Source organism: Monomorium pharaonis, chromosome 2, assembly GCF_013373865.1.
Source record: "Monomorium pharaonis isolate MP-MQ-018 chromosome 2, ASM1337386v2, whole genome shotgun sequence".
In the NCBI taxonomy this organism is placed as follows: Eukaryota; Metazoa; Arthropoda; class Insecta; order Hymenoptera; family Formicidae; genus Monomorium; species Monomorium pharaonis.
In genome coordinates, this window is record NC_050468.1 from 26,698,095 (window position 1) to 26,811,747 (window position 113,653).

The following is a 113,653-nucleotide window of genomic DNA, read 5'->3' on the forward strand; positions in this document are numbered from 1 at the left end:
GAAAATGTCTAAAAAAAGGATCGTACATCTGGTATTTTTATCGCTCGCGGCAGTCGGAAAAAGTAGGGATATAAGTAAGGCGATAAATGAACTGATCGATATGAGGAGTACATGCATGAATATAAAAATATATAAATTAATTCTAAAATTATCGTTCGCACGGAACTATTTTCGAACGTCTTTATGCGGCGGCGTTCGGAGGGAAATATCGCGCAGATATTTACTCGATATTGGCTTTCCGGGTATCAGTGCGGATGATATCACGGGCACCCACGCTGATTATTCCGAAAACTCAATGTAGCTCGGTGCATTTCTCCCTGAATGTAGCTCGCCGTATAACGTCAAAATATTAAAAAATCCGTAATCGTGCGAGAGGGTAAAGCCAATCCACTAAAAACTGCAAGACGCGGCGTGTGTACGCGCGCGCGCGCGCGCGCGAGAGAGAGAGAGAGAGAGAGAGAGAGAGAGAGAGAGAGAGAGAGAGAGAGAGAGAGAGAGAGAGGGAAGGTAGAAGCGTCGGCGACGCGGCGGTGGAGAAAGAAGGTAAACCAAGGGCGTGAGGAGAGGCGGGAGGAGAGAGATGCCGTCACGGACACAGGGGTTGGAAGAGGCTGAAAGGGAGTCCTCACGTCGGGAGAGGTGGCACGGCAGAGCGAGGGTGCGGATGTACCGCGCGCGGGGCGAACGAGCGGAATAGGGATGCTGCGTGAGAGCCGAGAGAGGTGTTTCAGTCGCGCGACGGCTCTCGTCCCGGCCAGTCGATCGAGCTTGTCGTCCGTCACGCCGTCGTCGTCGACAAGCGCAGCGACCAGCAATAACGGTCGTCGCGTCAGAGATCAGTGCCGCGTAATTTTTCCCGCCGATCGGCCGATCCCGCGGAGCGTGGTGCTGCGGCGCGCGCGAAACGCGGGAACCTCCGCTCTCCCCCCTTTGCCCTCTTCCCCACCCCCCTCGCGCTCCTCCACCGCGCGGCGGCCCAGTCCGCCGCTTCGAGTCGCGCAGCGAGGCGCCAGGCAGCTTCCTCTCTCGTCGCAGCAACCACCTGTGCCCGCGATTCTCGCGATCGTGTCGCGCCGCTATGCCGACGAGCCGGACGGCGGACGGCGTGTCGCGACGGTAAGGAACGCGCCCGCGTAAAAATCGTCGTCCTCGGCGGTAGCTGACGACGGTCCGGAGTCAAGGTCATCCGAACGGGCTTGCCGCTCTTCTCGCCCTCTCTCTCTCCTTTCCCCTCTCCATCTGTTTCGCGAAGGCTCAACGGGTGGAAGTTCGACGAGCAAGAGTCGCAGCTGGGAGCACTGGAAGTCGTTGGCGGGTATCGTCGTCGGCGCGGGAGCGGGAGACAGGAGCTACCTCCCGGAGGAAGGAGGTAAGAACCTCGCGCGCGTTATGCTAATCTCCCCCGAGTCTTCCCATCGTGTTAATTTTTGCTCGCGACGGAGGAGGAGGAGTGATTCTGTACAAGGCGAGAGAAATGGAGCGGGAAGAGACGTTTCTCTCTCTCTCTCTCTCTCTTTCTCTTTCTCCCTGGCGTCGATTTGCCTAACGAAATGCCGCTTTTTGCGTCGCGATTCGAACGGTGAGTTTCGGTCGGAATTATGAGTTTGAGCGAAGGGAAGGGGGGAGGAGGCGGAGAAAAAAAAACTGTTGAACGTGCTGACCGCTAATGCGAGTTCGCATTAACGTAACCTAAATAATAGGCCGCCGCCGCCGCTGCTGCCGTTGCGCCGTCGCGGGGCAATTATCGTCGTCGAAATACAAGTAAAAAGGGAGACACGAGAGATCGCCAGTTAATTATCGCTTATTTATAATGCGCTCGTGTTTATCGCCTGCGTATATTCCGGCCCGAGCAAGGTTATTGTCAATCGATTGCCGGGGGGGGGGGTTATAATTTTAACTTGGCGCGTTTTTTTTTCACGTTTTGCACCCGCCAATCGCCTGGGTGATGCTCTCCAAAGAGAGATGCACGGAAATTTACATTGCCTGCAAAATACAACAGCATCGTAGAGCGGCGCAATAGCTTAGGCGACACGGTGCAGAATACAGGGAAGGTTCGTTTCTCTTCTTTTTTTTTCCTCTCTCTCTCTCTCTCTCTCTCTCTCTCTCTCTCTCTCTCTCTCTCTCTCTCTCTCTCTCCACGTCGTCGTATCAACGGCGTCGCTTTGACCGTACCTTTAAAATACAAATTTCACGTCCCTCGAGTAATTTCATTACTCGGTGATTCTGTTTACCCCGCACGTGGTTTAGGATAATTGCTTTCTCATTTAGTATGCAAAGTTGTAATTATTAATCGGTTATTCCGCGAAATTCCAAGTTGCCGCGCGTTTGCAATTAGTTGTTTTAACGAAAACCAACGTTGTATATTGTACGTTTAATGAAATGCTTCCACAATCATTTGGGAATGTCGATTAAGCAATGCAACAAAAAGTAACTGTTCTCGAACACCAAAATTAGACTAGTTACATCATATAGCTTCTTGGATGTTGTATATGAATCTGATTTTTTTGCTTTATCACATCTCGGTTTGAGAAATTTGGTTGGTACATAAGGTTGTTAAAAGGATTATTTTTCATGTATTTTCTCATATTATAATTATATGTGACTAGAGAAGTTATTTTATTTCAATCAAAATTAAGTAGGATTAACAGCCTTCAAAGGAAATTTTTGGTGTCGACTGGTTAATAAATTATTTATTGTTAAATGTGGGGCATCGATAAATTTGCTGGAGTATTGTTGCAGTGATTCCGAACTTGAATTCCGAAATTGATGAAATTGGTTGTCATGTGATGTTAAAGCAAAAATGCCGAAATTGTAGGATATCATTCTAAAATACATAGTTACAAATTTACATTTGATTGTTTGTGACTAAGGTGGTCTTAATTTTTAATTTACGCAGAAAAACAGATTCAACGAGATAACGTGAGGCACATCGAGTTATCACTATGTATATTTCATGTAATGTAATTCTTGTTTGTTAACGGAAAGCATGAAAAAAAAATCTAGAGAAAATATTTTATGAAAGTACAAATGTGATTACTTAGTAAATTACATTAATACGGAAAGCTTTCTCACAAAGGACTTTCTTGAAAATTAATTTTTCTTTGTTAAAGCTTCGTTTTCATATTAAAAAAATAGGATTATAAAATTATTAAAATAAGTTTTTCATATTAGTGCGTAAAATTTTAATATTAATTATTTTACATTAAAATGAGTTTCTAAAATATTAACTTTGTTCTGAAAGTTGTACAATGAGATATATCCATGAACAATTGACATTTTACAGTAGATATATTATCTGGTATTTCACAAGTGTACTTTAATCGTAATTTTGCATAATATATTAAAATTTCAGAATTACAAAGCATTAATAAAAGAACCGTTAAATCGTTATATTTCGCTTATTACAAATTTCAACTAAAAATTATAAATGGTATATCTTATATTTCTGTCTTTTTCAACAAATAAGTTACAATTTAAACAGTTTTAAAAAACCTCAAAACGAGACTAGCCGCATTTCTTGTAGTTTTTCGAACATTAAATGTGAATTCAGCTACTAAATGGTTTTATCATGTCTCGATTTTGAGAAATTTGCAGTTAAAGTTGCAGAAAAAGATTATTTTCATGTATTTTATTGTATAATTACAGTACATGGAGAGAATTTTCTCTTAAAAATTACCCTGAAAATCGTGGTAATTATGAGACAACGTAAACCTTGAAGAATTTTACCATACTTTTAATAAATTTTGTTAGAAGTATAGGAAAATTTACAAAATTTTGCCAAATTTTATTAAAATTTTAGTCAATTTTGTCAAAAGTATAGTAAAATTCTTCAAGGTTTATGTTGTCCTACAACTACCACGATTTTCAGGGTAATTTTTAAGAGAAAATTCTTTCCATGTATATGACTTTCTGAAGTTTTATTGCAATCAAAATTAAGTACATTCTTAGGACTTTTAATCCTTTGAAAGAATTTTTTTGTGTCGGCTATGATGAACAAGGTATTCATAGTTAAATATGGACTGTACGTTAAAGATTATGACGCGGAAAAGTTGTGAATTAGGTCATTTCTCAAATCGGCAATTTATCAAATAGTTTTCAACTATTTCTTTAAGCTTAAGGGTTTTTAAGTTCGCTGAATATATAAAATCGATATCACAATAGACAAACTTGAAATTTAATATAATAGATTCAATATAATGGATGTCCAAATGTAAAAAATAATTGAATTTTTGCAAATATTTATGTATAAGAGCTTTTTATGATACGAATTTAATGATAAAACTAACGAATTCCAAAGATCAAAATAGTGTAATCAAGTGGCCGATAACAATTAAATTTGAGCAAAAAATCTCATTTACTGATTTTTTTACATAAACGCGGACAAAAATTTTCGAGCAAATTCTTTTTGTACGTAGCTTTCCCAGAGATGCGTTTGCTAAATTTCCGGAGGACATTGCGATCGTTTCTATATGTACGTACGTAGCTTCGTAGTAATTACTTTCTCACTCTTTTTTTGCCACCGAGCATTGATCAATGGGCTCTTATCTCGCAGAAAAACGGAGAAAGCGAAGGCACAGAGCATCCGTATCGGACGAGAATGCGGGCATTTTCTTCTCAGACCGCGAGCGAGAGAGGGAGGAGAGGGTGAGGGAGAGAAAGAGAAAGAGAGAGAGAGAGACCTTCACACGCGTATCACGGCGATTTGTGTGCATAATCAATTTGCTCGTGCATCCCGCGGATTGGCGGAAGCTCGATAAAGCGCGACGGCGTTTGATCGCGTAGGATTGGCTGGAAAGCCGACGGATGCCATGTATACGTATACACGAAATCTCGACTAACCGTGCACGGTACAAAGCGTACGGTTTGCGTACGCTTATATTGTGCCCGGTCTGTCGCGTGCGTGCGTGCGCGCGTGCACGCGCCTGGCAAACACTTCAATGCGCGGCACAATCGGAAAGGGTGAGAGAGGACGGGGGTACAGGGGGCTGTTCAAACAGACGAATACATTTTCATGGAATGCAAAATATGGAGCGACGGTTACTGCCGCTCCATGAATTAGTGAACACGGTCTCCATCTCCGTACGCGTATTTCACCGGGCTGATAGCGAATTCCTTCCTCGCTCCGGCTGACAACCATAATTCACAGTTCACGGTTAAGCGTAACCTTAACCCTTTCAACCCCCGCACTGCTCTCGCGGAATGACAGCGTAATATTGAAACGTTCCGGTACGGGATGATGTTTAAGGGGATATTTAGTCTGCCGTTTAATTCTAATCGGATCCGATTTTCGACGTTTAAGTTCATTAGGGGGGAAATTACGTGAAATTCATATGTACATACAATATCTATCTCTTCTCCAATTATTTATACGTAGGCAATAGTTGATGAATTGTTTATTTTTGCATTATCTACTTCTGTATATTATATTATTATCTGAGAATAATAGAGTTAACATAAGCTTATTAAATATATCATAATTCTATTGATTTGAGCTTATTCAATTTATCACAATTTATGCATAATATAAAAAAATGGAGCGTCACGTGATTTCAACGATTTTGAGTTTTTCAAGATTTAATTATTTAAGTAATTGTAAGTCAAAACTTAAACCGAAATTATTGACAGCTGAAGAATAGCTTTTTATTTATTTTTTGTACATAAATTCACTTCGATGTATTGAAGAAAATTCGTTTACAAAAATGCATTTTTCCTTATAGCTTAATTTTAACAGAATAATACGACAGTGTTTTCAATTTGTTTTGGAAGAGTTACGCCAAGTACTATAGATTGGTTAATCTTATGTGAAACGAGTTTATGTACAAAATGAATTCTTGTCGTCTTTTCTCACGAAAGCAAATTTTGATGTTGTAAAGAAAAATGCCGAGATATTGTATAGTTTCTCTGAGAGAGCGTATCCGACTTATATTTATTTGTCAGACGGTACAAGATCGTTTTCTCGTAGATGTCTCACGGATACGATTTGTGGCGGTTTTTCCGCAAACGTGTGTATTCGATTACAAATAACGATATAAAGTACGTCTTTTGAACGACGAAATAAATTTATCATTGGGTATATGAAGCCGCGATTAATCGAGTATACTCATCGAGTATATCCGCATACGTGTGGCTTTATTTTTTTTCCTTCGAGAATGAAAGCTGTTAATTTTTTACATAACACGCAACGTACAAATGAAAGTTTCTGATGATTTTTTTTCAACATAATTTAAATGAACAAAATTAACATTTTATTACATCAAAGGACGATCCAAAGCATAGAATGAATTTTTGCGAATTGTGTTGAGGTAATTCAATTAGCGTTCTCTGCGTAAATTGAAAAACGCAGAGGAAAATTGTATATATTTCGCAATATAACATTACGAAGATTTATGTGTACTATATTTGCTATTAAATATCACTGTCCTTTATATGATGAGAAAAAATTTATTGTATCTTTTAATTTGCAAAGAGTTATGAATTTGTCTCTTTCTTTTTTTTTTCTCGATCGCTCTTTCTCGCACTTTATAATTTATTAGAAAAGGTACAGTATATATTTCTGCTTAAAGCCGTAGCTTAATTTAAATACAAGCCCGATATCTGAGAATAATATTGTCTATAACCAAAATATTGGAAGGAAGTATTGAACAGCTGCAATAAATTTATATTGGATGTTGTAGATATATAATATAAAAGTTCTCCGTGGTGGCAAAAACGCTCTTAATGTTCCATAAAATAATAACATAAAAATTAAAAGAACGATTATACTCTTGCGAGACTGTAATAAAAACACGGTAATACCTCCATTATTAATTTCTCCATAGCTGACACAAAAGAGAGAAGGGGGAAAGAAAGAATTGTTTAAAATTATAGTTTTACTTACCCGCACAACAGAATGACACGGTACAATTAACATGTCAATCGAACGCAAGTGGTTTGTTCGGCGTGATTATTCGATCTCTCTCTCCCCCTCCCCTTTTCCTCTCTCTCTCTTTTTTTCTGTCTTTTTCCATAAAACTTTTCACACAAATAAACGAGAGCGGCATTTTTTTGAAAACGTTCTACAAACTGCCGATATTAATTACTGGTTTTATTATGTTGCCAGTTTTGCACTAGTAATTACACGCGTGTAACATTGTCCACAAAATTTTCGGGACAACATTTTACGTCTCGTATGTCTTTTATTGCCGGTAAATTTTTCCCCCGCTGTAATGTTAAACGGTTGGCCGAGTTTTGCGTTCTACAAACAGCAGGCTTCATAAAGTGCGATGAAAATAACGAAAACACAAGACCGAATTAACTAGACTCGGAAATCTGTCATTTGTTATTGTTGTCGTTGCTGCTGTTATTGTTATTACACAACAAAATAGCCTCGATTTTTTCCCCTTTTTCCTTTATTGTTTTTTTTTAATTATTATTTGGATGAAACACGACGACTACTCTTATCCGTTCAATGGAAGTAATTACTTCGTCGTATATATGAACGGGATTTGCTTCATCGTGCACTTGGGATATATTGCGCTAATTATGGGTTTCACAAATAAGCCAGCAGGCCGTTAATTTTCGAGGTAATTAACACGAGGGAACCTCGTTCCCTCAATATAGGAAACACAATCTGTGATTTCAATTTCGGTTGACGTGTTGTCGATTTCGTCCGATAAATAGTGTAAATCTACAACAATCTTGGACGCGATGATCCCTCCCAAATCGATTCATTACGGGCGGGGGAGGGGGGAGGGAGATGGGGGAGAGAGAGCGTGAGCCGATGGCAGACTGTGCTTAATCGGCTGTGCTTAAACAATGCACTTCCTCCACGGTCCGGTATCCTGCTATAAATAAACAAGCGCGCTCGCCGACCGAAATTTTCGCTCAAATCCATCGTGGTGTTATCACGCGGAACAGCATATTTAGGCCGCGAAAATATACATACATAATCTCTGGGTTCCTGTTGCGCATTTAGCGTCAAATATGGCTGGCCATTCTCTAAAGCTTCGTTTACATTTAACGGAATTACCGTGCAACCACTGGCGTTAAATCCGAGATGGGAATATGAGCTGGAGTGTGTATACAGAGAGAGAGAGAGAGAGAGAGAGAGAGAGAGAGAGAGCACGCTATCTTCTATAACGTAAGCATCTCCTATAATTTAGAGCGGAACAACATTCACCGTACTTTACGGTAAGGATGCGAATCAATACGAGAGATACCCGATAATTGATGAATATAATATATTTCTAGATTTTTACCCTTGTTTTTACCTCGTTAAAATTTAGCGTCAAAATTGGTGTTCAAAGAATCTACCCAAGTCTGTAAACGAACGTTTGCTTCATGGAGAATTTTAACGAGAAAAGAAATACCGCGGCGTATCAGTACGCGATTGCGAACGTTAAAATGCGCGCGTTATTACACATCGTACAGCACGATATAATCGTGTGAGACTTTATAAGGAATTTTCGAGAGAGTTACGCATTTCCTATATTATCTGAAAAACAAAAAAGCAACGGAACATCTCGCATTCAATTCGCGAGCTTTTGTCCGAGAATAGCGCGTCTGAATTTTTCACGACTTTCCGCCTTATCGGGTTCCGTAATTCTTCAACTCCGTTGAAAACTATTTTGGCCGCGAGAGTTTCTCTTATTAATCGCATCCCTGGATGTGGTGACCCGGCAGTGAAAAATTCGCTATTTTAAAAGACGCGATGAATTATTTCGCATTGGCCTGTATTCTAATTCCGCGTGCTTTACCCAAATTTTAAATGCAAACCGTAGTGTTTTGAAGTTATATCAACGTAATATTTTACACCGCGAGCGTTCTAAGAGAAGATTGCAAGCTCTCTCTCTCTCTCTCTCTCTCTTTTTTCTTACTTTCTTAATAACGAATGAAATTTAAAAAAATGCGATATCATTACTTTTATTATTCCTTATTTGTCGATTGCATTGTTAAACATTTTAATAACGAATTTTCATGCACAAATTACAATTTTTGTAACGAAAAGATTATTCAGGCTCACTAATTATCCGCTGCGCATTATTGCATCTTGTTTTAACTATTTTTAGCTTATCCCCCTCTTTAATCTCTCTCTCTAATTAAAATATAAATTATGTTTACCACTTGCACGTACATAAAAGTTGAACTAATAGATAAGCACGGCCCGGGGAATTGCCACTGTTACGTGAAAAAGTAGAAATGCATTTTCACCATTGGGCGAATTTTTTTGGTCCCGTGTACAAAGCAAGCGCCAGTCAAACGCGGAATTCATCGAGTATGGAAAAAAATGGGATTGAATTTTTATTCTTTCGCGTGTTTCACACAGGCGTTGGGACGCGGTGTATTTTCGCCTCTATTCATTTACGGGTACCACGCCAGCCAATAGGGTACAATGAATACTGTGAATTATCGGCCGGTTTTACCCCTTTTTTCCGCGTGCGAATCTCGAAGCGTAAGATTCGATGAAACTATTCCAGTGCATTCGGTGTATTCGATGACCGCCCCTTACAGCATGTATCTATCTATCGATTTGTTGTTAAACCCTTTTGTTAACAGCTGCGACCAAAAAGAGGTTCTTTTTCCTTTTTAAACAAAGGCTTACGTTTAAGTGTCGCTACATCCAAGTAAATTCGTGCAAATGATGTTTACACGGCGAACATTAAATTCGCATGCATTTCCTTTATACAGATAGCTAAAGCCGAGCTGCCTTATACGAACCCGCTTGTCTGCCAGATTATGATCATAAATGGTTCCGTTGCAATATGCATATCGTGAGGTGCAATCTTAGCGGGCTTAACCCTCTTCAAGCTTAGTGAATGACATAATTCGCGCTACATCCATCATTATAGCCTACTTATCGGATGAATTATTCTCAAGGTATCGCCCTCCCCGGCGATAAGAGAGACAATCCAATAGAAACCCGCATAATCATTAAACTTTATTAAGTTGCGGTCAGAGGCAAGATCAACACGTTTACGGCCAACGTCATATTTGAATGATATATACGAGCTGGTTTGCGGTTTCGCTTCTCACCATACGCCACTGTCGTATATATCAGGGTAACCAAAGATTTACATCCACGCTTATATTCACGTACAGAGAGGTACAAAACGGTGATCTCTTTCCTTGTTAGAAAGGAGTTTTCATCTCCACGCTCATTATTTCACCATTAAATGATTAATTTGAGTTTTGAATCAGTTGGAAAGGTCAAAGTTTTTTTTTTTTTTTTTTAATCTGTAAATACACGAAAACGCACGGAAATAATAAAAATATTTCAACTCCGAATGGTAATTTATAACTACATTACTCAGTCTAATATTTAAGTAGAAATAAATTGAACGTAGGGAATTGATCAAAGGATCCTCGCTACGTAAGACATACTCAGCACAGTCGAAACTTTATCAGTCGAAATGGGGAAGATATTAAGATGATTGCACAGAGATGTACGGGATTTCAGCACTTTGACGCGCGCTTTCGGCAAATGAATTCACGAAATTATATACAGAGCCCGTCCGATTATAGCGCGGAGTTTGTCACTGAGATTTTTGAACACCGCTTTACACTCACTGACCCATTTCACTCATCTCTCTCGTGAAACACGCTAACTCGACTCCGCCATCATCCCGGGCGGCGACGGGGGTCACCGCAGGATCCGTGTCGCCTATGAATCTCGCTGTCCGATCGGCCATCCTGGTGCCACCGAATAGATTTCCGTCGTCGGAAGGTGATTCATTTCTGACTGGCACAGAGGTTCGAGAGAGGACTTCTCATCGGCACGCGCGAAAAACGCGTAGACGCTTAAGCTCCGCGACCCGGTGGTAAACTTAGTCATTAAAATGTCATCCCCGGGGGATGCTAGCGCGAGGAGAGGAGGGGGGGGGAGGGAGAGGGTAAAGGCAATTAGTTACTGCCATAAATTACCATTACGCGCGCGCGCGCGCGAAGCGGCGCCGGAGCTTCTAACAGGCCAACCGATCCTTTTTATTCACCGCCGTGACTCCTGATATCGGGTTAATGAAACGATGCACCGCGCGAGCACACGGGTGCCGTTGCAATCGATTTTAGTTAGGTGCAGCGGGTGTCACATCCGCACGCGTGGATCGTCTTATAATATGCGCGCCGCGGGTAGGCGGCTACGAAGAAGGATAGCGGGGGAGCAAAAAGGGCACAACGGGGATGAAAAGGGAACTGTGTTGTGCAGGGAACAATATTTCAGGCTGTCTAAAATAATTGCCTTTCCGATGACACATCAGCGTGAAATCATTAATAACGGGATTAATATTCCGGATTACGTTATTTGATCAATCATTTTAATCGATAATTCTAATCGCAGCTTATATTGTTAATATCGACTGGCGCCGTCGCTTTGTAAACATTTACGCTTTCAATAAAATGTAATTTACGTTAGGTGATACTTTAAATTAATATTCATTTGTATCGGATAAATTTTGCCTGGCACACAAATGAATATTAATTTTGTAGAAAAAGTGTGCTACACACACCACACGTGTTTGATGCGCGGGAACTTATATGTATAGCCGTTTGAAATACGTTGTTAATTTTCATGGATATTCGCAAATCATTAACCGCTATCGTAAATCATTAGCTTACCGACTGATCCTGGCGTGCGGTCAATTCGATATATCGCCGCGTTCATATTTCGGGATGTTATTGCCGGAAGCACTCGTTAATGGGCCAGCCAGAGGAAACGGAGATACGTGGGGAGTCCATGCTACGCGCGGCGTGCAGGTATATTACCGGGATACCGTTTTTCCGGTGACAATATTGAGAGTGGAAACGCGCCATTGTCCTCCGGCTTGGTATAAATCTAATTGTAAGGTTGGCCGCGAATTGCTATGTACACATGAATCTTTCGCGGATGCCCGGAATGCATTCTCCCCTGAACGTCGCACGAAAATATATTTTCAAGATAAAAATAATGATACTGCACAGTAATACACCTTTGCTCTTAAAGCGGAAATAGGTCTTTTAACCACTTAAGATTGGAGGGAGGAAGGGATGGTTTTAAAAAATCGGTGAAATTTCGGTTACAATGATTTTTTGGATCGCTGATTATGAATCTACTATCAGAATTCCAAAATTAAAAATGACGGATTCAATATACATGAATAGACAAAAATGATAAGATTTGATATATTTTCATTAGTAGTTTCGAATCTTTATTTATAATTGTTTTTTGATATATGATTTGAATTGCAACTATTGTTTTGAAATTTGAAATAAAAAAAAACAAGAGAAAGAACAAAAAACCATCAGTAAATGGAATACGCTACGTTCCTGTTACTCTAGTTTTAACTGAGAGCAGTTTCTTGTTACGAAATAATAAAAAAAAAAAAACGTAAAAAGTGTTTTACGCTTAGCTTTTTCAATTTGCTATTTTTTCCTACTATATTGGATTCGCCATTTTTAATTTGGAAACTCTAATTGCAGATTTATAATTTGCAATTCTAAAAGTTTAGAAGGACAAAGATTGTAAAAGCGATTGAAAAATATCAATGTTTTCCATTATTTTTCTCCTGTTGAATCTGCTGTTTAAAATTTTAAAAATTTGATAGTAAGTTTTATAATCGATCATGATTAATTTCTGTTTTCGTTTTTTTTTTTATGAACATGAGAATCATAAATATCGATATTAAAAATATTATACATATCTTACACTTTTAAAATATAGTAAACTGCAATTTTTTTATGTAAATATTTTAAATTTGAATTTTGTCCAAGGATAGAACAAAATATTTACATTTTTACGTCGCACTGGTTTTATTAAAATTTATTTCACATTTTTTAAATATCTATCGTAAGATTTAATTTGACAAATACCAACGTGTAACAGAAGTTATCGCCGAGGTAGTCAGCCTCTCTAACTTTTCGAAGAATCCGTTTTCTAACCCGACGGCAATTAGGTGTCACATGTCGCGCATATATTCTCCGTTATTAGACCCATCGATCCGTTCGCGCGAGATGGATTAAGGAAAATTCAATGTTCAAATATAATAAGGCGAAGGAACGTTCAATTACACAGGTCGAGAGCAAATCGCCATACCTCGCGTCGAGCTACCCGCGCTCGCGGTCGCCGAATTTGGGCCGTACATTTCGTTAATGAGACGGGACGGGGGTGCCGTGCGGGGGAAACGATTAAGGTTTGTAACCTGTGGTTAAAGCCCCGCTGGCGTATCTGTCCACACGCGGAACAAGCGTCAGTTCCGTACAATGGCGCGCGCGCGCGGACACACACACACACACACACACACACACACACACACACACACACACACACACACACACACACACATGTGAACCATTGGCACAGGAATCGCCGAAAATGGAAGCGAATTATCGAATTTTCGAGATATTGGCATTCGGAGCGACGTCGCACACATCGCCTCGACGTTTACACGCTACACGTACGAGATGTCCCGGGAAATGCAGGCGGTGCGCGCGAGATTCATCTCCCTCGAGGGGAGGAGTTCCGAGAAGAAGTTTCGTCTCAACAAAAACTTACCTTGTACTTTGTCCCTCCTTCCTCCCCCAAATGCTAATCCCCAATCGTTTCTACTACGGCCGAATCGAAATCTCATTAAAGTAACGGCTGATAAAAGAATTATCAAGTTAGTCTTGTCTTAGCGCAAACTGCTGAAGACATTTCGCGCTATTCGGGGAAAACGGCCGGGAGTTGCACGCTGAATATTCAACGTTTGTGGAGCGCCTAGTAATCTCCGAGTCTTTTTGATCTGAGTATAATATTCGAGCGCATGGAAAAGCTAAAAGGAAAATCTTGCAAGACTATTTAATATCTCTTTGTTTGAAATATGCGCGAAACCTGCGTTATTTAATTGATGTTGTTAATTAACTTCGTCCCGCAGAGAGAAAGAGGTGGAGGAGGAGGCGGGCGGGAGGCTAATACCTCAGAATTAACGTTCGAGCTTTATTGGATCATTGTAATTAGTGCCCCCGCGCGCGCGCGCGCGCCCGTTCATTCATTTGCAAAATCCGTAAATGGAGGGTGTGCGTTAGATTTGCGTTAGATTTTATTAAACCGCCCCTCGCGCGGGAAGTACACGTGACGCAGCTCTGCATCATCCGCGAGTGACGCGTGTTCGCGCGAATAATCGCTTATTAGGTTACTAGGCACTTCAAATGCTTTTTCGCTGTAGCCCCGCAAATTTAAATTGCCCTGTAACTTGATAAATATTCTGGCGTGTATTTGTTCCGTAAATCACGCGGCATGAGGCTTTTGCAGGGCACCGATGCGGGAAACGTCATATACGTGCTACCCCCTCGAAAAAAAAGGGGAAAAACAAGTGCCCGCTGCAGCGGCACACGCGCAATTTCGCGCGTTGTTGGATAAATCTGTCGTTTAATACGCGCCGCATTTAAACGCGAGCGGGATTGTTTTCAAAGTTACGATACTACTTTTGCCAAATGCCGTTGAACGACTTCCGTTCCCGTGGTTGATCTGCCTGTCCATTCGCGAATCTATTTCTCTGTTTCATATAAAAATTCTTCAGTCCTCTTGAATCACGCGTTTAATGGGCACTTCTGATATCGTGTACGTAGAAACGAATAACCTCCGACAATTAATCTCTACGCATAAAGTCCGCGATATGTGTTTACTTACAGCAAGATTAAAGTAATTTTTTCCCTTCTGAGAGATTTATATTTCTCTCTCAGCCTTTTCGAGTTTCCCTAGCCGCAAGCGTTGCAGTAAATGAATAAATATAAAACGTTGCTTTGCGTCCGAACCAGGTAGCACTGACGCCTTGTGACACACATCCGTACAACGAAAATTGTTTTATGTTGTGCAAAAAAAGCATCACTTATTTTACATTTTACGGAATTTTTATTAAAAAACGCACAATTATATCGAGAGAGAAAAATAGTTGTAGTAGCCATAACATCACTATAATTTATAGTCATTTTTAGACCCAACCATATTTTTATAGTTATTCAGAAATATAAATTATAGTTTGTTTAAACTATGTTAAGTTTTCATAATCATAATATTGATTGCCATAAGTTGTATAGTCAATCAAAATGGAGATTTTAATACAGTATGCTGCATCATAAAACAATCACGGTTATTATTACCAATATTATAGTAATAATTATTATAAAAATGATATTGCTGACTATAATTATCTTATTATACAATTATAGTCGCATATATCACATATTTTTCTCTCAGCACACCTGTCCTAGAGATTTTTCCCCTAAGGCTCCCCGTATTTGTATTCGTTTGTACATGAAACGCGTTGTACATGAAATCAATGGCATAGATTGAAATATTCGGGACAAGCTCTGTATCTTGAGATACAGACGATCCAATAATCCAATATTGACCGGAAATCAACTATGCTCAATTTATCGTCGAGAAACGATTTATTGCTGTGAAATCTCACGGTACGGACGAATTTTCTCATCGGAATTGGGAACCAAGTAACGCGAAATTCCTCTCGATCAAACGGAATTCATTCTCCCAAACGGCACTAATGAGAGTCCGTGAAACGGAGGCGCGATAAGGAGCTACGAGGAACGGAATATTCGGTAGTTATTTCGTTTCGTGTACACACACAAACACACACACGAGCGCGCGCACACACAGTTATTTTGTAGAGAAAGGGAAATATTTCGTTAAGGAGCGGCGTTGAACCTTGATGTTTGTTTTGGTAACGCGTAAAGGGGCGCGAGTGTAACGCAAGGCCCACCCCTTTGCTCTTTACTCGCTCGGCGAGACTCGAGTCAGTTGGTACGACGCGAGTGTTGTCGCTCCGCGTTTGTTGTCGTACACACGACGGTTGTCATACCCATCGAAACGCGATCGCGTCAAATATCAGACGCGATTATTTCTCGTGAGCTATTAGCCCGCCCGTTTATTTAATTTCCACGGTGCTGGCTGTTTATCGAAGCGAGTATTTCACGCAATTTATTCGTTTCACGTGATGACGATGGGGGGGGGGGGATAGGGGAATATTATAAATTATTCTATTGCAATATTTATACGCGCGTGCACGATGATGAATTTGGTAATGATATTTAGATTCAATTATTTATTAACAATGTGTATTTCATATTAGATTTCGTTGTATCCGCGCGTACGTGTTTGAAAGGTATCACAATTGGATACTTTCGGGTTGATTACGTTTTAAGTCGTTAACGCGAAATGTATTAATCGTAACGCGCAATATTAGATGTAAATGTCTTTTCTAAATTTGAAACCACAAACAAAATATTGCCAATTTGAATCGACGTCGCCATGACTTTAATTAATAAGTTAACATTGCTGTAATTATGTTTGTATTTTGACATTTGTTAATTACGTAGACTGAATTTGGCGTTTGTACCTCGTTTGCAATTCGTCAAAAGTTGCTGCTATTTGAAATTTTGCTCGTTTTAATGTTTTAATTATAAGAGCTTTATATATTGTGTATATATTTTTTTTCGTTCGTGCTTACGTGCGGTTTTCATGCAATGTACAAAAGTAAAGTGCGCGGAGCGTATGTCAAAAATACTATTTGAAGTGGTGACGTGAAATATCTCATTGTGATGAGTGATAATCAAGTATCTACAATTGTAATATGTTGCATTGTATAAGAGTGCTACGAAGAAATCTGAAGAAGATGAAGAGAAATGAAGAAGACTTTCGATGGAGAAAGCATAGAGTAAATAAAATATTTTTTATTTTACTGATAGATCTTTGTAAAAATTCTATCTGATATAATTCTCTCTGTATAAAAATATGTATGTATTAAATTGGAATACATCAATCGTATAGCATAATCACGTTGGCATAAGAATAAATTGATATTAGATAAATGTAATGTTTTACAAAGATCTTGGAATGGATAGACTCTGGAGCAGATCAATTTAAATATTGTTTACTTATTAAATGTTTATTAAATATTTTATATATACGAATTGTCAAATACAATCAAAGATTTTCAGGAAACGTAATTAAGAACATTATGAAAATAACAATTTGATTTGTGTAATTTTTGAATTTCGATGTCAATTATATTGTAATAAATTTAATTATTGATTTAATTAATAGCTTGAATTTATGTTTTCTTGGATAATTAATGAAGAAAAACAAAGAATAAAACGAATTATTATTATAAAACGATGTCATAAAATGATGGAATAAAACGATGTAAAATAGAAAAGACACTAATATTATATATATTACTAGTATATATTATATATTAGTATTATATAATATAAAATTTTTATTTTATTATTACGTCAAAGATAATGAATATTGAAATAGAATGATTATTCATACGTATTTACTTTTCTGTATATGTATTCTTTCTATATTTTCTATAATATAGTAAGAATAAATAATTTATAAAATATTGAAAAGATTTAGTAATTTAATTCTTTTTGGTAAAAAGTCAAACTGCGTTTGTTTTCTTTATACGCTTCCAAGACTAGATATTATATGAACTAATATAAAAAAGCAATATTTAGTGTTATTTTTGATGTGTGTTTCGCAAACATAAATAAAAAACAGAAAATATTAATTAATTTATTTAATGAAAAACAAGTTATAATTGTATATTTGCATACTGAACAGGTCAGTTTTACTTTGATTTTTCAGAGTCTATCCATTTCTATTTTTATTGGGTCTTTTACTTTATATTGCCTTATATTATTTGAAATAGAGAGATATATACGTTGCTGTTATGTTGGTCAAAAAGTACGCTCACCACATGGTCAATTTTCTGACTCGCACTATGCACACGATCTCTACTATCTCGCATGACAATCGCGAAGGCACAAAGCCCACCGACCAAAGTGTGGCTCCGATGTCGAACCAAAATCTCTAAAACTTTGTTAGAGATTACCGTTCGCAAACTTGTCGTTTCACTCGAAGAATTTGACCGACAACAAAACCGGAGTCACGCAAGATTGTATCAAATCAATATATTATTTTTTTTATACAGTGTAAATATATACATATATAGATTAAAAATCTGTATATATTTATATTATAAATTAAGTTTTGCGAGCAATGTTCGATAACCGAATACAGATATTCGATAACTTCAGATCCAATAATTATTTCACCGTGTATGTAATATTGAAAGGGAGGGGGGAGTAATTTTACATAATCGTGTAATATATTTTAATATTATAAGAATTTACAGTATTGTTCTTCGATTCTTCATTGCTCTCTATGAAGGAAAATGATTATTGCATCATCTTTTTTAAATATGGCTGAAACTGCTCTTAATAACTCATTACGAGATTTATGAAACGACTATAAAAATTAACTTTGAAAAACATTTAACCAATATTTCCATTATTTGTTAAATCGATATTTATTCTTATTTTTTTCGACGATGTAGAACGTGCATTTTATTATTTGCAAAACAAAAGGAATTATAACGCTCATTTCTCGAGAGTTTGCTCTACGAATTTATTTTTATATCACATTTTTTTTGTGAAAAATATTTCATTTTTATAAATATGTAATATTTTTCTAGTGGAAACATAACTTAAAATGGAAGCCGTTCTATAACACGCGTGGCGTGTTGCATTAAAACTCATATATACGCAGATATACCGATACGAAATAGACCGCGTGAACAATGTTCTTTTAGGCGGAAACGCGGGGGAGTCGAGGCCAAACTGGGATCGCAACGAGCAATTCTGCCGGCGCGTCGCGTGCAAGTGCAACGTAATGGGCACAGGGGACATCATGCAGATCGGGTGTTTCTTGCTGCTGCGAGGGCGCGATCGAATTTCATCGCGCGGAACCGGTGCGGAACAATGTAAAAAGGAAATTGAAAATGGAGAAGCCGCGACGGGGGGGGGGTGGGCGCGAACGAGCGTTTATATGCGGCGCCTAGTACGGTTTCCACACGAACGGGGGTGGATATGCCTTCCTTCGCGCCCCGGCAAGACTTCGAAGTCGATTAATTTTCCGAAGGCGCGTATCTACACGATGAACACGAGGTGAGCACGACCGATTCGGTCGTCATTTGCTACTCCGTTAGACAATCTTGTATGACCTGGGGTTGATTCGAGGCTCTCAGGGAAATTTCCGTGTGTCGTTGCAATCTACTATGGGGATAATAGAGATCTATCCGTTACTTTAAATTACAACCTTAATTAACGGGAAACGGTACGATTATCATGTGTTTCTGCACAAGTTTTTCCCTACGAAATATTAAAATGTACGGAAGAAAGGCCTGACCTTTCGCAAGTGTTTTTTACGTCGTCGCTGCACACCGGGCGCCCAGTTTTTTTTTTCCTTTACTAAAGCCACGCGTTTTTTTTGCTTACTAACGCGTTCTTTCAACGTTAAATTTAATTGTTTTCTTTAGAGCGCGAGGTAATTAATAATCTGTTATATATATATGTATATATACGTCGTCCTTCATAGCGTCTGCTATCTTTTCAAAATGATTAAATACGTCGCTCATTAGCACATACACACACGCCACGTATTCAAGTACAGCGTCCTGCATGTATGCTCGAAAGGACAGATTATACGGTCTCTACATACTGCGTGAATACATCAAACACAGTCGTGGACGATCGCACGATAAATGGATAATCCCACGCGATGCCGCATTCTTTTCCGCTTCTCGGAAGTCGCGAGAGGATAGTTCTTCAAGCTGAGCTTAATGGATGGTAGATAAATTCAGGCTAACTTCCTCGGACGAATAAAATCAGCGAGCGCGCTCGCTCTATTTCGATCCTCTCGTGGCTTTGCAGTTTCCCACCGCACGCTTTTTTCGCGGCGCTTCTGAGTGAGTGCAAGCTTTTAAAGATCTTCAACACCGGCGGTTTCAGCTTCGCTTCACCTAAATCTTTGCTCCATCGAGTGGAAAGGTTTCTCTCTCTCTCTCTCTCTCTCTCTCTCTCTCTCTCTCTCTCTCTCTCTCTCTCTCTCTCTCTCTCTCTCTCTCTCTCTCTCTCTCTCTCTCTCTCTCTCTCTCTCTCCCTCTCCCCCTCTCTCCCCCCCTCTCATTCTTTCTTTCTCTTTCTCTCGATCTCTCTCTCTCTCTTTCTCTCGTTCTCTCTCTCTCTCTCTCTCTCTCTCTCTCTCTCTCTCTCTTTCTCTCTCTCTCTCTTTCTCTTCGACGCGGTAAACGAGAGAGATGATTGCGCGCGAGTGCTCATTGACAATACCGGACAATGCGTTTATACAATTATTCAACGTGTAAATCGAATTGAGCGCCGCCAACGCGGAATTGATTGAGAGTATACAATGGTAATGATCGAATATTAACATGGCCTAGATGGAGCACAGCTTTATTTTTTGTAATATCACGAGCAGAATGAACTCAATTTTCCTTGTGTACGCTTTTTTATCTATTTTTTTTTTAAGCGTTCTAAAGAATCTTTTTAATCGCGTTTTAATTATTATTTTCTATTATCTCTTTAATCCATTGAATTAAGTTTTACGAAAATCGATTAACTACTATAGAACAGGATAAAATTATCCAAGAAGCGAGGGCGATTAAAGATATCGAAATGTAATAAATGTAATTTATTCACGTATATATTCAATAAAATATAAGACAAAAATAAATTACATTTGCTGTATTTTGATTATAACTTCGATTAAGGTATATTAAGCTGGCTGAGTCATATCATCAGAACACATCGATTTCTATATTGCAATTATTTGCTAATTATTTGCTACTTTTTGCTGAACAACAATTTTTTTACTCCTGCCAAAAAAAAAGTTACTATTTGTAACTTTTTTTGGTTAGAACAAACAAATTTTTTTGTCATCAAAAGATAGAAAATAATTAAGCAAATAATTCCCATATTATTATTTGCTAATTATTTTATAAATATAAACAAAATAAATTAAAGAATCATCGATACATGGATTTTTTGCTAATTATTTGCTACCTTTTTGGTGAGAAAAAAAATTTTTTTGTTTCAGCCAAAAAAGTTACAAATGGTAACTTTGGCTAAAGCAAAAAATTCTTTTTATCACCAAAGGCTAGCAAATAATTAGCAAATAATTTCTATATTAATGATTTTTTAATTTGGTTAATGCATATGGATTTTTTTCTATTGCTTAATATTAAGCTATCTAGCCATTGGTATTTTTTTGGCTGGAGCAAAAAAATTTTTTTTCCAGCAAAAAATAGCAAATAATTAATAAATAATTCCAATGTAGAAATCGATGTGTTCTGATGATATGGCTCAGTCAGCTTAATATATCTCTTCGATTATAACTTCGATCGCTCATTTCTTCGGCCATTTCATTTTACATATTTTATTACTTTGCATGTAACAAACTTATTTCTTATAGTAACTATTACTTTAATCAGGCTAAATTACCAAAAATTTTTAATTAAAAAATTGTATTCAAAATTTATTAAAGAGTTCTAAAGAATTTTTAAAATAATTTTTTATCTTTTTAATTTTAAATTAAGTAGCACGTCAGTATACTTTTGAAGATACCTTGCGTGTCAGTTAAGTCTGCAGTCAATATAATCCCTCAGCAGCTTATTACTTTCTTATGATCCTAATAGTTTTGAAAATCGGTAAAAATGCAATCTTTAATTCACATATCCTCTTATCGATTTACTTTACTTGTACTTCGTAAAGAGAGTAGCGGGGTTTGATATCACAAAAGCATTAGTTAACCGGTGCTGTCAAGCCGAAAACTCTGCAAAGCCCTTGAGAAATTCGCGCACATGTATCCGAGCTCGCAATGTTAGGTATCAATGTGAACGTTTCTCAACATGCTTTAACTTTTCCGGAGCTTTCTCTCGACTTCTTCTCTGTGCATCTGCGAATCGCGGCAATTACGAAAGAAACATCGGAGACAAATGAGCGTCGTATGTACACAGCGTGCGTTTAACAATACTCCTTCGACGTTGACTAGATCTTTTATCGCGCGAATCAATGTAATGAACATCGCACGAGAGTCTACTATTTCAAAATGGAATACGCTGTAAGATAGAAAAATATATGCGACAGTACGGAAAGGTACGCTGTTTCGCATAACTTGCCTCGATTTTCTCATTAGTTGCTCATCGACTTTAAATTGAAAATTACACGGTCAGCAAGCAACGCAAACGTCCCGGAGATACAAAGGGATTATAAAGATGTTTAAAAGATATCTCGTTCTTCCACGGGCGGTCCTTTAGACGTTTGTCTGTTGGATATTCGCCTGTTGTTGTTTTAGTTTTTCTTTCTTAACCGAAAGGGCACCTCCGCGGAATACATTTTAACGAAAGGATTGCGCACAATGCGAGAGGGAATTTTCAAGAGGTGAATATATATTTTTATGTACAAACGTGCGCCGTGCTTGAATAACATTTGAAGTCCTTCATGTCACGTCGCGTAGGAATGGTTTGCTCTGCAAACATTACCGTGTGTACGCTACTCATTTGTAAATAAATATGCAAATAAACAAATTGCGAAGTAATTAATGTTTGGGCAGACGTGGACGTGGACGCGCGCGCATTTGAACAATAGTAGTAAACGGAATTTCAAGGAGCGGTGTCCATGTTTAATGAGACATTAATTAGCGCCGGATGACGATAAAATCCGTACAAAATCGGTTTGAACGACATCGACACCCGTCGGCGATATTTGTACCGCACGCAACAAGTTAGCGTGGCAATAGCGAGAGCTGTTGGGCTTCAAATAGGAATTGAAATTAACGTGTGCAACGTGAGACGGAGTGCGTGCAATCCGACTGATCGACGCGCGTATATCGCCGATCGCAATTTAACGCGAATTAATATCCGCGAGGCTTTTGGGAAAAGCGATAAAACGGGAACCGAATGCGAGAGGGTGAGGGAGAGGGGGGGGGGGCGAGAGAGCGTATTATCTGGCGCCGCGCGATGCGTGGCTGTTTCCGCACATTCCCTCATCGGGGATTCTGACAACCTCTTGACTGGGGGGTGGGACCGTGACAATTAGGCGAGAATCGTGAAGCTGGAGCACTGCCTGCCTCGAAATTAATCCGCCGGGAGAAGAACGTCCCTTCGTCATTTTGCCTCGTTGCCTCTGATACCCGCGGCGGTATGAGCTCTTTAACACCGAGAGAGTCGCGCTAACGTGCTGTGCGACCTGGAAGAGTATGCGGAGCGTTTTTTATTTATTTATTTATTTATTTATTTACGTACGTATATACCGCGACGGGTAAAACGAGAGAATTTCACTTCGGTGAGGGGAGAGTCAATCAACTCTTTTTCTTTCTTTTTTTCTAAACGAGCAAGGAAATATTTCGACTTTTAATCTGGAATTGCGAGCGTGCTTATAGCCGCTGATGTGGAGAATCGATATAAATTATGGTGGGAAGATCGACTCTCGAGGTTCGCCGAGAAACTCGTAGGTAGGAGCGAAGGCGGTAATTTGAGAGGGAGAAATGGAGCGCGCGAAGGAGGGAAGTAGACATAAATATTCGTTTTACTTGATCGCGTTATAATGTGTAAAGGGCGGATAAATCCACGCAAATCTACGAGGCCGTTCTTAAGACACCACGAGGAGGCGGGCCACCGAGATCCGGACGCGCGCGCTCTTTCCCCCCCCTCCCTTCCGCTTCCCCTCCGGGAAGAATTATGCAGGTTGCATGGGCATATCGCAGTTACTTTCCAGCCGCGCTGTTATCGCGGCGGAAGTAATAATTAACCGGCCGAACAAAAGATTTTAGGCCCGCGACAGCGTATTCTGACCTCCGAACCGCGGAATCCTCATCCTCCGCGGGGGAGGGGGGGGGGGACAAAAGCTCCTCCAGAGCGCGGCGTTCATAATTCAATCCCGCGTATTGTCCCGCGCGACGTCCCGCACGACGGGTGTCGTCTTTCGCCATTAAGCGGAGTACAGCCGGACAATGGACGCGATTCGCTATTAACCCTTTCGGCGTCGAGAATTCGGGGGCGCGCGCGCGCGCGCACGCCATAACGCAGATAGAATTCTCTCTCCGAACCGGGCGCTTCTGCGCGCGCCCGGTCGATGCATTTAGCATCGGTCGCACATAATGCACTCCAAGTAATTCCATTTGTTGCCTCTCCTCGGGATCAGAGATCGGGAGTGCGCGTGTATTTCCGGCGTGTATTTCGATCCGCGCGCGCGATAGAGACGGAAAATTAATTCTCCTTTCGCGATCCAATTAAACTGGGTGCGAGAGATTTTGTACACGCGAGAAAAAAATTAAGCGTACAGAGAATTTTTGAAACGACGTTTACACTTGCGACACTGATAAAAATTGCGATCTGTATGTATATACGTAAACATGGCAATAATTCCTGAGTGATTCAATAACGCTTCGCTGAAACGGTGATTATATTTTCCTCACGTTCGCCGGCGAGTATCGAGATCCGATGTGAAAGCATTTTAATTTCTACCTCCGCTAAGAACCCGACCGTTGCTTTCCCGTTTACCGACTCGTTACAAACGGCGAGGCAAGCTTTATTAAAGAAGTTTTAATTAATTATAGGATTGTTTGTGTTATAAGGCCCGCATAAACGAACTTTTATGATCTCTCTTAATGAAATGTTTGTCTTTTTCGCTCGCGTTTTAACGAGAAAACTCGGATACTTGTCTGTAGATACGATTGGTAATAAATGATCTTTTAATATTCACACTTAATCCTGTTTCAACGAATGATAGAAATCTCAAGTAACTGTTCAGATATTGGTTGCATGTTTTTAAAATTTAAGAGAAGGAGAAGCAGTTTACAAAAGAATTTTTAGCAAGAAGATAAGATTTATTTTAACAATTTGACATCTTTGCTAATATTACCGATAGTATATTTGATCTTAATTTAGAGCGATTCGGAGGATTAATTCTTTGATCAAATGGCTCTTTGATCAAACTCGACGTTTAAGAGACAACAAATCATCAGAATAGACGGACTGTTGCTAGATGAATCGATAGAAGTTTCGTGTAACATTCCACCGCTGAAGCATGCTTTTGGAACTATGTAGCTTCAATAATATTGCATGTGTAGAATAGTTGCGGGCGTAGATATAATATTATACTACGCTACAGTTCTTCGGGAAGTAGAACAGAGTATGCAAAAGACGTTTGTCGAACTTGCGAGCGAGGGTAATAAGGAAAAATGCAACAGCGCGAAAGTGCATAATAATGAATTAAGGCGATAAAAATTATTCATTAGTAATTGGAACACTAATGGGATAAAAATATATTTTTTTAGAGCATTAATAAGTAGCGAGGAAAGAGACTAATATTTAGAGTAGTAATTCAATTTACCCCTTGACACTTTCTTTTTATTTCGTATCGTCGTTTCAAAATGAATAATATTACGCTGGCAAGCAAAAACTCCCATTACATTGCTGCTACCTTGTCCCATACAGCAGTAATGTGTCCGGTCTACGCATAATTATGATGTTACAAGCTATCATTTAATTTAAACACCCGATGTTGCTCGGACTATTAAATTAATATTTACGATTAATGTTTACGATTACTGTAGTCATTATTACGTATACCTCGTTTTGTAATATCCGTTTAATGATGGCGCATTTTACGGAAATCAAGATGTATTATTTTTCCAAAATCGACTTGCTTGTTTTATCGATGCAATTTGTATCCACCTGTTTACTACCATGCGCGATATATAACTACACTTCTTGCAAACATATCGTAACGATGTAAACAGGTATATATGCCGGAGTACGCCATCCTGTACTGCTGTATTCTACTTAACGAACCGACAGTTACTTACTTCACTGCGCCGTTCTCCCTTATTTATTGGGTGATCGTTAACTTCTGAAATCTAAGCTAAAACAAAATTACGTACACGAGATCGGGCAATGAAATACGAGGGAGAGACGCTCAAAGACACCTTCCACTGCAGTAGGGGAAGTTCGCCTAACGCCGGACGGCACCTATTGCCGGACACAACAAATATCTATACATATAGAAACGCGACAGAAAACGCTATAGTGGCAAAAGGAGAAAGGGAGGGAGTAATAACCTTGGACCTAGCGACACGCTTTTGCGACACGCAGTAAACAAATAGGAACTATCAATCGTTGCGCTCGGAAGAAAAAAATTGTACTGCGTAAATTTTAGAAGAGTATATTATCAAAACTCTTGTGATTAAATATTGACTTATATTTTTATTAAGTAATTTGGTAAGTACTTTTTCAATTACGTCAGTGTATTTTATATAAAAAGATACAGTTCAAAAAATATATTTTTTTATTTTGGATATTCGCTGTTCCCTGGTACCGGACAGAACATTTTCCCCTAATGCCGGACAATGAAAATGTCAACGTTATGTGTCTATGTTTATTTTTATAATATTGAATTATAATATTTTGTTTTTGGAGAATAGAAAAACCTAGGAGGCATTATGGAGAATAAAAAGAAAGGATCATGGGATAAGGATAATTTGAAAACTGCTCTTGATAAAGTTTTGTCAAAAAAAATGGGACTGAGAGAAGCTGCGCTAAAGTATAGTATTCCTAAAAGCACTTTACATGACAAAATAACCTGCCTAAAGTCCGGTGAAGAAATTGCATTGCAGCCTAAGCTTGGTAGATTCACCAAAACATTCCTACCAGAATATGAAGAACAATTATTGAACCATGTAAAAGACTTATCTAATCGATGTTTGCCACTTATGAAAAAAGAATTTTTAAAGTTGGCATATGACTTAGCTGTAGAGCTAAAGCTTCCTCATCGCTTCAACACTGAAAAAAGAACAGCTGGTAAACATTTTTACTATGATTTTATGGCTAGACATCCTGATTTATCACTAAGAACACCCGAGTCTACGAGTATGATGCGAGCTGTAGGTTTTAATAAGCCGCAGGTAGATTTGTTCTTCTCAAATCTTGAAAAACTCATGAATCAATATAATTTTCCTCCTTCTAACAAAAGAAACAAAGCACCGAAAACAAACAGCAGTGGCACATTTATCCGGGCCTGAAGCTAATTACCTTGAAGGGTTCTTGGTTATGAGAAAACGCGAAATCTTTTTTCTAGTTTGTCATACACTTCTTTTAAGTCCGGTTATTAATGCATCAAATAATATGTTTGTGTCTTCTATACGAAACTTATTCTTGCCCTTTGGTAAATCTGTGCCTCTTTTGCCGTCTGAAAAATTTTTTGTTTTATTTTTTTATTTTTTAGCTTGTGTGGATATCTCTGAGTGTTTTGCTAACTATATTTGTGATCGGTACCTATTATTTTAAAGTTGTTCGGCGTTAGGGGACTTACTTTTATTGTGTCCGGTATTAGGGGCCAGTTTATGTTTCACTAAAATCATAAATCAAAGATTAACTGTGATTTAAGATAATTGTTCTGACAAAGTTGATTATTTTGTTCTTTTATCTTGATTTCTAATATGTTAACTTGTAATAAATACAATATAAAAAATATATAACGAAATAGTTTTTTATTTATCCTGAAAAAACCTTAGGTGTCCGGCACTAGGCGAACTCCCCCTACTATTTACGATTCATTCAACATTTATGGTCTCAGCGGGGATGCACGGGACTTAGTAATGACGGCTGGAAAATGGGCTTTACGTGCTCTATACGGACGAGGATTAACGGAAAGTACCGTGCCCGCGTTAGAATCTATCCGCGGAGTTTCGCGCGCAATTCGCGATACCATCTCCCCTTTAAACTCCCATCAACAAGTATTGACAGCTATTTTTTTACGGTAGATCGGTGCCGCGGCAATCGGAATAGCTACGTTTCAGCGTGCCGCGTTCAAAAGCCGCGGAATGGGACCAGTGTGTCGGTTCGCGCTGCGTCGTTGTACCCTTGATTCGTCGAAATGCGAAATGTACGGGTGAATTTTTCACGAGAAACAAGCGAGTACTCTAGCAGGTCTCGTTACCACATTGAAGCCCGGATTTTTCGGCACCGTTGACATTGATTAAAAGTATTTGTAAAATTTTTCAAGCTAATCAAAAATTTCTCGTTTGTATTGTTTGAATATGAAGAAAGATATTTTACACGTGTTCGTTTTGATTTTGATAGTTTATATATATTTCTTCGGAAAATGAGCTTTTATATTTTCTCTCTGTCAACCGCAGTAGAAGTACCACATCACGTGCCAGACAACAGTTCGATGGTCTAGTTCTTCTCGTGCTCTCTCTCTCTCTCATGTCTTTCTCTCTCCTCGCCTCTCTCTCGCTCTCCTCTCATCCTCCACTCTCCCTCCTCTCTTCTCCTCTCTTCTCTCTTCTCTCTCTCTCTCTCTCTCTCTCTCTCTCTCTCTCCTCTCTCTCTCTCTCTCTCTCTCTCTCTCCTCTCTCTCTCTCCGTCGTGTTTCCGCTGGTAACCGCTACTTAACTAATGGTCTACTACCTTTGTCTCAGTCTCTCACGCTGTGACAATGCCGGTAGATGAATAGCATCGTTCGCATACCGTCAGAGAACGAAGTCACATGATCATTTGGAACCGTAAGAAAGATAGTCGTAAAGACCATCGGCGATGCCAACGGCAATAAAGATCACTATGTACCGATGCGACGAAGTTCCATTGATTGTAATTAAAATACACTGACCCAAAAATTAAACGTTTAATTTTCATTTCAACAATCCTTGGATTGGTTGAAAGAAATTTCTCAGGAATAACATTACATGAAAATTCAATATTAAGAAATGATAAAAATTTGTTTTTAATTGACATAGACAGTTATTGTGATCAGAATTGAACTTGGAAGATTTATAAATTTTAAATCTAATAACATGTTTCTTATAGAAAATTTATATTGTATAATACACCGAGAAAAAAACCATTTGCAGTAACTATAATATCACTATAATTTATAGTTATTTTTGGACCCAATCATGTTTTTGTAGTTATTCGACAATATAAATTATAGTTTATTTAAATCAAGATTTAAACTGTATTAAAGTTCTCATAATCATAATATCGATTTATACAATTTATGATATGATTGCCATAACCAAAATGATAATTCTAATTTAGTAAGTTGTAGCATACAACAATCACTATAAGTATCCATTATAAGTATATGATTATTATTATCAATATATAGTAATAATTACTATAAAGATACTATAATATTCCTGGCTATAATTATTTTACAATGCAATTATAGTTGTAAATATTACTTGTTTTTTTTTCTCGCTGTACATTTTATAAATATTTTATAAAATCCATTTTACAAGTAATTTATAATTTACATTAGATTTCAGTGTAGGAAATCTGACGCATTTTTATTTATAATTTTTTTCAGACCGTGGATTTTTATACATTGTGTACACATTTCAATGCATATTTTATATGTACGTGCGTGTATTTTTGTTCTTTATTATATGTCGGAGCACACGCGGCATAATGTGAATGGTATGAATAAAGATTGCTGAAACCGCCTCCGAAATCGGACAATCTTATTTAAAAATTTAACCGTTGTTTGTACTACAATTTCTATAGGATTATTTGAATATTGTATAATATTATATTGCCATAATGCTTTATTACACTCAAGATGTTAGGCACAGTAGGAATTTTTTTTACATTTATTTAAAAATTATGATATTATAGCTATTTTTTAATACACTAGAACATTACAAGCGCGCGCTATTTGACTTTTTACTTTAAAAATAATAATAATTGCAATTTGATTTTCTCTATCTTTTGTTTACATTAATCAAACGTCTTCTGCAATTTTAAATAAAAAAATGTAAAGTTTAATTATACATACATACATACATACCTACATACCTACCTACATACATACATACCAACATACATACCTACTTGCATACTTACTGCTATTTAGCTATCTAGCTACCTAGCTACCTAGCTACCTAGCTACATATTTATCTAGTTACGTTCGCTCGTTTGCTCCCTCCCTTCCACCCTTTTTCACTCACTCACTCACACACTCAGTCACTCACTGGCTCACTCCTCGCTCACTCCTCGCTCACTCCTCGCTCACTCTTCGCTCACTCTTCGCTCACTCGCCAGCTCGCTCACGCGCTCACTCCTCACTCACTCCTCGCTCACTCCTCGCTCACTCGCCAGCTCGCTCACTCGCTCACTCGCTCACTTCTCGCTCACTCCTCGCTCACTCCCGGCTTACTCCTGGCTCACTCCTCGCTCACTCCTCGCTCACTCCTCGCTCACTCCTCGCTCACTCACTCGCTCACTCCTCGCTCACTCCCGGCTTACTCCCGGCTCACTCCTGGCTCACTCCTCGCTCACTCCCGGCTCACTCCCGGCTCACTCCTCGCTCACTCCTCGCTCACTCCTCGTTTACTCCTCGCTCACTCACTCACTCACTCACTCACTCACTCACTCACTCACTCACTCACTCCTTGCTCACTCCTCGCTCACTCACTCGCTCACTCCTCGCTCACTTCTCGCTCACTCCTCGCTCACTCACTCACTCACTCCTTGCTCACTCCTCGCTCACTCACTCGCTCACTCCTCGCTCACTCCTCGCTCACTCCTCGCTCACTCACTTACTCACTCCTTGCTCACTCCTCGCTCACTCACTCGCTCACTCCTCGCTCACTCCCGGCTTACTCCCGGTTCACTCCCGGCTTACTCCCGGCTCACTCCCGGCTCACTCCCGGCTTACTCCCGGTTCACTCCCGGCTCACTCCTCGCTCACTCCTCTCTCACTCACTTACTCACTCCTGGTTCACTCCTCGCTCACTCCCGGCTCACTCCCGGCTCACTCCCGGCTCACTCCTCGCTCACTCCTCGCTCACTCCTCGCTCACTCCTCGCTCACTCCTCGCTCACTCCTCGCTCACTCACTCACTCACTCACTCACTCACTCCTTGCTCACTCCTCGCTCACTCACTCGCTCACTCCTCGCTCACTTCTCGCTCACTCCTCGCTACTCACTCACTCACTTCTTGCTCACTCCTCGCTCACTCACTCGCTCACTCCTCGCTCACTTCTCGCTCACTCCTCGCTCACTCACTTACTCACTCCTTGCTCACTCCTCGCTCACTCACTCGCTCACTCCTCGCTCACTCCCGGCTTACTCCCGGTTCACTCCCGGCTTACTCCCGGCTCACTCCCGGCTCACTCCTCGCTTACTTCTCGCTCACTCACTCACTCACTCACTCCTTGCTCACTCCTCACTCACTCATTCATTCACTCACTCACGCACGCACCCCATCCAAGTCGTTAACCCATGTGCACACTGCAAACAAAGTAAAGTTCACATGTGTTTGCAGGTTTTCAATACAATGTCTGGTAACGGAATTAACACTTACTCATTTTACAAGTACACCCATAAAAAAAGTAAACAAAGACATTGCTTCGCTGTGGTCACACACAAACACACACACACACATTTAAATTTTTGTCTACAAATTATGGATTTCCTACTTACCGACATTAAAAAAAATTTTTTTTGAGTCGCCAAAAATCTTTGCATATGTTTTTTTTCACTAAATGAAATTTTCAAAATTTGAACTAAATTGGCGATTGGTCCGTTTCGGAAGCTAAATTATTTGTACATATTTTTATGTCTGAGTTTGTCAGGTATTACAAAAATTATGATAAACATTTATAAAAATATTTAAAATAAATATTTATACCATTATTATCAAAGAATATAAAAAATATTTCAAGTTTATATACCACTAGACACCACAGACGCGTGCTTCGCGCGCGCTACTTAACTTTTTATTTTTTACCTTTTAAAAATAAATTACAACAATAAATGTATAGATAATATTTATACAAATTTGACAGCTGTCAAAATTCAATTGCAATGACAGCTACTCTTGCAACACGAAGTAAGCGCAGCGAGAGAACCAATTGGCATCGCGGAAAAGCGACAACAATGATCTTCGAGAAATGCGAGCAATCGACTTTACATGCCTTTTTTTAGATAGGATAGGATCTTCGAGAAATGCGAGCAATCGACTTTACATGCCTTTTTTTAGATAGGATTTTGTATAGCTGAATGATAAAAAAGGTAAGGTGAATGGCCTAGATAATTTTGATAACTTTTAACGATCACAATATTGTTAGAATTAATAGGATTAAAATTCTTTTTGTTTTTGTTTGTAGATTAAACAAAAGGTATTTCGTAGAACGAAATTCTACGAAATGTCCTAGACTCCTAAATCGCACCACTACGTTGTTTAGATCGCGACTTTCACTACCGTGATATAAATGGTTGACTTTTTTACAGCGAACGAGAAATAGCCACAAGAGAGAATACGGAAAGTGGTATTTATGAATCGTGCTTACAAAGAGTATCGAAACTGTGATGTATGGAAATAAGAATGAAATAAAAAGAAAATATATTTTTATTTAAAAAGAATCATTTCTCGACCTCGGAATAAGACGAACTAGTGTAGTAGATTCTGTAGAATTATTGCAATTTTGCAATATGCGAACTTAAATTCCTTATTAAAAAAAATTATAATAATCATAATTATAATATGCAAAAAATTATGAAAAAATATATAAGAAGAGGAAAATATCTTGTATTCTATTATGATGTAAGAAACTTAAAAATGCTCTTTATAATTTTTGAGTTTATAAGCCTTTTTATGAAAGGTGATGGGGTTTCGGCGAACTTCCCCAACTATTCTGCATTTTGAGACGCGAATTACAAGTCGTCTAAAGTGAGCTTAATATGTATAGCAATATACGAAAGTATCCCCTGCTGTCGAGAGATCGCTATACACTTCGAATTTGCATGTTTCCGCCTCCGTAACGATATAGTTAACAAGAAGCATCATTCCGTGCGTTGACACAGGCACGGATTCGACGTCTTGTTTGCGGACGGGCGATCGAATGTTCGGTACACAAACTGAAATTCGCGGCTCGCTCGAACGTGCGCGGGCATCAACGGGTTATAATCTGCGGAAAATATCGCATCATTCATACATGTCTATCTCCGCGAGCGATCATGATTTATGACGCGAAGTGATTATCTTCTGCCGTACGCATTCGCCGCATTAAAAAAGTTCTTTATTATGCTTACTGGGAGGATTCGAAGCTTATCTTGCGGATTTATGTACGAAATGTCATCCGGATCTGTACTACTTTATTGCAGTCTCCAATTTTGGTCGCAAGGTAATCTGCCTTGGACATATTATCTCTCTTATGCAATGCTATTCGATTAATACAGCCTTCTGCTCAAGTTTTACATTGACTTTTAGAGGGAAAACGCTACGTGAAATGAGTTTTGTTAACTACATTTTCAACATCGGAACGGGAAATTCTCTACATAATGCAGTTACGAAAAATGTAAATTAGTTAGGGCAAAAAGAAGTTCGCGCAAAGCTATTTCTGCTTAGACGTATATATTTTTTAGTTCCCCTCTTTTTTTTTCATTTGGATTTTTGTTCACCTCTATGTAGAATCAGCGAATTTGGTTACATCACGTGCTTGAGCGCGAGCCCTTAAATTGCCCAATTATCACGCGTACTTCATAATACGCGCGACAATAATTGGATTAAGTGGCACTCGCGCAAATGGAAGTCCGAAACGCCGACGTGTGCGCAAATAAAGGGGGCAAAAAATCTCGCAGCTGTGCGAGATTTGCGTTCGAAAACTTGGCATTTGTTCCTCAAAAATTCCCTTTGCCGGCATCGATCGGCGCCTAATTAATGTGCTTAACGCGGACATTGTGCACGTGAATCGTGACGAGTGAGTCTCTCTCTCTCTCTCTCTCTCTCTCTCTCTCTCTCTCTCTCTCTCTCTCTTTTTCTCCTTTTCTCTCTTGGTACATTTGCATCGAGCTGCAATTAGCTCGTTTAATTCTTGGGTGCTTAGCGATGTTCGCAACGGGTCTTCTGTGTTGATTAATTATCGATCAATTAGAGTTTTAATCGTTCGCCCGATGTGGGGTTTCGACATGCTTTCGCTAAGACACATTAGGCTCATTGAATGCGTTATTGAAGCGAAGAGACGAGGCGACTCGGCGGTTGAAATCGTTCTCTTTATCCGCCGCGATATGCAAAACGAAGCCTCGCTAATTATGCGAGAACGAGCGAACCCGCGGCCAAGTAGCAGTTCTGAATAAATGAAGCTTTAAGAGACGGCGAGAGCCCCGCGCCACCGACTCATTTGCTGCGCACAATACTCATACTTTGTTTTAATTTTAGATGAATTCGCATTTCTGCCTAACATTGTCCAGTTTATGAACAATATATAGTTACGCTGGCCCCCGTAAAGTTTAAAGAGGCCGTCGCACCCCGTTACCGACGTTGCGTGTATTGCGGTTGGCTCCAGCGCTTCGAATTAAATTATCATACGGAGAACGAGCTACTGGCGAAAAGTAACATTTAATAACTTTGTACTGTTGTCCGCGAGATCGTTTGTTCCGGGTTAAAGCGCACGTTAGATTTCGCACGCGAGACGTGAGAGGACGCGGTTCGTGTACCGAAATGTGAATGAAACCTTCCTCGTTAATTTTCTCCAAAGGCACAAAGGTGGACTCGGTCGAAAGTTGCTTTCTCGCATCGGTGCTTAATAAGTCCAACGGAGCTTTGACGTGCCGAGAGATCGCAAAATCGTAGCCGTAACACGCGACGACCTGAAGGGTTATCGGATTAATTCGGCCTGTTGGTCTCTTTGGTGCTCGAAGTTTTCCTACTTTCCCGATCTACCGTCGGATAAGATGGAAGTTGGGATGGGAATCGAATTAAAAACGGGGTGGAAATTTGTGAGGAAGCTGCCCGAATGCTGGTACGATTCGACAGCGCTCGCTCGATTGCGTTTATCGCCTTTGAAGACTGATTCTCGTTTACGATTGCTTTAAAGATTTGTGTGTGTGTGTGTGTGTTGTGTGTGTGTGTGTGTGTGTGTGTAACGAGATCTTCCTTGGAGACCGTTCGGATCTAGCCCGCTAACTCGATCTTACCATTAAGAATTAGAAGATTACCACGATTACGCACGGGATGCAAGTACGCCCTATTGCTACTTATGCGAGTGCCATTCATAATTATGGTCTGTATGTATGAGAATCCTATTTTGTTCTTTCCGTTATAATCTATTATTGGATATCCCAGTTCTTTGCCAGCTTTTAGGAAAGCTTCTGCCAAAGAGTATGAAATATGGTATTTAAGTATATATAAAATGAATCAGATGGATAAGGTTGAGATAAAAGTTACGTTGAAAAGTTGTAATTACAAGCCAAAAGTACATTTTTCTACATTTCTAGTATTGAAAAATTGATGTCACGTTTTTATTATAATATCTGTGAGAAATCACCTAATACTGTGCTTCTTTTGTGTGTGTGTAGTTTGTGTACAGAAACTAAAATATCGCGCTAGATGTCGATGTTTAAAAGCATCTTTAAAATTCCCCCTTTCCTGAAAAAAAAAATTATAAATAATTTATTGCGAAAAATAAGGTAAATGTCTCTATTTCTAAATAACGCTTATTGGTATCTATCTGACTTAATTCGATTTAATCCGGTTACTCGACTTGATCTTTCCTTTATAAATTAAGGAAAATATTTAGCGATACCTATCGTGAAAATTGTACGAAAACAGCTAATTTTACTTATACAGGTTTAATAATGTAATGTAGAATGGGTCCTAAATTTAATGCGACTTCTGTATCTATGAATGGAAGGCGGAATTACATCCCTTTCTCACCGATGACATGAAAATTTTGTAATCCAGCCTATTTACCGTGACAACAAATTTGCCTTATTTAAAATTTAAAAATATGCGACCCGCCATGTAATATAATTTGTTATGCATAAGCGAATTTTAACGAGCCACTGTTCTCAAACTTCGTTTGTGTATAGTTGCGTATTTCGTTGAAATTGCATAAAACTAGAATACGCTTTTCCCCCTCATACTCCGCGAACTCTGCATGCATATTAACAAAGGACAGTGGTATTTATTTCTTTTTTTTAGCCCCTTTCCGACGAACTCGCGTGATAATTTCGACCGCGTTCAGTTGCACGCGAAGATCGAAGTGCAATCGGATTAATTCCGAGTCGTTGAGCTGCCCGCACGCCCCGACTTTTTCTTTCATTCCTCGTGGCTCCGAATGGACAGGATAACGAAGAGCGCGAACGACGACGGAAGACAAATAGCGGCTTGTTTGCTCACTACGCCGTAATCTTCAGTCAGTGGTCTAACCGAAGTTGTATTGTTATTCGCGCACGAATAATCTTCCCCGTTCCTCCCTCCGATCCTTCCGAGCTGCATGGTAGCTTCAATTAAGGACTGTCCTCGCAAAACACGATATATCTGTCGAACGAAAAATAGGTATTTTTATAAAACGTATATTTTATACGTTTTGTTTATCTCTGCGCATACTCGCCGCGGAAAAGTTGGGAAATTGTAGATCATCAAAAATAAACGTATCGGATATAAGTAAATAAAATAGCGTTAAGTAAATTTTCGAAAATATTCAACAGAGTTCGTTTGGTTCATATTTTGCGTTTCAGAGAATTTTGCAAAGGTTAGCTTTCAATGTACGAGATATTAATCAGGGTGACGTTATGTTATTCACGAAAAACAATATAATACGTAATGTTATATGTATAATTTTTATTTTTAAAAAAGGGACAAATACTTTGTGTGCGTAACGTGACATTTCGAAATTTAGCATTTACCTACTTTAAACAATTTGATGTTGTGAAATTGTTACAGAGTACCACCGAATGTTACATGAGATAAAAACATTATTTGAGTTATTTAGTCCAATTAGTGCGATAATTAATTACACGTCGTCGCGGCATACGTTTAAGTTACAAAACTCATTAATTTGAAAATTGCAGAAAATAAGTTGGCGGTTTCTGTGCGTGTTGAAATTAAATCCATTGCATTGCTGCACAGATTTCATGCATTTGCTGTTTGAATTAGTGTCGAAAGTTCTACACTATTCTAAATTTCATTAAATTATTGTTACTTATTTAAAGGGTTTTATACTTTCTCTCTTTTAATTCGAATCAACTAAATGTGGCAAAAAATATTCTCTTTAAACTTTACATTGTGTTTGCAAAAATATCCTTCCATTACCTTTATATCAAAATATTTTACTCCTTAGCAATATATTTTCAATATGTATCAACATATTTTAATACAGTTGCAATATTTCGAATTTCCGTGATTCCAAAATTAATTAAATCTCAAACATTTTTAAGCGAATAATTCTCAACAACCTTAAATTTCATCTATCAAGATAAAATTTAAAATTTAATATCACATATACATGCGACACCGCAAATATTCCATCTTCCTGAAAAAAAAACGAAAGAAACAGAGAAATGAATTAATATCTTGTAGCGAATTTAATTAGTTTTACAACTGCGTCGCGCATTGTGCTTCTCTGTAAAAAAGAAATGGTGGTTTATATCGCGAACGTCGAACGGCGAATTCGTTCGTACGCGGAAACTTGTCTGGCGTGAAACGCGATTACCAAACCGCGTGGCTAGAAACGCCGAATTGCTGCCGGAGCGTGAAGATGTAAGAGAACGATAAACCCCGCCTTAATAACGTCAGAATCCGACAGCGGGCGTTTCACCTGTTCCCCCTGTCGCTCTATTCGTCTGACAATGAGCGGAGGATCGCGTCGAGGGCATTTTATCAATTTTCCCCGAGATGTGTATCCATCGATAAGCCCGTCGCCCGTTGTATTCACGTCGGTATATATCTCGCGGGCTCTTGCCCGCGATGAAACGTAACGGACATTTGAAACGAGTCAGCGAAAGAAGGAGCGCCGCGGAGCGATCGCTCCATAAACGGGAGGCGGCTGGACGGAGCGGGGGGGGGGGGAATGGAAGGGGAATCGCGATCTCTCGATTTTAATTAAATTTCTTCTTTTGACGTGTGTGTTATTCTGTAACGTATGAATTCCGCGGAAACCGCGGGACAGGATATAATTCCGGTGCCGTCACGTTACACCCCCTTCACCCACCCCCTTTTCAGCCTCCCAGTCCCATTCACTCGCTACATCAGCCGGCCCGTACACACATCGACAGGCGTAAACTTTGGACGATGACACTCGCCTCGCGTCGTCGTCGTCGTCGTCGTCGTCGGCGGTGTTTTTCGCGACTTTTGGGACATCCTGTACGGAAAGGAGCGTGGGGAGACGAGGGTTCCGCGGGATGAAATCAATAATACGCCTCCATTCAAAGCCGCCGCCGCTGCCACCGCGCCGTCACCGCCGATGTCCTTACGGTCTTTCGCGGGACGTGTTCCGGCTTGGTTCACGCCCGGTTTAACGACCTAATTACTATTCCTACCCCTCCCACCCCTTTAGGAACACTGCAATCTCGAAGATGCGCCTGTGATTAGCGACAGCGCCGATAACGCTTTTGCCTTCTCGAGAGCGGCTCCCGCGTGTACGTACACCGCGTACATCAATCTTCCGCGGGCGAGACATTTCTGTCTGTTGCAGCGCGGTTCAACGTGCGGTATCAGTTTTTCCTTGAGGGAGAGAGGGTATATATACGCGGCACGCCGGTAGCGTCGTAAAAGTACCGATCGAAAGTATCCCGCGTATCTCGAACGAAAAATATCGCGAACGGGGATATCTCTCTCTCTTTCTCCCTCTCTCCGCGCGGCTGTTTATTATTCCGTTATCGACCGGCATCGCCAGGACCCCGCGTGGGGTGTAATTAGGATGTGGAACAGATTCGCGATATTTCGCAATAACGCAACTAATGATCACTACATTATATAGTCGTGGCGAACGGCAAGTATTTATCTCGGCGCCCGGTCACGTTTGACCAAAGACTAATAATTTCATTTGGTAATTCATGAAAATGTGATTTGCGCCGGTGATTAAATACCCTCGATTGAATATCGCAGGCGATCGAAACGTGCAGGCGTTTTAGTTCCGCTCGTTGGGCGTGTATAGCGGGACCGTAGAATGCATTTTTATTTTTCGATTACACGACGCTATACCCCTGTGTGCCTTGTGCTTCGTGGCCTGTCGTGTACTGCGGAAGATCGCCGCCGGAGGAAGATTTATCTCTCCACGCAGATCAGCATCCGTATACACATTTCTTCCAATTTCCGTGCGGTTTGCTGATGCAATTTTAATATCTCCGATTTCCCTTTGCGCCGAGCACAAGCTGGTGCCGCGGTTTCATTTGAGAATCTCGCAAGTTGATATCGGACGAAGTTCATCGTTACTTCGCAGTTTTATCCCCCCCCCCCTCTCCCCAAACTCGTAATATACACACCGGGGATGAATAGGACGACGCGCGCGTATCGGCAATTAGAATCTACGTCTTAACCGCATCGGCGAGTGCACTCGGTGGATATGGGTCATGAGGTTTTATCGATTGGCGACGGTGCTGAAAAAGATGAGTGTCGAGAACGGGGGACGAGCTCCCGTTCGAATAACGAATATCGATTTCCCAGGGGGGGAAAAACGCGTTTTAAATGCTCTTTTACACGTGGGGTAATAAAAAAAAAAAAACACCGCGCACTCAAACGGATCGCGCTGTCGCGGTGTTGAGGTTGTCGCGCGAATTAATAACCGATTAGGGCGGGGGGGTAAAAAAAACGATTTATTTGTACGGCGTTTTTATTGCGGTGCGCAAACGCGTATTAAAACGTCGACGTTGAACAATGAGCGTCGAGCCGTGCAAAAAGCCGGACTGATTAATTATTATTGATTAATTAATACTGATTAATTAAATTAGCGAGCTCGCTGTAACAAAAAGCCATCAGTGAAGTCATATTTTCCAATGTGGCACATCTTAACAATGTTTTACATTTTATTTTCGAAATTTTCGGGAAATAATAGAGAATCAATTGATGTTAACATTTTTGCCATTGCCTAATTCATTTAATAAATGTACGTTAGATTTAATGAAAATTATACAATTTTTGCTGTAGAAGCGAACTTGAATTCAAAGATTCTTAAATTTCAATTTGCCCGACGATTGCTTTGCAGAAAGCGGGCAATGGCATCGATTAATCGAGTGCAAAGAAAATAATAGAAATGACAAATGACAGATTACGGATAAGTAATTAATCTGCATGATATTACGAGCAATCAATCGGAAATTTCACGACCGCTTGTGAATATTTAACCGCACGTTGACGTATATTTAATCGCGTGCGCGGCGAGATATTCATAATACATTTCGACCAGATTCGGAAACGTGTCGAGTCTGTCGTGCGGTGATCCGTGATAAATAGATAGTTTGCGATTCATTGAGCTACTTTATATCCCGGCCGGTCAATAATAATAACATTTTGGTGCATCAGCTGGCGACGGACGCGAAGATTGCGCGCGCGTTACGACATCGCGGGCGAGCAGCAGCGATAACCCGCTTAAATAGTTAACGAAAGAATGAATTTAAGGACCCGTGTCACACTTCTGTTTCTCAAACGACGGTAAAAAGCGATGAAAGCGCTGAGCTTTCGCGACAACTCGCGACTGCGCCAATTGACCTCGTAAATCCTGCAATTGGATCAACACGCGGCACTTTTCAGGCTTCTTAAAAGCCTCTTCATCGCCGCTGTTTTCCGTATGTTTTATATCAAAATATACTTTCAGTCTGCCAATTTGTCGGGACGGGATGAAAAATATCACAGGCAAGATTGATCGGGAGACTCGGTTTTTGTTTTGTTTTTTAAAGAGCTTGTGCGATTGTACGTTTATTCGATGCAAGAAAGCTGACGGTTGATCAATCTAAATGCGTTCTGGAAACTCGGTACTATGATTTATAGCTGCGAAATAGTCTCGTAGTCGTCGCGCTTGGATTGCGAGTACGAGATATCCTTTAGTTAATGGCGAGCAAGTTAAATTAAAGAGCTTCTGCACGCTTTGCGGCTAACAGCATTCACGTTTTAACTGTTCCAGCTGACAAGGTGCCAGTTTCGCGTTGCGGCCACGTCGGGCCAGCTTGATGCCACTCCGTTATCGTTTTGCCCCAATTACGGAGGTGTTCCATTTAATGCAACGAATTTCATCTCGAACGGGATGGTTTTCCAACGCCGCGTTTCGTCACAAATCTCATAGAATCAACAATTCGTAGTTGCCGTGCACGTTCACTTGCTGGAATATATATATATATTTTTCGCGTATTTATATTGTAACCTGGAGCACGAAATAAAGCGTGCACGTTGTGCGAAACAAGTTTACGTTCTCCTTCGACTTGAAAATTATCTATCCGCCATGGAAGATATTTTATTATTTTACCTGATAAATATTAATCTCATTAATTTCGGCAGAAATTTTTATGTATACGCTACAATGATTATTATTGCCACGTTAATTAAGCCATGTAAATTTAACATGACAATTAGGTAGTTAACAATAATGGGAATAATTAATAGCTGAATTGATATAATATAATTAATAGCTAAATTTGTGTTAATACCTTGCAAATGAAGTATTTAGATAAAATGTATAATCGCGGTTTATTTGCCAAATAAAAGCGTCCTAGTTTTGCAGTAAATCCGATTGTACCTTTACTTTTATACACTACTTTTTCACATATTTTTCTTTCGTTCGCTATAATACAACGTGGTTACAATAATTTTTTTTATAATGTAATATGAAAAATATGATATAATATATATAATATGATACGAATTATAAAATACTAAAATAATTTATGTAAGTCTGATAAAATAATCGGAATCTCACGAATTCTCAGTCTCTAATTCTGTCCTCGGAAAAGATATACGGCGTCTCCTTCCCAATTAATCTTAACTCGTGTGTTCAAGCGAAATAGATTGCACACGAGTGAAGAGAGGTATCTTCCTACGGCCCATGAATAGAATACGTCCTCGCGCATCCCTAAACGAGCCGCAGAGCGCAGCTTGCGAAACAGCCGCGCTCTTGGCATCGTCTCAACTGTCATCCGAGTAAATCCGGAACGTGGGTATTTCGTGCTCCAGGTTGCCAGATAAAGGCTCGAGGAGGTTTGACGGTAACGACGATACCCTTTGTTCCCGTCCGCGCTCGCTCATCCTCTCGCGGGAATGTTTTCATAGAAAATTAGGGGCGAGAGGGAGGGAGGGAGGGAGGAAGAGCGCGAAATGATAGCCCGGACGGTGGTAGTTCGTGACGGCTACGGTTACACAGCCATCCACCGTGGTCGCGCAGATTGCTCGTGCTCGAGGGTGGATTCAATCTAGTGGGATTACCCGGTGACTCGGCCTCCGCCATCCGTTGTCGCCCCCCCCCTCTCCCCTTTACGTACCGCCGCGGATCTATCTACTCCCATCGCGTCGCCGGTCTGGTTCTTGCTAGGCCGGAATTCCGTATCCTGTATGTCAACACGCATCCTTTCGTCGCGCCCGGTCTTCGCAGACCGTCTTAATCCTCCGCGCTCCGGGGAAATAATCTCCCGGAAAATGGCACGGGATATGAAATATTCTACTTTCGGGGTATTTTAACTGCTTAACACATTTTATTTTTCATCTCGCCACGCGTTGGCAAAAACGACGAACCGCTGACGAAAGATTAGCGTAATATAATATAATCCTAAAAGATACATATATTACAGAGGATAATAACTTTTTTTTTTTACTAATAATACATACAGTAATATTAAATTTTTTATGAAACATTGCCACATAATTTTATGTGTCTTTTATACAGAGACTATATATTGAGGTTGCTCTTTTTGAACCATTGTTAACTGTTTTTTTTTTTTAACTAATTGCGCACGTTCTTTCGAACGTTTCGAACGTTCTTGTGCTAACGATCGTTTAACAATATTTAAAAGAGAAAGGGGAAGATAAGATTACAGGATTTGCGCAATTAATATACACCGCATTTACGTGCGAATATATTTATAGCGTATTACATGCATGAAGAAGCCCGGCAAAAACAGTAAACGACGACGTAAGCACAGGTCACGCAATAAGCGATTGTACGTATCTGGTTAATATCGCGGACTGCATGCATAAATGATAATTATATATAGCGACGCAATGTTTGTCCGGCAACAAACCTGCTTCGCGATGCGCTCTTGCGCGTGCTCATTTGCCGCTAATTAATTATGTTATTCGATATTAGTTCGCCAACACGCGTGCGAGGATTCGAAACATATTTGCGAAGGTGGACCCCTTTATTGCCTTGAATGTATTTCGTTATAATTATAGAATGCCGTTATTGTTGCCGCGTCGAGCGTATTTCGACAGTTATTTCGCATCGGCGTAATGAAATACGCTTTTCATTTGTCCTACATTCGAGTTTATTACGGCAGAACGTAACAATGTGCGGCATAAATGTGCGTGGTTGTTTATACTTTCAAATTTTGCTATTCTCCGCGCGCGTAAGACACCCCCGTGCGCGCGATATTAGCCTTTCCCTGTGAAATCAGCCGGGGTGATATTTCCATTTCCAAGTAATCGCGTATATATAAATTAAGCGAACAAATAAACGAAGCGGTGTTTGTTTAACGACGGATTATACGATTTTTGATTTTTTTTTTACGTTATAAATTTAATGCAATCGTGTGCGAGAAATAGTGCGGAAATATGTCAAACTGCAAAATATATATGCGCATACATATCTGCCGTAAATGGTGATAACAAATGTGCGATTGACTTTTTTCTTTTTAGATATTGAAAATATATGAGACGTTTTGAAGTACAACTTATACCGTTGACAATTGAATTCTACTGTGGAAGTCATTTGAAGTTTATTTATTTAACTGGAGATCAATACGCGTTGTCTCGTCGACTGAATTTCATTGTGTTTTTAAGTCTGGACGCGATTACATATTCCTTCCACTAAAAGTTATACATTTTTATTTAAAAAAGAATTAAACTGGTTATTGAAATTTATTTTTCTCTTATTTTTCTGTCGTTCCACGAAATATGGTTGAATCGAAAGATGATTTTAAATCGATTTGAAGGATAATATATCACGATCAAACTACGATAGATTAACGAAGAATTGGAAGACTCTTCGAAATCGTCGTCGAAAAACACGGCTGCAGTTTTACAACTTATCGGACGTTTTAATAGGCGCGTGAATGTTTTTCTTATTAATATAGCGGCAAGTGTATCGGTGTCAGGTTTTTCTCGAGCTTCATTCGTTTGTAACAGCGGCGACGCCGATTAAAAAATGCTTGGCGGGAGGATTTACGACCGCGGCATTCTTAGGGGATTCGTTGGGGAATTTCTCCCCTTTGCCCCGGGCGTGATGCTTGTCGCCGACGTGAGAGCGAAAATATATGCCGGACGCCGCGCGCCGGTGGCGAATACAAATCTGCGGTCTGTTTTCAGCGCCCTATTATTCTTACTCCGAGACTTGGCCGCACACGCGGCCGGGCGCAGTCATGATATCGGGCTTCGCGATGGGAACAAGTCGAGGGATCAGTAGCGTGCGACGGAGGGCATAAATCTTGCGAGATAAAAATTGCAATGTCAGATGACCCGATATGCTACGTAGGTACGAATAGTCTACCCGCGGAATATACCGATACGATTCATTATTCATATATCGGGTATACGATTCACGACTATCATTCATATCGATATGCTCGGACGTGGCTAAAAAGGACATCCATTATAAATATCTGCTGAAAATACTACGCGAAATACTACTTATTGTGACAAAAAGATGCTATAGAAGAGTATCAAAGTGATTCTAAAGCGACTCGATTTCTTTCCATTTGAAAAGTCGTCTTTTCGAAGCTTTACATATTTGCTACGTCTTTTTAGACAAATAAGTCCGTACAGAATGCGCTTGTAAAGATGTTAACATTATTATTGTGTCTATTCTATTGTTATCGTTTGCTGTATGTAAAACAAGGATCGAGTGACGCAAGCGGCATGCTAAGTTCGTTATGGGCGCGTTCTGAATACGGGCCGTAAAGTAAAATAATGAAGAATAAATGAACTTTTTATCGACGCGCTGCAGGAATATAAATAAAAATTTTTAGTCACTTTTAGCGACGATTCGTGCGCCAGATTGTAGGTAACATTATAATTAACGGGGACACGCCGTGTGCCACTGTTATCAGACCTATGTGTGCCACAGACATTTCAAAAACAAAGGCAACACAATCCTGCGGTACAACGCATGAATATCAATGTAGTTAGGTTGGTGGAAATGCGGCCACAGTTGCTGCGGTGGTACGAGATTGGAGGGGACGCGCGCCCACACACACACACACACACACACACACACACACACACACACACACACACACACACACACACACACACACACACACACACACACACACACACACACACACGGGTGATTTTAATCCTTTCAACTGAGTGAAAACAGTTTTTTTGCGAGTTATGCTTTTGTGGTACGGTCAGGGAACAAGACCTTACAAAGTGTATATAAATTCCAGACAACTTTTACCATTTAACGTTTTATAACATCTTACTGTTGGGACTTGCGAGTTTTAATTCGGATTTAGAACTGTAGTCTTGATTATTGATTTAGCAGAGTATTCTGACTTGAAGAATGACGTTGAGCTCCGAAGCTTGTGCCGTAAATTTCAAGATTACGTCTACATGGATTATTTACACGCTGTTTATGTTATGCTTACACGAATCTTTTTCACGTAGACAATACAAGAGCGATGTAAATTACAAATTGGATAACAAATATAGAAAAAAAAATAATCAAGTTATAAGATTGTTTTATATGACAGTATTGATAAAATAAAAGTATAAAACATAATTTTTATTGTTTCTAATAAAATCTGAATCTTACATGATTCGTGGATTATTGTTACATAGATTACATAGATGATATGTGAAACATAATTTACATAGTTTACACTATACACACATAATGTGAATGACTTATATCTTAAGTAAATTTACAACTCTAGTTGAACCTCGTAATTTTCGTGTATCGAAAGAAAATTTTTTGCTGAAAGTGCAAAATTCATCGTTAGTTAAAATCGCGAGATGGTTGAAAATTAATTGAATCCGACCGGCGAAATGGAATGTGTTTTTGGCGTGGATACCAATAACTCCAAGCAGAATAACTTGCGCGTGCACGTCCGATATGCATCCAATAACAATTTTATCCTCATCGACTCCTCCCTCGGACGAGTACATGTATAAAACATTCACGTTATAAATTCTCATGTTACAAATCGAACAAATCCTACCTCTACGGTATATCTCTACCTGTACGGTATATATACATGTATTTGATATTTAATGCATCAGCAGCAGTCTGTTTTTTTTTTTAATTTCCAAAACGCGCATGACATAATCATTAAATTTATAATGACAATTAAATTTTATGATCTCCATTTAGCTATATAACACAAAAATTATTGCAGCGTTGCGATAAATGGCCGCTGCAATGATATGCATATTTCACAGTTCCACTCGGGAAACGATTATATGATGAATTAACTGAACATGAAGTTAATTAAAGATTTTTAGCGCAGCGCAATTAAAGCGACGCGGGAGTACATTTGCATGTTACACGGGCGGAGAAGTCAAGCGGCGAGAATTTTCATTTGTTAAAAAATAAAAGTACTTACTACCCTGCCCGCTACTTATTACCAACTACCGTCTGCTATATCAACGTACCTGTCATCAGCTGCGCCGCTCGAATAATCAATTATATTTAGCACGCTGCAAATGACGCGCATCCGATTAGAATAGAAGATAAACCCGAACAATGTATGCGCACGTATGCGTTGTTGCGCGTGTAATGTAATTATCGATAACTGGGGTAGCAAATCAGAGCACGTTCCACGTTTCTTGCTTACAGAACCGAAACGGAAAATACCCCCCTCAATTCGAGCGCACCGCCGAACAACGACCTCCGTCTACCCCTCCGCGCCTCGCTCTCCTCAGCAGCGGGACTCGTCTAACGTCATCGTCGTCGTCGTCCAGGCCGGAAGTCGTACTCCAGGGAATTTGACGGCGAAGCAAGCAAGAAAGATGTAATTTAGCTTCCCGCCGTATTACGACGGGGGATAACGTGACACGAGTACGTATGGGGACATCGGAATTGACGTGTGTGACCGTTGACATGCCGGCGATGTCGGGAGCGTAAAACGGCGGCGTCTGTCCGCGTCCGCCGCCCCCCTCCCATCTAAAGATGCTGGTGGACGACTACGGAAGCGGGATGGGGTGGACTACGGCTAGCGTGCGCGGCGGTTGGTCCACCCCGGGATGCAGAAACTCAGCGATGAGCTTCGGCGGCAGCGTGCCGTCCCTGCACCCGACCGGCTCGATAAGATCGTTGCGCTCGCAACACTCCATGCAGGTGAGCGAACCGAAGCCGTGTTATTATTAACGTCGCGATCGGTCCTGCACAAATCCTGTGGATCTTATACACGTATTCGGTATAGCTGAACTTCATAGATAAAAATTAGCGCGTTCGAACGATTTTCTCATCCTTCTCCAAGAGAGAAAGGGAGGGAGAGAGAAAGAGACGTAGAAGACGGAAAAATAGCATAATTTTATCCAACATTTAAAACACTTTTACCGCGGCTCATTTAACTTTAAAATAATGTCTACGCGAACGTCACTTCGATTTGAATCTTTAATATTCCATTTAAAAACATTTGCTATCTTTGAGAGCTCGGTATTTTCCATCGAGAATAAGATTTTTTTTTTTTTGCATGACAAATCATCCTTTTCAAGCTTAATACCCCTTCTGAATTGTCGCTGTATGAATCCGGCTTATGACGTTTGCGCGATAAAATTTTCATGTACATAATACGGGTAGGATTATTAATATCTTGACAAATAGTCGTGCGTATAATGTTACGTAGCGTAACGTCGTCGGCGCGGAGAGCGATGTTTCGTTGGTAATAATAATAAACATGGGCGATTGTCTACAACGAATCTTCCTCTCTACGTTGTGCGCTTTCCCCGCTCAGGCGCGTTGAAAATTCATCTTGGTTGCAGGCTCCGCCCGAAACACCGCGAAGGTGCATACATTGTCATCCGGTACATGTCCCCAGTACCCCCAATAATTACATGCAACATCCTATGCAGTACTATACGCCGACTCATTGCATGGAGGGTCAGAATGGCATGTACGCGCCTCACCGAAGTTCGTACCACGGCGGTGAGTTTACTTTTCAATTACAGTACAAGTATATTCCATATAACGTCGGCCGTGCACCCTCAACGCTGTTATAGCGCGAGAGATGGTTTGAATTACCGTCGTCCGTTATTCCGAATCTTAACGTTAAATATTAACATTATTAAATTTTAATGCGACACATATCCCGCTATCATTCCGCCCGGGGCGGTATTAAAGTTGCGCTAATATTCAATGTTTAATTGAATTTACTTTAATTAAATGAACTAAATTAGTTTGAGTTAATCTAAAGTTACGTAGCACGTTCAACCGGGGTTTATAATAATGTCGCGATTCTCGTGCGCCGTATGTTTAATTTCTTGCAAAAACTGATACCGCCAATCGATAGTGCAAATAATTATGTAATCGTTCCGCCGAGTCAATTATCTCTTTTTGACGCGGAGATTTTTTAGAAACTTTTAAAATAGAATATTTCTGTTGCGAGGAAATTTGTTCGGGAAGACTTTTTATACAATTTTTAGTAAATCTGATTTTGCACGTACACGCGTTTCGCATTCGTGACAAGCATTAATAATTTTTAAATTTGTAATTTTGATTGTGCTACGAATATTGCCTTTTTATATGAAGGCAGGAAGCAAAAGAGGTAGAGTAAAATGAGAAGGTTACGGCGGGATGCGGGAAGTAAGAATCAATTCCACTTAACTGTTCCAAAGAGGTATCTTAGAATTTTGTGCTTGATATATCGTCGTTGAAAACAGTGTCTATCGAAAATGTAGGTCAACCATGGGTTTTCAATCTCAACTGACAAAGGTGAATTCGAGTAGCAATCGAGATTGAAATTTTTTGCCTTACTTCCCTCACATAAAAGAATTCGACACAATTCCACATCCATCATAATAAACATAAAAAAGTAGCTCTACAGTTTCTTCATCTATTGATTAACCGAAATTACAAAAAGCATAGAACACAACGATACACACGATGTTCGAGTTTCTTGGAAACTACGACAGTATAAATGACGTAACGGAGAAAATCCTATTAATCATTTTTTTTTTTTTATCAGTTTGTTGCTTCAAGCGAGAATCTTGCGAAAATTTTGCGAAGTTCGAAGCGGAAATAGAAAAGTGTCCGCCGAAGTTGCTTACCTTCAAAGCGGATATAAAATGATGTTTAAAATTGTACAAGTTTTTTTTTTTACATGTACGAAGCCTCTTGTGTATTTACTTTGCTGCAATCAATGCACATTCTCCGTGCTTCTCCACGCGGTATTTTAGATATTTCGCTTAGATCGTTCAGCGGAAATGCGACCGTGATTTCACTAAGGATGCGGCACGTTCGCAAGAAAATTCACATTTCTTGCGAACGTGCCGCTCCTTTTCCCGCGGCATCAAGAGGACACGCTCCGTAACTCGTCTCGCGGCAATTTTGCCCCCGGTGCCATCCTCAACAATTTCTATGTCTCGCGTCATTTTCGGCAAAATACCCTCTGTCGCCGCCGTCCCTTCCCCTCCCCTTTGCCGCGCGAGAGGACGCGCATTTCTCTCGCCGTGCGCTCCTTTCGTACCTTATTTTCATTATGTGCCGAGTAATGAAGAATATTTCACTCCCGCTACTAATTTACCACCTAAAGTGCGCGACGTCTCTCTCATTATCGACGACGGTAACGACAACGGCGACGATAACGGTAACACCGTGCAAACAATCTTCTCCAAATGGTTTCACACGCCGAACGCGTTAATAAGTATACAACAGAGCTCGCGTAGGAACTTATCCGCTTATGGACATGTTGGTTCCCGAAGTGGAATTGCATTGGCGCGAATGCAGTGCTACTGACACGGTAGCGCTAATAATTTAGAACTGATATCAAACTGTTATATATAATACGGGGACCGCGAATAAATTAGAAACTACGACATTCGCAAACTCACTTCCGATCACGTGTGTAAAATCGAGTAACATGTACGGGAATAATTCTCGGAAACGTAGGGGGGCTTTTTTTTCTCTCGGCGAGAGAAAAAAATTCTGAAAAAAAGTGCGAGAATTAATTTTAACGTTTGTGAATTTCCGCACGCGCGGAAGGGGACAAGTGAAAATAAATATTATATACATCCTTCATATCCAGTCCTGAAACGAACGAACGAACGAAAAAAAAAAAAAATCAATTAATCAAAAATGCCCGATGAATATTTGACAGCGCCACTAGACTTGCAAATAAAGCAATCTGCAAATAAATAACGCTGAAATTTGGTTTTCGCCAGGACGATACGCACGGCGAACACAAAACCCGAAGGTGCTTAACATTTAATGCCGCTAATGGAAAAGTTTGTATTCGGTTCGACACCTACGCAACACAGCCGCAACATACGCGTCACCCATAATTCAGTTAGATATCCCTTGCCGCAGCGGAGATCGGCCAGAGAGACTAAATCTGCGAATTTATGATTTTTCACGAGGTGCAATATAGCGGAGCTGCTCCTATCTCGCGATCATCAACCCTTCTATCTTTTTTCCCTCGTGACCCGCCCTTTGAGTTCGCGCCCTCGACGTTACCTTTTTCAACCTTTGGCGCCTTCGTTGTCCCTTTCAAAAGTGCATTTACCCCTCGCCACTCCGCTTCCTTCCTTCCTTCCTTCCTTCTTCCTTCCTATCTTCGTTCACGTCGTTTCTTTCAACTGGTTTTCTTGCCCATCTCGCACCCTGTCTCATGCAAACGCCGCCGTTGTGCCAGCCGCAGGTATCGCCGTCGCGGTCACCGAACAACGGTCTCTCGTTGTGCGAGAGGACAATCGGTGCCTTCGCGCGGCGGTATTACATTTCATGGTATATTAGGAATTAAGTGTTTCTCGATGCAACGTCGAGCCAATTTCCCAACGGCGCAACGGCGGTATCTATTCAATATACTGTATATATCTAGATTCTGTTCAATATACTGGATATCTAGATTTAATAACGCTTACTTTTAATCTCTTGCTGTTTAATCCTCAGGCAGGAATCGCGGTGATGTGATTTGAACGATCACGCGAGAATAACTGCGTTTCACGATTAATTCATGGTTTCTTTCAGACACTCGTTTACATGGACGTTACATGGACGTTGATGATACCATAGGTGGCAGTAACTGGGCTATGGGCGACCTACGCAGTCTGCATCGTTGCGTACCTGCACTTCGTCGTACAGGTAGAGTATCTCTCTTTTTTTGTCTTTCCTTTTCTCTCCCTTTTACAAAACTATTTATACGTTTGACGAACGAATGTGTTCTATATTGATACAGAAATAATAAAGGAAGGTTACCATTGGACATTTTGTTTGTTGGATAATAAACAAAGGCTGAAAGTATTCAAGGTTTTATTTTTACTTTTTATTTATGCATTAATGCAGTGCAATATTTAATTTCTGAGGAATAAAAAGGGTGCCGCTTTAGAAGGCCTATGTCAGTATTATATCTTTTTCTAATGATCTAGAACTCCAGTAGAACTTAAACAAATGAAAAGAGTTTGATGGTCGAAATTGTAGTAAAGTTTGAATATGGAGTAAAGTATTATATTCTCAAAGTAAATTTTCTTTGCGTACTTGTTATAGCGCCAACTACGGTTATCCGTTGAACTCTCTTCTCATTTATTATGATTATATGAAGCGTTGAAAATATAAGTAGACCAAGTCACACAATTTAGATTTCTGTAAATGAGAGTTTCAAATTAAACAGAAGAATTTCAATGCAAAATGTATATTTGGTTCAAATTTCTTTGGAATAAAATTTCTGGTCTACTTGTATTTTCAGCGCTTCGTATTCTCTTCTATCAACGTTATCTCTTGTTTTTTGACTACACTTTTTTTTATATGTAAAACATTGTTTTAATATATTATTTGAAATATGATTTTTAAATAAATAACGTATAATATAACATAAATATATTAGTATAATATTAGTAATAATTTGAAAAATAAAATGATATAGATTGTGAAATATAATTTTTTTGATTCAAAATTTACACAAGTTATGAAACTGGGTTACTTTACTGCACGTTACCCATTTATATAATACATCAGAAGTCTATCAAAGATACTAGATGCTAAATCTGTGGCTCGAGATATTCCATTATCGACGATATCCGCGATTTCACGATTTATCTCTGAATTGTAAAGAGGATAATCTTTTTCTATCAGGAATAGACGTCGCCGGTATGCGGACGCATTTTTATCCAGAGGGTGGATGGGGCTGGCTGGTTTGCGCCGCGGGTTTTCTCGCCCTGTTGCTCACCACCGGGATGCAGCTCGCCTTCGGATTACTCCATCTTTACGCCGCACGACATCTTGGTGAGGCCCATCTGATGGACATAGGTACGTCAAGCATTGATCGCGATTAATATCCCTCCGTTAAGTGATAGACAGCTCGTTAAGAAGAATATCAGCTATTTTAATATCAAAATATCCTTCGTGCGTAGTAAACATCGTCCCGGAAAATATCAAGCCTTGATCGATTTTCAATATAATATTTCGTCGTTAGCTTAAGGTTATATAATTGGTATCAGGTTAACATCGAGATATTTTTAAAAAATAATTTTAATCCCAATCGACGCGTGACGAGCAGAGGGAAAAACAGGAATTTCTTTGCCAATAATTTTTTTCGGGCGATCGCGAAAAAAACCGTTATTTGCCGGATTAGATTCAGATTTGAGGATTCAGATCCATTTCCGCGTACTTCCGCGAAACGAAACGCGCTTCGGAGCTCCAAGCGATTCTGCTCTCTCGTTTTCATTAATATTCCACCTTCTCACCAGGTTGCCTCACATATACCCGACGTACATTGCGTGCACGCGAGCTGCGCCGAGTGTTTTCCGCATGCATATTGCCTCGAGTATAGTTTTCGAACCTTAACTGTATACATGAAAGTTCTATACCTTGGGGTAGCGACAGCGCGTTTTACGGCAGGTTAAAGCAACAAATTACTGGCGTGACTCCACGTTTTCCTAAAAGTTTTCCCGCACGGTTTCGCGTAATTCGCGTTTTTCTACAAGTGATGTCGGGGGGGCAAATAAATAATGGCAAATTGGTTACAACATTTCATTTATCGAACAATTTCAAACAAGTCGACGTGCTTTCTGGACTAAAAGTTAATTCGAAGCATTTGTCTTCCGCCTTCAACGTCGCAAATTGGATTTCAGATGAAACTTTCGCCAAGACGAAGACTCGTGATTAATTGGAGAATAAATAATCTCATTAGCTCTTTACACTTTTGATATTTTATTCTTCGGCTAAATTGTTTAATGTTAAATAGCCTGCCAATTGTATCTGCAATTGTTACTCTACATCTTTTGAACGGCCTATTTGCGTTGCTGCAATTTACGAAAACTATTACGCAATGAAATAAAACAGGCTTTTCGGGTTAAAAGAGCAATTTATCGCGGACAATGGATATTTATCTAATTGGGAGCTGATGTGGTTTGCGTCCTCGACGAAACAATATTTTAATTTATATTTCACCATCGTCATGTTGAACACGGTAATACACCACTGTGCATAGCAGCGGGAATTTAATTTATTTATTCTATTTATTCATAATATATTTTCGTGCTACTTGGAAACACGTTTTTCGATCTACGTTGGGAGGAAAATCGTATTACTGCTTTTTGTCATACCGGCATTTGCCACTGTGCTGACGTCGAAGCTTCCGGTGAATTCGTACCATCGCGGATAAATCTGTCCTTTAAAAACTCACAATTCACCAATCACAGTTCAATCGACGCGTTACGGCCGCAAAAGATTATCTCAATAATAATACGACTTGATTGCCGATACAAAATTTAAAGTCCGGCAGATAAATCCCGCGATCTGTGCAAAATTCATTTTGCCGGTTCACACAAACAGAAATGGTAACTTGTTATATTCCCCGCTGGTTGTTTATCGCAGAAAAAAAATCGTGTATTTTCCCGGCATGACGCAGCTGTTAAATTATTTCGGCGCGAATCAGACAGACATTCTAGACTTGCCCTTTTGTTCCAACCAATTCCTACGTTCAACTTGACAAAGGGGCTCCGCAACAATGACATTGCCTACGCTTGCGCGTAACGCTAAAGATTGCATTAATATTTATGCGCGTGCATAAATTCGCTTCGGAGAAATGCACAAGAGAAATCTTATTGCGCCATATAATTCCAACCGCGATGCTTTGTCTTTCAAAAATTCGCGTTACCTCGGATAGCCAGAACCCGTTTTACATGCATCACAATTTTGCCGGACAACGTGGGCATTTTAAGACACGCAAACAAAACGAACAGCGTTACGGCAACAATGATGTGAAGCAGAACGATTGAGTGATTTAGATATAAGTAATTACGTGACGCGAAAAGTATTTGAAATAATTTCGTCCGCGTGTCATTGATATATTTTGTAAAATTAACGTCGAAATTTCCTTTCGTCTTTCTGTTCGCTTTTACTTCCCATTGTGCCATTTATTTCCCTTCGCTTATAAATTACATTCGACTTTGTGCAACGATCATGGTTATCGTTAACGGGCGCGTCGGAACCGAAAATGGAAGAAATGTATCTTGTTTATTGAGTTCTCGCGCGGCCTGAAGTAGCCCCACGAGCCTGCAGTCTATTCCGCGAGCAGCAAAACGAGGAGTTAACCTTGTTATTGCGGCTTATTTTCCTAACCAGTGGAGTGTTAAGTACCGCTTAATTTCCACATCTACTCGATTAAAGGTTAAACGGCAAACTGTATCGCGCGAGCCGAGCTCGAGCTCGAGCTCCTCTTCTGGTGTACGTGCATGTATACCGTGGGTATAAGATAAAAGTGAAAGGTCTTTCCTCTTGACATGACATTTTCCCGACCTTAAAGTAATTAAAGTGAAGAGTTTTACGTATCGATCGATGCGCGCTCGAAGAGATGAGCTTCCACTTCCTGATTTTTGAAGAGAACACGTGCGTGCGCGAAGAAGCTGTATGGAGCATATAATGAATAGGGGAGGGGAAAAAAAAACACCGTTATGTAAATTACAACTACTGCGCGTTGTGCAGTAGTTAATTATTTTGCTGCTTGGTTATTAAAAATATTATCAAGGCCCGGAGTGGCAATAAAGCTGATATTGCCTCTTTTTTTTTTCCTTTTGCGAGCGTTAAGCTGCTGTACGAGAGAACACTAAAATTTGAAAAAAAAAAAGGGAGAACGCGCGCGCCTATTTATTAGCGTCGAGTTACGATTAACTTTTTATAGCCTATCTGCATTCGTGTGTAAAATTATACGAATGCGATAAAAAACACGGATAATAACAACGTACGTTGCGTTTATATCGGTTACAAAGATAACAAATAAAGGTCATTGCGCAAAGTGTAGAATAATTAATCGGGACAATTGACGTAACGGTAATGTCATTTCGCACCTAAATTAACTCTACCTTCTCTCGCCGAGCTATCTGCACGTGTCGAGTGTATAAATAGATACGCCGCATCTCTGTTAGACGCCGCTATTAATAAAGCGGGATTTCTGAAACGGTGGGATGACAAAAGAGTCACCGAATTCGAGTCGATTCGATTCGAGAGACTTGGGGGATGTCTCGGGCGGTTATTTACGCCGTCTCTCTCTCTCGAGAAAACGGCAGCTGAAGCCGCCCGCCCAAAGCCGCGTGTAACGCGCGTCCCCGCTGAAAAGTATCTCGAGGAAGAGAAAAATATTGAAAGAGAAAATGCCTTTGGCGAAAGGATTTAAACTTTACCGACGTCGTCCGAAGTCGTCGTCAACCGCTTACATTCCCCGAGTGCGGTGCGCCGAGCTACGTGACGCGGTTCTCGGGTCGGTGGATGAAATCGTGGAACAAAACTTGTCAAACTTGGCGCGCCCGATCCTGACGGCGCGTGAGGCGAGGAGATTTCTCCAGTCGCGAAAACAGGCTCTCGCCTGCGAGAGTCACGGTCTCGCTCTCGAGGAACGAGAAAAGCTCTCTCGCGAAATAGAATTCATTGGGAGAGCGCCCGGAATTCCTCCCCCCCCCCTCTCCCCCCCGATGTAAGTGCGAGTGTCGAACGAGAGAACGGAACAGATCATCCCGAGAAATCCGCTAAGCCGATCAATAGGCCGATACATCATCCGCCTTAGCTATCGTCGGCACTTATCGTCGACACGAAAAATACTTCAACCCCCCGCCGTCACACACGTCGCCGTCCTCCTGCCTAATATCCGCCGGCGTATCGACACAATTCCTCAATATTTGCCACGCAACGGTTCGGCAACGCTCGACCCGGTAGTTACAATGACAATAGAATGTATTGATCGTCGCTGGAGTACCTTTGGGTTTACGTTCTCTCACGGGCACGTAGCCCTTGACGACGGAAGCCAACACCGTCTGGAGTGGCGCGTAAACCCGGGGTCGGGGCCGGGTATCCATCTTTATACCCGTTTGCGAGGGAGAGATATCACCGTGTTATTTGCCGATCGACCTCGGTCGCGCGATTCCCGCACCGTGACTCGACCGAATCCCACGACACTTGCGGTCCCGGAGGACGCCCGCCGCTGGCAGTATATTTCGACCGACGGGCACGAGCCGCTGTCCGCGAGCCGCGTCCCACGAGTCTCTCTCCCTCCTCCCCCCCTCCCCCCATCTGTCGCCAAAGTACGATTAACGTGTCGTGGCACGCGCCCGCCGCTACATCGCTCGCAGCGGCCAGTCTCTTTTTTTTTTTTCCCTCCCTCGACTTTATTTCGGATCTCACGTGAAACGGCTCCGGATTCGCCAGAGGCGAGACAGCTCCGGGAGGAGCGAGCCCCGTCAAAAGCGCTTCCGACAAACAGGGCGAAGGGAATCGAAGATACAATCCACGATTTATTGCGCGACACCTGCGTGTCTGACGCAGACGTGGTATGAACTCTCGCAGAAAAGTCCTCTCGCCGTGGAAAAATTCGAGGAATTGTCAGAGCCACGGAGTGGCGAAGTTGCACTCGGGCTAATGAAATAATTCCCCCCGAAGTAATGAGATTGAATAAGAAGATTGGCGAACAATTCCGCCGTCTCCGCGTGAACTTGTTCGGAAACTGTCGCTTCAATGATTATTATTTTTATTATTCATGTATTCCAATATTTGTAATTATTCCCTAATGGAATTTCATACATTTTTTGAGCAATTATTGGACGTATTACTTCGGTTTGCTGAGAAGTAAATTGTAACGTTTTCTCTGGATCTAATACGCACAAAAGATACGCAAAATCTGAATCTATTCATTCAATAAAAACAGGATAATAAACGGACTTTTGATTAATAAGCAAGTTTAAAAGCTCATTAATAATAGACAATAACTAGGCGGTTGTTCGTACATTTTCGTCAAAAAACTTCTTTAGCCAGTGAATAAAGGCTCTATTAAGTTCTTATTCATTTTCTAATATTTTGTTATGGCTAATAACAATACAGTAATAAGTAATATTAGACAGTAAATGGATGGATGTCTAGGAAAAGTGCTTACATTTCTACTAGGATATTTTTTTATTATTTTATTACTTTTATTTATTTTTTAAATAGTACACAACTGATCCATTACTAAATCCAGAGATCCGGAAATCTCGATAATCCGCACGTGTCCTCGCGTTAATTAGTTGGGATTACGGACTTTGCACTGTACTTACGTGAAGAAAAGTATAGAAAAGCGACATTGCGAGCAGTGACGTCTTAATTTCACCGATCTTTTTCCAAGTGGAGATAACACTCGTTAAGTGCCCTCTCGAATTCAGTTCCGATTGCGTCGACCGTTCATTAACGATCATTAAGTCGTCAATCAAGTACGGATGTTAAGGAAATTGAAGTCTGTCATTGATCAATCGTTTATCGAGAGAATCTTGCCTCTCATTAAAACGTTATAATAATAATGCTCCCTCTCGCTTTGCAGAAGTTATTGGAAAATTCATGTCGATGGAAAAGGGGGAGAGGTAGATGGAAGTAGCAGAAGTTTGTTAAGAATTATAATTCCTATTACAAAGAGATGTATTTACAAAGCAGAAATCTGTTTGCTTTTTTTTCCTAACTGCATTATTGCGAAAATAACACTTCCGTTTTCTCACCTGCGCTCTCAGACCTCTCCAGCACGCTTCTTTCATTTTACCTTCCTTTGCGTTATCACTTGTTTTATTGTAAGTGCAGCTACTGTATTAAGGTGCACATAAAAGAATGGATCTCCATCATGCCGTTGGCAAATAAACGTTCCTCAATTTTTGCAATGTTTTTCATAGCAAGAAATTTCGCTGGCTTCGTACGCTTCTTTTCTCTAGATCGCATACCTACAGCTGAATAATTAATTACTCCAAGAGAAATAAGATCTGGTAATATAAATTTTCGAATAATGAAATATAAAGAAATATAATAAAGTAGAGAAAAGAATTATCACATATTAACAGATGCGCATTTTCAAACGTCTGTTTTATCATTTGAAAGAAAAACGATATGTGGCATTGAAGTCTGATTATGACTTATCGTACACGGAGAGAATTTTCCCTTAAAATTGTGAGACAACGTAAATCTTGGCAAATTTTACTATATTTTTAACAAAATTTACTAAAATCTTAATGAAATTTGGTAAAATTTTGTAAATTTTACTATACTTCTAACAAAATTTACTAAAACTTTGCCAAATTTTATTAAAATTTGAGTAAATTTTAGTAAATTTTGTTAAAAGTTAAAAGTATAGTAAAATTACCACGATTTTCAGAGTAATTTTTAAGAGAAAATTCTCTTTGTGTAGCTACGATACGATAGAGAATCGACACGATTGGTTTAAAGTGTACAAGATTGTTAAAAGTTTTGTACGATATTCTCGCCGAATACCGCGCATCGCATCAGTTTAAAATCAATGCAGTTTGCGGAACAATATCGGACTTTGTGTCGATGTACTTGCTCTCTTGAACGACAACGTCAAGCTTGTTCAGAACTACCGATATACATGGAGTCACGTTTAGGTGTGGAAAATTGCTCATCTCCTGTTTGGAAGCGAGTTGCACCAACAACGCCACTTTCAAATAAGAGAGAAAGAGAGAGAGAGAGAGAGAGAGAGAGAGAGGAATACGAAGGAGGATTAGAGAGAGATGGGGGAGGAAGAGAAGTTGAAGAGCATGGAGAAAATGGAGCGAGGAAATGCGAATGGAGTGGAGGTTTTCGACAAAAGATGTTTCATTATTGCCCCGTATAACAAAGGAGCCATTCAGAAAGAGTGCTATCTCAGTTTAGTTTTCCCGAACGGCTCAATTTCTCTTTATTTTTGAAATAGAAAGATAACTCGTTTTTCGCAGTATCTACATAGCAAGGAGTTTGTTTTGTGTTACATTTAATCATATTCAGTATTATTGTGCAAATAATGGAGAAATTATATCTTATATATATTTAAAAAAACAAGCAGGTGATAATTTTGCAAATTTTGTTAACATTCATAACTTTAAATGATTTGTTTATTTAGATTTAGAAATTTGCTATTCGTCTCTTGTCATAAATCGTAAATCATAAATTTAACTGTTATCGTAAATTTAACCACTGGTTTACAATATTGAAATTCTATCGCAAATCTCATAATTTATTACGCCACTAATAACATTCTTTATCATTTCTACATCAGGATTCTTAAAGTTCTGTATTAAACATGTTAATTCAACCTTTTGTTACATTGTGATAATTTAATGAACCTTTATAATTTTGTTGAATAGCAGAGGCTCGTTAGCAATATTTTCACAATTTTAATATTTGATATTTTAAACAATTAATTATTATGATTCCTGTTATATTAATGTGATAAAAAAATCTACATTTTTATATTAAAAAATGGTTCTGCATATAATTTTATTGCAATAAGTAAAATAGTTATATTGTAATAAAATTGCATATTACGGTGTAAGTTACCTATATGACAAATTCCATATTGCACTAATAAAAATGTAACAAAAATAAAAGACAAATCGCAGACATATATTTTTTATAAAGATTGTGTTTCCTTTAAAGTTATCATATCTCTACATAAATATATGTTGATTTGAATTATTTTATTATAATAAATTACTTTTTATAATTACAGTAGCATATCATATAATAAATTTTTCTCTTAATTAATAATATGTGACTTATTCTTAAATTTATTCTTTAAAGTTGACAAGCATTAATACAAAATTTTGAAACATTCGGAAATTTACTTATTTTCTGTTAAATCAAATGTTTTCCTTTCCTTAATGTAGTACTTTAACTGTAATAATAAGTATCCGCTTGAATGTAAATAAAATTTTAAAGAATATGATGAGATTATTTATATCATAAAATAGATAAATTGATAACTTTTTTTCATTGTTTTTTTTCGCCATAAATATATAAATGGAATTGCTTCTTGTGCCAACAAGCTCGGATCTTTATTGTCCAAATATTATGAAGATCTTACTAATTTATACATCGTACAACTCGCTTACAGCCAGATCTATATCTAAGGGGATATACATAAATTTGCATACGCCAATATTCATTACGTGTTACAGAATTTAAAATTATAATTATGTTAACATGTTAAATCTTTTGATCAAATAATCTATGAATGAGAAGAACGTCTATAATTTTTTAAAATATCTTATATATACTATATAAATAATTTATAAATAAGAAGGATAGATAAATAGAGGTAAGATAGATAGATAGATAGATAGATAGATAGATAGATAGAGAGGGAGGAGGAAAAAAAAATGTTTACTAAAGAAGTATAAGGTGTTTACGCATTCCCACGTCTTCAATTATTCGCTAGGTATTATCGCAATATGCGGCTTGTTTTCACTTTACCCTTATTTTCGCTGGAGCAGTTTTCGTTCTCTTAGTCGTCGAGATCGATACGACGGGGGCGATCCCAAGGGAAGTGACAGATGCGATATCATCACAGGAAAACGTATTCGTCCGGCTAAACTACGGAGAGCTCTCGGCGACGTGTCGCTTCCTTGGTGATCCTTCTCTCGACCGGGGCCTGTACGGCTCGACGGCCGATTGGGGGTACACGATGGGGTTCGCTATATAAATCGAAAAAGACGTAAGGCGGCCGAAGCTTCGGGGATTTCTTTGCCGTGTGATATACTGCGCGCGACAATGCACCGCCGCGTGCTGATGCACGTAGGGAGCCCCGCTGCTGGGATATGTGCTCCAACCAGATAGACCTAGTTTCGCGAAAGTTATCCACTCCTTCGTCAAAGTTAGAGGCTCGGGGTCCCTGCGACGCCTGTCGTAAGGCGTCTCTCAGATCATCAATATTTACTGGCGACTAAAGTATTGACAATACCCTTCAGTAATTAGCGCCGAACCGCCACGGGGCGAACGAACGGCGGACATGCGTTGTCAATATCTTTAGTTTACGCCGAATCAACGCGATAAGGCTTTATGTGTTGCCCGTATAACGTTGCCTTCATGGCAAAGAGCTGTCAGAGTATGACAAGCTTTCCCAGTATTTGTGCGAAAATTTGCAAACAACGATTTGCCGAACCTACATCAGGATTAATGCGCAGGTCGTGCAGTCAAGTAAAAATATTCGAAAAATTGTTTCACAATAGTGTTTTACTTGAATACTTTTTCACCGAATTTATATTTGATTTTTAAGGTTGTCAGATCTGAATTTTTAGATACTAGGCAACTTGTGTGAAATATAAGTAAAATGGTAAATTTTTTGTTTGTTTAAAATGTCATTCACAATTGGAATCGTCAAAATTTATTCAGCTTTCGTCGACATACAATGTAACGCTACTAAAAATTTATTATTAAAATAAAAACAATTTTTAATTCGTTTGCTAATACGTTTTGTGCTGATAGACTAGTAAAGGAAAATACGTTCATCAACATAGTATTTCATGTATTCTATCGCGAATGTATTCACTGAAGTATTTGGAATTCGTGAGCTACATAGACGTTCTATTTTATATTTATTAAACCACTTTATAACTCTTGTTTGCAAAAAGCTTTGAGATATATGCCTTTAGGCGTTACAAAGTTGTTATTACCGATATATTGAAAATATGTATCGACCGCTTGAGGGAAACTAGGTACAACCACTCTCTTCCTCTTCTCTTTCGCTTTCTCTCTCTCTCTCTCTCTCTCTCTCTCTCTCGCTCTTTCTCTCTCTTACGGCACCTGTTACCAAACTCTATATTTTCGTCTTAAAAATTTTCGAACTTTTGTTCTAAGGGCTTGCATTTCCTTCGGCAAATTTAATTTCCACTTTTCCCGAGTATCATAGAAATACACGGATTCTTAATTTATATAGTAAAGTCCCAGAAGTTTATTTTCTCCAATCAAACTCTCCTAATTATTATTGTAGTAACTTTTGCAATCATGCACGCATATACAACTTTAGTCCTAGCTCGTTTTCAATCAAAATCTTTCATTTAGGCAACTTCTTATTGCTTTTTATAAGATAAAGTCTAATCTGAAAAAGAATGTATTATGTTGGAAGGATGACGTACGTTACTTTTGTGGAGTTAAAATCGACGAAATTTACTCATCGTCTTTTCTCCATAATTCAACTTCTTTAATATAGTTACAATTATAAATATTGCATATTTTACAAAGGGTTATTCTCCTGAAATATGAAAAAATATCATATTTTATAAAGAGAATTTTAATATTATATTTTTTTCTATTTTATTTTATTAGCTTTGAGAAAATGCTTTATGTTTTTGTTAACAGCAAACCATAATAACTTTTGTTATAATTTTACTTTTTAGCATCATTTGATTATTATAATAGTGCCACAATCAATTACAATTATATCGAGAGGCTATTATTTTCATACAGGTTCACTGATTGTGCGTTACTAAATATGTCGTAGCAATTATGCCATGGAGATACATTTGATGATAGTCGAAGAAAACCGGGTTAATATTTACTCAAACGTAAATACTGATAATATAATTTGAGTTTCCTAACATTCAACTGTATTGCTATATTTTCAATCATTCAATTATTTAAAAAAGTATTTTAAAAAATTACGCTAAGGACATATTTTGCTGAATTATGGCACGCTAAAGTACGTGACTTTTTGCAAAATGCGATTTATTAGAATTGCTACCGTGGTAAAAAAGTTTAGCTATAAAGATCAATTTTAAGCTCAATTAGTATAAAGTTAGTTTTTTTAACTTTTTATCAAGAAGCATCGAAACATAGATTATACTAATAATTATAAGCAAAAGTTATGCGTAATTAATATAAAAAGTTAATAATTACATTTAAAAATTTGAAAATAGTTACACAATTCTTATGTCAACATTTGACATTTGCAGATGCATACGAAGCTGATTTCTAGCATCGTAAATACAAGATTTAAGAAAGATATTTAAGAAAGCTGTTTTACATTTAATATCCTGTTTTTATTTCACGTGTTTCGCGAAAATTTTTGTATAGAAAATTAATTTGAGAAAAAAATAAGAATCAAGCTATAGAAGAAAACTGCATGCATATCTTGTATCTTATGAAAGTGCAAATCTACAGAAAAATAATATTTTGTAGTTGTTAATGTACTATTAAACTCTTATTCTATTAAGTATATTAATTTGGATAATTCAAAAATATAAATAGATTCTTTTTCTTTTATCGCAATTAGAATGTGTAAAGATCAAGTTTTATTTTTCATTCATTTATAATATTTCATCATAAAGAGGGATAAGAACTTAGTTTTTTTAATGAAAATTTTAAGTTTGAAATTTTCACATCTCCGTTCACAGCAGGAAAAACTAGAGAAAAAACCTAAAAGCACTATCATTACTGTATAATTGAAATTCAAACTGTCGATTGAGCCTACTCAGAACAAATCGATTTGGCCGTTATTAAATTTCGATAACGTTGGGGTGCTCTCGCCGGGGTGCAAATCGCCGGCTCGCGGCGTAAAAATACACAGTGCGATTCACTTGGCACGATACACAGTTCTGTATCTCTTGATAAATCACTCACCATTAATTTAGTTCAACCATTCGTTTAATTTTTAATTTTATATCCACTAGAATTTTTGTGAAGAATATATGGCGAAACTTTAAGCGGGAAAAGTAGGCTCTTTTTTCAAAACTTCGTGCGCAAACGTCAAATGATTCTTGATTACGGGTCGACAACTGCACGGGTATTTTAAACGTACGCAAAGATATATGTACGTCAGGCAACACGTACCGCAACTGCATGTACGTTCGAAATTCGCGCTTTCGATTTGATTAACTGAGCTAGCATTAAGTAGAATTACGTGTACGCGGGGGTGGGTATGATCGATGCGGACGTCATACTTTTTATTTTACAGAGCCGCGGGCGTGAAATTTATCACGTCGCTATCTCCGATAAAAATATCCGTATCTTTCATTCACCATAAATCAGATTGTAACACGCTCATCCATTCATAATTCATAAGAGGTAGCTATTTTTATCTATTTGCGTTACGTTCTTCATTACATCGTCGCGGAACTACAGAGTCAGTTATGTACGAATTAATTATAAATGCTTATTTTGTAATTAGAAAACTTTGAGGCTATCTAAGCATAACAATTTAATTAAAATTTATATAATTACATTATGCGTATTATAATAGCGTTAAATAGGATAATAAAATACAAATCTGAATAGAAAATAGCAAACAATGAAAATAAAAATCTAGTATTATAACTTAATTAAAATTAAAAATATTAATATTTTTGTATTAAATGTATATCTTAATAATTATTATTATACAAGTACATTACATATATTTTTATAAAGATTTTAATTCAAGAATTAATAGAGATAGTGAGAATCACAAAATCAAAACAGAAAAAGCGTTGGATCAAATTTTAATTAAGGAAAAGCTAACTTCAATTTTCATTAAACGAACGAAAGAACGGCTGATCATATTACACCCCTTCCCACACACACACACAAACACATTAAATATATGCTTAAAGGGAGATATCGCACGGGATTTCTTATTTGAAAATTTCTTTTCTACTATTTTCTCCTTCCAATATAGCGGAAAGCACTTGAATTGATCTCGGAGGACAATCGAAATGTAGACAGCGAATTTGCTTACCTTTTGCATTAATTAATGGCGAATTCGGTTGGCTGCACTAGTGCGCCCTCGTTCAGTGTTTCTGTTGCCTTGTATTTAGAATGGGAAAAACTAAACTGCACTAAACGAGGGCGCACTGGTGCAATCCAACCGAATTCGTCATAAGACTGTAAGAAATATTGTACTCTTATTTTGATGATATTATTAAGAAATACAAAGTTAAAGACTTCTAGCGCAGCTCTCCATTCCAGTAATTTTTGTCAGTTCATAAGACATTTAATAAAAGAAAGATATATGTATACTTTGCATGTGTATATGTGTATGTAATTAAATCTAATTAAAATAAGTATTAATTGGCAATAATTTTTTTAGAATTTGAGACAATTCGATTCTTACACATTTAATTACTTGTTGCCTTTTCTCTCTCTTTTTCTCTTTTTTTCGCGACTTACTAGCTCTCAATATTAAATATTTTACTGTAGCGATTTGTAGCATTGAAGTAAAATTGTGCAAAACCTTTTTAAAACTAAGAGGGACACGAGACAAGTTCTGCCATTTATTTACGAGAGCTTTTCTTTAAACTTTGTTTTTTTTTAAATGTCTTTAACAAATTACAAGCGCGCTATTGGACTTTTTAATGCACGAAAAGCGATTTATCTTTCATCTTCGCTTGAATCCGAAAAAGAAAGCATTTGCGGTTCTTTTATTTACGGCTTGTACGAAACTCTTTAGACTTTTTTTTCACATCAAACTGTTGACAATTAGTCATAGAGATTGCCGAGAGGTAACAATCGACAGTGGGACGGAAGTGGTTGCGGAAAATGCTAATTCGCCGCAATTCCTTCGAAATGGTCGGAGCAGAGAAATAATGTTACCGATTAGACCAGCCTTTCATCGATGTCAAAATACATCGCGAAGCTTATGCTCGGCGGTCGTTATTGCTGAATTATTCCTCGGGGATGAAAGCGCCGGAGAGAGGATGTAGCTGGGGCCGCGCGCTTGCAAGGAGAGAGCGTCATTGAGCATTACAAGGGAAATACATAATGACGGACGAGCATCGGGACAGACGTGAACAAAAGCTCTGCGCTATCGTCTATCCGAGTTCCTTGTTGTTGCTGTAAGACCGCCGTGAAAAGGCTCTCCTATCCGACGTATTTAAAGCGTAGTGTCATCGGCGAGCTTCGTGCACTACTTTGAAAAATTATCCTGCCTCGTTCAATGACGTGTTCTCGTACATCATCGTGACGCAATAAAAGACATAAACTCTCCGATATGCATTGCCTTTCACGTGCTCACAATTTATAATGAAAACGTTTGCGAAAGACGACGCTCTTTCCATAAAGAAAACAAAGGTGGTTAAAATATGATGGGTGCACTCTAAATCTAAGTGAATAAAAAATGTTTTATTCATGTGTGTGTGTGTGTGTAATTTAGTTTTTGGTGTAAAAATTATACTCTATACTACATGAAAAGATGAATTTATATATTTAAACGTAGTTAAACACGTTTTGCTATTACTTTTATGCGGAGAAGCAAAGTACACACGTAAATGAGGCATTTTTTACACACTTGAATTTGTGATTTGTACCGAAGTGAGCTTACGTTCGAAAAATTTCATATTTCAAACATATAATTATTTTTACTTATTTTAGGATCATTTCTGCAGTAAATAATTTTTAGATACAATTTGAATATCTATCCGCACTTGTGAACCCTTGTCCTGTCTCATTCGTGTTCTTTGTCTTGGAAATAATGACATACGAGATGTAAAAGGTCAGCCATTTTGCGGGTAAATTCAATCTTGGTACAAAGGGGCTTTGCAAAATCCAATCCGTGAAATTCTAAGCGAGGGTTCATCGCTCCACTTGGTCGTACTTGTGCAAATAGCGCTAAAAGCGTCCAGACTCGTAAATTATTCGCATAAGAACATCGAGTCGAAGTCGCTACCTGTTGAAGCCTTGGCGCACCAATAACCAGGTTTCTTCCAGAGCCTTTTTAAGTCGTAACGAAGCCGGACAATCCATATTCATTTCAGGATCTCGCTCCGTTTCTCTCTGTATCGATTCGACGATTTTATCTTTAATACCGGGATTACGTATTTAGCTCAAAGATTAAACACCAGAATGTATAAATTACTGCTGTATGTATAAACAGGGTGCGCTCCTGAGGTTTTACTCTTAAAATCCCTATTCTATTCAATGCAAAAATCCATGAAAAACAGATCGATCTATATAAACCGACAGACGAGCTATTAAGAGGATGCTAAATCTGCTCGTCAAACTTGATCGAGGTCGATGTAGAAACATTTGCACACATTATTAACAAAATATTGTACGTATTATACGTATTTCTTTTATATATTTGGAAATCCTTTTCCAGAATTGAAGTTTATGTACTAATATCAGTTTATGAATTGAATTTCATACCAAAAATTAAGAAACATTTTTCAGATTGCTCTTTTTAGACACGAAATTTTTTGGCTAGACAATCTTTTTTATTATAATGTCTACGCTCAATCTGAAAGTGTAGCATTATTTCTAAATGTTCATTCGTGTTGGGTCCAGGCTTGATTTATGCGTACAAGGCCTAAAATTTTTACATGAGACATATTTTGTTACAAGTCGACGCTAGAAGCAGACAATTTTTTAATTTTTTGTCGTTTTTCCTACAAACCCGTCTTTGTTATCGTCTGTACTTTTATCCTGGAGAAGGATTTTTAATTCTGTAAATGCAATTAAAAGATTGATGAACCAGAAAATTATCGGTAAAACAGGACAACTTTAGCATCCTCTTAAATAAACTATGAATCAATCGAAGTACTGAAAAAAAAGTAATAATTAACAATGTTGAGTGAAATAATGTCAATTACATATCTGATTAATATAATCATTTTATTTGTCTAAAGTCTGAATGTTTAGTGCGTATTACTAAATATATACATATTTTTTGCTTTATTATTTAACACGTGGCATCTGAACCCATGATATTCTCAAATTTATGCGAAAATGTGCACGCGATTCTCGCGAGAGCTCGGGAAAAAAATGTGCAAAACGTCAACGGAGTGTAACATTGCGTGTTTACGTCTTGCACATAACTACACACGCACGCGTTTCGCTTGTGGCAAATAGTAATTTTACTAACGCGATTTTTTTCGTACATAACGACAAAATGTGTGCTTTCCCTTCTCATCATTTCGGACATAATATCACGCCTTGAACATGTCCCGACACCGAGGCACCGGTCTCTCGGTTCTTCCCTGTATCCGATATGTTTACGTCTCCTTAGCAAAGTCGGCCACTCATTTGCAAGTATATAGGATTTCACAGAAGAGAAGAAGAAGAAGAACGTACCTAATTGCAAAGAATTAACTCTATTCATAATTTGTAACTGTGAAAATCTTTCATAAAAAGCTACGCTTTTAAAGCGAACTAATAAACTAAGATTTAAAATTTGACGTATTAACATTTTAAAGTATTAATTGGTAATAATTTAAAATTATTACAAATATTGGATTAATTATTATACAAGCGAAAATTTAATTTAATGCTCAGTTAGATTAAAAACATCGAAACCATCGCTGGAATCTGGTGCCGAAAGGTGTAACTGACAGGTTCTCATTTCTCGAATAATTATTTTTTGCTTTTTCTCACTGATAATTTAATTTTATATTTAATTAATCAGTTACTTTGCACTGTAATTTAAATAACCAAATTAACGCCTCTGTGGGTCGACTAGAAGCAGCTTTTAAAATTAAATAAAATACACATGATATTTTAATTTATGTAAATGTTATTAATAATTTATTTATGTATTTATTTAAATATTATATATACACACAAATTAAAATAGTTAAGGGTCTGATGGACTTGCTTGCATTCGTTTACATTCTAAATAATTGCTCAGATAAAAGAATTAAGAAATTTGTGTTTAAATAATAAAAAATAATTTTTTGTTTAAATATTAATATTTTTATTTTCATCCTCGATAGGCAATCTGAGTACAATTTTCTAAATTGTTTTAGGCTTCCAAAAAATAGAGTAAAATTTAGGATTACTTCACTGCAAATCTAATATTATTTTTGTGCATAAAATCGTGTAGTTATACGTGCTATTTTTGTACTTTTTACAAATTTAAACGTATATCAATATTAAATTATACGTGTGAAAGGTACAAAAATAACACGTGAATAAACGTGTAATAACTATAAATTTTACACATTTAATTAAATGTGTATAGTATTTAATTCAAATTTAAAACCTTTATTTAATAAAAATTGAAATTTGTACCGCACAAGAGATGAAAAACGGAAATTTGTTCAAAAATATATATCTTAGCGATAAATAAGTATTAAAAAGTATTGTTGTAAAGTTTTATACTTTAGATTATAATTTAAAAAAAATATAAACATCGAGTGCAAAAAATATAATTATTTTTTGCATTATTTTTACATCTGAAAGTGAAGTAATTTTATAGTGATTCATGGTTGCAAAGTGAATAAGAAGCAAGATAAAGCAAATCAATATTTGTTAGAAATGCATAAAAGTACATTTACAAAATATATACAAAATGATACTAATAATATCTAAATTAGATAAATCGTAGAGAGATAGATCCGTTATTTTCGGTGAACAGCGAAATGCATGCGTATCTTATTTAATCGAAAACCAACTGAATTGGTATCTTTTCACTCTATTCCTATTAGAAAAATTTATTTTAGCATTAAATATATAAAAAATTATAAAAATTTAAAAAACACGAACTTCTGAAAACGCTAATGCCATTGACGAACTATATACTTTTGGAACTACAAAGTGTAACTTTATAACTTTTTGTGCTAGTTGGAAATAGTTTGTCAACCGCTGGCGTTATTTGACGAGTAAGATATCAGCACTAACAAGATTGTTTAGAAAAACGATCCAGATTCCACTCTCTCTTTATTTCGAAGAAGTTTGAGATTGAAATTTCTCCCGGGTTTCAAAAAAGACTCAGACAGCCTACAGAGAATTAAAAATATATTATTATTGAGCGTGTGACTTAAAAAAATTCCACTTTAAACTATTTAAAAAATTATGGCTGCTGTGATAAACGTTGTGAATTCTTCGGTATATATATACTTAGGAAAAAATTCAATTTGTAATCTTTTGATACAAAATTCCATGTATTCTCTATATATGTTTGATTGCATTATTATATTTATTTTCTCTATAAAATTTTGTTGAGATTGCTTCCAATAGAAAGGACTACATGCCGCGTCCTGGTACAGCGTTGCGCCGACGTTTCGCAAACGTTGCAACTTGCATCATCATCAGGGCTAGGAGTTCCGATACTGAGCTCTCTTGGATTGTAATCGTTCTTATATATCCCTTGTCTTGGTGGTAGGGATGGGGGTGAGGGGAGAGGACAGAGTTATTCGTCCAATAGTAGCACAGTTTATTGGCCTACCATTGGTCAACTGTTGACCAATCTTAATGCAATATTGGCTTACTATTTGCCAATTAATATGTGCTGTTCGGAAATGTTTTTAATTGATTAACTAAAAAAAAAAGGAGATTGTTGTTCACGTCTGTCTCACAACAAACATTTGCCGAACACTCGAAGTTTTAGACAGGTATATAGACAAATGGACAACTAGACAGGCACACGTAGATAAATCGACAGAATTGAGCGCGCCAATAAAGCGATAGCTGCTTAACTTCCGCATCGTATAGATGCATTCCGGTTCGATTATTCATATCGGCTGAACGTGAGATCGGGATACGATTATGCGAGACGTTTGGAAGCTGCACCGCTGCCGCGCGTTTGCGAAGAGAATTGGCACGGGGTATATTTATAAAAAGGAAGAGGCGTTTTTCGCGTCACTTCGCCAAGTAAAAGGGTAAAAAGCGTTGCCTTTACGGGATTACACAGGAGACGTACGTCAATACGATTGACGTAGCCTTGTTCAATTTTAGCATTACAGAGAAAGGTATACAGCTATACAGCGCGCCTCGGCGCGCGGTGCCGCATCAAATCGGTCGACGATTTGTGTATTCCGGTCCGCGACGTTTTCGCGTCTCGAACTCGGGAACGCATATTTTTCGCATCTCATTCTCAAATGTCGGAATTTTCATCCGCGCGGTCGCGACAGGGCGTAAAGTTCTGCATAAATCTTGTCGCGCGTCCGCGCGGATTACGGGCGAAGAACTCGCGAATTGCCATCTTCGCTTCACGTCCCCCCGTCGTCTCGCTCGTCTTCCCGCTTACAGCCGCGTTACTACGCCGTTATTTCTATTTCGTTTAATTGTAAATTTATGGATTCCTTTTTCAACGGAAGATCCGTTTGTCCTCCCCTGAAACACTCGAAGTCACGATATTACCTCACATTGTCGTAAACAGTAATTAACGATTTAAGTGTCGTCGAAAACTAGCGTAGTTTCACGTTACCAAGATTTTATCGTAATTGCGAAATCCGACGCCGCCGGCAGTAATTACGAAGAGTCGTGCGATAAATCCGATGACTTTGTCGAAAACACTGTAGCCTTAGAAAGCAGTCGGAGGAGAGAAATGTTTTTCTCGCTGTCTTGCGTCGCGATAGTTAAGACGGGCTAATAAACGCCTGAATTTAAATAACATAAATAGAATTATTTCACGTAGCGATATTATTGTAAAATTGTAAAATCAAATTGTTTAAAGTTAGCCAATTTTTCACGATGTCGACAGTCTATTTGTTTCATCGGTCCATTGAGCATTCATAATTCTGAAGACTCATTCAATATTAACGTTGGTTTGCTATTGTTAAAAAGAAAGAACATATTTTTAAAGCCTTGGAGCTCGAATGTTTATTTACCTTTTTAAAGTAATCTATTCACTTATCCGACGATATTTTCCTTGAAAATAACGTCAATATGTGCCTATGTTTTTCAAAAACATATTTCAACTAGATTTTTCGTACAACAATTTTTATTATAAATATAAACATAAAATAATAAACTAAATTAGAGAGGTAGTCTTTTATTTTGTCATCTAATTAGTCGAGAATAAGGTTATTATCCGTATTCTTTTAAAAGTACTTTTTTAGAAATAATAAAATAAAAATTGTTTATTACTTTAATATAACGTTTATGATTACTTTAATTTTATTTTTGTAATATTATTCTTTAATAATTGAAGTTTGTTCTGGTAGTTAATTAAAATTTTATATTTATAGAAATTGTTTTGTAGTTTTTTTTATGTATGTTGTTATTTGCATTTTATACATAAAGAAATTATATCCTCCTGCACTGACCTTTGAACCGTCCATCTTTTTAAAAAAGAAAGTATACTTTTACACTCTTTTTGTGTGATTCAGAGATGGTAACGTTAATCAAGGGGCATAATCAGAGTTTGGAATAACCTTTTTACAGAAAACAATTGCTTGATCATGTAAGAAAAATTCGGGCAAGAGTAGGAAAATTTTGATCATCGTGAAGATAGCGAAGGCGAACGAATTTCCATCTAGCAAAAGTTTCCCGTGCTCTCGGGCACGGACGGTTTAAAAAAAAAAAAAGTGTCGACACAATATTTGTGCGGGCGTTCGTGTCTTCGGCAGTTTTCTCGCTCGATGGGGGTCGCGAAACGCGAAGCGCGGTTTCCGCGCGAGGAGGAATGCGTTGGCACAGAGGATACGAAAAACACGTGAAAAATTATTTTCACCCATCCGCGAGCCTCGTTCGTGGGTATCGCCGGCAAAGAGAGAGGCGCAACGCTACCATCAGTTTTGGCGAGCGTTACCTCGTTAACGCTCGCAAACGCGAAATCAATCAGCAAACGAGCTCCGTCCGGGACAAGAGGGTGAGGAAAGGGAGGGGGGGGCGGGGAGGAAAGAGGGAAGTCACGCGAATAATAAATAAAAATGTCGGCGTGAGGAGCCACGCGTATAATTGGAAGCCGCGCGCGCGGTTCAGGACTCACCTCTCGCCCCCCTCATGCCGGGCTTCCCCGCGATCTCCCGCGGGGAGTCCCCCAACGGTCGTCCATCCACCGGAGTTGACCCTGCCGGGTGTATGAATGTTTCAGTGTGGGTGGGGGCGTTGAGCGCCGCGATCTCCCGCGGCTCGGCGCCGCTGGTCGTTGGCGCGTGTCGCCGCGGCAATACCAGGCTTACGGCGGTGATCGGTGGCCTCGTGCTGGCTCTGGCGTCGCTCTTCACCTCGTTCGCCGTCCAGATGCATCAAGTGCTACTTAGGTGCGTAACGGCGCAAATGCTACAGCTATCGATCTAAGCTTGAGCGACGTTTGACCGGGTTGACAGAGAGAGAGAGAGAGAGAGAGATAGCTATCGCTCTTCCGCGGACGCGCTGTGCGTGAAAATAATCGACGAGGGGGAGGAGCCGATACTTTTTTTTTCTTCCTTTCTTTTTTGTCGACTCCTGCGCGAGTGACGTTTGACCGCGCGAAAGAATTATCGCCGTGCGACGACGCCCCGCGTTAAAAATAATCGGAGGGTCGAAGTGGAAGAATTTTTTTTTTTTGTTTTGTTAACTTTCGCGTTTGATGCGAGGGATGAAGTATTAATAGCGCGCCGTGAGTGAATTATTGAAGCTGGTTTTTTTTTTATTTTACGAGGGAAAAACAAGCGATTATTTATGCAGACGTTTATTGCATGCTTTAAATCTCTTTTCGGTCGCGGATCGTAATATCGTCAAATTAACAAGCTTGTAAAAAGAACAGCAACGTTGCGAAATTTTAGTTGATAATAATATGAGTACGGGCGCGCGGCGCGGCTACGTACGGTGATATAATTATTCGTTTTAACTTCGAATAGCTTTTAAAGCTAGAGCGCGCAAATGGCGTATCCCGCGCTACTTTTCAACCCCCTGAGAGGGGAACATTGAAAAGTGATGAGGGAAACGAATATTTGCGGCTCGATACGTATCCCGACACCGTTCGAGTCTCTTTGGAAAACGTCTCGGCGACCCGTTTCGTACTCGGCTTTCCGGTTTTCCGGCTTGAAAATATATCACCTCGGCTTATCCGTTCGCGCGGCGCGAGCGCGAAGTAATCTCATAAGATTTACCTATACAAAATGCAACAGCTACGGCCTGGTGCTGGGCACGGGGACCGGCCTCGTGAGGGAGACCGCCGGTCTGGTATTGGGCAATTACTTCAGAAAACGTCGGGAGTTCGTCGAGATGGTGGTGCAGGCCGGCACCGGCGTGGGAATAGTGCTCTTCAGCGTCGTCTACAAAGAGGCGGTCGGGTGAGTTATCGCATATATTATACGGGATGTATGCATTAGCCAATAACCAACCACCCCCCCCCCCGCGCGTAGGAATGCGCGCGACCCCCGACCGACATTTCGCTCAAGCCGAGCGGAGAAGATCCAATTAACCTTCGGGTCGCGCCATTTCTTCGCACGTGTGTGTGGGCGTTGCAAATTTAATATGTCGCTCGCTCGCTCGCCGTCTTTTTTTCCATCGCGCGCGCGAACGACGAACGGACAAAACGAACTTCCGGCGGCCGCCGAAAGAGCCACGAGGATCGACTACCGACCTCGTCGCTCGCCTTTGATGTGTTCGCCATCGTGATTACCGGCGAGCGAGCCCGTTCACCACGCGATCATCCGAATTAATTTACATTTATTAAAAGTGCGACTTACGAAAGACTTATAGACGAACACGTAGGTAGGTAAGATTACCACAGGATCACAAATTTTTTTCGAAAGTTCACCCGGACCAGATATTTCTTATGAACTTTAGGTCGTTGAAACCGAATACCGAAGCCCGTTCAAACCCCGTCACGTCAGATTTTTTATTTATACGAGAAAAACCATCAAAGTCAGGGATGAAATATCAAGTAACAGGTCGCAAGCACCTGAAACATTGTTCATTTACTCATAGCCATCTGAACTCATAAGCCTTAGACCCATTAAAATGATTGCGACCTGTTACTTGATATTTTATCCATGATTTTAGTTTTTCTCAAATAAATAAAAAAAACTGACGCGATGGGGATTAAACCGTCTTCGGATTCGGTTTCAAACGACCTAAAATCTATACGAAATACCTGGTCCGGATAAACCTCCGAAAAGAATTGTTTTTGTGTTCCTGTGTTATTTATTCCACGACAAGTAAATTAAAGCTGCGCCGGCTGCGAATAATGAATCTTTCAGACCGAATTACCAAATAGTTTTTTAATGAATTCCTAGAAATTAAAGTAAGAGCAGAATTTTATATATTGTATATCATTTAATTTTGATTTAAAAAAAATGTCACCACAGGAAAAACGGATAAAAGAACAGCACACATAATTATGTTCCAGTTTTCGAAAAAGCTGGAACAACGCGCGTTATAAATAAATCTCTCTTGCAAATAAACCTCCCGGTAGAGGCAGAGAAGTTGTACGTGTATATATAGTCGCGGCGCGCAGTTATTTTTCGTGAAAGCGGTATTCGAGAACGATGAATTTCGCCAGTAGCGGCAACGATATTTGACGACAACGACTCCCGAAACAAACTGCGCACGAGGAGAAGTCGCGCGGCCGCGTGTAACATACGGACAAAACTGCTTTCAATGCGCGCCACCCTTTTATCGTAGATTTTCACGCGACTGCATGTCCACCGACGTACGGACGTTGCGGCACAACGACAGTTTCCGTGCACAAAAAAAAAACAGCGAACAGATTCAACGTGGAATAATTGAACGTTCTATACGGTTCAACCCTTTATTTTCTCTTTCTCTCTCCCTCTCTGCGCGCGTTTCTCCCTTTTCGGCTCTACCTTTCACCATCGAAATAGCTCGTTTGGAGCTCGCCACGGACGTTCGTTAGTATCATTGATCTATTACCCGCGAATGTACAGCAAATTATTTTCAGTTGTATCTCATTCCCGAATGTCCTTCTGGCATCGTGAACCATACGGTGAGATTAAATCCGGCTTATTCTCAGCGCGGAAGACCGCTGTTTCTATTTAATCATCGTTGTATCATTCTATATCAAGGCACATATTAATCATTCAGTAATAATAATTTAAACTAGATTGTTTTAATGAAAAGACAAGTAAATAAGGGAGCGCCTGTTGCGATCAAGGCTGGAAAAATAAACGACGTAATTTTTATTTTATGTAACTATTGCGCGAAGCATCAAAATCTTTCATGAAATAAAAATTACGTGATTTTTTTAATTATAATATATTATTCCTTTTCTTTTCCTTTTGAGCAAAAGTTCTTTTTTGGTAAGAACATATAATAATTCACACACACACACACATACCCGCTATTTTATAACGTAGTTATGAAACTGCCTGAAGACATGCTAATTACGGAGTTGTACGGAAACTAAGAGAATCTAGAGAGAGTTATTATATGTATAAATCTGAAATATATTTTCAGCTTTATTTTTAGTTTTATAAATTGCACGACGAACACAATTAGTTTTTAAACGCAATCATAAATTGAAGCTGAAAATAATACTATAAATTAAAATAATTTTTAATTTTAATAATAATATTGCTAGCACTTTAAAATATTAAATAATTTATTTCGAAAAGGTCAACTGTTTTTGATGTCCAGTTTATAAAATTAAAAGTATATTTAAAATGTATATATAAAATATTATTAGAAAGAAAGAGGAAAGAAAAGAGGAGCACCAAAATCTAACCTTGTTCGCAATAGACACTTTTTATTTTGTATTAATCATTCAATATTAAAAACTGAAAATTTTAGGTAGTGATAAAAACTCTTTGAAAAAAATCATATAACAAAATTTTATTCTTTATTTAATTACGACTTTTATTAGAAGCCGTAATTTTTTGACGTAATTTTAAACGCGCGTAAAACTATCATGCGTGTATTTCTTTTAATTAACGTGCGTTTCATATTAAACCTAGAATCTTATTAAAATGATGTTGAAGAGCAACATTTTATTATGTGGTTCCTTAGATTTCAATCATTATATAAAGCTCTCAATTTTTAATATTAAATGATCAATATGTACCTTGATATTGGAACGAGTTTTCTTAGTTTTCATACGACTCTATAATTAAAAAATCTTTAGACAATTTTATAAATGTATTATAAAATAGCGGGTATGAATATATATATATATATATATATATATATATATATATATATATAATGTATGAATGTGTGTGTGTGTGTGTGTAATTTATACATCTGCTATTTTATAACATATGTTATTACAAAAAAGTAACTTTTGCTTGGAAGTAAAGAAAAATAAACATTACGACGTAATTTTTATTTTATAAAATTATCGTGATTATAAATTAATGAATGTTGATTGAAATTTCTGTTGACGAAGGCGAGATATTTACCGTAATTTAACTCTCATGTTTGTCAACCTGTATATAGATAAAATGCTATACATGCGGGTTATTAAACGTGCACTTAATTGTCGCTGCTATGTGTGGCAGTTTCTGTTAGGTATAAAAGCATGTCCAATTATTATAGAGATTGGGCTCTTCTAGATCGATGGATATAATATCATCAGGTTGTTAGAGTAACTGCCTAAGTCGATGTATAAGTAACTCGATAATTGGATAAGTTTACCTAACAGGTTGACGATATGCCGAACTAGTTTACACTATAAAATATGGAAATATCTTGAAATGCTCAAAATAGTAAGGGAGACTGGAGTTATTGACTATGTAAGGATAAGTAGACTAATTGGATCTACATTCAAAATTAAATTCAAAACAAAGTTCTAGAGGTAGTTACAGCCATGTTTGTAGATACAGCAGACATTGCTGCTTAATTGCTCAAAATATTTCGGCACAGAATCACTCTGGGAAAAATAAGTACGGTTATAATCCACTTTGGAGCCCACGATTATGTAAACAAATTATTTGAATTATTTGTAATCCTACTGTACTTATTTTTCCCATAGCATGTTGTTCAAAAAGCACGAAGTATTATCTAAAAATTATATAGGCAAGTAAAAATTTTACAATTAAAATCCAGCTATAATTATTGTTGATCTCTCTTTTTAATTTTAATTATATTATATACATTTTATTTTAAATATTGCTTAAATATTTTTAGTCTTATATTTTTTGTTCTTAAATTGTTATGCAATTGTCTAAATATTCCATCTCTGTTTAGATATTAAGTATTGATTTTACTTAATATATTCGTATAATTTATTTTATATTATACTACGTCTTATATTATACTACGACTTAAAAAAAATATATTAACAAATCAATCTTATCCTGAGATAACAAATACACGTGTTAAATACTTTTGATAGTGATGAATGTTATAATATTCTTTTGTTTTCTATAGATATATTTAATTTATAAGTGACTTTGCTTGTTATCGAGAAATAATTTAAAAATTAAACATTTAAAAAAATTTTTATGTTATAATTAAAAATTAACAATAATAAATAAAATTTGGATAAAAATGTCAAACATCAAGATGAGAGAGTTTATATCGATTTACAATGAATCTTGGTGCTTAATAATAATTTTTGTAATTACCAGTTTATGTAAATTGCGCGCTGCATATTCATCGGCTTTGAAATTTAGTTCTCAACTGAAGTCGGAATATGTAATATCACATTTTTTTAAATTTATCTAATTACAAGATACCGCCAAAAATATATGAAAATCTAGGTTCAAATTCTGAGATGTTATTGCAATGAATTTTTTTACAAAAAGTGCTTTAAAATCCTCATGAGCATCAGTATTATCAAATTACTTATTAATTTTTTAAAATTAAAATGAAATAATTAATTAATTGTTTACATATTTCAACTTTAGTTTAGACTATTTCAAGACGGACTAATGCGTGACGCATAGTTCATGTGAGCTGGAAATTGTAAAAATTGAAAATTATTAAAATAATTAAATGTGAGTTTTATTTCAATTTTTGTAAATTATACGAAAATAAAAATATATTGAGAAATACGTTAATAATATCTGTAATATATATTATTATATTTAATATATCATTTCTTTAATTCAACAATACTATAGTCAACTTATCCCGACTACTTAATACATAAGGAACGTATTCGATAAACACAATTTCTCATATCAATTATTAGTTTTTTTATTTATTATTACAATATTATTAGATAGCCTAAATATTTAATATTTAGTAGTAACCGATATAGGGCTTGTTTTTTAATAATATTTCTTAATTTGAAAAGTTGATCAACTAGCTCTAGTTCCTCCTACTTACGCGGTGAAAAGAAATTAACACAAAAATAACAATGCATGATATTAGAAACTCGATCATTAAACGATGAACAAATATTCTTTCTTAAATAATGTATTTTTTTCTACTTAACATTTTAAATGAGAGAAGAACATTTTAATTGAGAGAAGAGAATTATCAGAGTTTCAATTATCTCGAGGCTATATTGGTTTACAAAATAATTTATGTTGCGTACAAAAAACTTTGATAAAACGAATATAACTTATTACACAATTTGCGCTTGTACAGTTTTATTTCAATTAAAAACATTTTTTGATAGCAAAGTGAATTTATTAGTAAATTAATATTAGCATGAAACTAGCTAGGTAATCTACGTTTTATCTCGCGTGAGAATCACTGCATTGCGGATGTGGTTCACCAGACAAATTTCTTTTTACGATTATGTTAGTGTTATTAGATTTGTTCTCTCAAGTGGTATCTCTTCTACGCTTTCATACTTCTTTCCCTCTTCGTCCTCTCTTTCCAAAGCGGCAAATGGCACTTCTTTCCAAACTCGAAAGATGAAAGTTCAAGCGAAGGAGAAATATCCATTAATTTATAGTGAAAAGTACATTAAGAGCATCAAACATTGTTCTTAACGATTTAATCATTATTTTTGTCAACTCGCGTTAAACAGACCCACCGAACTAAATCTATCGAATTAAATTTATCAAGTTACATGTAGTATACCGCAGAAATTTCTGTGCGTTACTCATTCAACCTATTGTGTATCACGTTTCGTATTAATTGATCCAACCAATTGATCCAATGATATTCACTCGAGCGAAGTGATAGTCGTAAAGAGGAATCCAGATTAAACTGCATGGAATTTATTTATTTCCGCGAAATTGCGTGTCTCGCCTCCCCCTTCCTCCCTGGAAATCGATTATCCTTTGTACGTTACCGTAAATTTCGGGACTATATCTCTGAAACGTCGATTGTGTAATAAATTTTTCAACCTTCTCTATTATATCGCGTGGGAGGCCGTATGCAATATGATTTAACTTTACCATATGCGTAGGCCGGCGGATAGGGCACGGTACATGGTTGTTGAGCAAAACACGATCCGTACAAAAAAAGCGCGCGCACACACGCACACACACACACACAATCAGTGTTTTCTAAATAAGTATAAAAAATTTAAAAATATCTGTTGGCTTCTTTTATGAAGAAAATATAAATATAAATGCTCTACAAATGTTCATTCTCCCACTAAAAGAACTTAATATGATAATACCTAATACGCACATCCTTAGTGGATCTAAAAATATTTTATCGATACTGAAAGATGATTCTTAATATTACATGCACGCATATTAAATTTAAATAAAATATCTCTAAGCGTTTTTATAATTTTCGAAATTTTTTTTCTTTAATGCTCTCTATATTTTGAGAACAAAACATTTTAGTTTAGAACATACAGTTCATAGATTGTTACCTTCATAAAATGAAACAAGGATCTCCTTAAATTTTTTGTACACACACACACACACACACACACACACACACACACACACACACACACTCAATTCGTAAAATAACGACAAAGCCGTGGTCGTCAAAACGCATTCCAATTGCGGATGCGCCACGAGAGCCAGCTTTTTGCCGAATAATTCGCCATTTCTCTCCCAAGCGTATCGAACGCATCGACCGACCGATCGAGCGAACGCGCGGTTAATACGGCAAGCGGTTTATTACACGTGCCGAACCGTCATCGTCTCTGACCCAGGACATACGTGATAAACATTTAATATGCGTTTCCGTATCGTACGGGGAGCGCGAATGAGGGAAGGCGGGCGCGTAGCGCGCGCGCGCGCGCGCGTATCGGAAAATATATTTCAACTGCCCCACGAAGAGAGATAACGGCTCGTATCCGTGATAAAAACGTACCGGATATGTACTATGAATAGTCATGAGCCGAACGGGGAGAGGGGTCTCATTATCCTTACACCAGGGGAGGATTAAAACGTAACTTCGTACCGACGTATGTGGAAATATATTCCGCGGAGAGAGAACTCGGTTTTATTTTAATCTTCTTATAGCGCAACTGTTTGCAAACATTCGCCTTTCTCACACACAAACGGGAGAACATAAAGAATTTTACGGCGTCTGTAAGTATTCCACTTGAGGGGAAAATCCAGAAAATACAGAGGATTTATTAGAAAAGAACACATTCTTTGTATATATTTTTTTAGTAACTAGAACGAGTGAGAGAGAGAGTTAACTTTGTAATTATATTATGTACACTGGGAGTTAAAAAAAATTATATTTTCCTAGCGGATTAATTCCGCTCAAAGTTTAATGTGCTGAGGCACAGTTCTTTTTTTTTTTTACTTTTTTTTTAATTGCCTCCTATCTCTTAATCTCAACTTTATAATTTGCCGGTCGACGATTCACGCTTCAGCCTTTTTTTACGTAAGCTCGCGTAGTTTTTTTAAAACTGTCACTTTGCACAAGTATTTTTATCTCGTTTGTACTTTCACTTTGTTTTTCGTCAAATAATAAAATAAACAAAGACTTCCTAGCTTACGGGTTCACACCGCGCAATGAAAATATTAAAGATCGTTAAATGTTTGCAGAGCATTAAAACTTGACAGGTTTAACGCGTTTCTTTATAAAGTTTCTGCTAAAATAACAGCGCGTGAATGGATATTTTTCCTCGAAAGCAATACTGCCTCGCGATGCGCTCGTATAAATGTGAATTTCATAACTTCTCGAGTAACGAAATAATTTGGAGTCGTCGCTGCGCACCATAAATCGCAAGAGTCACTTTATTACACGATTTTTTGAACAAGTTGCAAAAGTCGTGCAAAAATAATGTGCGTTTTAGCTTCGAAAATCTACATCGAACTTTATCGTTCAATAACTTTACGTCAATAACTTTATATCAAACTAATTATTTACGGCGATTTTTTTCGCGATTACTTTCTGATAAGATTATGTTTCGATTAAAATATTACTTCATTTTTATACTGATATAACGACGATAAAATCGAATTATTTTAAGTTACTCGAACTTGATACTGTTGCATCATGTATAACGAATCATCTATTTTAGTTTATCTGTAGTGTTGATTTGTTTCAAAATATGAAAAAAAAATGCGTTTTTTTTTTTTAAACGCGTACTATAAACGCAATTATCTTCAAGCATAAAAAAATGTTTTCAACATTTGGAGATAATTTGCGTATGAGAGAGCGAGTATGACTGTAACGCAGAAAAACGCTTGCAAAGCGCGGAAAGTTTTCTCTCGGAAATGCAAGCGTAGTAATTTTCACTGATAGTACAAAAACGTAGCTGCGAGACGTAGCTACGGAGGGAGCGCAAGAACACGGCCGGCAGAACGGTCGTCAGCTGATTCGACGTTTCCTGCGATGATCGTAACCGTGCTGTGTACCTTCAGGAAGCTGGGTTGGCGACTGGGACTTCAATCGGTAACCGGAGCGCTCTCCCTGGCCTTCTTCCTGGGGCTGATTTACCGGAGTGCCTCGCTGTACCACCCGCAGCGGCGAGCTATATTACATCTAAAAATTCAGCGCAGCAAACTCAAAGAGAAGAAATCCGCGAGCAAGGCACCGAGGCAGCCGTTGGTCGACCTGAGCCCCTTGGGATCGCGTCCTGTGAGAATGCTCATGCTCGCCGCCGGTGCTGCTGGTTTCGGTCTTTACACTCCAGCTTTCTATATCGTAAGTGCACTCAGTGATTGTGAAGGATTTTACTTCTTTGAAGACGAGTCTCTTCAGACAGTTGTTATTTCCAGAGGAAACGTGGAAGTGACGAAAATTTTATTCCATCTCTCGTTGTCAATTTGTCTTTTGAAGCGTTACAAAGTATCACTTTCCCAAACGTGTCAAAAATTGCGCCAAAAACTGCGACTGCTTGTGATGTTGGCAACTCGCCGTGTATTTGCCTTCAACGATTCCGAATCGATACATCGACGGTCGAAGCAACATGCGGGCAATATACGTACGTAAGCGTCGCCAGTAGTTTAATGGCAAGATGGCAGCATCAAAGTTATCTCGCATTGTCGGTAATGCAACAATATTGTGTAATCCTACAGATTATTATAGCGACATAGTGACAACAGCACAAATTTCGATGATGACGATTTCAAAGTTGCAAAGCGACAAGTTGCTCGACCCAAAGTTGTCGTATCGCGTAGACATCAATTTGCCAAATGCGAACTCAGTTGCTGTGATTCTGACAGTAACACGTATTATGAACAATATGTCAGCAACAATACGGATACACGTTGCTATCTTTGGTCGAGTCAAGCTGGAGAAAAGTCCCCCCAGCCATTTCGTTTTCAAATCGGACAAAAGAACGCTCGCCGAATATACCGAAACGACAGCGAGGCAACTTGGTGTTGCTACAGCACGTGACTGTTTAGGGTTTAATGACGCGGAATCAAGCGGGCATCGGGGTTTCCTAATTTCGCGATTTCCGGAGTAATCTCGTGGAGATAGACGGGACCAATTTCGATAATCGATATTAGACGCCGGGCGTCGTTACGGGCGTCATTGTCCGCGTTATCGTGGCCGATCCATACAGCACGTTCTTTCCCGGCGCAGCCTTAATGAGAAACATCACTTTCAGGCTCTGCAAGGCTACCAGGACGGATTGGAGGCCAGCGCCCTGGTACTGCTACAGACCTTTCTGGGCCTGGCGGCGGCACTCGGATGCGCGGCTTTAGGGGTGGTTATCGTCAGACCTTCCGCTCAGTGCCTAGTGTCCAGGCAATATCTCTGTCAAGCGGCACTCATCGGGGTTGGTCAGTACACCTCGCGGTCGCTTTTGCATACATATGACCGTAGTTAACAAGTAAACAAGTACAAATTGCTAGATGTTCGGGTTGTACTGTGACGATGCTGTCACACGAGCTAATGTATTTTGTCGCAACGTATATTTCTTCTCGGTTTTCTTTTTCTTTTTTTTTTTTTAGAATAACCATGTCGTTTCGTTTTTAAACTCTTTATCGTTTCTATAGAATTTCCTGAATCCACACTATTTCTGTTGTATGTCTTTCTTCTGATGTTGATTTTATTGGAACAACACTGCGAAAAGGGCTTTCGTATCTCTAACATTTCAATAGATCATTTTTCGCTGCAGAGTCGTGCAATAAAGCTCTTTCAAGTGAAAATAAGATCCGGCGAAATTGTGAAATACGATACGTCATATGAGAGGAACAGCTTTTTGATTTGAGATTCATGAGCGAGTTTGTGCACATGAAAGTCTCACGGAGAAGGAAATTACGCGTAGCGAGAAGTGCAGGCTAGAAAATCGTGCCGCATGAATTTTGCGCGCGGACGACCTAAGAATTGTAGATTTGAGGATCAACGCCTCAGGGATTATTGATTCGAATTAGGTTTCTCGTCTGCTTAAAGCCGTAGCTCAAGTGGCGCTTGGTAGCGTGCAAGGTTATCACGGGCTTGTGCTGGCCTCTGCTCTCTACGGCGCCTCGCTCGGCGGCACCCTCTACTCTCTGAAGATGCTGGCCCTGGAGAGGCTGCGAGCGAGACACTTCGCCAGATCGTGGGCTTTGGTGCAAGCCGCGGAAGCCCTGCCCATCCTTCTCGGAGTTCCTCTCACAGGTACGCGCATGTAATACGAAATTTCAGGCGCACTAGTTTCCAACGGACGGTCCTCGGGTCAACCTTGATTTATTTTGGAGATCATTACGACAGGTCACGCAGAAACGATCTTTTCACTTCTCATCGGAACGCGAACTTACACCCGCATGCGGAGTATATTTACATTCATATATAAATATTTTTCTGTATAAAATAGCTAATGCTATAGGTATGTAAAAGAACAGTTTTACTGAAGTAAAAATTTTTTTTAATGATAGAAATAATTTTGCTGAAAATAATTTTGTTGGGCCATTCAAATGATTATAAAGGACGCTCAAGTATGACAAACAATACTAAAAAGTTTTGTTATTTTAGTAATCAACTTGAGCGTCCTACGTATAATAATTATTTTAATGGTGCATCAAAAAAATTATTTTCAGATTTATATTCAGCTTTTTAGAGAATTTTTAGATAATTTAGCAATCATTCGGCAAAACTTTCTTCTTTTTGTTTAAAAAAATTATACAGTTAAATGAAGAAGAGCGCCATTTTTTTCAATCAAGATAAATCTTTGTGCCTAATAATATTTGTATGAATTTTTAGAATTTTTAGTTTATCCACATTGCGCGCTAATTACACAACTTAACAAAAAATAAGTTTTCAGTACCAGAACGAGTTATTTCCTATAGATTTTTAGATAATTAATACAAAGTAATGAATTCAGTTTCCAAATTATTTCATTATGTTACATTTTTGAAAAATTTGCATTTGTTAAAGGTGCAAAGAAGAGCTATTTACTTTACTTTTCATAATATTGTAACTATGATATGTGATGTATTAAAGAAGTTTTATTGTAATCAAAATTAAATATGTTAGAACTTTTGACCCTCAAAAGGAATTTTTTGTATCAACTACGGCTAATATTTATTCTTAAATAGTACGTATATTTATATTAAAAAATTCCTATCTAAAACTGTTTACTCTAAAATTCAAACATGATTTAATTTTGACGAATATTATTAGGTATTAAAATCCATCTTCATGAAAAAATGGCATTTTTCTCTTTGCTTAATTATGTTACTCAAATTACATTCTAATTTCACTCATAATTGTAATACGTTGCAAATTATACTCTTACTATTTATTCTTTCCCTTTCTCATGTAACGTGAGTTTTTGCGTTTAACTGACAGCGGATATTACGTACTGTCTGACAGAACTATTATATACCCTTTCTACATAATATTTTGATAAAGCTCCCGGCTTTACGTCATATCTATTATAAAGCGCGTTATTACTTCCTCCTAAACGCAAATTCTTCGTGCTTTCTAACATCCGTACAACAGTATTAGAACCTTAGAGCTAGCGAGGTGGACAAAATCCGCTCTTCCGCTAAATCCGTCCCTACTAATGGTCTTACGGTCTCTGTGTATGAATTTAATGCCGGCGTCCTTAATAATAATAACGTACGGGCTTGGGAAATACTCTCCTCCAGTCTCCTCTCTCGCTGAGAGAGAATATTCAAGGAAGCGTGACAACTGTCACACATATTTGTAAGATTCGAGCATATTGCACTAGTAGAACTTCAAGTTTTGGTCACTTTGAGAAGCTCAATTCACAGTCGTTGGAATCTCATCAATTTGTAATTTTAGAATTTCCTTGCCCTTGCGTATTATCTGCCAAAAGCTTCGTAAAATTATGCAAAATTTTAAAATAAATAAAATAAACAGCATGTATCAGAGTGTTTTAAGAAAAAATGAAATTCCATTATGAATTAAGTAAAATCAATATTTTCTTGTAATATAATTGTCATACAATATTAATAATTACGATGATAATAACTGACACTAATCTCGTAATTGATATATTGTAAATGAACACTGATTTCTCCTAATAAGTCCATCTTAAAATATCTTATTTTTATTTTACCAATTATATACATATATTTCATGCAAATTTCCTTTGTATTTTTAAAATTATGAAAAATTTTCTTCGGCAAAATAAAGTTCCATCCGAGTCCCTACGATATGACACCAAGACTTCCGAGTCACCGTCTCTCATCGCATAATGATCTAAAATCTAAAAAAAGCCGAAGAAAAGTAAAATTTTTCAAGTTATGATTTTAGTTTTTAGATTATATATTTTTCAAAATACGCACCTACTACATGATATATAACAGTTATTTGTTTATTGAATACATTAGTAATATTATTTTATAACAAAAACAAATAAGTTTTTACCAAGCTTTTTTACACTTTAAATACAATAAGTTATACAAGTTTTTGTGATTATTGTATGAAATGTGCTTGTTACGCAAAGTACATGCACTTCGTAATCCAATATTTTATCAGAAGCACTTATGAGCACCTTAACTTTTTTCTTGTTATTTTCTATATGTTATAAACTGTGATATAAAATAAAAGAGAATACATCGTACCGCGTTACATTTTTCTTAAACAGTTTCATTTAATTAAAGTTAGTAATTTTGTGTTGCATATAGAATATATTTATAAACGTTTATTAAAGAAGCATATAATATCTTATTTTTTATGGTGCTATGTTTTATAATTACATTAAATTATTATTAATGCATTATGCAAAAGAAATCTTATTAATATTGTATCAACCAACGCAATGAAACACATATTGAATTGTTCAACTTTAAAGAAATATTTCTATATATTACTAATGTATTTGTAATAATTATGATAAAAAATGACTATTTTGCATATTGTGTAAGACATTGGGACGACACATTATAATTCGAAAGTTGAAATCATAACTTAACAAAATTTGACTTTTGGCCAGCTTCAGCGTCATTCAGCCAAAAGTCTTAGATCATCCTTCAGATTGTACGATGCTTTAATCGCATTTCTATCTCGTCCCTTCCCCAGGATACATGAACGCGAGCAGCCCGCGGGTTGGTTATTACGCGTGCACGCTGAGTTCCTTGTGCGGTGCGGCGCTTCTCTTCCTGGTCGGCTGGGGACGGCAGCCGGCGTCGCCGATCCTACCGGGGCCGCGTCTCACGAGCCTCGGGATTGTGCCGCCGCCGCCGCCGTGCGCGTGTCCGCCGCCGCCGCGGCCCCGGCTGCCCAAGTCGCAATCCCTGCACGTGCCGCTGGACGTCGAGGATATGCGCGAGCGCGAGTTCGTCGAGCGGGTGCACGATCATCACCACCCGATCGTCGACCACTACTGCCATCCGCAGTTCCACACGCCGTTGAGGCCCAGCAAGAGTGTGCCGGAGGGCCTTGGCCATCAGGATCCGTATCACCGTGCCAGGCCACCGCGACGTCACCGCGACATCACCGTCATAGAACAGATCACCACCAGTGTGTAAGACGAGAGGGGTGTTTTGGCAACCCTCTGACCCCTTATCCTCGGGTCGCGTCACTAGGCTAATGGGAACCAAAGAGTTCGGCAGCGTTCGTTTCAATCTGTAATTTTTATTTTAAATTTATCAGCATTCTTATCGTACAAGCATTCTTATCGTTGCGGTGACGCAGAGGATGCCGCGCTATCGCGTTTCATCGAGACGCGATCTGCATGAGTTGTTCAGGAAGTCTCTATAAAAGCTTTTATCTTCTTACCTTTCTTATGCTTCGAAAGTCACGTAGTGTGGGAACAAGCTTTTTTTATCGCGTTTTTTTATATTTATAATTTACGTCGCTATTAGATTTCGTTCTTACACAACTATTCGCTGGAAGGTCTTCCCTCCCCCTGTTATTTTCCACGTGTTTTGTGTAGTCCGCGTAAGTATTGTATAATTTGTCGGAAAATTTAGGATGGATCTTGAAGAAGGTTGGGGACCATTAGCGTAAAAGCCGGCGCGCAGTTGCAAGTATAAACGGAAAGTAAAAATAGTAGAACCATGAAAAGGGGAAATAATTGCGCGCGTGCAAGATAGCTACTCGTGCAATCGTAAATCATGAAAGAATGACAGTTAAAGTTCTTGAGAAATATCCCTCACGCTACGTTCTTTTCCTGGCTGCTAAGCGATCGACTATTAAATTGAATTGGCGTAAAAAGTCTGTATCGAATAGATGAAATTAAGTATATTATACGCGCACTAGGAAAGTATTTATTCGTGTTAATGCGCTTGTTTGAAGTATGTCACTGTCAGGGAAACGACGGGAACTGTCCGCTAGCTAAACGCATATTCAACGACAAAGTATGACGGATGAAGAAGCAATGTCGTTGCAAAGACATAATAAAAAATTCGATCTTTTTTTTTCATTTTTTATGAAAAAGATATTTCTAAACTTGTCTGAATACAGATGCAAAGATAATATCATGTTCGACCATCTAAGTAATTACACGAGACGCTCAACGAATTAAAGATACAAGGAAAGAATAGAGTAATTAATTAATTAAATGGCTGGATGTGGGTGGTTAAGTTACAATGTAAAAGTTGCTTTCTTAACTATGTATACTGCAAAAATAAATTCTGTTCTATTCTATATTAGACGTTCGCACTGGCTGTTAGAATGTTGAAATTTTTTGCAGCACTATCTTCTTGGTTGAATATAATTGGTCCTATATAATTTTCCAATCTGTATCTAATTAAATTTTTGCTTCAACAAAATTGTTCTTTTCGTATACTATTTCTAAAAATTGAAAAAAAAAACGTAAATGATGATTATAATGACGTGGTTGAATGGCTTCGTATGTGTCAATTCATTTATATGTTTTATATACCATCTTATATGAATATAATAAAGTTGCAATCTATATATATGTATGTGTTAGAGTTGTAAAACATGTCTATATATAATATTAACGTTATTCGAAATAATCGTCTGTTTTGTCAAATTCAGATGTCAAAATTTTTTAATTCTAATATTAGTATTCTAATGTTAAAGTCCGGGTTGCATTTATACCAATAGAATAATTAATTTTACTACAGCATCTCTCTCAAAATTTAGCTAGATACAGATCTGAAAATAATTTTATGTTAGAATATAAAAAATAATTATATAGGATACTCAAGCATATTAATATTGCTGCAAAAAGTTTTGATCATTTTAGCAACCAAGTTAAATGTCCAATATAATTTTTTTTAATGATTCGACATAATTATTTTTGAATCTGTACTTCAGCAAAATTTTCCATGTATAATTTTAATGATCATATATAACATTTATTTTGGATAAAATAAATTATTGCAGAATTTTTAAAAGTAAAAATTCTTTAAACATACTAAAATTAATTGCAATTATTAAAACATTATATTACACATTTATTAACATTTTTAAATTTTTATACATCTATAAATATACCTTTGTTCACATCTTTGATACTTCTCACTCGCTATCTACATCACGTTCGCAGAATGACGAATAGTTTTGAATGCATTATCTTCAAACGGGGATCACCACTTTGGCTTTCAAGCATCCTTGTTATTTCCATTTCGATCAAGGTGAATTGACGTATCAAGTTGGTTTGAATTGGCGACAGTTCGTATCCTTTTTCACTTTGACGTTGACTGTCCGATTAGTCGACTGCTAATCGCGCAAACATTTCAAACCAATATCTTCTTCGTCGTGTAGAGGATTCGAGATAACGTTTGCGCGCGCGCGCGCGCGCGTGTGTGTGTGTGTGTGTGTGTGTGTAACGTGCACGTTTGTGTAAAATGTAAGTGATTAAAAGCAGACGCGTCGTTTCTCGACAGTGATGGAAATATGTGTATAGCGCACGGAGCTGGTCTCCGGAAACACCCCCGCCCGCCGCAGGTATCGTTAAATATTAATAGGTATAAAACACATCGTGCGTTGGACGTTTCAAATGAAAACAGTCCCGAGGATGAAAGAATTGCATGCGGAAGAAATCCTCTCAAATGGTAGATAAATAAATTAGAACAAATTGACGGAAGTTGCAGTTTTCCCACTTTTGTTTAATTTGGTTTTTGCAATTCTAAAATTCTTTTATATACACGTGTAGATTCCTGTTTAGGAATCTATACGCATATATCCTTATTCAGAATTAATTAAAATTAAACCAGCTTCTCTTATGTATCCACAACTCGTATTTGTTGTAAAAAAAATATTTACGATATATTATCGCACTGACTCGTATTAGCTGCGCCATCATGCGAATGTCGGTTCTATTCCTATCAGCACGTAAGGTTAATTATAATCCCGAGTCACTTTATGATAACATAATTAGTACCTGAATATTAAGTGCTCTAGGTAACTAATATGAGCGACACGATGTTAGACGATAACTTAATTATATTCCTACTTTCTCGTATGACGTACTTTGCTATATGTCGAAAATTAATCGTCACGAACGATACGATTCATCGTGCCGTCACCCCGCCGCAGTTGATGGATGAGAAACGTAGAAAGTATCGCAAAGGTGTTTGCCGGCTGTAAGAAAGTAGTAATGTAGGTTACATAGAACTCGTAGTTGAATTTGTAATAGTTTGGGCAGTGTTATTACATATTAAGGAAGTCTACAGAGAAATAGCATTTCCTATATATACGTAATGAAATCCAATTAAATTAATACGCACCGTCGTATTGATTGAATCTCCGGAAAATGGAACAATCTTCGTTTCACGAAACGAACGATATTCGATTCATGTGACGTCTCGTTTGGGAAATATCAGAACCAATCAGAATGTATCCTTTTCTAGCTTATTTTCTTTTTCTCTTTTCACGCATTTCTATTCTCGACCCGTATGTAGGTCACGATTTTTACTTCCGAATTGACTAAGTGATATAAATTAGGAAGTTAAAGTTGTTAGAGCAGGGGCGCACAATGTATGGGGCCAAAGTTAGGTTCCCCAAACGTAATTTATATCGTTTAACGATCGGATGAAGTACCTGAGCTGAATAAGGCCCACTTTTTAATTTACAACTTAAAAACGCGCTTTACGTCTAGAGTATAAATGCTTAAAATATGTATCATATGATAGAAATAGGTAAAAGGGAATTAGGACCGGCAGTAACTCATTTGTTTAACAAAAACTTGTGATGAAATGATTATAATAAGCCTGCATTTCTATAAAAATTCGCTGCAATGTTTAGTATATATTATTTTATGGTTTATTATAACACGTTATCATATATTATTCAATAAATATAGAAATCTTTCTTGTTGCCGCCAGTAATAATTAACAAACCTAAAGTTTACTCTTTTATCAATCACAATTGGCATTTACTGTAAATTCAAAAAATTATATTTACAATCTTGTTTCAGATCCTTTTTAAGTAATATTAATTCATGAACAAGATTGAAATTATTATTGTAGAAACATTTATAAGTCCATGAATTTTTATCCACAAAATCATGGTTTGAAATGTCTCCTATGTCAAAATCATTCCAATACTCCTCTTCATCTTCAATTTGATAAAAATTAAAATTAAAGGGAGAGTATTAACTCACTACGTTTGTACATATGCAAAATGAGAATACGACTTCAACTATATGAATTCATAAGTATATCACTCAACACTTACATAAATTTATGTCAATATTTTTATAGGTTTTTTAAAAAATGAAAAAAATGAGCTTTATTCATCCCAGGTATCTTTAATGAAGAACTAAATCTTCGCCATTTACATTTTTCATGTCTAAATAGCTATACATTCGTATATTCCTCTATTACGTGTAAAATTGTATTACATTACCACGTAATTCATAAAAATAACAAAAGATCAATAATATATAAGACAAAAGATATTTCACGATGTGGGTTCCTTACGTAGACGTCCCACTGATAGAACTTGAAACGTAGAACCCCCTACGTTAGAACAAAACTGTTTTTACTAATGTGTAATTATCGACGCGTGTCAGGCGACGAATTTGTTAGATCGTAAAAGTTGTAGTCTATAATGTTACAGAGTATCTCTTAGTCGCGTTGAACAAAGTATCCAATTTCATTGAATCAACATATGTAAGGATCAACATAAACGTTACCAATCTTAATATTCGTTACGAAACCTTTTTTAATATAAAATATATATTATATACACATTAACTTTTGATGTGATGAATTGTTTATATACTGCCAATTTTTATAGGATATAAGCGAGTCTCGATTTCCGATGGTTGAATGCACGCAAAGAAGAAATCGCATGGTAATTTTACAAATTCGCTGATGAGAATTGAACATTTTCGTGTTTTGTCGGAACACATTTGTAAACGATTTAAGGACATTTTTTTGTAAACTAGTCGTTTTCAATCATTAAATCGAGATTGTTAACGAATTTACACGACAAATAGTTTACTTCGGACAGTAAACAAATTTAGTAAAGATCGTGAGATTTGTCACTTATGTCACCATATCGTAATATTTCGTTACATAAGACTCAGAAGATGTACACATTATTTACAATAATTTTCAAGCATTGTATCAATTTGATTGTTTAGTAATATTTTTATATAATAGCAGCTTATCTCTACTGCCGTTATAAAATATATAATGTTATGATTATTAATAAATTTTATAAAAGCAAAAAATATTAAAACAAATGATTTAGGAGCTTTCCATTTTTTTGTATGTATAAACTCATGTTATTTAATGGGATGTATAAAGAATTAAAGGAAAACAAAAGGGTAAATTTAAAAATTATGCATTTTTATGAATTTATTACTGTCAAAATTAATAAAAACATTACCACCAGCAATGCTGGTAGTAATAAATTCACAAGTTTGACACTATTAATAATAATTACTTTTACGTTTCCCTATATCATGATATACTTTGTACGGTACATTTTGCTCGCTCAATATATTATTATATACAAAAACGTATATACTTTCCACATTATTAAATTTGTTATTAAAATTTAATATAGATAATTTATATATCTACTTCATTCATAAATTATCGTTTATATTGAAGATTATAATTTTCAGAATAATTTTTCAGACTTAATCGTGTCTGCGAGATAGCTGCACAAAGAATTAAATGTGCCTCACATTGGTTTTGTATGGTATTTAAAATTTTTTTAAATTTTATATCCAGATTATGTTTTGAAAAAGATTTGTAGCGAGTTTTCCTAGCTAGATCAAAATCCGAGCTTGGCGATATTTGCACAATCATGTTGCGTTTATAGTGATAATATCTTAATCACGAAATATCCGAAATTGTAATGGATGTTTTCTCGAGGAACCTGCGGTAGGTAATTACGTTAATCACGTAACAGCTTTGTCGTCAATCGATTCTTAGAAATCGCATAACTCCGTTGCCTTGTAAATATACCTAAGCAAGGTTCCCTTATTGCAACATGTTGAGCATTTTGTAAAGTTTTATAAATAGTTCTACGTAGTTAAACAGCTGGACCAATAAAGTATATATCCAATTGTACGTCATTTTTATATATATATTCTTGTCATCCTTTTCAGTCATAATATCTGATTGTCTCATCCAAGTCCATAATTATCACAGATCAGATGTAGTGATCATTAACAATTAAAACGCAGCTTTTTTTACATATACGTAATTATAATACTTTTTACATTATGTAATAATAATATTTAACTTCTAATGTAGTGTCTACGGTATTAGTGATATATTTTAAACATTATTTTTGACACTGAGCTCATCTTTATGTACGCTTCTTCATATTAAATCATATATTTAATGCAATTTACAATTACTAAAGATATTTTTGTTCGTTACACGAATAAAAGTTATCGCAATATGAATAAACATAAAAAATACACGGTGTAATTTAAATAATTCCATTATTTATTTAAATTATAAGTATATTTGCTCCATCACAAGAATTATGTTATACTATGCGATACTTCACATTATCGCAATAGGGATACTTTCCTTCAAAAACGATACACAATAACATGGTATAATATATAAAGAAAAACTCAGTACGAGTAAAAACGTCTGAGACTATACATAGAGGAATAATACGTGAGATTCTTTAGTAACTAATAATCACCAATTTCTTTATACTACAATACAATATGAATATATTGCCCAGTTCCAGAATTTGCGAATTAATAATTTAAGTGACGATAGAGGCCGAATTTGTTCCATGTTTCTGTTATATCACAACAGGAAATTCGGCTCCAAGTATGGTGCTGATGAATAGAATTCTGCTATGTGTTATTATTCCGTATATGCATTCGTTGTATTTTAGATAAAAAAAAGACAGTACAATGCGAAGGAATATTATCACATCGACTATCTATTCTAAAAAAGAAATCATGGTAACTAAAACTAGCACGGTTTTCACGCTTGACACGTTACAGTTTGCAGGCACGTATTTTCATAGTACCAAATACAACGTGGTGACCAACGAATTTTTCACATAAAAAATTTATAGATGCTCAAAAACGGACATATCTGCGATCTCTGTATCTAATTGCGAGTGGACCCTTGTTTTGGGGTTGTACTTGTTGCTACGTAACAATATTAATCCGACTCGTTAATGTTCTTGCGTAACAATGTAATATCTTAAAATTTGCTCATTATTACGTTTACATTTAAGTACACATTCACAAATGTGGCTCCACGATAAACTTCCGTTCCTTGTTGCCGATTGATAAAATTTACAATAAAGTAACACGCTCGTCTCCCGCAAATTTCTATCACTGCGAGAGAAGCATGTTTCCGGTCGCGAGACCGCGTAAATTTCGCGTAGAATTTTCGCCGCCTTTCACTAATACTATTCTTCTCATTCACATTTATATATATATTGTTGGCATTTTCATAAGTGTAAATAAAAAAATAGCTGAGGTTTTATTCCTTTAGAATAACAAATTAGTATTTTGGAGATTGCACAAAATATTTAACTTAAATTCGCTTAATAATCAGGGCTCATAAGTAGTTTACTAAATTGAGTAATCATTTCTTATGTACACATAATAAATAAAAGATTCGCGTAAATATCGCGAAAATTTTTACAATTATTTTTTAAAAATATTTTCCGATTTATTCATAATAATAAAATATTCTTTTTTCAACTTCCACAATTAACGCAGAAATTTAGAAATGCATGTGCGCGTATGTGTGCGTGCGTACTACACGGGGTCCTTTTCATTTAGTGACACAAATTGACTCCTGTTATTTCTTTTTCATTTAATTTGTGTCGTAATTTGGGCACTGATCATATTCTACACAAAATAATTGTACACGATCAGAATATTCTACACAAATATATTGTACACAAAAAATTGTATGTGGAAAAACTGTGCACAAGAATTATCCTTGAATTAAAAATTGCACACGGATATATTGTGCGTAGAAAAACTGTCCACTACACAATTTTTTGTGTACAATATATTTGTATTAGAATATTCTGATCGTGTACAATTATTTTGTGTAAAATATGATCAGTGCCGTAATTTGTTGGTGATTCAAGTCGGCTTCGATTGACTCTGCTTTCGATAACAGTGGAGCACGACACAAGTCATGTAAATAAAAAGCACCCATAACAGTCTAATGACTGATGATGAAATAATATAATCTGTACATAAAAAATTAGATATGGCAATACAATTGCAATTGTGCTGTAAACAATTGTTTACTCCATTAGTATATAATTAGATACAATTATCATTCAAATAATTGTTTGAAGAGCGTAAAATAAGTTACAATTGGTTGCATTTGAAATAATGTTTGATTACAAGCCCTGATTGCAGATTGACAGTCTCAAATAGAGAAATGAGCTTTGAATTTAATAAGTAAATATAAGTCGCATAAACCTATATTCTATATATTTGAGTATTTTTTAAATATAAATAATAATTGAATACAGGAATTGAAACCGATATTATTCCGCCGAGTTCGGTCGTCACAAACACGCGATATTGATCCCTATGTGTTATTCGCGACAATGTAAATGCAACTCGGTATAAGGTTATCTTCCAAATATTAGGAACTCGGACGATTTCAGGCATTATTGTGAAATACGATAATTTAAAATACTCTAAACTAGTAGATGGTTCGCATACAAGCATACGTTTCCGCCTCGTTGTTTGCTGGCCGTGACTTGGCGCGAGATTGTTCTCTTAATATATCTACAGTACGGGAAATGAATTCAGCGAAATTATACCCGTTTCATTCCTTGTTTAAGTAAAACAATCGCAAGTAATATTTTATTACATGCATATGTGTTTGCCACGACTGTGGGTGTCCCTGAACATGTTGGTCAACGCTCGTAAAAAGGTAGAAGGGATTGAGATGAACATAAAAGTCCAATATTGTTTTGGGTTAGGTCCACTAATAATCGAGGTATTAGCGTATGGGATCTGCAAAAATCTAATCAATTCCTATCGTAATTGTGAACAATAAATTAATGAAAGCTTATCGTACATTCACAATAGATCTTTTCTTCTTTGTTATAGCTCGATCAAGCTCTTCCCTCGGCGCGCTCTCATTCGCATAATTTGAAAAATTAATACCTCGATACTGGTGAACTTAACCAAAGACAATATTGAGCTTTTATGTTCATCTCGATTTCTTCTACCTTTTTACGAGCGTTGACCAACATGTTCAGAGACACCCTATGTATATACATACACACACACACACACACATATGCACGTATATACGTAACGTATAATTATATACGTATCATATATAACATGGCGTTTGTACATTGTGCAAATAATCGAACACTTATGTTGAACTGTTGTACAGAGCATACCGCGATTTAGAATTAAAAAAGACACGCAGAAAGTATATGAAAACACTCGCCATTCGTATCTCTCTTTTTTTTCCGTCCTCGCGTTACGGCGACCAAGTATAACGAAATTGTTCTATTAGACGTTTAATAGGCTTTCACTGCTAGGCCGTGGTTTAGTAACCAGACTATGTAAGGCTCGTATTCCGTTCTCCGTTAGATCCGGAGGCCCGAACAGAAAATCCCGTCGAGCGCTCGGGTTCGACAACAGGTCCCGCATGCTCTCGGTTGTAAGCACCCAAGAGTGTAATGAGGTTTGCGTTAAATTTACTTTCCTAGCCAGTGTCCCGGTAATGTGCACATCGTCGATCCAGAAGTACGGCTCCTTCTGGGCTTCGCGGTATAGTATAAATACACTATCGGGAGAATATAGGATCGCCCATCCGGCACAGTACGCGGGATAAAGTCTACCGGGATACTCCTGAGGAGAGACGCGCCACTTTGAGCGCCAGGATCTTTTCACTGCGGAAGCCGACAGAAGATCACAGAGAATCAGACGTCTTGCACCCCACGGCGAGAGGCCATGCGTTAGAAAGTCCAGCATGGCCGGTAAATGAACAAAAACGTCATCGTCTAATTTAAGAATATATTTGGCACCTGAAACAAGATACGAGAACAACGTGAAAATCAGATATACATAATGTACCTGGATATATATTAATGAAATATTAATGAAAATTGGAAAAGTAAGAGATAAATATCGAATCCTTTTTAAGTATACTATTATACACGAATCAATATTTAATTAACTCGATTATTGCCGTTATAACATTGTTTCGAGATTTCTGATATTGAATGTGAAATACAAAAGAGTGAATTAAATTAAAATGTAAATTAAAAATAATAAAATCAAGTTTCATATTATATATATAATTAGAATATCAAATTCCATTCTCTTCTTACTTGGACAGTAATAAGTAGCCCACTTTAATCCCATAACATGCTTATAGGTCATGTTTCTATAGGCATCAAGAAAATTTCCCTGTATTAAGTCTTGATATTTCTTGTTCTCCTCCTCAAGCTTGGATTGATGTTCCTCCGAGTATCCCACGAGAAACAATAAAGTCACGTCTGGCGCTTGTTGACCCCAGGTCTCCCGCACGACGTGCCTCTTCGGGAAATTCCCTGGCGCTGAGTGAACTAACATTAGCAGCAACGGTTGCGTACGGTTGCAGGGATTATGGTTCATAATGAACCTAAAGTCCGTGATATTGATCAGCGTGGATTTATCATCGGACGGAAGTTCGTTTATCGAATATGGCTGCGTGGAGGGCGTGACATTTCCGGGAAATATAAGGATATATCCTGGCGCGGCCACACCGCCGCTGGAGTAGGGGATCGGCGATCCTGAACCATCGATGTGAATCCAAAACGAGAAGCATCCAGTTAGTGCCAAAACGACCACAAAGATGAGGGTGCATGGCGAAGTACCGGAGGCATGTAGCCGCCGCTTATCCAGCATACTAATAAGCCCCTTTCATCATATACATCGGATTCTGCCTGAAAAATATATAACACCGCTGATTAACGGAGAGAAGTTGTTCTCGTATGTGTAAATTATTGCGATCCGCAATAAACTCGTCACGGATGTCTCGCGCGGACTATATATCAGTTTTATTAAATGCACCGTATCTAAAATCATAAAAGCGTTGTAAATTTTTATTTCATATATACATTTTTACTAAAAATTTTATTAAATTCTTTAAAAGTTAACAAAATTTTAATTATTTATAACGAAGACTATGTAATATAGTCATTGGCACAAAAATAGTTCCCTGAAATAGAGCATACAAAAAATTAAAATTATATGTTAAAAGAACATTATTTGTACTAAAATGTATTTAATTTTCAGCCAGAATTTTCAGTAAGAACCTCCAATTCTTCCGAATATGCCAAAATAACTGCTTCGAAGTTAATATTTATTTTTCTCCAAAATTCATTTTCATTGATTGATATTTTCAATCAGATTTGGGAGATTGAATCCGGAGATTGAGATCCGGAGATTTAAAAGATTTCCGGAGATTGAAAAGGTAAATGACGATGTCATTTTCACGTTTATGAAAATCTTATGAAGAACATATCTCATAGAAAATAAGATGACAAACTGTAATGAATAATAATGGTTGGATATTATATAAATGCATTTCGATGTAACGTACTTTGAAAAATGTCATTTAAAAATATAATTTTAATATACTCGGATACTTTCAGAGAACTGCTGCCGACGTTCTTATACCACTAACTGTACACACACACACACACACACACACACACACACACACACACACACACACACACACACACACACACACACACACACACACACACACACACACACACACACACACACACACACACATTTATATGTTACATTATATATTTATTAATTTTATATATATTTGTAACTTTCTTAATTTCAACTTGTGAAATAATAAAAAAGGAGCGGTTAATTTAGAAATCCTTTTCCAACGCGTGTAAGTACGAGAGAATCTTACGTGTATTAACTTCTTGCGCACGTCCAAGGAGAGAGCAAGGTTTAAAAGTTTCATAAACAATAATAATTCTGCTTGTTCGGAGCTCGTGAGCTCGCAAAGTTAAAAAGTATTAGTGATGCCGTTCACAAGAAGTTTCCCACACAAATCAATGGATACGACGAGGAGTCGCGCACGAGGTATAACACATGAACTAGCTATCGACACTGATAAGCCCTTCTGTTGAAAGCGATACTAGCGTTTGATTCTATGATTCATCCAGAGATCATTTAGATCACTTTCATTATTCGTCAAGTATCATTTTGTCAATACGTGCTACATAGAATAAACTGCTATTATCATATGGAACGACATAACAACGTACACGTTCTGATTCTACATAACTCCACGTTTACACGCTGCTTATACCGTACAGATAACGACATACTTTATGAGGATAATCATATTTTGTTAATATAATTTAAATTTGATTTGATGATAAATAGACAACGATTAATTGAAATACAAAGAATATACAAGAACATTTATTTAGGGGAAAAAGTAAAACAATGAAACACTTTGCTAAATTATTACGAGGAAAACTCAAATATTAACGAAAGCTATAGCATCTGCACATAACGTCTATATGTATATAGAAATGGTTTGATAAGAACGTTGCTTGATGGCGACTACGTAAGCTTTATATTAAAATTATTATATGAAGTACGTATTTGATGGATATACAGTAAAATATCTGTATTTATTTTATGATAAAATAAAAAATTTATTAAAGTTGCCATTTATATATTTCCAAAATTATGACAGAATAATTGAGAGTGAAATCGAATTTCTTAGCAAAATAGATAAAAGTACACCTTTAAACTATGTGGCACGGAGAGCTCGTGTAAGTTAAATTGTTTACAAAATCGAATTAAATTGCAAAACCAATTTACTCCAGAAACCACGGGCGAACTCTTGCAACAATATTCGTATAAATTGCAAAACTCCGCAGAAAAACCGAAAAAAAGTTCTTTTTAACAAGCCAAGTGCAGCACACAACAATGGTGCATTCGCAAACTTACGACAGATCTAATTCCGAGAGCAAACAGGCGACAACTGTTACACAGCTTTTCTGTTAGCTCTTACAATAAATTACCCAGCAAGCAGCACAATACAACTCATAATCCGAAAACGCTTTATAATTAAGGAAGGAGCGACAAACTATCGTGCTGCATTGACATTACTCTATATCCAATTATTCATGCTATTCATTATACTAAAAGTTCGCGTTTGCAACAATGTCATTAAGTCACGTGGAGTGCATTATGCATATCTATTTTGGTATCTCCTCGTTTATCATTTCTTTCATTTCCTGGGTTCTGAAGGGCACTGATCATATTCTACACAAATACATTGTACACAAAAAAATTGTACGTAAACAAACTGTGCACAAGAATTATCCTTGAATTAAAAATTGCATATGGATATATTGTGCGTAGAAAAACTGTCCACTACAATATATCCATGTGCAATTTTTAATTCAAGGATAATTCTTGTGCACAGTTTTTCCACGTACAATTTTTTTGTGTACAATGTATTTGTGTAGAATATTCTGATCGTGTACAATTATTTTGTGTAGAATATGATCAGTGCCCTTCAGAACCCAGGAAATGAAAGAAATGGTAAACGAGGAGATACCAAAATAGATATGCATAATGCACTCCACGTGACTTAATGACATTGTTGCAAACGCGAACTTTTAGTGTAATGAATAGCATGAATAATTGGATATGGAGTAATGTCAAGATAATTCTTGTGCACAGTTTTTCCACGTACAATTTTTTTGTGTACAATGTATTTGTGTAGAATATTCTGATCGTGTACAATTATTTTTGTGTAGAATATGACCAGTGTCTTCTGAAATATTTGGTTCTAAAGACGGACACTATAGTTTTTCACCTCTTCCCGAGCCAAGTTGAACCTATTTATAGAAACATATCTAAATGAAAGGTGGCTTTATACTTATACTATGAGTTTTGTTTTTTTTTTCTTTTTTAATAATAGCTGTGATGACAAACATGCAGCACGAGTTGTGACGAGGCGTGACGTGCTCCTTACAGTAACTATAATTTTTCGAGGCAACTTGTGCGCTATATATTTTACAGTACGTACGTCAAGGACGCAAGAAGTTCACGAACGAATAGCGACGGTCGATTAGCACGTAATGAATTCATTATTTCGCAACGTTGTAAGTAAGAAGACAGGTGTCTATTAGATATTATGCGGCGATGTCATTAAGACTAAAAAGCCGCTCGATCGATTTGTTAGTTAATCAAGGTCGCTCTGAATTCGTCGGCGTGCTGAGCCGGGACCCCGATAAGCATCATTTGCAGATGAACTTTTCAATTTCTAACGGGGCGAAAAACAAGACTCTAGACCATCTTGCGTCTACATGTGCGCGCCTGTATACGTGCATACTGTAGATTCTACGTCCCTTACGTAGATCTAGTTCTCCTATATTGGAGGAGAATTAACCCCCAGCCAATAGACCGAAAACACTTTAAAAGTATCTATTTCTAACTTTCTTCGTTTACTCACGTGTGTGAGACAGAGACTGAAATCGAATATCAAGAACAGCACGTAGAATGCACGAAGAGAGTACCGGCTGGATAATATCGATCGATATATCGTCCGCTGCGTCGTTGCGCTTCCTAAGCAGATCTCCTCGACGATCTGCACAAATGGATATATGTATATTAAGAAATTGGCGGGGGAATCCCGTGTTTAATCCTCGTACGGCCCGTATCGCTGCAATGCAGGATGCGCAATGTGTAATATCAATGATATTTTAAGCATCCCGCATCTTGGAAAACACGGTTTCCCTTTGTTCTTATAATTGTAATTTTCTTGTTACTCACTGGATAAATCACTGATTAATCTTTAAATATACAAGAGATAAAAATTTGTGCCGCTTCCTGCATGTGCAACTAAACAAACATGACAAATTTCGCGATAAATATCTCGTTTTTCCATTCATTATTTATTTGAGATTCACTTCAGACTGTCTGGAAATTGATGCAATGTAGGATAACAAAAAGATAAGATAATCACCGACGATGGTGTGAATTTATCTTATCATTCGATACCTGGTCCATTTAATTCTAATCTGACTTTATTTTATTTGATGCATATGACAGCATTTCCGAATCGTTCGAGTGTGGGCTTATAGAAATGTTGCAATTCAAGCTAATTGCGGTTTCAGTAACGTAGTCACTGTGGCCTCAGAATGACTTCGTTCTACCTCTCTTGACCTCATTTACAAATATCAGCGAGCGATTAGACGACTTCCAGTCCAGGCGATTAGGTCAGAAGTACCGACGCGGCTTGCATACGCGGTCAGTTCATGCTCTAATATTCGTAGAGCGAAATGGTAATTCTCTACTTTCGCGTTCGCGCAACCCGATCGTTCCGGCTGGCGAGGAACGATTGGAAAAATATGCGAGTGTAATTCCGTTATCGTTGCGTTATAACTACGCGTCCGTATCGTAATTAGACCCCGGATTGGTTTTCGTGGGCGTGAAGCTTAATCAGAAAATGATTGAACGTATTATGGCCCGATTCAAGACGGATTTTACGGTAAGACAACGTCGCAAGAGTTAAATGGAATACTGTGTACACAAAAGGGCTGATTGTCCTGATCCCCGAATCATTGGTTCCGAGAGCCAGTTATCGATTCCGCAACTTCATCATGCTCCAACACATATTAGGTCAACGCATTAACACATAAAACTCGAATCGTATTTCTGGTATTTTGTATATGTAAGTTTGGCATAAAACAGTTTGCAATGTAAGCGCGAGTTTTTGAGGAAATTATTTCGTAAAGATAAAAAAAGCTTCCCTCCGAGGCTGCCGTCAATTTTATAAACAATATTGGCTTATAAGTCTCCTCTACAAAATCACATCATTTAACGTCCTAAAATTGCATATTTATTCCAAAACTTTAATATGTTAATAACTATAATATAAATATAATTAAATAATATATTAAATATTTCTTATATTAATAATACATATAAATAACATATTAAATATTTTTTACACGAAAAAAGGAATATCCTTGTTTTAAGAATATTTTTATTTTTGAAATATTAAGTACTGAAATAGAATTACATAGCGTGATTACATAATTAGTCGGACATAAATTGTTCACATGGAAGAATTTTCAAGAAATTTCTATTTTTGAAATGCTAATATTATTTTTGCTCATATATATAAAACGATCTAGCTCAGTTATAATACATATGATATAATTTAAGCATGTATAATTTAATCTTTTTTAAAGAATTTGATGATTTTAAATTTCAAGAAAATACTATATTTTTATTTCAATGTTATAACAGTTATTTCGATAATGCAATATGTAATTGTTTTGATAATAATAAGGTTAAATTAATATTATTTTCTATTCGATACGTTTTACCTCTTAATTTATGAGAATATATTTTTCTTAATAAAACTATACTTCTTAATGAAAATTCTTCATGCAAGCAAGTTATGTATAATCTCATTTCAGTACTTGACATTTCAACAATATATTCTCAAAACAAAAAAATTCTTTTTTCAGTGTATTAACGTTATTTTATTTTCGATTATACTACGTAAAATAATTAACAATACATTTTTATCGCTTTTTCATAAATAATAATAAAAGAAAAATTAACAGCACAAAAGAGAGAGGTGGAGATGAGTGAGGGAAAATTAATCCTTAGATCTTAAACGAGAAAATAAAAAATAAAAATTACAAAATGATAAAATTACAAAACTGTAAAATTAGGATGTTGGGACTCCAATTTACGAGGTAACTCTGACAAACTATCTAACAAACTTGTAGGAGAAAAGATCCTTTTCTCTTTTATTTTATTATATATTCTGCACATATCTATTTATAAAATCTATTTATAAAATTTATAAAATTTATCTTTATTTCTCTTGTGTCCTTGCATTATGTAAAATACCCACGAAAGATGGAGGCAGAGAGCACGAAGAAGCATTCGTATGCGTAAATCGTGCATAAAGATGGAGAATGTGTAATCATTTGTGGCACACCCTTTAACGCGCCCTTAGCTTGCCGACCCTCAGAAGCATGATGGATCAGTCGAGAAAAATTGTGCTGTGTTGATCCACGCATGCGCGAGAAAAAAAATTGTACACCACCGACAACAACGACGGCAACGACGACAACGACGACGAGCCATACTCAAACGTCTGAAACTGGGTGATGACGCACACCCTTCATCTCTTAGGTCCAACACTCGTCCAACACTCGTCGCCAAACAACCTGGCACCAGAACGGCGCCTGTCAGAAACGGCTTAAAAAGAAAGAGAGCATCCGAATGCCTCTTTGGCTGATATTCATATAGTTCATTTTCTTATTTCAACACCATCTTAAGCGTCTTAAGATGATACTATCATTTTGACTGATTTATAGATTATATACTTAAGTATGTAATTATTAAGATGATTAAATGTAAGAACCAACACGGGCATATCAATCTTTTTCGAGGATTTTGATTTACTCCGTTATCAGTAAAGAGCGATTTTTTACGTTAATAAATTTTTTGAATATTTTTTAGCTTTGAATGTTCCTTGTTCTTGATTTTAAATAGAAAAAGTTCAATTAATTTTTTTAATCATCGCTTTTATTTTTTAAATTATTTTCTTAGGAAAAAACATTTTTTGAGGCAAGAAAAAACAAAAAAGATTTCTTATATGAAAAACATTGCTGAATATTATTAAAAATGTGATATTAAATTTAAATAAAAAGGAACTGCAGAATAATTAAAGTGAGAGGAAGCATTCAAAGAATAATGTGAAACAATTGTGTGCGTGAAAAGTGGTCAAAATTTGCCTCTAAGGGAAATTAATGAAATCGATCTATTTTTATATTTTTGAGCGTGCTAAACTCAAATAAGATGCTTAAATTCGAAGTGCTTAAAATCCGAAAAACTTTATAAAATTTTTTAATACTGTAATTTTTTTAACGAGAAAATCTCGTTTTAAAATAATTATTTTCTAATAAACAAATTTTAAACAAAAATATAATTATAAAAAAATGATTTCTGTTAATAATTTTAAATTTAATAGCTGATTCTTGATCACCTGTCATATCTAACCTCGCGATTTTTGTAAACTGAAAATCTGCTGCTTTTGCTGTTGCATGATTATAAGAAATTTAAAAATTACTTTCTTTGCCATGAAAATATTCAGAGTTACATCACGAATGAATAATGGTATTGACAAAAATGCGTGTGTGTTATGTGAAAGATAACGAAAAAATGCTCGCACATTTGTTTCTGTTGTTACCATCAGTATCAGCTTTCAAAGTTATATCACATGAAAGTTGCTGAACCGAGATTTGTATCTTTTCTGTTCTGTAATGTCTAATCCTTAGGTCATGCGTTAATACGTCCTGTCAAATGCTGAATGTATAGAAGGCGTCAATAATGCCTTCCTACACGAAATAAACCGCATTCGGGGTCAGTAACAACTAGACGCATCTCATTTAGCTATTCGTGCATCATGACTGTTAGTCTAAAAAGATATTATTTTCAAATGGTGTGCACGCACATTCTCAACATTAATCAGACCAAAACAAACTACAGCACAACAAGATAACTATATTATTGAATTAGTTGAAAATTCTTTCAATGCTGCTACAACAGTTTTACGCAATAATAATTTTCCATTTTCAAAAAACACGGTGAGACAAAAACTGTTGCAGTAGCATTTAAAGGATTTCGTCAACTGATTCAACAATATTTTTCTTTTGTTCTGCAGTTCTGCTTAATCTTGCATTGATCTGTATATTATAAGTTATGATCATCATGGGTTTAAATTAAATTAAAAAAAAAAATGGTCACGTAAATATCATCACACGCAATGTAATATACGGAACAGAACAGTAGAAAAATAATCTTTTTAATCCGTCATTTCAGTATGATTATTATTATTTCATACTAAATAAAAATTTTATAGAAAATAAGTTAATATAGAAATATATGAACATTTTATGTATAATTATATATATTTATATATATTTTGTATAAAAAAATTTTCATTGAGTCTCTATAATTTGTCTCTATTATTTTAATCTACTTATTTTTTAACAATATATACTGCTTAGATTATATATACTATATTAGTTAATATACTATAAATTATTTATCTTGTAATTGCATGATGCAATTAATTTTGCAAAGTGCATTTAAAGCTGTTGAGAATGTGCGTGCACATCATTTGGAAATAATATCTTTTTAGACTAACAGTCATGATGCACGAATAGCTAGATGAGATGCGCCTAGTTGTTACTGACCCCGAATGCGGCTTATTTCGTGTAGGAAGGCATTATTGACGCCTTCACTTTTTTGGATTTATCTCTTCCCATTTATTCATTGAAAATCAGTCATATGCAAAACGTATATTGCCAATAGATGTAATATAATAATTCGTTAATAATAAATAATGAATAATTAGTCATCTAGTGCAATGATTTTTTTATTTTCAATTTTTGATCTTTCGTATGTTGATATATCATGTTTATAAATTTTCTTCTCCATGTGATTATAAATCGGATTGATTTGTAATATACTGCGAATGTAATTGTATGACGAGAGACGTTGTGTGATAACTTTGTGTACTGATCGTTCTTCTATTGTTGTAAGAATTGGCAATGGACAAAAAATGAAATGACGAGTAAGGCATACTGAAATAGCTGTGTTATGATCTCAGTCAGTAGCAGTATTAGTTTGTCAGTTAAACACAGTTCTTTTTAATAATTATACAGTTTCGTTGCAATTATTCTTAATTAGAGCAATTACCATAACATAAAACTGTGCCACTTTTTTGCGCGTATTTTTGAAACTGTGCTTATTACATACGTTTTTTAACAATTTTAAACTTTGTATTCGAATTTAGGCCTAAAAAGTAAAGATAGATTTTTCTAAGGAGACAAAGAAAGTGTTTTTACAATTAAAAATAAAAAAATATTAATGAAAAATTTCGAGAAAAGGAGATTTGAATCTCTCTTCTTCAAAATCTCCTATAGATACGTTCATAAGAACAGATTGTGAAATATCGATTTTATTTTTGTTCTTCATGAAAATAATTTTTATTGCCCCACGATACAGAAACATATTTTTTTCTTCGTGAAAATAATTTCCAACTGTCTCTCGATATAGAAACATGATCGGAGATATATATATATATTATACAGAAAACATTCTTATTTTTTTCTTATTTTATAAACAATTATACTTTTTAAATTCTAAATCCAATTACAAATTCATGTAATTTTTTTTTAATATATAAAAAAAGTAAAAGATATGTGAACGGATGACAGTTTAGGATAATGTTATGTCGTCTTTAATACAAGAAAATAAATTTGTTCCAACATTACAAACTAATAACTTCTAAAGTATCTCTAAAGAACTAATGTTATGTATTTCCTTGCGGTTAGAAGTCCGAACGTTAAATCTTAGTTTTAGTTTCTATGTTTCTATGTAAATACGTCCTTGGCCGTGCCATAAATAAAGAAGGACTCGACGAAACATACGACATACGAGAATGAGACATATGAACTTAAGACAAAACATTTCATAAAATCTGTAATTTAAAATGATTGTGAAAAATAAAGACCTCAAAACGGTTTTAGTAACATCTTCATTCTTATACAATATTTTATTTGCCGCAAAACAATAAATCATCGTCAGCGTGTAACAAGTTATCGTCCTTAAATTTAATTAATATTGGATAATCGTTGTTAATCGTTTGGATTCCACCCACTGTTTAAAGAAATAATAGATATCAATTAGGCATTTATTATTCACAGGATTCCCTGCACCTATATCATTTATCTTTCGGTCGATCCTCTCTTGAATCCGCGAGTACGATATATTCATATCTTGTTTCGTACAAAAGGGCTTTTAGTATTACAACGAGGTGTGGTAGCATTGGTCCCTTCAAAGGGCGACCGCCTGTGAGCGTGCCGGAAAATCGAACTGGAATTTTCGCGACAACTCCTGAAAAATTGAATTTTTGAGCGGAAAGTTTGGAACAAAAATTCCTCGACAGTGCCCATGATTTATTCATAACCAAAGTTCTAATGCCGCGCATAAACTCGCACGCGCGAAACGCATTCTCCATCTGATATACACGAAAGAAGAAATTGAATACACGTGTCGACTTCCTTGAACGGGAACACTCCGCGAATATCGAAACAGAATAACGAATTAACTCTTTCTTTTCCATTATAATTTAATTTTATTTTTTTCATATCGTGAAAACATCTTTAAACTATTCTTTTTTAACCTAGAAATCTCTATATTGTACACATTATCAGCTTATTATTTGTTCAACACGTCCCGAGAGAAAAAATTTTATCGTCACACGATTGCTGAGGAAAAAACCGTTATCAAATGTAGTAGTTTCTGTCGAGAAATTATGAAATATCATTCGTGAAACGGTATTTTAAATACAATATCACTTGAAATTATCAATGACGTAAGGATATACCGAGTACTTGCATAGGAAATAACAATTAAATAGATATACATGCAAATAATGGAATAATTAATATATATATTATTTTCAAACATCATTAATATAATAATAAATATATTAATATTAATAAAACTATATAATTATTTATCATACATAATTATATAATTTATAATAATATTAATACAACAATAAATATAATTCTAACATTTTACTTTATGTCATCATTTGTATACCTAATATTTATTTGGTACAAATTTTATACAAATTGTAAGACAGTTTCCCAGTGAAAGAATCCAGACGAAATTTTGTCAAAGTGCCTGAGGCATCTTGAAAGACACTACACTCTCTGTACATATAAAATAAACTTTCCGTGTGTTTGTTATAACATCAGGAGCAAAAAGGGCAAGCACGGGTGCCGTAACCAGATAAGCGTGCATCCAGCGTATACGCGCTCGACTCTTGACCAAACAACCGCTGCGTATGTGAAATTATTGATTTTCGAGTATCATCCTAAATAATTGTTTTCTTTCGCAACAGTACTCGTGCAATTTATTACGCAAAGTAGCGCGTCGTCGTCGTCGTCGACGTGTCGCACAACAAACCAGGACTCGTATCAGCTACCCGCTGATATGTGGAAAAACACACCGTGTATTTTTTTTTTTCATCGGACACAAAGCCTTGCGTTATCCGTTTGTTTAGCGTGTTATTTAGCACCGAACACATATAGGCGGCCGGCTCCTAATTATTTCACTCATTCGGAACGGTAACTCGCCCGCAGATATACGCCGTATAACGGCGGAAACTTTTGGAAACTTTTGCTCGAGGAAAAATACGCGCTCCAAAACCAATGTGAGAATATTTCGCGCGCGATTAGACTCGGGTTAAGGAACCCTTGAGCATATGGAGCGATTAATTCGACCGGCGATGAAAAATGAATGATTCGAGCGGAATTTTTGACCGCGTAATTTCGCCGCCTTTAATTAAATCTTTCCATTCGTGACTGGCGATGAGTAGTTAATCGGAGCTTGACGGAAATTCCTTCACAGAGCGTACGATTGTTTCCCCGTGAACATGAATTAGTGTAAGTTAACTTTTTCCAGGTCACATTTTCCGTACGGGGCTTGGTAGTCGTACCGGCCGGAATTAATTTTGGGTAGCGCGCGGTCGGTCAATTATTGCTTTAAAAAACCGTACAAATTTTATTCAAGCGAATTTATTTGGGTACATATTATTTACTATATAGATAATGGATATTTCACGTAGATTTACTTATAGTAAACAAAACAACGGTAAAACCGTCTCGCCAGAAATATTTCGTTCGACCGGAAAAAGAGTTGATAATAAATATAGATAATCATCTTATTTTGTTCGTGTGTTGGCCTAATTGTTTTCTGTGTTGCTTCGCACAATATCAGCTATTGGAATTTTAATTATTGATAACGAGTATTGATAATCCCTCCTACATTTTTTTGGAAGAAGCGCAAAACGAAAGTCTCAGCGGCAATCGAGAGAAAAGTGTAGCTCGGCCGAAAGCCGAAAAGTATCACCGGATACCCTCGAAACGGACAGCCATATGGCTTTTGTTCGCGACGATCTGCTCTCTTGGTCCCACTTAAAATAGATGCGGCTTTCCGCTTTTTGTTTTACTTTCGACTTGAACAGCTCCACACTCGCGGTTTAAAAGCGGCATTCCGGGAGCGGCATCCCGCAGGTAACGTTCGAACTCGAGAGAGAAAGAGAGAGAGAGAGGATAGAGAGAGGAGGGAGAGGGAATGTCGCTCATCTCTCCATGGAATGAAAATTCCTCCGCGCTCCGAGAAATAAGGGGAGGGGGAGAGGGCAAAAAAAGGGGCAGAGACCGCGTGCGAAACGCCGCGTCGGGAGAAACGCCGGAGAGAGAGAGACACACACACACACACACACACACACACACACATATAGCGGTGTCCTCGACGGCGTTTCCATCCGCGATACCGGCGGAATTCGGCGCGAAAAAAAACGCTGAGGGGTCTGTCGGCACGTCCGTCGGCGACGACCGGGTCGAATGCCCGGCATGGGAAGGGAGAAAAAAAAAAGAAACGTCCTCGTCGAGAACGCGCGGGGCACGAGAGAGAGAGAGAGAGAGGGAGGGCGGAGAAAGGGGGCGAGAGAGAGGGATAAAAAGAAAAAATCAACGAGTACTTACGAGTCGCATGTGGTGAGAAACTCCTGGAGCTCACTAGCACCCGCTGCGACAGCAGGAACCGCGCCACGCACATCCGGAACCCGGTTCAGCCGTAGCCGAAAACACACACGGCGGAACGTCGGCCGACGCGACACGAGCTCGCCGACGGTTTGAGGTTATATACCGGAGAGGGTGTGAGTCGCCGAAGTAGGTGCGAGTGAGAAGGGGGGAAGAGAGGGAGAAAGCAGACGAGAGAGAGTGAGAAAGAAGAGAGAGGGAGAGATAACGCGAGAGTGGGAAGGAGAAAGAAGAGAGAGACAGAGAGAGAGAGAGAGGGGGGAGCGAGTGTTTCTCGAATCACCTGGTCGTAGTATACATCGACGACGTAAAGCATCCGACTTGCCGTTCTCTCTCTCTGTCTCTCTCCCTCCCTCTCTTTCTCGATACAGGTATATGTACGTGCCGATTATACGGGAGGACGACCGACGCAACGTCTCTCACGACCGACCGCATGCTCGATCTGAGGGCTACTCAGTAGTCGGCTTCCTTTTTTTCTTGGCGCACCGCATCTTTCCTCGTCGCAAGGAACGCGCGTTTCCTCCCCCTCACTGGTCGGCCAGGCAGGTACTCGCGCGGAGCGATTAACGCGATCGCGGGGCGGCAGGCGGCAGCATGTATGCGGTAGAAACTTCCTAGGCGCCGGAGCCGCCCGGAGCCGGCGAACGCGCGCGCGGTCGGCCCAGGATCGCGCGAGCGAGGACGACGGAGGATGTAGAGCGAAGGACGCCACCTAAGTCCATTTCCTTTTCTCGTGGAATTTTTTGACGAACTACGCGATTTCTTTTTCTTTTTTTTGTTTTTTTTTTACCATCGACGAGACTCGTGCTCCCTCAGGAGAACCTCGCGGATCAGACTCAATCGAACTTTGGTCGGTGCTTAATTGAACTTTCATCGTAGTCATCTTGCTAAGAATCGCGATTCACGATCGCAGGTGCTTACAGTAATTTAGTATTTCTAACCATGTACAATTCGTCTATGTACATTTTTTTCAAATATTAAACTACAAAAAAATAATTAATATGAGTATAATATTTAATAGTTCTTCTAAGTTTTAATAATTTATATATATATAAAATATTATATATATAAAAATTAATTAGTAATTTATAATTGTATCTTATATTAACAATTTGTAATGTATTTCTTGACAAGTTAATTTCATTAAATTAATCGGAGTTTAAGCCAGTCACTTCAGGATCGCATAACTCAAATAGCTCAAATCTATATCTGTCTTAGATGTATGACAAAATTTCTAATTGTATAATTCATCCTTAATCCAATCTTTTTTTATGTTAAATTGCAAAAAAAGAAAATAATTCTATTTTAATGTTTTATTAATGGATTCTGTGTTAACAAAATATTGCATTTTTAGTGAATTAATCATCGATAAAACTAATCAGAAATTAATTATCGATTTCTAAAATTTTTAATTGAATTTATTACTCTTAATCCGATCTTTCTTTTCACATCTATTAAAAATAATTACTAATTCTATATAAACAAAATTTACTTGATGAGATAATCATCGATTAAATTAATCAAAGTTTGAGAAATTTCAAAACAGAATGCTGAAATTTAGAAATTTATTTAAAAGAAATACGCGTTCTAAAATTGAAATGAGAATATTTTCACTATATTAAGTCTTCAGATTTATTCGATGGAAAAACAACGATAGAAAACAAATTTAACTTAATATTTATTCCTATCTTGCGTTTAATTCTGTCAGATCGGAGTGTTCTTGTGATGTTTCTTTAAGAAATCAACTTTTTCATCTCGTTTTTTTCTTAAATTTTAAAAAACAAACACGTAAGACTTTTTTTGTTTCTCCCTTTTAAGTTTAAAACAACAAAACTATTATAACTTTTCTAACATGAGCGCTAAGCAAATTGGTATATTTGAAACTTCTTTTTATCTACAGTGAAACAAATAAAAATTTAAAATTGAATTTCAAAATAAACTTTCTTCACTAGACTGACACGTTATAATATATGATCTCTTTCATGTACATAAGAGCAATATAAATTATTGCAATATGGATAACATAATACCGAAAAAAAGAATTGAGTTTTAAGAATGTTAATATATCTCATTCTAATATTAATGCAAAAGTCTGTTTAAATTTTGTAAATACCCAACATGTAAAAATAG

The 113,653-nt window shown here is 37.4% G+C and overlaps 3 protein-coding genes across 6 annotated transcripts; 2 read left to right on the forward strand and 1 right to left on the reverse strand.

Moving 5' to 3' along the window:
* Window positions 1-673: 673 nt before the first annotated feature.
* LOC105839493 (monocarboxylate transporter 4) lies at window positions 674-89,479 on the forward strand. 2 transcript variants are annotated; one of them, XM_036283461.1, is made up of 11 exons: window positions 681-1,369; window positions 46,571-47,071; window positions 47,719-47,881; window positions 50,921-51,034; window positions 52,022-52,195; window positions 72,888-73,056; window positions 73,906-74,070; window positions 82,429-82,711; window positions 83,622-83,796; window positions 84,410-84,616; window positions 87,488-89,479. In XM_036283461.1, exons 2-11 carry the CDS (start codon window positions 46,904-46,906, stop codon window positions 87,934-87,936), a joined length of 2,067 nt encoding a protein of 688 aa, XP_036139354.1. In that variant the 5' UTR covers window positions 681-1,369; window positions 46,571-46,903; the 3' UTR covers window positions 87,937-89,479. The 2 variants fall into 2 exon arrangements, with proteins under 2 accessions (XP_036139355.1, XP_036139354.1); XM_036283462.1 differs by lacking the exons at window positions 46,571-47,071; window positions 47,719-47,881 and having other exon boundaries at window positions 674-1,369.
* LOC118644604 lies at window positions 25,787-27,348 on the forward strand. The gene is made up of 2 exons (XM_036283463.1): window positions 25,787-26,087; window positions 26,291-27,348. The coding sequence occupies exon 2, from the start codon at window positions 26,309-26,311 to the stop codon at window positions 26,885-26,887; it is 579 nt and encodes a 192-aa protein (XP_036139356.1). The 5' UTR covers window positions 25,787-26,087; window positions 26,291-26,308; the 3' UTR covers window positions 26,888-27,348.
* A 3,684-nt stretch (window positions 89,480-93,163) lies between the features above and the next one.
* LOC105836405 (beta-1,3-galactosyltransferase 5) lies at window positions 93,164-112,090 on the reverse strand. 3 transcript variants are annotated; one of them, XM_012680410.3, is made up of 4 exons: window positions 111,467-112,090; window positions 102,322-102,456; window positions 98,156-98,752; window positions 93,164-97,849 (listed from the first exon to the last, which is right to left on the reverse strand). In XM_012680410.3, exons 3-4 carry the CDS (start codon window positions 98,712-98,714, stop codon window positions 97,332-97,334), a joined length of 1,077 nt encoding a protein of 358 aa, XP_012535864.1. In that variant the 5' UTR covers window positions 98,715-98,752; window positions 102,322-102,456; window positions 111,467-112,090; the 3' UTR covers window positions 93,164-97,331. The 3 variants fall into 3 exon arrangements, with proteins under 3 accessions (XP_012535864.1, XP_012535863.1, XP_012535867.1); XM_012680409.3 differs by lacking the exon at window positions 102,322-102,456 and having other exon boundaries at window positions 111,467-112,089; XM_012680413.3 differs by lacking the exons at window positions 102,322-102,456; window positions 111,467-112,090 and adding an exon at window positions 99,748-100,811.
* Window positions 112,091-113,653: the final 1,563 nt, after the last annotated feature.

Bases quoted from the DNA above. Each gene is read 5' to 3' on its own strand.
- LOC118644604 (XM_036283463.1), top strand. From the start codon at position 26,309: ATGGAGAATAAAAAGAAAGGATCATGGGATAAGGATAATTTGAAAACT.
- LOC105836405 (XM_012680410.3), bottom strand. From the start codon at position 98,714: ATGCTGGATAAGCGGCGGCTACATGCCTCCGGTACTTCGCCATGCACC. The intron at 97,850-98,155 runs GTAAGAAGAGAA...ATCTTGTTTCAG, and splicing joins GGCTACTTATTACTGTCCAA to GTGCCAAATATATTCTTAAA.
- LOC105839493 (XM_036283461.1), top strand. From the start codon at position 46,904: ATGCTGGTGGACGACTACGGAAGCGGGATGGGGTGGACTACGGCTAGC. The intron at 51,035-52,021 runs GTAGAGTATCTC...TTTTTCTATCAG, and splicing joins ACCTGCACTTCGTCGTACAG to GAATAGACGTCGCCGGTATG. The intron at 73,057-73,905 runs GTGCGTAACGGC...AAAATGCAACAG, and splicing joins ATGCATCAAGTGCTACTTAG to CTACGGCCTGGTGCTGGGCA.